At 54.0% G+C, this 139,444-nt stretch overlaps 16 protein-coding genes across 16 annotated transcripts in view; 5 read left to right on the forward strand and 11 right to left on the reverse strand.

Moving 5' to 3' along the window:
- Nucleotides 1-1,280: 1,280 nt before the first annotated feature.
- NCLIV_048540 (putative elongation factor G) lies at nt 1,281-4,782 on the forward strand (the record flags this gene model as incomplete). Its single annotated transcript, XM_003884406.1, has 2 exons — nt 1,281-1,335; nt 2,042-4,782. The coding sequence occupies 2 exons, from the start codon at nt 1,281-1,283 to the stop codon at nt 4,780-4,782; spliced, it is 2,796 nt and encodes a 931-aa protein (XP_003884455.1).
- A 1,801-nt stretch (nt 4,783-6,583) lies between these two features.
- On the reverse strand, nt 6,584-10,314 carry NCLIV_048550 (putative 26S proteasome non-ATPase regulatory subunit 4; the record flags this gene model as incomplete). The annotated part of the gene is made up of 7 exons (XM_003884407.1): nt 6,584-6,978; nt 7,319-7,632; nt 8,140-8,221; nt 8,662-8,725; nt 9,057-9,125; nt 9,524-9,635; nt 10,142-10,314. 7 exons carry the CDS (start codon nt 10,312-10,314, stop codon nt 6,584-6,586), a joined length of 1,209 nt encoding a protein of 402 aa, XP_003884456.1.
- Nucleotides 10,315-13,457: 3,143 nt separating this feature from the next.
- NCLIV_048560 (conserved hypothetical protein) lies at nt 13,458-17,870 on the reverse strand (the record flags this gene model as incomplete). Its single annotated transcript, XM_003884408.1, has 6 exons — nt 13,458-14,480; nt 14,828-14,929; nt 15,197-15,424; nt 15,854-15,997; nt 16,503-16,900; nt 17,237-17,870. The coding sequence occupies 6 exons, from the start codon at nt 17,868-17,870 to the stop codon at nt 13,458-13,460; spliced, it is 2,529 nt and encodes an 842-aa protein (XP_003884457.1).
- A 3,976-nt stretch (nt 17,871-21,846) lies between these two features.
- Nucleotides 21,847-22,602, reverse strand: NCLIV_048570 (conserved hypothetical protein; the record flags this gene model as incomplete). Its single annotated transcript, XM_003884409.1, has 1 exon — nt 21,847-22,602. The coding sequence occupies one exon, from the start codon at nt 22,600-22,602 to the stop codon at nt 21,847-21,849; it is 756 nt and encodes a 251-aa protein (XP_003884458.1).
- A 3,664-nt stretch (nt 22,603-26,266) lies between these two features.
- Nucleotides 26,267-30,367, reverse strand: NCLIV_048580 (hypothetical protein; the record flags this gene model as incomplete). Its single annotated transcript, XM_003884410.1, has 7 exons — nt 26,267-26,605; nt 27,100-27,319; nt 27,787-27,909; nt 28,417-28,556; nt 29,005-29,121; nt 29,531-29,685; nt 30,199-30,367. 7 exons carry the CDS (start codon nt 30,365-30,367, stop codon nt 26,267-26,269), a joined length of 1,263 nt encoding a protein of 420 aa, XP_003884459.1.
- A 4,618-nt stretch (nt 30,368-34,985) lies between these two features.
- Nucleotides 34,986-45,047, forward strand: NCLIV_048590 (uncharacterized protein; the record flags this gene model as incomplete). Its single annotated transcript, XM_003884411.1, has 19 exons — nt 34,986-35,151; nt 35,422-35,550; nt 35,836-35,985; nt 36,101-36,286; nt 36,471-37,156; nt 37,369-37,413; nt 37,742-38,102; nt 38,564-39,079; nt 39,220-39,269; nt 39,395-39,476; nt 39,935-40,170; nt 40,360-40,887; nt 41,103-41,551; nt 41,797-42,035; nt 42,391-42,699; nt 42,931-43,611; nt 43,765-44,259; nt 44,364-44,714; nt 44,893-45,047. 19 exons carry the CDS (start codon nt 34,986-34,988, stop codon nt 45,045-45,047), a joined length of 5,814 nt encoding a protein of 1,937 aa, XP_003884460.1.
- Nucleotides 45,048-48,717: 3,670 nt separating this feature from the next.
- NCLIV_048600 (hypothetical protein) lies at nt 48,718-54,896 on the reverse strand (the record flags this gene model as incomplete). The annotated part of the gene is made up of 10 exons (XM_003884412.1): nt 48,718-48,823; nt 49,264-49,316; nt 50,304-50,408; nt 50,581-50,670; nt 51,999-52,046; nt 52,390-52,493; nt 52,798-52,853; nt 53,229-53,292; nt 53,578-53,635; nt 54,657-54,896. 10 exons carry the CDS (start codon nt 54,894-54,896, stop codon nt 48,718-48,720), a joined length of 924 nt encoding a protein of 307 aa, XP_003884461.1.
- A 3,659-nt stretch (nt 54,897-58,555) lies between these two features.
- On the forward strand, nt 58,556-64,077 carry NCLIV_048610 (conserved hypothetical protein; the record flags this gene model as incomplete). The annotated part of the gene is made up of 5 exons (XM_003884413.1): nt 58,556-58,586; nt 59,252-61,431; nt 62,143-62,305; nt 62,746-62,969; nt 64,042-64,077. 5 exons carry the CDS (start codon nt 58,556-58,558, stop codon nt 64,075-64,077), a joined length of 2,634 nt encoding a protein of 877 aa, XP_003884462.1.
- Nucleotides 64,078-68,660: 4,583 nt separating this feature from the next.
- NCLIV_048620 (hypothetical protein) lies at nt 68,661-85,351 on the reverse strand (the record flags this gene model as incomplete). The annotated part of the gene is made up of 15 exons (XM_003884414.1): nt 68,661-68,747; nt 68,935-69,019; nt 69,498-70,246; nt 71,109-71,356; nt 72,323-72,454; nt 72,933-73,016; nt 73,685-74,772; nt 74,949-75,417; nt 75,989-76,059; nt 76,427-79,941; nt 81,247-82,126; nt 82,655-82,794; nt 82,927-83,702; nt 84,153-84,561; nt 85,007-85,351. The coding sequence occupies 15 exons, from the start codon at nt 85,349-85,351 to the stop codon at nt 68,661-68,663; spliced, it is 9,078 nt and encodes a 3,025-aa protein (XP_003884463.1).
- Nucleotides 85,352-94,551: 9,200 nt separating this feature from the next.
- NCLIV_048630 (conserved hypothetical protein) lies at nt 94,552-101,557 on the forward strand (the record flags this gene model as incomplete). Its single annotated transcript, XM_003884415.1, has 11 exons — nt 94,552-95,209; nt 95,893-96,043; nt 96,684-96,694; nt 97,129-97,247; nt 97,621-97,742; nt 97,991-98,057; nt 98,595-98,704; nt 99,113-99,176; nt 99,674-99,753; nt 100,217-101,047; nt 101,500-101,557. The coding sequence occupies 11 exons, from the start codon at nt 94,552-94,554 to the stop codon at nt 101,555-101,557; spliced, it is 2,271 nt and encodes a 756-aa protein (XP_003884464.1).
- A 3,083-nt stretch (nt 101,558-104,640) lies between these two features.
- Nucleotides 104,641-106,831, reverse strand: NCLIV_048640 (putative RNA-binding protein; the record flags this gene model as incomplete). Its single annotated transcript, XM_003884416.1, has 4 exons — nt 104,641-104,712; nt 104,987-105,117; nt 105,768-105,870; nt 106,511-106,831. 4 exons carry the CDS (start codon nt 106,829-106,831, stop codon nt 104,641-104,643), a joined length of 627 nt encoding a protein of 208 aa, XP_003884465.1.
- Nucleotides 106,832-109,535: 2,704 nt separating this feature from the next.
- Nucleotides 109,536-110,411, reverse strand: NCLIV_048650 (conserved hypothetical protein; the record flags this gene model as incomplete). Its single annotated transcript, XM_003884417.1, has 1 exon — nt 109,536-110,411. One exon carries the CDS (start codon nt 110,409-110,411, stop codon nt 109,536-109,538), a length of 876 nt encoding a protein of 291 aa, XP_003884466.1.
- Nucleotides 110,412-113,621: 3,210 nt separating this feature from the next.
- On the forward strand, nt 113,622-115,787 carry NCLIV_048660 (hypothetical protein; the record flags this gene model as incomplete). The annotated part of the gene is made up of 1 exon (XM_003884418.1): nt 113,622-115,787. One exon carries the CDS (start codon nt 113,622-113,624, stop codon nt 115,785-115,787), a length of 2,166 nt encoding a protein of 721 aa, XP_003884467.1.
- A 2,508-nt stretch (nt 115,788-118,295) lies between these two features.
- NCLIV_048670 (cDNA FLJ55447, highly similar to ATP-citrate synthase, related) lies at nt 118,296-122,661 on the reverse strand (the record flags this gene model as incomplete). Its single annotated transcript, XM_003884419.1, has 2 exons — nt 118,296-121,134; nt 121,613-122,661. The coding sequence occupies 2 exons, from the start codon at nt 122,659-122,661 to the stop codon at nt 118,296-118,298; spliced, it is 3,888 nt and encodes a 1,295-aa protein (XP_003884468.1).
- A 3,678-nt stretch (nt 122,662-126,339) lies between these two features.
- Nucleotides 126,340-130,767, reverse strand: NCLIV_048680 (putative fasciclin domain-containing protein; the record flags this gene model as incomplete). Its single annotated transcript, XM_003884420.1, has 7 exons — nt 126,340-126,989; nt 127,636-127,785; nt 128,316-128,400; nt 128,713-128,755; nt 129,337-129,596; nt 130,405-130,587; nt 130,696-130,767. The coding sequence occupies 7 exons, from the start codon at nt 130,765-130,767 to the stop codon at nt 126,340-126,342; spliced, it is 1,443 nt and encodes a 480-aa protein (XP_003884469.1).
- Nucleotides 130,768-136,055: 5,288 nt separating this feature from the next.
- NCLIV_048690 (conserved hypothetical protein) overlaps nt 136,056-139,444 on the reverse strand; it is a gene marked incomplete at both ends in the record, with an annotated part of 5,799 nt that continues 2,410 nt past the window's right edge. Inside the window, 4 exons of the mRNA XM_003884421.1 lie at nt 136,056-136,091; nt 136,660-137,642; nt 138,376-139,020; nt 139,388-139,444. The exon at nt 139,388-139,444 is cut by the window's right edge and continues 2,410 nt beyond it. Coding sequence (XP_003884470.1) covers nt 136,056-136,091; nt 136,660-137,642; nt 138,376-139,020; nt 139,388-139,444 — 1,721 coding nt within the window. The remainder of the gene's footprint in view (nt 136,092-136,659; nt 137,643-138,375; nt 139,021-139,387) is intronic.

The following is a 139,444-nucleotide window of genomic DNA, read 5'->3' on the forward strand; positions in this document are numbered from 1 at the left end:
TTCACCGGACGCAGCGGGTTGGGGCGCGTGCCTGTTTCTGTGTTTGAAACCGGGACGTCTTCGTTGACAGGAGCGCAGCCATAGAGAAGCAAAGCTCTTTGCAGCTTGCTCTGAGACGATACCTTCGCCAGAGAAGGACGGCGCAGCTGAAGGATTCCTGTGTGAATGTCTATTTATTGCACGGCCCCCTGAATGCGAAGCATTTGTCTGTGTCGGTTCATGCGTGATTGGGCAGTGACGCGTTCCAGCAGAGAATTCCGTAACACCAGGCAGCAGAACGGTAGAAAGAATCTGAGAATTCCGCACTCGTCTGCTTTGTCCACACTCTGTGATTTAGGTGCTCGCCAAGATTTTAGGCCTTCTATACCGGTGTGAACCAGCCTTCCGCCCTTAATACTGCGGACTCGCAATTCCTACGTGCGTCATGTTTGTCGGCATGTCACCATAGCGATGCAGTTGGAATATAGAATTCTTCGTTCTCATCTTCACGGCTGGACATCACACGATGCGGTTGCCAAGCCAACGCAATCAGGGCTGAGCAGTTTTGAAGCGGCGGCGTCACGAGTATGTAGCTCTATAGACGCTCCCACGAGCGTAACAGGCATTACTTGCAATCATCCTATCATGTGTTCGACAGCTCGTCTTTCTTTTCCCGTGGACGGACGCCCCAAATGTCAAGCGGGAAAATCGAATCTCAAAGCAGCAGTTCCCTGCCTATGGAGACCTCGCACCAAACCTCCACCAGCCAGAGCAGAGTTGGTTTTCATTATCAGATTGCCAGGATCAGAAGCAGTCAGCCGTTCTCTGCAAACAATCAGATCCGTAAGAAGCTAACTTTAACCTGCTTGGAAAGGACTCTGCCCTGTTGTCCAACAACATAATAAAGCAAGATGTGGTTTTCAAGAAACTGACGATCTTGCCGACGAACAAAACCGATCCTAAATCGAGTGATTTTTCTTGAAGCCGCAGCACCTCTCATGACGACTGTACAAATTAAAAACCAACAGAAGCTTTTGCTTCCCCCCATCCATGGGGGTGATCAACAGCAATCGATGCAGCCCCTCTAAATCTAGGTCTAATAGATAGGTTTCTATTAAATGCAGTACGTGTTTCACCAAGCCACGAGAACCGTACCGCGAGCCTAGTAACCCCGGATCAGCCTCCTCGCCTGTGGTTCGGTATATCTAGCCCACAAGGAATGCCCGAGACCGAGGAAGAGACCAACACCCTCCCCGATCGCGATGTCTTTCGAAAGAGAAAATGGACTGTTTTCATGGGAAATGGTGCTCATCGACTTTCCGGGTTTGTTGACTGGAGGTATGGAGGGTGGACTATGTAATCGAGAGACATCCGTCTGGAATGCGCTAGGCGTCTCCAGGCGCATGCCACATGCAATCCATTGACCCAGTAGCGTTTTCAGTCTGTGTGCTGGTTCTTTGGCAAACGCGCGCGTTCCATTTCGACACCGACACCGCAATTACAGGAAGAAATAAAGTGCAACTTCTTCTCTTCAAAGACGAACAGAGGTCCGCGACAGTTGTGGTCATTCCTGTTTTCCGTGCCAGTATATTCCGGAAATGTGTCTTGTGACAAGTCGCTGCCCCTCAAGTGTTCGTCGTCCTTTCAAAATGCACCTGCCTTCCTCCTTTTTCTTCAATTCTCTTTCTGCATTTTTCTTTCCCGCCGGTCTCTCCTGCTTCAGTCACTCTGTGAAAACCGGCTGCGTGTGGTCCGATGCGTAGGCGAGAATTCCGCCCGCTCCGGGGCACACAAGCCCCGTCAGCGGGGCCCCGGCCGACAACTCTACCAAAATCGTGCAATTTGTTTCGCAGTTTCCTGTTCTTTTTGAAAAGTACACAAACGCGTTTTCTCTTTGTCGCGTACGGCCTCTTCCTGCCTTTCCTGACAAACTCCGGCCGTGCATACGAGGCCCTCTGGAGCACGGGCTCGCCAGTAGGCGACCTCGACTTGTCCCTCAACACGTCTTGCTCTGTCCCGTCCACTCCTCCGAGTTTCCCTTCGGTTCCTCATTCTTTTGCAGTTTCCTCGAACTCTCTTGCTCCACCGCCTCGTCGCTTTCCTCCGAAAAAGCCCTTCCTTCGCGCAGGCGAATGGAAGAAACGGCGGCGTCTGCCGTCGACCGCCCCGCCGGCTGCCGCGTTTCCCCGGTCTTCCTCTGTCTCTTCATCATCTCTCGATTGTTCTCACGTTGACACTTCTTCATTTGATCTCCTTCGGCCAGAAAACCCGGCAAAAACATGGCGATCCTCGAAACTGGTGCGGGCGGCGTTTGTGGCGCCGCACTCGCCGTTCCCCACCGGCGGTCTGCGCAGTTCGGCGCAGCATCTTGTGCACCGGGCGCGCGCGCGCGAGAACTCTCCACTTTCCTCTCCACGGTACGACGTCTCCGCTCCAAATCCGCTTCCTGCGGTGTCTTCCTTTCTGGCGCGTGTCTCGCCGCGTCGCAAACTCGGCGCTCCGTCGGAGTTGTCCCCGGGCGCGGACCGCGCCGCTCCCTCCCCGCGACCTGTCGTCTCGCCCTCTTCGCTGAACTCCTCGCCGTCCTCGATTTTTTCCTCGGCAAACGTGACGGTTCCCCTCTCGCGGTACCGCAACATCGGAATCATGGCGCACATCGACGCGGGGAAGACGACGACGACGGAGCGCATTCTGTTCTACACGGGAGTGTCTTGTCGCCTCGGCGAGGTCCACGACGGCGAGGCGACCATGGACTTCATGGCTCAGGAACGCGAGCGGGGCATCACCATCACCTCAGCTGCCACCACGTGCTACTGGGAAGGCATGCGCAAAAACTTTGCGCCTCACCGGATCAACATCATCGATACGCCCGGGCACGTCGACTTCACAGTCGAAGTCGAGCGCTCGCTCCGCGTGCTCGACGGGGCGGTGGGCGTCTTTGACTCGGTGGCAGGCGTCGAGCCGCAGTCGGAGACCGTGTGGAGGCAAGGCAACAAGTTCGCGATTCCCCGACTGGCGTACGTGAACAAGATGGACCGCCTCGGTGCGGACTTTTGGGGATGTGTCCGGCAGATTCGGCGGCGTCTGGGGAGCAACGGGGTGCCCGTCCAGCTGCCAATTGGGAAGGAAGTAAGTTTCCGCGGGGTCTTCGACCTCGTGCGCATGCGGGCGATCTACTGGGACGAAGACTCGCTCGGCTCCACCTTTGTGGAAACGGACGAAATCCCTGAGGAAATGAAGGCGGAGGTGACGAGACACCGCGCCCGGCTGCTCGAGAAGGCTGCGGAAGGGTCCGAGGAGCTTATTGCCAAGTACCTGGAGACCGAGACGCTGTCTGAAGAGGAGATTCGCTTGGGGCTGCGCCTGCAAACCCTAAAGAACCAGCTGGTGCCGATCTTTTGCGGCAGTGCGTTCAAAAACAAGGGCGTGCAGGCAGTCCTCGACGGCATTCTCGACTACCTCCCGTCCCCACTGGAGGTCCCGCAGCCCGCCGAAGCGATCAGAAAGATCCATGAGGCGATCCCGACAGCGAAGGCGAACCCTGCGGACGCGCCTCTCTCCGCGCTCGTCTTCAAGATGGCCACGGATCCGTTTGTCGGCGTGCAGAACTTTGTGCGCGTGTACACCGGGGAGCTCCGCCCTGGCAACGTCGTGATGAACGCGCGAACGGGGAAAGAAGAGCGGATTCAGCGGCTTGTTTTGATTCACGCCAACGCGCGGAAAGACGTCCCGAGTCTCCGAGCCGGCGACATCGGCGCGGTTCTCGGCCCGAAAGACTTCCTCACCGGGGACACCATGTGTGAAAAGAAACACCCCGTCCACCTGGAGCCGATCGAGTTCCCGGACCCAGTCATCAGCTTGGCCGTCGAGGCAAAGTTGCGGGCTGAGCACGACAAAATGACGTCTGCGCTCTCCAAGTTGTCGCGCGAAGACCCGTCGCTGAGTATCACAGTCGACCGCGAGACCAAGCAACTGATTCTCGGCGGCATGGGCGAACTGCACTTGGAAATCGTCCTGGACCGCCTCAAGCGGGAGTTCGGCGTGGAGGCGACCTCTGGTGCGCCGCAAGTCGCGTACAGGGAAACGATCACGGGCTCCGGGACGGGGCGCGGCAAGTACATCAAGCAGTCGGGGGGGCGTGGCCAGTACGGCGACGTGTGCCTCACGGTCGAACCGCTCGAACGTGGCTCGGGCAACCGTTTCGTGAACGCCATTCGTGGCGCCGTGATTCCCAATGAATTCATCCCCGCCGTCGAAGCCGGGGTCATGGAGCAGCTACAGAACGGCGTCCTCGCCGGCTACCCGCTCACAGATGTCCAAGTCACCGTGTTCGACGGGACGTACCACGCCGTGGACAGCTCCGAGCTGGCCTTTCGCATCGCGGCGTGTCTCGCGCTGAAAGACGCCGCGAAAAACGCCGGACTCGTCCTCCTCGAGCCCATCATGGCGCTCCACGTCATCTCGCCACAGAGCTACGTGGGCAGCGTGATTGGAGACCTAACGTCGCGGCGCGGCATCGTCCAGCGCGTGTCCAGTCAGGAATTCACCGGCACCGCAGGCGACGACGCGTACGACGGAGAAGGCGAGACCTCCCGCGGCGCGCGAGACGAAGGAGACGGAATCACGGAGGTCGACGTCCTCGTGCCTCTCGCAGAAATGTTCGGATACACGACAGTGCTGCGCTCGCTCTCGCAGGGCAGAGCCACGTCCACGATGCAACTCGCCAAGTACATGCCCACGCCCAAGCACATCGAAGAGCACCTCGTTGCGCAGCGAACCGGAGCAGCGACTGCCAGCAAATAAAGAGGACTCGCGAGGGTGGAGACGCCAAAGCACAGTTGGTAGGCGTCGAAAAAGGCTTGGGGGGTGACACGGACAACGGGCGCAGAAAATCCTGCGCGCGAAAAAAGGCGACGGCTGCAGTGGCAGGGAATGCGCGAACACGAAGTGGGGAGAGTGTCGGAGGGCGGTCTGTCTGTTAATACGAGAGATAAGAGTAATCCATGGATATTACGCCTAGAGCATAACCGCTGTGGAATACCCTTAGTGCAGTAGGACATTGAAATCCAACACTTTTAGCTGTCTAAAGCAGTCCAGTGGGGTAAAAAATAACACCCAAGGGGGACTCTGGTGTGAAGCGGGGTTGTTGTAAAAGGGACACGGGGCTTTCCGGATACAGTGCCGTCTGCGGCGTGCACCATTCCCATCCAGAGAAGCAGGGCGTGTGGCGGCGTCGAGCAGAGATGTTTTCATAGGATGACCTCACAGCACAGGGACGCCTTTGCCGCGGGGAGTTCCTCTCGCCCATCAGCCTCAGTCGACAGTTTCTTCTCGGTTTCCCGTGCCTTGTCGGGTTTTTTCCCCTCGGAAATGGTCCACGATCGGCCGTGCCCCTGGCGTCGAGCTGTATCTCCACGCCCGTGACCTCCGCGAAGTCAAAGAGGGCGTGTGGAACCGAGACTGCGGTCTCGATCCTAAAAGTGGGGACCGGGACGCTGCCCTAGAGCGCCTCCTTTGGCGCTTTCTGGTGTTTCAACGACTCTCGTAGCCGGCCATTTGCTGGTCTCATTTTTCCTGTCTCTCCTGAAGGACTTACGGCCCTCTCGAGTTCTTTCCACGCGACTTTTTCGCACACATACAGCTGGTTCCGTGTGCCCCCGTGTTTGCTGTTCGCCTTTCGAGGCAGATCGAGAAAGGAACGAGCACATCGCACCGACGGGCGGAGAGATCCTGGGGCCTCAGAGGCGCCATCCCTCTCTCACCCCAGTTGCGTCGAGACGCACAGCCCTCGGCAGCACAACAATCACGGGAACAGAGTCGAATGTTCCAAGTGGGAAGCCGGCGAAGCTGTACGTACAGCTGCACGTTGAGGGGTGGACGGTGATCGTGCTTGTGTGCCGGCAGAAAGAGAAAGACACAGGAAGGCGGCCCATCTCTCCTGCCGGCTATTCTGAAAGCTGCCTCCACTTCAGCGTCTCAGGCAACGCGAGGCCTCGCGGAAGTTTGACGAGTGTCGTTTCCGCGGTTTTAGAAACAGACCGCAAGAGATGAGACAGGGAGCGGAGAGACAGCGCGAGGCACAGTGACATGTTTCGAGACGGGAGAGGCGCCGTGCAGCGACAGCTGCAGATAGAAACTATTCAGATGAGCAGAACCGGTGGACGTCGGCCGCCCCCCTCTGTCCGCGTTTTTTCGAAAAGGAAGTCGAACGCAAGAAGAAAAGAGTGAGAAAGAAGAGCACCAAAAAAACCGGATGTTCGCTGGGGCGTGGGGTTCCACCGCTCACTGTCTCGGCAAAAACGACACCGAACCGAGGAAGAGAACGAACGAAAGAGCACAGGGCGTGCCTGCGTTGATGCTTTTCCCGTCCGTATCGAAAAAGACGCGCGTTTCGCTCGAGACACCCTCCCGACTCTGCCCAGACCGACACAGACACCTGGGGGAGCAACGAGGGGAAGCGAGGAAGGAGCATCAAGCCGCCCTCGGATCGGTGGCCTGGCATCTCCACCGGACGCGAGGCTCGTCGCATCCTTCTTAGGCTCACTGAGCTTCCTCTTTAGGTTCACTGAGTTTCCGCTTTAGGTTCCCTTTGTTTCGTCCCTCTTCAGCTGCCCCCGTTGTTCTTCTCTGTCTCCCCTTCCGCGTCGCCTGGACTGCCTGCGGCCTCTCTGAGGACTTCTTGGAGTCGAGGGTCCGAGACGTCGACGCCCGGCAGAGAGCCGAGGACGTGGGCTAGCTCGCTGTCAGCTGGTTGTTCTCTCTTCTCTTCTCCAACCTCGTTCGCTTCTGACGGTTGGTCTGCGGCGCTCTTCTCGCCCTCCCCGCCGTCGCTCGGCGCCGGCGCGGCTTCCATCTCCGCGTCCTCAGAAGCTGGAGGCTGGCCGCTGTAGTCCTGGAGCGAAAGAAGAAGCGCCTGCCGTAACTCGTCGTCGATGTCCTCCATCATTTCGATCTGAGCAGCTGTTGGGACACTCGAGGCACCGGCCGCCGCGCTGGCACCTGAACACCCGAGAAAGAAATCTGCCGTTCTCTGCGTTGGCCACGCATGCATGTATTCGTATGAAAACATCCTTCCACTGCCTCGTGTGTTTCCTCTCGCCTCGGTCTTTTCCCCCCCTTGCGCGTCCACCGTTCTCTCTCTTGTCCTCCCTCGAAACCTCTCTCCTCTCCAATCTTCGCCAGCCTGCTGCTGCCGCCCACCCAATCGCTACTCCACCGCACCGCCACATGCACATACACATGCGAATATCCCTTTGCTGGCAAACGTCGGGAAAACTGTTTTCTTTCCCGGCCGCCACCTTTCGCGTTCTTTGCCCCTTCCCTTTCCGTGTCCTCGTACCGTTCGCTCCGCCTTGCTCTGACGCCCCTCGGGCGTCTTCTCCGGCGCTGGGAGTCGTCTGCTCCTGGAGACGCGCTGCGCGGTTCTGTTCCTCTTGCAGCGAGAGTTGGAGGACCATGTACAACTCCGGATCTGTGTTCGGATCGACGCCGAACTCGTTCATCGCCCCCACGCCGCCTGCAGGTCCGGAGTCTCCGCCGACTCCCGGAACGCTCCGCAAGCTCGCGCCTGTCTCCGGATCCCGCAACAGGCTCGAGGCAAGAATCACCTCGCTCAGCATCTGCCCAGCTTCAGCTCGGCACTCCAAAAGGCAGCTGCAAAACACACCAAAACCTTCATGCACATCTTTATCTATTTAGGCCTGTGTGTATGTGTCCTATCTGGCGAGTGGATGCATGTATATATGTGGATGAACGGAGGCATGTACGGGGGTGCATATATATATATATATATATATATATACATATACATATATATATATATATATATAAATACAGGAAAAGGTGCGTGCACACCAGGTTATGTACAGACCTGAAGATATGTGCGTATGAGATATAGAGATGCATGCATGTACGTGGGAATGTGCACAAAGTCTTCCTCGTGAATTCGCACAGTTGTTTTGGAAGCAGCCCCGAAAGCCGAACAGGATTCGAGCTTTGCAATACCAATCAGATAACAACTGAAGCTACACTCCCTGTTACACATTATAAAATGGGATTCCTAGGTTTTCACAAACTACCCTTTTCTGTGGTCAGCAGGGAGAGCGCGACAGAAAGGCCGGACGACGCCGAGGCGAGGTGCGAAGGAGAAGAGACGCTCACCTGGTTCCGTTGCTGTCGACGGCTTCATTCAGAAGCTTCAGTCTCTGGGCATTGTGGTCCACCTCGCCGAAGCTAATCAAATCTGGCAAATAGAGAAAAGAATGCACCGGGGGAAATTGTCGAAACAACAAAAGTCCGTTTGGGACTCCAAAAAAAGTATAGGCGAAACACGCAAGACTCGCCACTCCACACGCGCGGGACCCCGGCCAGTTTCGTCTTGGGCCCGAAACAGCGTCGTGTTCCTCTGTCGGAGACAGATGCGCATTTCTATTCACATGTTTATATGGCAATCCACAGAAGCCTTCAGCAGAAATCTGCTCGTCGCTTGCACAAAAGTGGATATATACACATATGTGCATCTGCAATCACCGCAGGACACCATTCACGTATCACAATGTGTATACATACATGCACGAAAAGCTGTACATACAGAGATATATATTGATATGCAAGTGCGTGGTGCATGAGTGTCAGTTCGTATTTTTAGCGCTTTTTGGGGACTGCGTCGCGAGAGAATCTCACCAAGTGACACGTTGTTCTTTTTCAGCTGCTTTCCGAGCGTCACAAGCTGTTTTTCCGCGGTTTTCTGAACGCACCAGAAAACTCGCACTTGCTACAAAACTAAAACGGGTTTGTGTGCCACGCAAAAGTGTGCAAAAACCTGATCCCTGCGCCCCAGAAATCGGGTAGAACGCTTCCTTCGCTTCTTGGCCTCTCCCCTCTTTCTGCGACCCTGGGTTGCTGTCGACTGGTTCAGCCTCAAAAAGCCTCTGCTCGCTGTCTCCTCGTGTCTTGTTCTTTTTTTCTGTCCTTTCATCAGGCACTTCCTCCTGTCCCTTCTCGTGTTTCCCCCTCCTCGCTGCATCTGCCTTTTCTTCGGTTCTCTTTCCTTCGTCGCGGGCTGTAAGAAGACTCACGATGGGGCTTCCCACGAACGCGATAATGCGCTGCTTCTGGTTCTTGTTCATGCGGTGTTTCAAAGCCAGCTGAAGAGAAGGGAAACCGAAAGAACAAGACATCTTCCAGAGGAAACGCGCAGAAAAACGCGGTGGCGAGCAGCAATCGCAGGAAGAGCGACAGGTCGAAGAAAAGAGGCACGCAACCGGCCAAGAGAAGAAAAGAAAAAAACGCAGAGAAACGATCAGAAGAACAACCTCAGAAGAGAGGACATCCGAAACCAGGTTAATGGCATCGTGACACATACCTGCATGCATGTATGTACATATATATACATATATATATATATATATATGTAGTGTTGAAAACGAATACGGTTTTATGCATATATATATATATATATATATATACCCATGTGCAGAAACGCTGCCCGTTGCTCTCGGGAGCACGGACAAGGCTCCGGCTTATATTCGGGGGTGAAGCGCACCTGGGCGATTTGGATGCCGCGGACAAAGTCAGAATCACCCCCACAGCGCAGACCGTGAAGAGCGGAGAGAACTGCGCCCATGTCGTTCGTTGGCGAGAGATGAACGGACACCCTGAACATAGCAAGAAGGCAGAGAATGCCCGGGAAAGCCTTACCGTGTCAACGAGCAAGCTTGCGGGAAACATAATTATATATAAACACAGCATTGGTCCTCATTTTTGTCTGCAGATAGGGATGATTGCTCTGAAACACCCACAAGCTACACCTCTTGTGTTGGCAAACATGTACGTATATATATATATATATATATATGTACAGTAACTGGCATTGGTGTATGTCTGGACACCCACATGTAAATTTGTATGGAGGCGATCATTTCCAGAGAACGTTTTGCAGTCTACGATACTCCCTATAATCTTGTTCGTTGCACTTTCAGTGCGTCGAAAACCTGCAAGAAGAAGCGAGTTATCGACTGTGTGAACATCTCAGAGCGGGAAGGAGCGCCCCGCCAGGCACTGGCCTGCCGACACAGAAGCCCCGCGTGTACGTACACAGCACAAGTCCCTAGCTCGCCAGAAATCGATGCATTTCACATCAGTAAGCTGGATTTGGTCGCACCTCTCTTCGCCGTAGGTCAGGACGCCGACCGCGTTTTCTTGGTGCATGCTCGTCTTGGCTCCGGCGATGAGGCCAGCAGCTTCTTCCTGAACAGCCAGGCGAGAGGGGACTAAATCCCCATCTCGGGCGTAGGCGCTGTTGTCGATGCAGAGCATCACTGCCTCGAGCACCATCTTGGCGGACAGGAGAGAGGAAGCGCGACAGAAGGGATGTGGAAGGGAACAATAACGGCGCGAAGGAGAGGTGGACCGGAGAGAGGAGCCGGCAAAAGAGGGGAAAAGAGCCGAGACGAAGGCTGAAGAGCGCGCAAACCCAGCGGGCGAATGATAGGCGCGCAACGAGCGCAAGGAGCACAAAGACGGGAGAGACGGGTAGGGCAGGCTGCAATCGCGAGAGGAATGTAAACCGAAAAGAGTCCTTTCGGCGTCCTCTGTGTCGTCGGTGCGGCTGCTCAAATCCTGGCCGGAGGGCGGAAGACTGTGTCGCCGAGAGGGAAGCAGACAACGACGAGCCGAGATGTACCTGTCGCCGCCGGAGCGAAAAAAGGCAGAGGAACGAAGTGCCGCCGCCAAGAGAGGCAGAAAAGCTGTACAAAAAGACCTAGAACTCCACACGAATAGATGCGAATGTAGAGGCCAAGTACGGCGCATGGCCGCGCGCGAAAAGAATTCGAGCTGGAAAACGGGACAACAGAGACACAGCGAGTGAGAGGCAAACTGTAGCGCAGGGACGAGAGGGGAAAACGGCGAGTCCTCGGAGAAAAGGAAGCGGCAGAAAAGAGGGGAAACTGTGGCGAGCGTGACGACAAACAGAAAGGGCAGCACAAGGTGGAGCGAAAAGTCGAGAAAAACGAGGAAGTGCCGACACCGGAAATCTCAGAAGCATGCAAGACACCGCGCAAGAAAACTGGCGGCTTCGCTGTCAGGGTTGCAGGCAAAAAAGGTGGCAGAAAAAAACTCTCGGCAGCTGTCAAGACCCAACTTCGTTTCTCCTCGTGTGTCTTCCCAAAGCCTCGGACTTTGAGAGGAAAGGCGACCCGTCCTACGACAGAGAGGTGTGCGTAGTCACGTTCTCTCGGACAGTTTCTGTGCACAGGGAGGGGAAGACGCGAGGCCAGCGAGAAGTCTTGGAAAAGACCGCACAGTTTTGTGCGAATTAAACGGACCGTTCTCCAGCGACTCGAGCACAATTGCGGAACGACGAGGACGGATTGCGTCTCTTTTTAATTGAAAATTCTCTCCCTGCTCTCTCTCCGCCGCACAACTCTATATAAACCGTGCGTGTACGCAAACATCAGCAGCGGCAAGGCGACTCGGGCTTTGGCGGACCAGCCCGCCGGCGGGCTGTGAAGGAAGACACAGGCGACACTTACGCGAAAGAAAAGAGAAAGCGAAGGAAGTGCAGCAGTACAGAGGGTCAAAGAACGAAAAGGATGTCCCCGCAATATGCCACTCGCAAAAGAGGTGAGGGCGCACGAGGCCGGTTTGCAGCACCTACACCTGTGAGAGAAAAATGCACTGTCAAAGTACCGAGATCCTTGCACAACCAGTACAGTTTTCATCCCGCCGGTCTACCCGATGGGGCAACTCAGCTAAAGAGTCTTCGCTGTTCTTCGAAGCCTCTGTCCATCGGTTCCTTTTTTGGCAGCACGCAAGATACTCCATGAGATGCTCGAACGCGGAGAGAACGCGTGGATGTGTCAACACTCGCTCCGAGCAGGAGTATACAAGTTCCAGGCTCGTCCGACTTTTGGAGTCACGTCTGTCTGGGGCTTCGCAGGTTCACAATGTCATTTCCTTCCTTTCCTCGACAGACAGTTCTGAGCGCAATCTGCTGGCGCTTCCGTATACGTGCATTCGCACTGTAGTCACGCGCAGGGGATCATCCAGATGCCCACTTCCCACAGCCTTGCTCGTTCTGCCTAACCATTTGTTACACGGGGGTGCTTTGTTTGTGCCCGCCCTGTCTCTGTGCAAGAATCAGTCGATGCTCTCGGTGTGCATTTCGTGTCTCGCGGCACGTGCACTCGCCGTTCTTCTCTGAGTCAAGTCACTCTCGGCAGGCGCGGTGTCCCCGTGCGTACGTGTTCACCCAGTTCTGAGTCACTTCTCTCTTACCGGCCTCGCTTGGGGCAAGCTCCTTGGCACTGGTGGTCTTCCCCTGCGTCCAAACCTATATTTGGAGAATACATATGGCCTCTCTCGGCACGGACGGATGAATTGGTTATTCCTTCACGGATGCCGCAGAGCACAGCACACGGACCTTCCTGGCCCCTGCGAGCGAGTTTCTTTTTCCCGAGTCGTTTTCCTGGCTACCACAAAAACTACTCGGCCACAGCTTTTGGTCGACTCAAAGATGGGAGCCCTAGATACGTTTTAATGTTAATGTACTACAGAATAATGTAGGGAACGAAGAGAATCGAATATGTAACTCCATTCCTGAAACTCAAAAGAGCTTTCACTGATTGTGTTCATGAAGCGTGTGCGGCAGGTTATTAGAGTACCCGGATCTATGGCGGGCGCCCTGGTGCGGACCTACACACTCGCACAAGCCTTTCCCTCGGCAAAATCGTGAATCCCACGTGGAGATATACATTTTAAAATATGCTCACACGTGGATCGAAGGATTCGTAGCTAGACAGATACGTAGGGATCCAGATTGATGCAGTGGGCCGGGTGGGTACGGACAGGCTACGAGAGCGACAGAGGCGCACTGTGGTGCGCCAGAGTTGCGATCTGTTTCAGTTCTTTGCTGCGAAGTGGTTGTCAGTTCGCACGCCAAGAAGACAACTGAGGACTGGGAAAAACGTGCGAAGTGGTTGTCAGTTCGCACGCCAAGAAGACAACTGAGGACTGGGAAAAACGTGTGAAAACGGAGCGGTCCTGTGCACCCCAGAGACGACTTCCCGCGCAAACTCGCGTGCGCAGCATTGAGAAACCAGGCCAGTGCATCGCATGCACGAATGCCGCACCTGTCCACCGCGAAACACTCGAGGATGTTTCAAGTACGGAGTTCACCCCGACAGACTGCTTGATCCTTTTGCACCCATTGCATGCTGTTCACACGTGTCGAGGGCGGCGGCCGCCTGCTGGCCAGCCCTTCGATGCGAGACATGCAGTCCAATCTCTATACCCCAGTGAAAGCGGTGGACGAACTCCCAACAGCACGTTCAGGAGCACAAGAGTGCAGAGAAATTTAGTCCTGGCGCAGGCCGTGAATCACAGAAGAGATGCCGTCCTTCGTCTGTTGAATGGCGGCCGCCACTCATGTGCGATCCGCGGTCGAGTTCTTCTCTCGTCCTGGATCCGCTCGCTCTCTACGAGTTGCGGTTCGCCCAGACTTTGCCTTTCTCTATACACAGGTGGAGGGTTTCTCGCGCCTCTTTGGCTGTTGCTAGATACTCCGTCAGGAGTTCGGGAGAGAGCGCCGTCCCCGGAAAGTCACTGCCGCCGTCGGCGCCCTTTTTCGTTTTCTTTTTCGAGATGTGGCGGACCAGTCGCTTGAGAGAGGCCAGCAGTTCGTCGACTTTCCCCCGCGTGCGAGCGTCGAGGAATGCGGCCTCAGAGAAGCTCGTCAAGAACGCAGTCAGGACACGCGCCTCCGCCGTCGCTTGGCCGGCTTCGTCTTTTTTTCCCCCCAGTGCAGAGCCGAGAGGAAAGCGCGCCGACGCGTCCTCGCTCTCAGGTGCATCGACGGACGGCGGCAGAGCTAGGCGAAGCAGAACGGGGCTCCAGCGAATCAAGGAGAAATCCTTCTTCTTGCCCTCGACCTGGACGCCGACCCAGTATCGACGCTCTTCCCCTAAAGACAGTGGCTGCACTGCGTCCACAACCTCGATTTTCTCTTCCACCGCCCGGTCGTCTTCTCGCTGCCGCGAACTGACCAGAGACACTTTTCGCGTGATCACCGCGGAAAGTGCTTCGGCCGGCGGGGTGAGGTTCCCGGGCGGTCCACCCATCGTGGGCCGGTGTACATACACCCTAATCTCTGTGATTTCCGAGAAGGCAGGATCTGCCCCCGCTCCAGCAGCCGAGACATACAGGAAAAAGGCGCCCAAAGACTTTCGGCGAGGCGCAACTTCAATCGAAAACTCTGGGAAATACTGACGAGTGGGGAGCGGGCACGGCGACGAAGCAGTCGCCGGCGCAGCCGCGCCCGCCGGCGACGTCGCGCTGGGGCTTGGAGTCGGCGAAGACTTTGAAGAACCATTCGAAAAGGGGGACATGCCAGGAGGCACGGGAGAGGCAGAAGGGTCAGGCGGAGGAGGCGGTTGTGCCCAGCTCGGGTCGACTCGCCGCTGGTTCAGAGTTCGAATGGCCTCATCGACAGCGAGTTGAAACTGCAAAGCGCGAAGAAAAACAGAGAGGGACAAAGCCCATCCGCCAGGCCAGCGACACACGCGCCAGGGATCTGGAGCGGGGTCAGTTGAAAATTTAAAGCTAGAGCGACTGGAGAAGACAAGAACGAACACCCGAGTGCAGAGCCGAAGTCAGAAAGTCTCTCCAAGAGAGACGAACCCATCCAAGGCCGCAAAGGCAGTCCAAGGCACACTGGACAGGAGAAAAAGAATTTGTGGGTGTGTATTTATGTGCCTATGCATGCAAACAGGCCTATACATATGCAAAACGAACACGCCAAAAGGTGCCTATCCCTCTACAGAGCGAAGAATCGCTTCTGATTCCTTACTGCCTTGAAGGCTTCGGTGGCCTGGTGAAGCAGGTGAGGGTGGATGCTGTGGAACTTGTCGGGGTGGAGCAGAACTCGCCACTTCTTCTTCACTGCCTCCACCTGCCACGAGAGGGCGCGCAAAACGCGCACAAACAAGACAAAAGAACAGATGGGCGGACCGGCGCGCACCAAATCTCGCCGTCCCATGACTTCTCTCGTCTTAAACAAGAAAAAACGCAAGTGAAGGACAGAATTGCTGCGTCCTGAGTCATCCTTGGATGCAGAGAGAATCCAAAGATGAACCGAAACGCGCGTTCTCCTTCGCTTCGCTGCTTTCCGTGCTCTACTCGCCGTCTCCTCGTCTCGCGGTCCCTTCTGTCTTCTTACCATCTGAACCGTGGCTGTCAGCGGATTGAGGCCGAGCAAGTAGAACGCGTGGGAAATGCTCCGCTGCCTAACAAGGGCCGCCAGAGCCTGCGACGAGCCGGGAAGCGCCGAGGCCAGTGCAGCAGAAGCCTCTTCTTGTTCGCGCATGCGCTCTGTCACGTAAGTGACGATCGAAGCTGCCGCACTGGCCTTCTTGAGGGCTTCTTCCTCCTGCTGTTTTCGTCGTGCCTGAGAACCAGAGAGAGGCAGGACAGACGAGCAGGGAAGGCGAGAGAAAGACTGTGGGGGAAATACGGTCATTTTTGAATTTTAGGCGCTGAGATTGCCACTGTTAACCAGCGACGGAAACGAGAGTACTGCTGAGCGGCGAGAACTGAGACGTGGAAAGATACAACAGGTCGAACCCGAAGGGCCGCGGCGTGAGATTGGCGAGTGGATTCGAGAGGCGAAAACGCAGGGCGAGAGAAACAGCGACAGGAGACAGCCTACGCGAGGGATCGGGAGCAGCCAGCGGGGCCATAAATATATCATATTCACTTTGCACTCTCCTTCCCTACATTTTACATCGTAGACTAGCTAGATATCAGCTAGGCCTTCTCTAGTACCGCATGTGAGACTCAGTCATACAGTTTAGACTAGGAACAGAAAGAGCCGTACCCGATCTTCTCTCCACCTGGCCAAGCAGCGGTCGAATTTCGCTCGAGCTTCCGTCACCGACGCGTCGGTGGGGAAGACAAAGGGAGGAAGAAGAGGCAGACGGAGGAGCTGCGCCGTCGCGGCGATCCGAAGTTCCAGTCGCCGCTGAAGAGAAAACAGAAGGGGCATCGCAGGCAAGAGAAAACGCCGCGAGAGACTTTCCGAGGGCAGAAAGAGAAACGAAGTGAGTCGGGGAAAAGTCTGTGCCCGCGACGAGAAAACGGAGACAGCTCAGAGACGACGAGCACGAGAAACAAGAAAGGGGAGAACAAGCACAGCACGAATTTGACAAGAAACGCAGCGATAAGCAAGAAAAGTGGGCCAGGGAGCAGAAATCGAGAAAAAACGCACAGTTATACGCCTGTGTATCTTAACCGGGGCCCAACCACTCGGACAGTTCCACCCTTTTCCTTCCAAAAGCATTCGGGTTAACAAAGCACGTTTTCGTGCAGATATGAAGCTTCGCTACCTCGCTCTCTGGGAAAACGTTTAAAAGAGCGAAATACTCGTACTATATGCATATGAGTATAGGTGTCTGGATCTCTGCAGAGGGGTGGACCCCTTCGAGTCCAGAGACGGTGTTCGTCCAGGTTTTTGCGTGTGGACTGACTTCTTCTTTTGCAGCCGTTTCTTCTCCATTGTCGTCGTCGAATCCGGCGACGATAATCTCGCTCTTTTTTCTTTTCTCCTGCGCGTCGCAGCCGCTCTCTGCTGGCGAGAAGAGCATGTGCGTGAGTCCCTGGGCTTCTTCACTGGTGGAGCGAACGCGGTCGACGGTTTGCCTGCGCAGCTTCTCGAGCTCCAAGAGGAACGCTGCCCACTGTCTCACGAGTCGCATTGCGCGGCGACAGCGCTCTTTCCCGCTCACGCGCGGAGCCTGCGCCGGTTCTTCTCGCGTCCCCGAAGCGGCGCACGGAGACGAGAAGACGGACGAACTCTGCGTCAAGAGCTGGTCGATGGTGTCGAAGCGGCGAATCACACCCCGCCGCCACGCCTGGCGGCACTCTGCTGCAGACGAGAAAGAAGGGAACGAGCGCGCGACGGAAGCTGCGCAGGTCTTGCTGGCATCTCCGTCTGGCGCGGAAGCGACTGGCTGGTGTACGTACAGCACACGCGAGAGGACGTGCGTGACGGTTTCGAGAAACTCTTCTGCGCCCAAAGCCGGGGGCCGGCGCAGGCTCTCCAGTGTCCCTAGAAGCAGGCCTGCGACGTGTGCAGCCATTTCTTGTCTCTGCCGTTGATGCGGCTGAAAAGCGCTTCCCGCGCTCTCGCACGCCTCATCATCCGACGCCGTCTCGGACTCAAGAGCCTCTCCTGGTGTCTCCTGGCCCGCCGCCTTCTCACGCCCCGGGCTCTGCTGTGCTTCCCTGCCGCCTGTCTTGCGGTGCTGTGGCGCTCCTTCCTCCTCGCCTGTTTCCAATCTGTCCGGTGCCTCCTCCGACCCCAAGCCTTCTTCCTCTTCGAAGAGCGACTTTTCTGCTGCCTCGGCGTCTCCAGTCTTCGCGTTCCTCTCGCCCTCCCTGTCGTCCCGTTCGCCGTCTTCTCTCTTCAGTGCGCCCTCGACAGTTAAGCGTCGCTTCTTCTTCACTCCCGACAAGGGGTTCGACGCTCCCACTCTGCGTTGCAAGGCCTCGAGACGCCGGTCAGCCAAGACACAGACTGCGTGGAACATGTGCGCATACTTTGCAGGTGTATCGAGGGCCTCCGCGTCGAGGAGCAACTGATGAATCTCCGAGAAACTCAGAAAGGCGGAAAAGTCCAAACTGTCGTGACTGGAAGCGACAGACACATCCTCGGCCTGAGACTCCGGGCGCCTCCGCCCCAAGGTCTCCAACACCCGGAGACAGGCGAGCGTCGCCGCGGGCAGCGGCGGCGAGGGGGAACAGGCGCTCATTGGAGTGTCGCTGGAGGGCTTTGGGGCATCGCGGCCCCCAGGAAAGGGGGGAGAAGGCGGTCGAGCGAGAGGCGACGTCGGCATCCTTCTCTGGGGCAAAAGCTCCGAGAGAACGAAAAGGCGAGCCGCGGAGGCGAGGCAACGGACTGATGACTCCGAGAGAAATCCAAGAAAGACAGTCCTAGTCACAAAACAGAGGCAACCATCTTCTCTGAAGGTTTCCAAGTCCTGGCTTCGCAAAGACGAAAGGAGAAGCCGAGGGGACCGCCGTGAGAAAGGAAAGTCCGAAGCCAAGCGGGTTCCCTGTGACTCTCTACGCGAGTTTTCATCCAAGACGCACCACACACACACACAGCGTGCCTCAGCGCATGCAGATGTTTGGAGAGCTCAGATAAAGTGTGTATAGGCAAATACACACATAGACAGAGACGGAGGATGAGGAGTCGATAGATGTATAGGCGGGTTCACCGTCACCGCGGCAGGCTGGGCGAGAATTCCCTCTCTGCCGTTGCATTTGAACGAAACAACCACTGACCCTCGCTTCTTGGACCGTCCAGAGGCCTCTATGGGAGCACATGCCTATTTGCATTCATATTTTCGTATCTTTAGGTATACTATATCATGTGGGGAGTCTCGCCATGGACCGTTCCCGGTTCATGCATATCCCGGCAGACAAGTGTATGCATTTGTCTGCCTGAACTTACACAGGAGTACCCTTGCTCGAGAAGGGGGGAACCTCAAATTTGAAGAAGAGAAATAACTTTGGATGAGGGAAGGAGGAAGTGAACTGTATGGACAGCACACACCCGCCAGGTCAGCACACAGAAGGCGCCTGGGTAGCTCTTTGTCTGAAGACAGTCGCTGTCTGTGTAAGTTTTTCTCGACGGTAGATTCAGTCCACGTACCGATGAGGATCAGACCAAGGCTGCCGGGGGTCTTTCCATTAAACGCAAAAGCAGGGGTTCGACAGACTTCGACAACTGCCAGGCTTATCGCTGGCAAAATCAACCGCAAAGCAGCACCTGGATGTCTTCTGGCAACCGGGGGGCGAGAGGGCGGTGCATTTGAGGGAAAAGGAAGACAAAGTGCATGAATAAGGGAAGGATGCGCTGAAAACGCGTGGAGACGCCCCCACGAGAGACAGAAACGTTTTCGAGGGCGTGTTTCGCCAAATTCTGGAACCCAGAAAAATCCGCACATCGTCGAGTTTTTTCTTCCCACGATAAGGGGGGAGGGTGCAGAACGGCAGGGGGGTGGCCACCGCTGGAGGCACGAGACATGCAAGGAAAAGTACGCGAGTGGCTGAGTCCTTGGCATATACAGAGGGGTAGTCGCACACCGGCCATGGAGTCAGATTTCCGCAAACGGGCACAAGACCTCCGGAAATTTTTAGTCGAGCACCAAGTGAACGGCTCTTCGCATACGACGCCTCGCGTTCCCTCCCTGGCGCCAAATGTGCGTGTGCTTTCTTCTTGGCAGACGAGTCTAGCTAACGAGGGGGCGAGGGCGCCTACGCCATACAAGCGTTTTGGTAGTTTTCTCAGAGCACAATTCGATGTACGGAGCGCCTGTTTTAATTCTTTGGGGGTGCGTTGCGGACGTCTGAGCGATGGAAACGCGTCGAACGTAGAATGCGTTTGACGTGGAAACGTAGCGTACTGTTCAAAGAACTTTTTCCTTTGGACGCATATCTTTAGGAAACAAGGAAATCTAGATTTCGGTTTCGGATAGCACGAACAAACTGACACAGTGTTTCCCCGAGAATAATCCTAGCACACAGCTGCATTCAGAGGCAACGGGATGAATGAGCTCCTAATCAACCCGACATGCCTTTTTCAACCTGATTTGAAATACGAAACGAGTAAGGTGGACAAGTGACGAGTCTTGGTGGAACGCGAATATGAATTCAACGGAAACAAACGGCAGAATTTGGATGCGTGTGCCGTTTTCCCCCAGTCCCTCCAGCACCCCCCACGGGATAGCGCGTGCTATATCGGAGTGTCTGTGACCTATATGAAGGAGAAGATCACAGATTTGCATGGGCGCCAGCAGCTACCAATCCCCCTGTCACGATACAACCGACACGAAGTATTTCGTTGTCGATCATGGAGGTCATCTCTTTGTGCGTATGCAGTTTGGCCCGTTATTCGGCAACCTCCTGGCCACGTATATGACTGCACGACAAAGCACCAGCCGTATTGAGTGGGGACAAAGAAAGCAGAGTAGGGAGCGAAAACGGTATATGAGTCACGTCGACTCTCTCTGGCATGACTACACCAGATGTCTCATCTACCGTACGCCATCTACACATCCTTGATGTTCCCACAAGAAACTGGAACAGAGCACGCGACGAGGAGCGCCAGTCCCACAACTTCCTAAAAGCATTCCAGGTTTGGTTATCGTTGCCCGATACACCGTTGCTGTGCCTCATCGCCAGAGGAAATGCAGGGGTCTCCCGGGACTCCGGGAAAGCGCATGGATAAGAAACCGATCTTTCCAAAAGCAGTGGGTACTCATGCATGCAAAAGGTGTAACCTTGACGGGGCCGGCCTCCACTTGCCAGGTGACCGAAGAGTAATACATATCTTGTGAAGGCTGCGAAGCAGGAATTGCAGACTGTCACTGAGCTGCTCAGGTGGTATCCTTTCAAACAACAGCGTACCGTTCCCAAGGCCTGAGCCCGTGACTGAACGAGGAAAAAGAAACTGGTGTCCAGCAGCGACTGTGTGGTGCGCAAATAGTATTTTTTATACTTTCCCTGTCAGGTGGGCACCACAAGGCACAACATTCCATAAAATACACGGGAGCTTTTACGATGATGTACAGAAAAGTGAAAGATTTACTTGTGAAGAGCTGCCACAGCAGAAGTATGTTGCCCTTGAATCTTATAGAAATCGTTGTACTGGTTTTAAAATGACCGTCTGACTATGGCGACTGTCCGAAATGCGAAAAGAAGTGGATTCGTCAAACAAACGTCAAGAGCTTACAACTTCACTTGTTGGATGCATTCTTCCAACAGGTGTCTTCTCTGGGAGGAGCCTCCCCTCGCACCGGTGCTCTCTATTTGGGTAGACTATCTGTCTCTATATGACATCAGTGCGCCGGAAAGAGGCGTCCGTTTGCTGTTTTTCTAGAAAACTGCTACAACTGCTCTTCACTAAGCAAAGAACAACCCAGCGAGGGACAGCGGCTACATGACACCAGCTACAACGCCGCATACGTGTACGGATTCGAGCGAAAATCTCTCTATCGTTGCAGTGTGCGGTTTACTAGGAAAGTGTCCACTCCGCTCCTCGCGTCTTCTGTGCCTGTGTCAAGCTGTTTCGAGGACATGAGCCACTGTTGACTTCGAGCTGTGTCAGGTGCACCACTATACAACGAATGAAGAGTGAATGTGGCCCTGGAGTGTGCGCTCCGAACCTGGGAATCCAGAGGGGCCTACCCCTACGGTTCGTCCACTGACACATGTACGTGTTGCTACATCGTTTTTTGTAGCCAGTGCCTATTTGAAGAAAGGCGGACGAATTGTGCACCGCATACGCACTCGCGGTGTCATCGGGGGCTAAAGAAAAAGAACCATGCAAAGAAGGGAAATAACGGTTGTTCTCATCGTGTTCGGGCAGTCCGGTTTCTGCTCGGCATTTCTGGGCAGACGGGGCGATACTTGTGATGCGGCCCCTGTTGCGTCGACTCCCCGACAGAGCGGCGGTGAGGCCGGTGTTCTCGGGCCTTTAGAGAAAAACGCTCACACTCGATGAACCCGCAGATCTTTCCCCGCTTTCCGTTTCTCTGCTGCAGACCCCCCGTTGCTACACACTGTGCGAAGAGAGCCGACACCGGCAGCGCAGAGAGAGCGCACTCTTTGCGCGACTACGATAGTAAGCAACCCATTTCCTTAAAAAACACGGTTTATCCTCCTCTTTACCATCGTCCTAACCCCTTTTGAATTCTTCCCACATACGGGTGCGAATCTTAGGTGTTCATAGGCGCACGATATACAGACATAGATCCCCAAAAGGGACCGGAGAGAAGACACGTCAGAAAAAAGTTACAGCACTACTTAGTTCAACAAAGGCGCGTCCGACAAGTCGATTTGACGGCATATCGGGCACGCGTTTTCATCATGTTGGTCACCTAGATCGCATCCACATCGCTTCGATACGTACTTTGCAGTCTCATCAATAGCTCCCATGTCGCAAGGAGTGATAGTGTGACCCATGACAGATCGGTCTGTAGCCGCTGCACTGCTGTGCTCTGCTACTTTTTGGGGCTGAGTCGCCATCGTCGTCTCTGAGGCGGAGTCCTCGGGGCTGGCCAACTTGTCGTACTTTTCTCTCGGGGACATTTCCTCTTGCTTCAGCGCCTCTTGCATCTGTCGTTCACGCTCGGCTGCGGCAGCAGCCTCGGCCTGGCGGCGTTCTTCCTCTTCTCTTGCTTGTCGCTCGGCTTCTTCAGCTGCAGCGCGCTCCGCTGCCAGGCGCTCCTCCTCCTTGCGCTTTGCTTCCTCAGCCTCCTTCGCTTCTTGCGCTTCGTTCTGTCGTCGCTGCGCCTCCGCGGCTTCCGCCTCCGCCGCCTGCTTTCGGGCTGCCTCTGCCTCCGCTTCCTTCCTCGCTTGTTCTTCACGTTCTCTCGCCTCGTTTTCTCTGCGTTCCGCCTCCGCTTGTTCAGCAGCCTTCCGTTCAGCTTCTCGACGGGCCTTCTCTTCGGCTTCCGCCTTCTCCTTGGCTTCGCGTTCCTGGCGCTCCTTCTCTGCGAGATCCTCCGCCTCCTTTCGGGTCGGCGTCTTGGCCGCGTTCTTCTTGCACGCGTTTCCCATTTTTCGGATCAAATCGAGTAGATGTGCGCGGGGAAAAAATTTACACCCGGCAAGCAAAAGTTGTGTGGGGGAAGAGAAACGGGGAGTCACGGCACAGGGTCGTCGCCGAAGAAAAAGCGGAAAAATATCACGATGCTCCAGGCACCGATGGTGTGTGCGTAAATTCCGAGAATGCGGGCAGGATTTGGTGCGTGCCTTTTTCTCTCTCCCGCCGGAAAGAAAACTTCTTTTTCAGTCTGAAGAACAGGATGAGACAGACCACTGAAAAATTCCGTGCCGCAGCCCGGCAGATACTCTCTTCTCGTCTCGTCTGGTCACGACTTTTCTACCTTCTTGGCCACTTTTCTACCGGGCGAAATAGCGAGCGCCTTCTCTTACGCACGCGGGCATCCGCGTGCCCGTCGATCACGCCGATGCTCTCGAAGGGAAATGACAGTGGGAACAGCCGCTCCGAGCTTGAAATGACTCTCGTGCTCGAACAAAACTGAGAAATGTTCTTTGCGAATCGGGTGGAAAGCTCTTGTTGAAAACACAAAAAACGTGAAAAGGAAAACTCGACACCACCTCTTCCCTAGCTGGAACCTCTCTGGCGACGGCCCAGCTCTTCGCTGAGGGGCGTCGCGCCGCGAGGAAGGGCAATCGCTCGCGTGCCTGAATCGACCACGCGCGCACAATCTACACACACGGACGGACTCCAAATTCTGTCAGCCAGAGAAAACAGGCGGCCTCCCGGGCGTGTCGCCGGTCGTTGGCAAGCTTTTTCCCCGAATCTGCGCATTCCAAGACCACTCTCTCGCGGCCCGAGCTCGCTCCTCGTGCTGTACCACTCCTCACTTGCTCCTACCGTCTACCGGCCTCTCTGCCCCGTCTTCTCGCGCAGAAAGAAAGGCGAAGTGTGACAAGCGCGGGGGAGAGAGACGCACAAGCCCTAGGCACCCGTGGCACACTGTCGGCGTATTTCGACGAAGAAGCGCGAGGGCAGGACGCCGAGGCACGCCCGATGGCGCCAGCCCCCGACGAAAATTTTTAGAACACCCCTGCGGCCGAAAGGAATATACTCCAGCGTTGCCCATCAACGAAATACCCGTCCTGTGCTTTTTCGTCCGCTCACACAAAACGCCGCGAAGTGACACACGAACAAAAAATCCGAGTCCTTGGAAAGGCGCGAACCTTGGGTAGTAGCTTGGCAAGCAGACAGAATGCGGAAAACCGCCTTCGACGCCGCGTATCGTGGTGAAGCTGCTTTCTGACCGGTCACCCGGGACCGGCAAACGTGGAACCACACGGTGGGCAATCACAAAACGGAATCCAACCGCTGCTGTTGCCATATCTTTTATATGCGCAGAAAGTGGCATCGAGGTAGCGACACGTGGGGACGGTTCTTGGGTTTTGAGCAACGACCCATAACCAACCTATCTAGGTACGAGGAAAACACGTCAAAACCGCGGCCTCAACAGGGGAAATGCAGAGCTGGTATTCCGGGGTGAAGAAACAGAAGGCGGGGGAAACGCCCGTGTCAACTCTCGAGGCTGGAGCGTCGTGACGCAGTCGTATACACGAATAACAGGAAAACGCGCTTACCCGTCACCAAAATGTTTTCAAAATGTCGCAGCAGTGTCAACAGTTACGTCGGTTTCTGGGCCGCTTTCACATCTGTCGTCTACGGGGCATCAGGATTCACAGAGTCGACGGTCGTGCGAGTGGCAGGCGTGCACGTGCCAACAAGACCGAGAGTTTGCAAGTAAAAGCGGATTACCTGAGGAAAGCGCAAAGAGTCTGTTTACTGCAAAAGTTCCCGCACAGTAAAGACAAATTCTGTTGCCCGTACACCAGGCAAAAGCCTAGTGTCGGAGACTTACCTTCCGCTGAAAAGCAGGTGAGTCGGAAGACTCTCGAGAGACATCTCGCGAGAGCTGCGCGGCGCTCGGAATGCCACGTATTAGGCGTAGAGGAATGAAAAGCCGAGAGTTCATCTCGAACGCCCAAAATGTAGACTGGAACCAAGAGGTCCTTAAATCACCTGTTCTAGCATGCGGGAATTCCCGTAGAAGACGCGACGTATTCAAGCCTCCATGACAGACTGGTGACACGCCGTATCAAACTGCTGCTCCCTGCGGCTGTCCTCTCTGTTGGATCTCTTCCGCAGCTGTGTCGTCGCTTCTGTTGCAGAGTTCTCTCCGTAAAGCAGAACGCCATTGGGCCCCTAGGCTACTTACTGGAAAAATCGTGGGCTTCAAATTTCGACGCCTCGGTGTGCCTGTTCTCAAGGCAGAGATATCGGGTCACGTGTGAGGCAGTGTTGACCACTAAGCCGCGTTCGCATGATCAGAGAACCATGCACAGGTCTTAAGAGCTTGCCGTGCCGTCTGTAAGGCACATGCATGCGTACGTCCCTATGTTCCAAAGTTGTCGACACTACTGCGTCTTCAAGTTGCCTCGTAGGCTCCTTCGAAACTTGCCCTCCGCAAACGCACTACCCCTGGCCTGGCAGGCTGCTGACACCCCGGCGCTAGGCACTGCGCCCACGTAGCAGTCATAGCGAAGTTGGACTGCGTCGTCACAGAAGAGCGAGACTGATGGCGGAAAACAGATTGGTTTCCATGATCGTCTCTGTGTGTTTTGCGTTGCTGAGTAAACAATATTTACCCAGTTCAACCCTGTATGTAACTCAGTTAATTAATGCTAGGTTTGATATTCTGTACGAACCGATGGGACGAGCGAGTGCTCCGAGAGAATCACAACCTGGGTACGCCCCTTCGCGTACACTCCTGAGCAGATTCGCGAGATTTCGTGAATGACGGAGTGTACGAAGGTGCATTTGTGGGAAATACTCCTATTCTCTTTCTCGCCTACACTGCGCCCCGCGGTTTGTCCTCCCGCGCGAATTCCGTTCTCGCGGACACGGGTGAAGTTAACATTTGAGGGTACACCTCACGTTCCTGTTAATTGTCCCTTTATCGGGGCGGTATGCTCCCAATTTCCCGTCAGTTGGGGGACCGAGTGCACGGGCGACGCCTGGCTGTGCCCGCCGCGCACGAGAGGCATTCTTTATTAGAACGGCCGTTCATTTGAAAGGAAAGACCAGAATCAAGTATCCCTAGCAGTCCTGCTCTTTTACGGTTCTTCGAGCTGACATGACGAGAGATTCCCGCCACTCGAAGAAGCAGAAAAACGCAAAGGGGTGCGAGAAAGTACAATTCCAAGCGAAAAAAGACGCAGACTTAACCGCACGTACGTGCAAATTGTGGCATAGTATGGAATCTCGTCCGCACACCACTGTGTGCAACTACGAGGCCCCCTCAGAAAAGATACTCTGCAAGCACGATCCCCACCCGAGATACGTTCACATATCAAGCAATGTTGACAACTGTTCCACTTCTCGTATAAAAGGGCGCATCTTTCGCGGTGCACCGCCGTGTTCAGAAAAAGATGCGTACACGGCACCAGCCTCTCTTCTCCGTTTCGGGTCAAATCGGGGCCTCACCTTTTGAGTCCCCGCCGGCACCTCCCCCCCTCTCTATCGGTGTACCACATGCCGTTCACTCCCACATCTGCAACACAGCAGATCTCGAGGCACGTCAACCTTCGCGGCGTGTGTGTCTCCTCGCCCAGTGTGTGTACCAGGTTCGGCGGACGTCCGCCCCGACTCTCAGCGAGAGAGGCGTCACCAGCGAGGAGCAGCGACTGGCGTCGCGCCGGCGGCCGCAGGCAGAGGAGCTGTGCCCGCGTAGCTCGTCGAAACAGCCACGGAGGGTGGTGCACTGGCAGGACTCGACCGGCTCGTCGAGGACGTGCTCGCCGCTTGGGGCGCCACCGCGTAGGGGACAGCCGTCGCGGGGGTCGGAGCCGCTGCTACAGGAGCCGTGGTCGAGGCCCACTGTTGCGGCGCTGCGTAACCATTGGCTGCCTGAGGCTGGGGCTGCTGATACGCGTAGAGGCTGTATGCTGGAGCAGGCTGGTACGGGACTGCGTACGCGCCGTACGCCGCTGGACCCGCCGCGTACTGTGGAACAAGAAGCACGGGACGCGCAAAAAGACGCCAGGAGCGGAAGATACACGCAAAGGACCAGAAACCTGTGGCGGCCGCCGAAACGGCGCCTCCCTGCCGCTGCGAGATCGGGCACATTCGTTTTGTCAGGCCCCACAGACGCAAAAAGGAAACACTTTCCCACATCTCTGCTTGGCACATTGACGCCTCGAGTGTCGGCCACCGATGAGTCAAAGTTGAAGACAGAGAACAGCAGTGTACGCACAGTGGACGCGAGATATGCGAAAACGCGCTGGGGTCAAGTCGACGAACACAACTGCAAAACTGTAGATGGCACGCCTCGTGTGGATCTGTGAGGAGTGCCGCTCCACTCCCTGCATGTGCCCGGTCCATGGTCCTGCCTACAGTGCGAGCAGACGGGGTCTCTCCAACCAAGCTTACTGAGCGGTCGTGGTTCGGGATGCAGTGGAAGTCTATCGCAACTGGAGACATGCGGAGTCGTGACTCACCGGCACCGCCGCGACGTAGGCGGGTGGAGGGTGCTGAGGCGTGAGAGGACCCGACGCGTAGATTGCTGGGACAGCGTGGTGAGAACTCACCGGCGCAGCGTAGGGGGCCGAGGCATACGCTCTTGACATCCCTCCCCCGCTTCCTGAGCCGCCGCTCCCCCTGACGGGGCCGTAGCTCTCTGGTGTCCGGCGTGAACCTTGCCGTTCCACATTTTTGTTTCTGGAAAAAAAAACCGCAACAAGCGAAACCGACAATCACATCTCGACAGAGAAGACAGAGGCAAGGCAGCAGCTGCGCGAAAACCCAGCCAGTGTACAGGGACGCAATCGAAATGCAGAAGATTCGCGACTACTTTCAGGTCGCCGAGTCTCACTCAACTTCTGGACCGACAACAAAGCCATCCATTTTTTTAAAGCAAGAAGTCCTCTCCATGCCCTGATTGCCTTTCGCAAAAACATGCAGGCATCTCGGTGTACACACAAGCCGCTGGGAAGGCGGCAATCGTCAGAAACCCCCGTTTTGTTGTGTTTGCCTCGCAGCCACGTGAGCCCGACGGACTTTCCAACTTCCTTGTGAAACACCATGCTTGGCTGAAGCAGCTCTCAGATACACTAAGGCCCCACACGCGTCTCTGTACGAACAGAGCACCCCGCATTCGCGAGAACCGTTTCGCGTTTCAGACGTACACTGTCCTCGAAGCATTTTGTGCGAAGCAAATGTGCAGCGTGGCACCATTGAAGACGTAACCATTTAACGAGTCGAGGGCTTTCTGGGCATCTCGCAAGTCAAAGTACTCGACGAACTTCTCTCTGGAAACAAAGAGCAGGATCATCGGGGAAAATGCGATTCACTCATTGTGGAGCTGAATAAGGAAATAGAATACTTCCCCGCCACCTTCTCGACGCGGACTGCTTCTCTGCGACCGTAAAATGCAAGTACTATTTGGCGTGTGCGGAAACGATTGAGGTGCTCTAGAAGCAATATGCCTCGTAGAAAAGCACAGAAGGCAACCCCCGAACTCATACAGCACTTGACCATTGTCCACGTGCTCCACAGATCAAAAGCCTCACGCCACGGCATGCATTCTGCTTCCTTCAGAACTGCAGTATTCTCTTTAATCCCCTTGAAAGTGTTTTGTTACCCACTGAATGAGTATATTTCGTGACAAAATTTGACAAATTGTTCTCTTGACCTAACGATTTCCTGTCCGCTCAAGGGCACCACAATATAAGAAAGCTGTCACAGAATACTGGGAGACTCTGTGGACTTTCTGATGCTTCTGTTCAGAACTGATACGTGAAACAGGATTCACTTACGTTTCTCGTTTCCGATTCGCAGAAACCTTCTTGAGGTCTCCATGCTTGGCGAAGAGCTCCCTGTATGCGTCCAGACTGTTTGGATCGGTCCAGCTCCCCGACACATGGACAGTGCTAACCGGGCGTACGTACAGTGTTCCCTGCGAGGAAAGCGAGTTGCACGCAAGAGACACGAAACGTGGCCGTGAGTTACCGGCGACACAGAAGCCATACGCAACGGCAAGCGAAATCACGGCAGTTGTTCTTCAGATGCGAAACGAAGCACCGGCCTGAGACTGAGCCAACCAAAAAGGACGCGAAGCTTCAGGAATGTGCACACGATTGCACCAGCACACCAAAGCCTTCAGTTCTATCTCGTGTACGTACAACACGGAACCGTGCTCAGAATGCAGTTCACAGACTCCCGCGCAATATACAGATGCAAGCATACAGATTTTTGCACATCTACGAATTCTCGCCCATAGCCCTACATATATACCCTTTTAGAGGGATAGAAGAGCAAAAACCAGAGACCACTTTGTGAGGCGTGCTGTGTTGAAAGTTGGCGCCATCTTCGGGATGTTCTGCAGAAATGCTTGCGACGCTTACAGTATTGCCGTCTTTATCCGGACGCTTCACAGCGGAGAATTGAACTTCCACGCGTTTCCCCAAGACATCGGAGCCGCGGAGGGCGTCGCGAGCAGCTTCGGCGTGTCGAAGATCATACTGTGCGCGCATATCGAAAAAAACATGCGAACTGAAAGCCACCCCATCGCTTTTGACGTCGCACCAGCCGTGCGGCACAAAAAGGTTTTCCAGCGACAAAATTCGCACAGACGCCACGAGAGTCACGGTACAAAGGTGCCCGCGTCACTTGCACAGAAGAATGCGTCCGCACACCCTCAGCGGTTACATAAGCATGTGCGCGTATCAAGAAAGAACAGCTACGCGTGCCTACATATGCATATATGAAAATCTCGGTGTATAGACACGAGAGTGGTGTGGTAGCTCATGCCGGGAAACCCCGGAGGTGGTTGAGCTCGGCTGGTTCCAGAATCGAAAGACCACATCCAGCTGCACGTAAAGAGGGACGAGCTCGCAAGAATCGCGTGTGTGCAACTCCTTTTAGACTCACAAACTCGACAAAGGCCATCCGCTTCTCGGGATATACTGCAACTTTCTTGAGGTCGCCGTGTTGCGCGACGACGTCACGTAGAGTGTCTTCAGTCACATCCTCCGGGAGACGGCCAAAGAAGAGGGTACGGCTCTGGAGGGCGTCTGGCTCTTGATCTGCGCACGCACAAATGAGTTAGGACGCACAGGGGCACGCGTTGTCAGCCATTTCTTTTTGGCGATGCCTGTGGAGCTGTGGAGCGGGTGACGCTCTGGAGAGTTTTAGTTCCCTGTTCTCGCTGTCGCGTTTCTGCCAATCACAGACAGGGCCATGAACACACGCGTGTCCAAGACACAGCCACACCAGCTGCTGTTCAGGAGTCCCCAGCGTGTAGACCGATCAGGTGGAGACAGGCACATGCCGCTTCCGTGATTAAAGCCGGCGCGGTCGAAGTGAACCCCGCCTGTAATACGGACCCGCATCCGAAACTATTCCAGAGTTTTTATGCATGGACCTGCAGCGCGCCAAGCGTCACCGCTGGTATGTGCCCCCACTCTCGAGATTCTCCATCTTTCGTACGCTTGTTGGGAAGAGGAACAGAAATGAGTGAACCCACGGAGAAAGTCGCGAAAGTTCAGTGCTAGTCTAAACTTTCCGCGGAGACACGGCGCCAACTGAATCCTGCTTACCAAGTGGGTTGGGTGCGGATTGATGTGCCGATGGTGTTTGCCACTGAGAATACTGCGCTGCGTTCGCTCCCCACGTGTAGTCTGCAGCTGCAACAGCCGTCGTGCCTGTCCCATACGCATACCCGTAGTGACTGTAGGGGTGAATGCCGTACTGCGGAGGTGCCGCCATCTTGACCCAGCCGAGGGTTGACGGCTCCTCCTCTATGCAGATCCACTACTGAGCAAAGGACGGACCGGGATTGGACGCAGAGTGAAACGGCTCCGCGGATACTCGAGAATGGACAAGGCCTGTGGAAACAAGACGGCGCCTAGACCAGTGACCAGGGGCGAAACAGGCGCCGAGAAGTATTTTGCACGAAAGAGGCAACACGGGACTGGCAAGGCCCACAGTGGCGTGCGTGCAAGGAAAACGGACTCCGGGGAATGAAACAGACTCCCGGAAAGACACAGATTGATGCTGACTCAAATGACTGAGGAAATATAAAAGAGCTAGACAATCGGTTTACCGCTTTGGATAACAGCTGTTCCCCGCTTTTGAATCCCGAAAAAATACGAAACTGGCGCTGTGTCTGTACACCACCACCAACGCACGAAACCGACTTCAAGCTGCACTGTAGGGAAACGGGATTGTTCCTATCCTGTTGTCCGACACGGCGTTGCAGCCGGTGTTTTGCGGAAATAATGGCGAAAATCGTGTCGGGTTTGACCGTTTTCCCCCCGGTTGCGCGCCAAACGTCTCGAGTTCAAGAAAAAATAGGTTCGGCTACCGGCGAGAGTGAGACACGCGCAAAATCGTCAGCAAGGGGGGGAATGCTGGGGAGGATTCGCTCGTTTCATCAATATCGTCAGAAATACGCGACGATTGGAGGCGGTTTGCCCGAAACAGAAATCCAAAAACAGCGTGCGGTGATGATCTCGTCAGCAAACACTCTGGTGCCGAGTAACGGCCGTCGCAACAACGCTCCGTGCTCGGGAAAAGAAAAAACGCGGGAAAACGCTCTTGGGGGGACTGCCAGTACCACAGGCACAATCAGAAAACCCGGCGCCGAAAACGTTTTTTGATGCAGATCACTGGGGAAACTAAAGTGGAATGGGAGGAGCCATAAAAGTCTGATAAGAAGAAGAAAGCGGCAAAAGGAAGCACCAAAATTCCATAGCACCGAGATTTGAGTGCAAACGGAGAGTGAGCTTACCCCTGATAAAGAAAGAGGTGCGCACTTTGCGCTGCCCACTCCCTCGCTCTCAAGCAGTTCCTCGTCCCTGGGGGAGCCAACTGCTATGGCATCATGCTGAGGGGGATCATTCCCAGTTCGTGGTTCACCGTCTGTCACATTCGTTGACGTTTGGAAGGGACCACGTACGTGAAAATAGGTATAAATGGAAACCGTGGCATAGAAAGCATGCAACACAGTCATGGAGCAGCACCGTTGGACAGTGAGTGCGTCCTTTGTGAAGGCCTCCCTAGTCACGCAGAACCCGGTTCCTTGCGGCAAGGAATTTTGTCCGGTTACAGCTCTTTCTTTGATCAAACAAATTAAGTTTGCTCTAGGCTGTAAGGTTATGAACCGCCAATGCAAGAGAGATTCCAGATGTGGTTACGGCGACGCTGGTAATACGATGGTGCATGTTTGGAGCTCAGACGGCATCCCCCAACTTCACCATACTAGCGACTCCAACGCGATGGTGCGAAACAAAAGGCCGACAGAAGCACCACTACCGATGTTAACAGTGATTTCCCTTTAGTTACGCTACGCGTTCCCATGTGGAAATGAGATTCTCAGGTATCCTCATTTCCTGGTTTCAGTACTGGAAATCAGTGTACTACCTCAGCGTCAACTCACGGAAAACGGGTATGGGCAACACTGTCCAGTAGAGATGACCGCGTGTTCCGTGGCTTTCCCTGTTGACTGCTGAAAAAACGGTCACTACGTTGACGGTCAAGTCAAGCTGAGTGGCTGTCTTCTTCATGTTCCTTGGAACGCCAAGCCTCGCGCCACGGTGGTCCCTGTTTGCTCGCTGACAAACTGTAGACTGCCTTCTTTGAAGCATACAGTGACGTATATTTGTTTTGCGCACCATTCGGAGAAGGAGGGTGTCTGCCTGCCTCGAAGGATGAGGTGCGCTGGAGGGCACTTGTTTTGTAACAGTCGTCCACATTTCAAAGTGGTTTTAAATACGCGACAATACGGATACTACTAAGAGTGCCAAAAAGTGGGAGCGACGAACTATGTCTGAGCATATCTACGGTTGTTCTGGCTAGATAGTTGAGTTCCAAACGACATTTGCCCGGCCGCATCATTGCAGGCCGTGCCCTTGCACATGCACGGTAGATACAACGAACTTGCATCCCTAATCACCAGGCGCTGGAAGAGGTGGTGTTTCGACTGCTATGAGGAAAGAGCACCAGCACATTTTTGGCTACCTCCTGTGACGTATTGGCAATACGCTTGTCCTCTCGTTGACCGCCAGAAACAAGCGGTAGTTGCACTTGTGCCAGGGGGTAGAGCTCGTCCCGTGTGACTAGAGATATTGCCGGCGACACTGGAGTAGCCGCCCGGCCTTGTGCGAGACAACGCTTGCCATCATGCCACTTGCCTTTCTATATAAAGGTGTCATTCCAGATGGACAATGTGAGGGGGTTGGGTCCCGTACTGGTAGTGTATGTGTCCACGCCTTGTCCGCGCGCTCATGGGATAAGTTGTGGAACTGGTAATATCCTGTACCCTCTCTGCCGTTTCTCGGTGTTTGCGATTTCTTATTTACCGAGTGGAACAAATGCCCCACTGCTGCCGCAAAGTCTCTGATCCAGGTTTCTGTTGCCTCTCCAACAATCAGCATTTTACCAGAGCCGTAGGGTATACCCGGCAGGACAGCAAACTTCGGTGGTTCCCACTGTACTGCAAATCTGGGACATGACGAAAGGTTCACGGAGAAAAGTGTGTGAAGTCGAGGTACTGAGAACCTAAGATGAGCAAGATGACGTGGTTTAAAAAAGCGACGGAATGCTACGCCGAACCCTGGAAGAGTTTCCTTCCCGAGACAACACCTTCGGAACGGTGGACCATTGCTGAGCGCCCTCGGGTGATACATGCGGCGGAATTGAACACACCACTTCAGGGCATGAAGGGGGACTAGGCTGTAACCCCGCTGCAGAAGTCGACATTTTTAGGCTTGGACTTGGAAAGAACCGGTGTGAAGGTTGCTCTAGCGAGTAGCTTACCCTAAGCAAAAAAGTGAACTTCGTTAACAAAACAGTCTCACAGAACTTGCTTTCTTTCAAATTTGGACACGTTGACTGGCCGAGCGAGAGGTTGCCTTCCGTTGTACGGTGCGTCTCTCCCCCATCGCCGAAGCAAACGGCTCGGCCACTACTCCTGCACGCCGTTATACGGCTTCACGAAGTCCTCACTCCATACAGGGCTTTTCCACAAACTGACACTGACTTGCGAGCACTAGATACAACAGGTTTGGCCTGAGCGGTGAGGTGGCTCAGAGTCATCAACTGAAGGCGAGGTCGGGAGGCGTTTCTAGACCTGTGGAATGGGGCAAGCCGCCTCCTTGCAGTTTGAAAGGATCCCGAAACCGTTATGAGTCCCAGTTCTTCCCTTCTATCTGAAGACGCGAACTGTACCGAGAGAAGAGCACCGTTGTCACACGCTCTCGTAGGCAGTACTCCTTGACTGTAGCAAGGGGCCAGGAGACCGAGCGCAGAGGCAAACGCCTACTAGCGGAAGTTATCGACGCGGTAGCCCGGTTTCCGTGCCCGTGTTGTCTCGGCTGACAAACATAGGACGTGCCTTGCACCCAACTCCTACGCGTTTCTACTACAGTTCTGTTCCTCGAGGTACACGCTTTCCTTCCCCGTCTCCTCTCCGAGGTCACAGCTCGTGGGAATCCCGAGTTTGGCAGGCGGTTCAGACACCTATCCGTTGTAGGCATCTCGAAAGAACGTGGATTTTTCGCTGTGTTCTGCCTGTGGGCATGCTTCGCCAGAAATGCTAGCTTTTGCACTCGAATGCCTGGCTTCGTCCAGGGACCACATGCGGTTTTTCCCTCAAATACAAACGTAGCCCCGCTCTGCCTCTTCCTTGATAGTGCGTGGCAAAGGGGGCGGGCGCGGCCCAGACAGTAGTTGAGGGCCCTGTGCCGCCTCTCCTAGGTCAAGCGGTTAGTCGCGAACCGCTCCGCAGCTGCAAAAGTACTCCCATTTCAGCAATATCCACCAATATGATCTGCTCTAGCCTTTTTTTGCGTTTTAGGGCTTCTCGGGGAAAACGCTCGTGTTGTCTTTCCTTCACACTCGTCTGTATGCGTTCCTGCGCGTCGCCGTACAGCGCTCGGTCAGTTTGGCCGAGGGTGTCTTGAATAACTTTCCTCAGCCCGCTGCCTTACAACACTGCGCCAGCCTCTCTACGAGACAAGAAAAAGTCGATTGTCCTCCTGAGAAACAATCGCATGTTGGACGTTGTCCTTCCCTGTGTCTGAGCGCTTTTACATTTGTATTTCTGCGGAGAATCGTTTTTTTCCTTCCGTCCATTTGTGCAGCTCCGTACAGCTACACCATGGGCTAGCCGGAAGTCCGGTTAGCATACAAATGACCCGAGGTGCCATAAAGTCCTCTGCCGAATAGCAGGCCGTTCTTTTGTTGTCACCCCGATGTTCAATTGCCTTTCGACTTCCGTCTACACTCTCTGTTTCTCCTAGAGCTTCAGTTTCAAGCCCCGCATGGGCCGAAGCTTGTCTGCGCTTTCGTTCGAAGCGCTTCGTCAGACAAACGGTCCAGCAAGATGGGCACGATGATGTCTCCTCGTCTCGCGGACTGTGTCCTTTTCTTGTTTGCTCTCATCTTTCTTCACCATGTAACTGTCTATAAAGTCTGCGAGGCGAAATCCTTGCAGATCATCCGTCCTCACCACAATCTTACAGGACTAGAGGTCCAGAACTCCGCAGCCGGTAAGAAGCGGATTCCCAGCGTCCCCACCAACGAGTAGCGAGAAAACAAACACGACTCCTAAGGGGTGACACGAAAATGGTCCAAAGTCAGATTGTTCGAAACCATATCACTCGCAAACGGCGGCCACGTTTTCGCCTGCCCAATGTATGCCGGTCCGGCAGCTGTCGTCGTTGAACTGCTGGCCGGATCGCTGGGCAAGACACCCCCGTCGCACAGCTGCGGGGAACACCACGTTTGAGCTCTTTCTGCCTTTTGAATGATTGTTTCAGACTGGGGAAATGAAGGAAAAGAGATCAGTTTTGCCCAGACCTACCGTGAGAAGGACATCTGGTTCGGGTTGCTGTATTACGAGTACGTCATCAATGCGTCGACGACAATGACTCTCGCCTTCAAGTCGAGTAAGTTTCCCGACACGTGCTTGCGCCTGCTACAAGAGTCGGTGCTGTCCGTTAGAAGCTAGGAAACCGGTGATCGAACCAGAAGACTGAGTGGTCCCTTAAAACGAGGTTTACGACGCAGCCGCACACCCTTCGGCAGACCCCGACCCTGCAGCCCCGTGTGCCCCGTCCCCGAGTGGAAAACTCAAGACACGGAATCAAGAATGTGCTGGATGGACGCCTGAAGAACATGAATTATGGTTCTCAATCCAGCGCGGCATGACTTTGTCTCTTTTTGTGCCTCAGTGGCCAAGTACGTCTATACCGCGCCGTTTCTGACCAGGTTGTTCGCCAGCAACCGCTGGCTGAAGTACGCGACGCTTGACTTTCCACAAAAGCAGCAACTCGTCCGTAAAATTGCCCGTCGCGCCACATCGAAGTCCCTTTTCTCCAAAAGTAAGTAGGAAACCTACAGCTGTTGTTCATACCTCGACGCCCATTTCCAACTACCAACCCTGCCCCACACCTTGCAAAAACGGCTGTGCCTCTGCGTTTTCCTTACCGCCTGCAGCTCCACCAACGGACAAGGTGGCCGAGCTTTTCGCCGACATGTACCTCAGAAGAGTGACATCGCGTCTGTCGCGCACCCGCGGTTTCCGCAGTCCCCAGTATCTCAACATGAAAGCAAATCTTACGAAACTCATAAAAGACTCTAATGCCTCGACCGATGCCATGGACGTTGTCCTCGGCAACAACAGTAAGCGAAGGACTGACATGTGACTCTCTCGGACGGCTGTTTTGGAGGCGTTGAGCGAAGGATACTTTGCTCCTGCTCTCGGGTAGCAGGATAGCCGGCTTTTCAAACGTGCTGGCAGATGGAGGCTTCCATGGTGAGAACACAGTAAAGCAGAAGCGTTTCTTATTTGTGTGCGTGTTCTCAGCTGAGAACATGTTCACGTGGATCGATTCAGTCAGGCAGAATCCCTTTACGACCGTGAAAAACGTGGTTGTTCACGCGTTCGACAACGGTCTGAGAGGCTTTTCTGGGATGGCGGAATGGGAGGTGAACCAAGGGTGCTTTGCTTTATCCCAGCAGACGCGCCACATTTTGCCCTTCTCCAGCCTCTTCCCCGGCGGAATTCTTGGGAAAATTGGGCAAAAACTAATGCGGTCCTACATCATGTTCTTCCATCCAGTTCTAGCTAACTTTAAGGGCCTCCTTGCTCTCTTCCTCGGCGTCCTCTGCAAGGTCCGTCTCCCGACTCTCATAAACGCGATCTTTGGAGCTATCTTCCGAGCAAAGCGTCGCGTCGGCCGTTATGTCCACAAATACTTCTTCAAAACCATCGGCTTGCGCAAAGACATCACGGGGAAAATGCTCGTTGACGACCTCGTGAGAGGGTCCGGAGCCGTCATGGTCACTTTACTCTTCCAGCTACACGGTGTCGATATCGACGCCATAAGTCGGCGCGGCGAAAAAGTCGAATCAGGTGTCCTCGCTGGCCAGGGTGTCTGGGCCATGTCCGATGGGCTGTTTGTTGGCTTAAAGGACTTCGCTCATCTGTTCCGGGCGTACTTTGACAGATACGTCAACCTCACCTCTGGAATCTACACCTACTGCTCAAAGGTACGACCAGATCTCGGGACGGCATCGTAACGGCTGAGATGCGAACACACAGCTGATCAGGGAGTGCTTAGGGATCTCGATATGGTGTGGGAAACGGAACAAAGGTGGTAGGGAGGAGACTGGCTGCAGAGGTCAGCTGGACTCGCGCCTTTTCTTATCCCGGACTGCGGCCCATCTGGAGGCTGTCGATGCGGTTGGTTTTTCCTCTGCAGCAAACGACGACTTTCTTCTCCGAGTCAGAACTTGATGAATTTTACGTAAGTCTTCTGAGGAATGGACCAAGATGAGTAGGCTCTGAAATGTAGCTCCACACGTAGTGCTGAGTTCCAAAAGCTGAAAAAACGCACGGTTTTTACGATCCCTCTGAAATGCCTGCAGAACGGCGAGAACCCAGGCCGGATTCCACCTCGTGAACGGCTTTTAGCGTGGGTAAGTCTCGATTTCCTCACTCAGTACGAGTTTCGGTTGCTTCCGATTCACGGCGCTCGCAGCTGTAGACACACATGCGCGGCGGTAGTTTGTTTTTTTGAAAATGTGGCACTTTCAAACAACGCGTGGTGGCGTGTACACTGTGCTGCGATGCAGTGCGACAGGAACAAGAGTTACCTCACTGTCATAGAGCAAGACTTCTTCGGATTGGCCTCGAACTTCCTCAACCACATGGTCAAATGCCTCAAGATGGATTTGAAGTACTTTGAGGGCTACTTGGCGAACATCATGTCCATTTTCTATGAGATGACGTTTGCTACTCTCGAAAGCGACATCGTGAGCGCCATTAACGCGACCCATGGCCGAGCCCCGCACCAACTGGAGCTGGAGGCCATTCTGAGGCGGCGGCACCAAGCGAGTAATCCACCAAGAGAGGCGGAGATGCCCCGCACGATGTTCCGCAAACCGTGGATGAGGCTTGCCATCAGGAAACTTGCGCACGGGTACTTTTCCTCCGGTAGGTGTGCGTAAAGATGACAGCGTCGAGAAGAGAGCGGCGCGATTCCTAAGCAAAACGCCTGTCTTTCTTGGACTGTGCGGGTGCAGAAAAAGTCTGGCGTATCGGTTCGTGCGATAGACCTCCGTTCATCCGAAAATGGCTCGGAAGTTGACGGCGGCTGTGCGGGCCGCATTACGCTCTGCATCCTGTTGCCTGTTCACTGTTGAAGGCGTGTGTCTTCAATGATGTAACATGCGTTCACAATCTCTAGCTCGCTTCCGACGATGGCGGCGCCAGTCCTTTTGAGTGCATCCGCGATGTGCTGCTTCCACTGGGTGACGCTGCCTCTTCATATTTTTCCTGAGCGATCGACGCGTTTTCTCCGGCGTGGCCGTTCCCCCGTGGGTGGTGGGCAAAATCCCTTGGGGGGGGGTCGTGAGCTTTTCGAAGCTTTTTCGCCTGTGTCGATTTTCTTGCAGCCGCCGGCTTGGCTATGAGGTCGCTTCTGAACCAAGCTGGACGAGAAAGGACACCAAAGTTTCAAAAGCTTCTGGATAAAGCTTTCCAGCGCGTCGAGGAAGGGTCCAAGCTCATTCGATCTTCCATGGCGGTGATCCTGGGACGTTTCTTCAACAGTCAAGCGCTGATTGCTAGAGCGCAAGAACAGACCGTGCGCATGAAGATGTTTGAATTTATTAACAAATGCCAGAACCCAGAAGATCCCAACCACCGCGACGTGTGTGGGAACAATGTCACAACCAACATCGATGAAGTCAAATTCATATCCAAGTCTCTCCTCTCGCTTAACATCGGTATTATGGCGAGTCCTCGAGATTTGATCCTAACGCAAATTATGGAAACGGACCCCACCAAGGGAGCAGTTGACCCGACACAGTTCTTCGCGGAATGGGAGGCCTGGCTGCAAGGCAAAGGCTATACACCCGCAAACAAAGGCAAGGAGTTTCTGCTGTACGCTCAAGAAATCAATCAGAAAGGTAAGGGAGAGACGCTGGGAGGTTACACTTCGCGTGCGCCTTTTCAAGTGAGCGACTGGACTGGACGCGAAATCGGCAGAGATGTACAGGGTGCCTGACTTCACACCATGGTGCAGAGCGCGTTCCTTGTTTCTTTGCAGAAAAGATACTCCCCTTCGTGGAAGCTGTGAGCCAGACGCTGCGCGACAGGGTAAGTCAGTTATCTTTGTCTCCATGAGAAAACCGAGTGCGCTGGGGCTTTCGATCGAGCTGAGGAGACGCGTGCATGCTTCAGAGTCTGATTATGGCCACGCATCCCTTTCTTGCGTTCCACAGCTACGCTTCGGGCGCTTCGACCAGGAAGGCATGGACGCTCTCCGCCTGTCTGACGTTAACGGACGTTCGGCAATTTTCCGACGTAAGTCCACTGCACTTGGTACGGGGAGGCACGCCCGTCTGAACGACATTCAGCAGCAAGATTGGTACACTTTCGTCATCGTTGCGTTAGGTCGCGGCGAAGCATTATCCGTCGATGGCCGACTTCGCTTTCTGTATGTGTTTTGCGCTGCAGCCAGGAATACCCAGTCGATGTTCGGTAAGTCGTACAGGTGACGTTGGAGCCTTTCCCCACATACCCACCAGGTGGAGTCTCCTGCGAAGTGTACCAACTCGCTCCATACCCATCCTGATGTGGTCCACTCGTCCATGCGCCTGAGGTCGTATGTGCCGGCACTAGTGTGTGTGTGTGTCGACACAGTATTCAAGTGTCGCCCCGGCGTTCCATTTCTGTGTAGCTGCATGAGATTGCCCCCGAGAGACCGCACCGCAACAGGCGACTCCAACTGGTTTTGTGCGCAACGCGTTTTTTGTGGCCAGATCGCCTCAAGGAGATCCGTCCAGATCCGCTCGATGCACCTGCGACTTTTGAAGTGATCAACGTGAATGAGGGAGTCTTGCGATTCACCTCGAAACCTGGAATCCCTTTCGAGGGGAGTCTGGAATATGCTGACGATCGAAAGGAGCTTCGCAACATCCAGCGGGATCCACTGGCTATAAAGGAGCTTATGGTCTCTCAGCTGATGCAGATCAAGCCTCGACTGAGCGCTGAAATGGTGAGCACGGGTGCGAAGCATCTCAGTCTTTGCATAGGCATTTGGTGCGGAGGACTCCACACGCTCGCCCGAGACAGGGAGAGGCGCACCGACTGCCGATAGGTGTTCATGGCATGACCCTTCTGTCGGCGCGAACTGAGTACGCCGTGGTGCCACGGAGGTTTTGGTTTGCTGTGCGTATATGCTCAGACTGCAACTTTGATGATGGTCTTGCACCGATACAGCCCTTCCTTCCATAAGCACAGCTTCGCCACATTCCTGCAGAACTTGTCACCCAAAATGTTCTTCGACGGTCTCTTGGCCTTCGCGGACCAGCACCAGCAGCAGGGCGAAGCTACCGTCCAGCTGGACCGTCGACTGTACTCTTTCTCCATGAGTTTTCAAACATTCAAGGACATCATTTTCAACTCGCTGAACACGATGGTGCTTCGCATGCATTCACTTGACACTGCTGACTCCCTGTCGGTGTTTCTCGTCGGTCTGGTGCACTACGCCTTCCAGAAAATCCAAAAGAACAGGACGGGAAGAACCCTCGTTATGCAGCATTTCCAGCGGAGTCTGGTGCATGTCATGCAGTCGGTGGACGCCGACCGGTTCCTGACCGATTTCCCCGAGTGTCGGTTCCTGGTTGAATCAAATGCAGCGGTCGACGAGATTGTTGCCATAAAGTGCACGGTATACCGATTCGTTAAACTCCGCTCTCTCGAACTGCCACGGGTACGATGTAGAAAGAGCACGGAGCGATACAGACCAAGGACTTCTTGGCGTGTGATATACTGTTTACACGCCTGTCTCCCTTGGCAGTAAAAGACAACATCTGCAGTTGCCTTCCCTAGAGCGTCAAGCAGCTGAAAATCGAACTTTGGAAGGGACGGTAGGAGATCGGGAAAAAACTTTGCTCGTTTGTTTTCGGGTCCCGTTCTTGTTTACAGGCCATGCAACCTGACGTGGAAGAATCGAAAATGACGGAGACGCGGGCGCGCGCGTACGTGAGCGGCTTTCTTGAATACCTGGACGCCTTGCGGTCCGAGAGGACGAGTTGGTCATCCTTTTTGAATTACAAGGGCTTCGTGGAGACTGCGGAGCTGTACAAAGAGACAGTAGGCTCCTACAGCTTCGAAGAGCTGGAACGTCAGATCAAGGCGGAACCGATCACTGACCTCAGTGCGTTAGAACAGATGCGAGCGATGATGGATCCCTCGCTTGGGCACATCATTCCTCCGAAAAAGGACGAAGGCACAACCCAGGTCTTCCGGAGGATTTGGGACAACATGGGAGAGCTCTCGAGTGGTGTTCGCCACAAAGTGCGCAAGGCGCTGAAGCAGCTGAAGAGCCGGATGATCAGCATTTTTGGCAGCACGAGCATCCCTAAGGCGATCAGGTACGGAGCTCTAAGCGCAGGGACAGTGGTTGGGAATCGCATAGCCGCATGCACTGGAAGCCGACATTTACAAGGGCGCCAGCCCTCTGTTGTTGTTGCGGGAGCGATGGCCCCTCGCATGCCTGGTTGTTGCGTGTGCGGCTACTCTTACATTATGCTGCCGTTGCGTGTATCGAGCAAAGACAGACATGGATGACTTCCCCCCTTCTCCCCCGTGTTACTACCCTTTCTGCTTCTCTATTCAGGCCATTTAACGTGATGAACAGCAGCCAATTCTTCGGCGCATTGGAGCACGCAGAATTCCGAGCCTTTCCCGATACAAAGGCCCCACCAGAAGATATCCTGAGGGCCTCTGACTTGACCATCTTTGGAAGGGTGCTTCTCACTCTCGAGGCAACGCCACTTTATCTTGACAACCCGAAGCAGATGGCTGACGTCGTCATGCAAATGCGCGCGATCCCGTTTTATTCTCTGGAATGCCAAGGTAAAGGGGAGAGTGTTATATGAAGCAGGAGTGGAAACGAGGGTGGCCATGCGGTACCGTTGGTCGACGAAATCATCGACGCCTGGAGCTGCGTGTTTTATCGTGAACATATTTGCACCTTTTGCCGGTTGGTGGCAGTGTCCTTAGCCCCCTCACGGTGTTTTTCTGCGGAAAAACCTGACTGATTACCTAGATCCCGAATATGACTCCAATTACGAGAGACAGCCAACCCTTTTTTGGGGCTGCCGTACACCGCCGCACTTGGTCTGCTCTGATCCAGGAAATGTTTCCCAGAGGGTGGCGGGTCCAAAGGAAGAAGTCAACGAAAATCTCTGCGATTCGTGTGTGCGTTCAGAACTGTTTCGCGAGATCAAAGAAACCGTGGGGCAGATGTCTCATGAAGACCTGAAAGTCGCGGTGGGCTGGATGCTGACCTTCAACATCGGCAAGGGTCTGACGGGCAGCACCGTGGCGCTCGGGCTCCTGGCCCTAGCAGGCGTCCGCTTCACAAACAGTCAAATCACTCACCAGGATAAAATCGGGATTCTCACGGCGCTCGATGCTGACACCCTTCGCTTCATCAAAAAGATACTTCTCATGCCCATGGTGTTCAGACACATGGCGTCACTCACTGACGGAGAAGCGATGAGCCTCCTCCGCTTTGGTAAGTAACAGAGACATCTCGAGACAACACAGAAGAACAGAGGCTCCGACAGATAATTCTTCGGAGTGCTGTAGGTCAGCCTCTCCTTGGGGCATTCGACGATGACGTAAGGTGAAGAGACTGGTTGACTTTCTTGGCGAATCAGGTGGATGGGATTTCCAACCTGTATCGGAGACAGTAGTCCTTGCTCTGATGATGCCTCGCATAGATGCTGGTCTTTTTTTCCCTCAGTTCCTAAGGCCACCTTGCTGGTCGCGTACCCGGCAGCTACCCGGTATTTGCCATTGTCGGAGCCAGTTATCGTGGTGGACGCAATCGACAAACTCGTTGATTCAAAGGCCATAGACGTGGTGCAAGCACAGTTGGGCCAGGTCGCCCTGCTCCCAGGAGAGTCAAATCATGAAGCAGTTTGCCGAGTCATGATCACTAGAATCGGACAGGAGTTGGAGGTGTCCGCCGAAGACGCCATGAAATTCTGGACGCGCTCACAAATGTTCTTTGACAAGCGTCTTCCAGCGGCCTGCATCCTGCTGATTCATCTGCGAGCCATGCGCGAGCAAAACATTCAGCAGACGACTGTGACTGCCCTTATTGACACACTGTACTACAATGGCACGCCAGTGAACGACTACCTTGCTTTCATCTCAAAGAAAGGAGCGAATGAGCTTGAACGCCATAGGCAAATTGACCGAATCGGGTCTCTTTTAACAATTGTGTATGTGGCTGTCGTGAGCGGCTCCCTTCAAGTGGATGCGAGCTTTGTGGGCTACAGCGACGAGACAAAGATTTTAACTTTCCATTCACGAAGAAGCTTTCGTGGAGCTGAGGTCTCGCTTCTTAACGCCTGCGTACAGGCTACCGCACATATCATGGGCTCTCCGAAAGAAAAACCCGAAATTTTCCAAGTTTCCCGTAAGCTTCGATGCGCGAGCCTGGCAGCGAAACACGACGTGTGTATAATTTCTTGATCTGTCAGTATGTGCTTTTCGCGTGACACTTTCTCACCGATCTACGGGCAGCGCGCCCCTCGAAGATGTGAATTGTGTGCATTGTGTTTGTTCTCAGTGAGCAGCTACCTTGTAGGTGAGTGGTTCCGTTTCGTGGAGCCGAAACGCCTCGAAGCGTATGCGGAGGCATACCGCGCTGCAGGTGGCTTCCAGAACATCAGTCGAGAGACCCTGAAAAATATCAGCACGGTCTACGTCTACTACGATATTGGAGACTACTTCTTTTCGATGCGACAGCGATCCCCCTATCCTGTGAAAGAGATAGTGAAGCAAGCGAGCTTGAACATGATTACGGACGATGCGACGCTTGACGACTTCGGAGCGGCAATGGTCGCAGTTGATATGAGCGAACGGATTAAACAGGCAAAGATCAAATGCTACGAAGACGCCCTCAAAGACTACGCGGAATACGTTGGCAAGAGCCGCATCGCCCAGGAAATGATGAAGCTTGACTGCGTGCATAATTATCTCATTGACCTCGGTTCTCTCGGCTACTCTGCCTCTTCTATCACTTCCCAACAAAAGGATCAAATCATTGCAGTTCTAGATAAAGGTAAGCTTTGCATTAGCGTAGCAGGTTTGTTCTTACAAGTGGTAGTGTATGGAACCGGAAGAGATTTAAACTGTGTTTTTCTCTGCCGTTTTTATCCCCTTCAGCTTTTGCGGCGAAATGCGAAGAAATGTACACGGCTCTTATTGGATCAAACCCCGACATCCAGAAGCTGAAGCAGCAGGCGTGGGCCTTTGCCACGCTGCCCCACATCTCTTTGAATAACGCCTCGCGTTTGGCAACAGTCGGCAATATGTTACATACGCTCATTACGGAAATCACCGCAGGGACTCCTTGGGCCGATGTTGCAGACGGAATCGCGAAGGAGAGGACCAACGTGCTGTGGGAGCGCGTGGGCGACGTATCCCAGAGAACTCAGATATATACAGCGGTTGATCGCCCTTATCTGTTCAATCCGTTTGCCGTCACTCTGGACTTCCTGATCTACGTGAAAACGAGTAAGTTAACCTTGAGTAATGCTAGATGACGCATTACTCAAATTCATCTGATGTGGGAAGCTACGCCACTTTCCGCCGCAGTCAGAATGAAGGGAGAATAGTGCTTAACGAAGGGAGAATAGTGCTTGGCAGTCCACCCAGGACCCAAATGCCCGCAATGCCTGTTTTTTGTTTACAGACAGAGCTCAAAGTTTTCGGTTACCGAAGATACTCCTAATGAAAAGAGCCGCTGTTCTGAAGGAACTTCCTTTCAGGAAGAAGACGACCCCACCGGGTATGGCGGACTATAAGCACAGAGCAGCGGCATTCAAGGATGCCTTCTTTGCGCCCTAACGAAGAACGATATTTGCTTACACGGAAGGCTCAAGGTCATTCCGAACGTGGTGCATGAACCTCGGAAATAATTTTACCCTCAGTACATCGTAGGCCGTGCGTGAGTTCTGGTCTCTTCGTCGCAGTTCTCTGCATGCGGTATGCCCTATAAAATCTATTTTCCTGTTTCTTGGAACTCGCATTTACATATATGCGAATTTGACTGTCGTCAATAGTGGACTCGAGGAATCATCCAGTTGTCCTGTTGGGTTTTCCCCGCACCCACGAACAAATGCTCAGTACTGTACAAACATAATAACTTTTTACATGGAGGAATATTTGCTGTCCTTTGCACATGGTATCGAGTCCGCACGGGGCTTGCCACCGTGCATCGGACGGGGAGAATGCTTGACTGATTAGCAACAATGGCGCAACTCTGCCGTTTCGGAACCGGTCTGCTTACTATCCCTTGCCTGCATAGCTCGCCCAAACATAGATTGGCCTTCTCCCTGGGACAGATGCTAGTCTGTGAACTGGGTCCTAGTTGTGTAGCACATGCTTCCACGTGGTCACCGTTTGCCGACCGGTCTGTCGTATGCAACACTTCCCGTGGCCTTGCAAAAGGAATCCCCGTACTTTTCACCATCGCATACCCCATAAAAAACCGACACAAGAAATATACTGTACCAGTTCACTCTCCGATACAATTTCAAGTGTCGCTTGCGAACTGAACCGCTGTGGCAAATCTAACAGTGTAGCGACAAAACTGACGAAGCCTCTCTGGCGTACTATTTGTTTCTAGTCTCGCCAGGTTCGCCGGTGTGTCTTGATCTCTTACCACACGAATCAGAACAGCCGTGACGGCGGAAGTACATTGGTGTACGTAACGCGCGATGCGGCACGGCACCTTTTGCGCTTGCCTCCTGCTGACAGGAGAAAGGCCGGCTTAAGACAGCTTACTGTAGCTGAACACCTTGTGAAAAAATCGCATCCACTCCGCGGGTGCACCGGTGATAGCAACGCTGTTTCCGCTCCCTCGAGCCTTTCTGCTTTTAGCGAGCAAAAGTCAAGCATGAGAATAGTCGATCGTCCACGTGGCTTAAATCGTTGTCCTACATGGGTAAAAAGGGATCCGAGCTCATCAGTTTCACGTGTAGCTACAATGGGACCCCGAAAGCTATCCTGGAGGATAAGTAAGTACACCTAGTTTACGCGGTGCGACACCGGCCTAACCCGAAGCACGAAAATTTTGCTTCACGTCGGAGAATCATGGACCCAGAGATTTCTACATCAAGCAGGACTTTAGTCGAGAACTCGACGAGCAGCCGTAGATGTCGGCTGGATCGCCTTGAGAAAAGACTGAACGCCCTCAACGACAGAATGAAAACTGTTCTTTTTCGGCACGATGCTAAGCAAACAAGAGACCTCACGCCGACAGCCGCTCACACTGATGATCCAGCGGTTGTCGAAGCAGAAAGCGGTGAGGTGATAATACACTTTTTTCAGCAACACTCTCAATATGCAAGCGCCGGGCAGTTGCGGAGACATTACGGACACTGCTTAATAACCGGAAGGCGGAGTCTTCGCATGACTATAACTCGGGCACCGTTCTGTCAATCTCAACCATGGACACCGAAGAGGAGCTCTCCTTTCTGATGCAGAATCTTGAGCGACAGAAATGGCAGTAAGGAATCGCCCATTCGTGATCAGAGGTTCGCAGGACTTGTGGACAATTGTATTTCAGCAAGAAAAAACTAGCGATCAATTTGGAGGCAGAACTGACGGTCAGTGCCAAATGCTTGAGAAAGCCGTAAAATGGTGGCGACACGGTAACACCCCTGCAGAGACTTGATACAGCGAGGAGCCGTCTTGAAACAGCAGAGCTTGAGTTCCAGAGGGTGCTGTCAAACCTGGACACTGTAAATGTAGAAAACGTACAGGTAACCCTTTGGAACACGCTTCCGCGATTTTTCATTTCTTGAACACGCCATGTCACGGATCCCCTAAGCTTCGCAAGGAAGTTGAGCGAGTACAGCCACAATGCTAAGCTGGGCGTTGCGAGGTGTAGGGAGGTCCGGTCCAGCGTCCTCAGGGCTGCTTTAACTCTCTGGGCCGCATTGATTAAATGCGGCGACGGCTACCGAAGAATCTATCGATTTTAGCGATACTCCTTTTCCGTGACGGACTTGGCACAAAAAGCAGGACTTCTTTCTTGAGCGTGATAGGCACATTTAGACGTTTTTCTGGACTGCAGTTTCTTTTTCTTTCTTGGGGGCACACCCGCCTGTCCATCACTCTCGTCTAAGATCACACCACTAAACATACTTCTAATCGAGCGACGGCTCTCATTCGCGAACCTTGACGTCTATCTGCGAGCGGGCGCTTGACAGGAGACTGGAACAGCCTAGCGCTCCGCTGACGGTCCACCGGGCTAATTGAAATGACGTATCAGTCACACTGGACGTCAGCTGCCATGCTGGACCACATCTTGCGATGAAGCCGCGAAACTGGTGAAACACCGTTCCTGAGGTGACCTGGCGCGTTCCTCTACCATTAACCTCAATGATACACAAATCTCTGAATAATGGATAGTATGCAGTGTAACACGGGAGCAGGACGCTGGCAAGGCAGACAGTTCAGCATTTCTTTTGTTTTTGGCTCCAGATAATCGAGGATCTCCCGGACAGAGTAATTCGAGATGTAGGGCATGCACCGGACAGTCTGTTTCTAAAACCTGCGCGACTGCCTGGAATTGAAGCCCCTGCAGGATCTATCCAGTCGCACAACGCCTTTTTAACTGAACAAGGAGGCCCAAGACATGCGGTAAGTAACGTGCACACGTTCTCCTTCTGTGCATCAGCATCTGTGATCTTTGCCCAGTGAAAACTAAATCTTTCCACAGGCGGGAGAGGAAGAAACCTATCACCAGAAATGTTACACGTGGGCGACAGAGTGGGCCGACGGGCTTACCCACCCTTGCTTGACAAAACCCTTCATTTACACCACAGCACGCAGCTTAAGTTTGACGCACGTTGGAACGGTTCCACATCTTGAGGAAGTACACTTCCTTGCCCTTTCGATAATATACGATTTCCGAACAGACACATCAACTCCCACTGTCAGCGGCAACTGCACAGGTGGTTGGACTTGTCCCCCGCAAAAAAAGGCGGAAACCTGTCTAAACCAACGGGAACGAGCCGGAGCTCACGTACCTCCGGCGGTCAGCGGGAAAGCCAGCTGTGTCAACCTTCAATATCCCAAATGCGATGCCGGGCCAAACGTCACATACAGACAGCTCGACTCCGTGCCGGCATTCACAAAACGAAGACGTCTTGTGTGTGCAGGTCGGGGTGGCAGTTCGCAGAACGCCAACACAAACACAGCTGTCTGCGACTAACCTAGTAGCTGCTTTCTTACTCACATTTCCACTCCTGTACGACTCCCGTTTGAAGGCAGGCTGAAGACATGAGAAGGGGCTGGCGGCTGGCCAACCGTCGACGAGATACTGTGACTTGAAAGTAGTTTTCCGACACACCGACCCGCCGATACCAGTAGTTCCAAGACTCCGTGGTTGAGTTTCCACCACACGTAGACATCGATGTCTGCATCTTTCCCACTGGCAGATTTCTGAAGATCAACCAGCACACTCTTCAGACACCACCCTGCAAACGCACAAAGCGCCTCATGAAATCTATTCTGTCTTCCAGCATAGGCCTTGCCTCTCCATCAGCGTTTGCACGATTTCGCGACGCACGCTGACGGAGCCAATCCACCATGTCGGGCACGGGCCAGCAATCCTGTAGTGACAGAACACATATCACTGACGAAACCAGCTACGAAAACTGCCCATATCGTCGGTGTGTGTGAGGCTTCCGGGTCGCTCAAAACACTGCCTCTCTGCCCCGCTGCACGGGAACGTGCACGAAACGAAGCCTCATAAGCACTGCTCGAGAGATGCATGGAAGAAAAATTCCCAGCAACCACACAGAAAGGTGTCGCCCGTCCTTCGCCGCTCATTCGCGTTGTTTGAGAGAACCCAGATGGAGTTGCCTATACGTATGTATCTCTGCACATGCAAACGAAAGAACGCGATGTCCGAAAGGGCCAAAGCACCATCTTGTACCAACACGGTGCATGCTTTTTGAGGGAGATGAGGAAGCTTGCTGAAACACCACAACGCATTAGCATGAACGAAAATAGAAGAAAGCGAGCAAGTCCAGCACGTGTGAGGCCTTACTGCGGTGTAAGCGGGTTCCGTTTCTTTAACTCTTCCCACATGCGATTCCGCACCTAGCAGGAAAAACACAAAAGACGGAAAGAACATCCGGCAAATCACCAAATGCACGGATCAAGGGCGGCGCGTAACTGAATTCAAAAATCATTTCATGGATGTACAAGCATTGTGCATATTTTTTTTTCGCTCAAGTAAGCAATGAAATGCACATACATGCATATGGATGTACGGGACACTGAATTGACCAGTGGGTTCCTGTGAATGAGCTGTGGCGGTCCGAAATCCGTCGTTTCCGTGGATTAGCAGAAGTAACTCATTCGCGATCTTTTTGGCAGAATGTTCACGAGCCTGAGGACACGAACTCTGGACTGGCGCTTCCAGGGTGAGCATTCTCACGCAGAGTTTCGAGATTGATAAAATTCTGCTTCTCGCTACGATTGTTCGCTGTCGAAGACCCACACACGGATCTGCCAGCACAGATTTTGTAGATCCACACATCTCTCGAGCTAGGAAAACCCGTGTGTGATGGATGCTAGGGGAAGTAACTAACCCACTAAGAGGAAGAAATGCATCTGGCAAGTTAGTCGCCAAACATTGAGACAGCAGTGGTATAGATTTCGACTACGCTCGGCACTCCGCTGGAGTGACAACCACTACATCAATGACTTGGAGACAGTCGTGATACTGGAAGCAGGACTCCAGCACACGACGGGCGGGAAGGACAGCCACCTGAGAAGATATGGACGCCACGCCTCCGACGGGTGCCTCAGGTGTGGGAATCATAGCTCCGAGAAAGGGATCGGGAGAAGGCGTTCCAGAAAGGCGAAAAGGCACTGAACAGTCTCCCCAGCAACATGGACGCGATGGGTGTCAACCAGACGATACATGTATACATACAGGACGTCGGATACCCCCTGCAGTGCCTGCTAGGACGCGCATACACAAATATCTATATCGTAAACAGGATTATCCTGTACACAGCACGCGTTCTATAAGTGGAGCTTTGTGTGTGAAACTGATCGTTCTGCCTGGACAGATCTTACGATGTCGGCGAAGGCGTTTGCACGTTCCTCGTCTGTCTGAAATTTCTCTGCAGGAGGAGGGTCGATGGGTTCTAGCCAGTACACATCGAGGGTAGATAGCCCGGGCTGAATGCGCCATCGCAAAGCAGTTAAACACACATAGCACCACGCGTCTACTGCTCCGCATACGCATACCCACCTGATTCACCTATGCTTCTAGTGTGTGCCAGATTTAGCGGACATCTGGCATCTCGCATGCCACGGAACACTTTCTTAAATCGCCTGCTCTCAGACTTACAGATGAAAGCGTGAGAACCATCCAGTCGAAGGAGGGCAGCATGTCGAAACCGAGGTCGATGTAACTGCTGCGGTACACGAGGACGACGGGCTGCACCCGGCAAAACAACGAGAATCCGCCGCGGCGGAACTGAAGCAAACCCCGCCCATTTGTAGTTGTCCCTGAGGTTTGCACGCCGAAACAACACAGCAGAAGCGTTTTCTCTGTGTAACTGGAATATATATATATATATATATATATATATATAGGTGTATATAGGCATACATATATGTATATGTATAGGTGTATGTGTCCGATTCTTTTGTGTATCTGCTGACAGAGAAGAGAGCAGCGGAACACTCCCCCCGCGTTCTCGTTTGTTGCACACCTCAGCGCCTACGTCCGGGTTCCTCAACGACCTTAAGTCCTTCGTCCAAGTGGTGAAATTCGACTTCCGTCCTCCCTACTCTCCTCTCTATCTCCCCCCACGTCCACCCAGCGAGACTGACAGAGACACAAACGCAGACACAGATCTTCATGCGCAACTCGTTCTCCGCATCCACATCCCTATGCAGCTATATGTACATATGTATATATATATATATATATATACATTTGTATGCATGTGTGTGTAGAGAGGGAGTCGATTCTAGATTGTATGGGCTCAGCGTTCTCTTTTCTGTGCGTTTCGCTGTAGCTACCACGGACGCACCTTCAGGGAAGATGACGAGGGGATTTTTCTCGGGATCCTTGCAGCATTCCAACTGCCTCTTTCGGATTTTTTCCAGCGCCAATCGCCTGAGCCACGCACACATTCCCTGCCCGCGGGAAAACCTCAACTTCCGGACACACGTCGACACGGATGACCAGCGAAGAGGCGCACACTTCACAGCGACGGGTTGCGGTCGCTTTAGGGATTGGCACAAAAACACGGCGTGTATGGTGAGGGCGAAAATAAAGGAAAACAAGAGGGAAACTTGCCTGTCTTGTGCGCTCTCTCGGTCGACGTAGATGCACTCGAGGCTGTTTGCGGCGATCCCAATGAAGGGTGCCGCCGAGAGAGATTTCTGCAGGTGCAAAAACACAGTGCGCATCTGATACAAGAAAGGGGGCGGAACGCGAATCTGCACCACCAGCCGCTGCCCTGGAAAGGAATGCCAGAAAGGGGCTCATCTCCCCTTGCCTGCGCGACCGCACGGGTGCTCCAACTCTGTGAGGTTCCCACGAGGAAAGCGTGGATAGGGAAGAACCGGGTTCGCAGTCTTGTGTGAACAGCGACTGGAATCATACTTTTGTCGTCTCTGCGCACCTCCGCCTCTCTCTGCGGAAACGCCCGCTTCGTCCCCCGACGCCACGAGTCGGTGCTACACCTCAAAACGGCATTACACAAAAAAACAGGTATCAGGAGGGAGGGCGCTTCCGAGGTTGAAGAAACTCACCTTCGCGACGAACGCAGCGCAGCATGCGCGGATGAAGTACGGAATGTCCTGGAACACGTCCGACACACAGAAGGGCGGAAATAAAAGGCCGAATAGCCGGGAAAAAGGCCACATGATAGGTGCACATAACCCCCTCTCCACTCGGTCCTTGCTCTCATAACCCACATCATCACGCCCGTCCAGCGACGCAGAGACGTGCGAGCATGCACAAGAGCCGGCGTTGCGTGCGCCAGGGGCTGACTCTCCATGGAGCTGCATGCGAGTTGGCAAAACACAGGTCGATCTGTGCGGATGGGACAGCTCGGGAAACGACAGGCAGAATCCGGCTGCGGAGTCTCCGTTTCCGGCGTGGGTGTGTCGAGAGAGAAAGAGGCAAGCCGAGTTGACCTACAAGACAGGAAACGTGATTGGAGACGAGAATGCGTGGTTGGTCTATCGGCCTCTTCGTCGGGTCTTGTCTGCTCCCGAGGTACACCTCCTGGATCCTGTAGACGCCTGCCAAGCAACCAGGCAGAGGACAAGAAACACAGGGAAGCATGTGCTGTCAGACGAGGACGTAAATGATCTTCCTCGGTCTAGCTGCGCACATCTACACTACACATTCTGCACGTACAATACACACATACACTTTTCAGAGGCTCCACAGCGATACATACAAATATATATATATATATATATATAGGCGCGAAACCAGAGGCGTTGAGGGTCTCCGATACCCTTTGTCTTCCTGTTCGTCGACGGTCTATGAGCAAGGTGGAACGGCAGAAAACCCGTCAAAGACCGGTCGCTCGAAACTCACCCATGACGCAGAAAAGGAATCGGCAGTGCAGATGAGCGACATAGCCGATGAGTTTCCTGAGAAACCGACAAAGATGACGACAGCACCGAGAGCAGGCCTCCCTGCAGACGCGTGCACCCTAAGTGAAAATACCCTTTTTCACGCACATAACTATGCACGTCTTTATGGATAAGTATGCCTTTAAGTCATTGCAGATACAGACACATGCACATATGAATGTGTGTGGTTCCGATCGAGAACCACGTGGATGCACGCTCAGACACCAGATCTATCCGTCTGGGTGGATGTGTGGCACATAGAATGTGTACGAACGTATCGCTTGCATTTACATTTGCAAATAGAGTGCAAAAACGTCATGGAATTCATAGAGAAACGCCTTCACTACTTGTTCAGCAGTCTATCTCGCAGCTCCTCTTCAAGCTCTTCCTCACCGAACAAGTCGCTCCCGAGCCGGGGCAGTGTCACCACCGGCTCCAAGAAACCGAAACAAAAGCCCTGAAGAGGACAGGTCAGAAGGAGAAGTTCGACACATTTTCTCTTCGAAGGTAAGGGCTGCCAGCTGGCGAATGTGATGTGCAAAGAGCAGTCTCTCCGAAGACACGAAAACGCAAGGGGCAGAGGGAGTTAAGAAACCGTCTGAAGATTGATCTAGAAGGCGGTTCAGCTCGGCGTGGTACACGCGCAAAAACTCGCCAGAGCAACGCTCTCTGCCAACGGCCGAAATCGGGCAGACTCCGCAAGGCGAAGATCCAGCTTTCTTCTACAGCAAACGCGACTTACAACCCGTTACGCCATTGCTGATGAGGAGAGAGAAGGCGACGATCATTCGCCAGGGAAGCTGTGAGGGTTTCAGCACAAAGTGAGAGAACTCCACCATTCCTGCACTGCACATTCTTTTAAAATGCCACACCGCTGAAGTCAGAGATTTTGAGACAACAGCACGCCTCTAGCAATCCATATACATCTATGTACACACATATCTGTGAAGCCGCACCTGCAGATCCACCTCTACAATATATACAAGCATATGCAACCATATATATATATATATATATGTAGATGCACAACAGTTGCGGCATTTTGGACCCCAAATATGTTGACAAAAAGAGGCAGATTAGTTGAAGAAAAGAACAAATCGGAGCAGCTCAGTGGCTGCATTTCCAAATCCGAGATTCGCAGTCTGTTGGAACACGAAATTGCGATGGGGTGAGAACCAAAGAGTCCTCCAGGAAAAATGTCTCTCGTTCAGACGCACGAATCCGCACACGTCTCAGCAGCCCGTCCCTTTCGGTGCATCTTGCCTCTGAACATGCATTTGAACTTGAGTGGTATTTTCTAGCACGTGGTGCGGTGTTGAAAGGAATGACATCGAAAACCAGCGGTTTGTTGGGATTTATGCCATCCCAGAGAAGCGTCCGCCCGGCGAGACTCGAGAAAACCCGGTCCCCCGACAGCCCAAAAAAGATATCTGCCCAAACGCCCACATGTGCACATTTCGACAGACACTCGAGAAACTTGAGAGAACCCCTCGCAGGGTCTCCCACTCGCAATTTGCCTCGACGCAAAAACGACCTAACCGATCCAGGCTGCCCTCTACGCGATCGACGAGAGGGCCTGTGCGCGAGCCCCCCTGCATGCACCGATCTCTGATTCGTCGGCGCTTTCTAGCGTTGGAGAACTCGCACGCACGGCAGTACCACTGAAAGAACGAGACCGGCTGAAAAAGAGCGACGAGTTCGCCCCCCTGCACACAGGAGATGAGCCCGAGCCCCGGCGGGGGTTTCCGCCTCGACTTGCCAGAGCGTTTTACCGGTTGTGTGTGTCCCAATCTCGGAGACAAGCGCGCGACGCCAACTTACCAGGAAGAAGCCACCCAGACCGGTGCGGACGTAGCTGAGACGATGACGATCGTTCCGCTCGTAGCCTGCAAATTTTTTCCGTTCCTCCTCTGTCAGAACTTCCCAGTTGGTGTACGGTTTGATGCGCTTCAAGGAACGAAGAGCCAGAACGGCGCAGAAGGCCATGTAGGCTAGAAGGCAAAAGAGCAAGCAGCCACACAGCGCGGAGTCGCCTCGAGAGAAACCCTCAAAGTTCGCCATCGTTTCTGAGCTGGAAGGCGGAGACCGCGAAAGTTCCAACACCCGGACAAGGAGACGCCGCGGGGAAGGGGCGCATGCGGTGAAAACTCCGGACCTGAAGGGCGGGCGGCGACTGGGAGAACCAGGAGTGGGAAGAGGGAGACGCCAAGCGTAGATACGCCGCGACAATTGGAGATGGAAAGGGTTGAGACCGTGCACCGAGTTAGGACGGCTTTGCCGGCGAGGAAGTCGGACGGGAATGGGCAGTTGGCAAGGCAAAAAGAAAACGCGCGAGACGGATCGAAGAGGCGCGCCAGAACAGCAGAAACGGAGAGAGCTGGAAAGAACAGAGCACGGGGCTCCAATTACCACGCTTCGAAGAAGACGTAAACGGGTAGCTTGAAGAGCCAAGCCCAGGACGAAGAAGGGCTTCGTCGTTCCCCAGAATCGAAGAAAGCCGCGAAAATGAAAAGCAGTCGCATTTATCCAAGGCGGCTCTCGACCCGAGGGGAGACCGAACGAAGACACAGAATGTGTTAGGACGTCGAATCGGAGACGCTCCTGAACTACACTCCATATACACGCGGAGTTTCGCCTCGTCTGTATCACTGCAACTACACTTTGGGCTTCGAGGAACCTGGGTCACATCTGCTGCTCAATCCCCAGGAGCGCAGGGCCGCAACAGGTTTCTAAAGAAGGAAAGCTAGATACACGCTGTCTCTCCGAATACACTCAGATGTGCGTTTCCGCACCTATGCAGACTTGAACGTCTGTTGCAAGAGTTAGAACATATATGGCTTTAAATAGCTGTAAAACAATAACCATACCTGTACCCACACACGTGGAATTCCACACGGGTGTGTACGTACACTCTGTTTAAGTTGGCAGAAGCGTGTGGAAAAGTCAGAGGACCTGCTGCGGTTTCCCTTCCAAGTCCAGCTTCAACGGCAGATATGCCCACAGCTACCGAGTTTTGTGCAGGTATGAGCTCGGCACGAGGAGAAAAGACAAGGCTAAAATCGATGCATGCACAGATGAATGCCTCTACGCTTTCGTTTACGACTCTAAAACGGCCAACGTTCCGCTAAAAAAAACAACAAAGCGGACCAACTATGCGGCGCGGGACGCGTGCGACCTCAAGAGGAGAAAGAGACGGAGATGAGCCGGAGGCGCACAAAAACGTTTCTCTTCTACGGCTTCGAGATACATGTCCCGCTGAGCAGAGGAAACAGACACGAAAGGAGACGGAAAACTCCGCCAAATGGTGTTCGTTAATTTTAGAGAAGGCAGCAAAAGATACCCAACAGACCTCCTCGAAAGCTCGAGGCACGGCTGCCCCGCTGGATGATGAGAGTCTCAGGCGTGTGGACAGAACAACAGATGTATGGACACAAACATGAACCGTTTTACGAATGGATGCTGTGCTTCTGTTTGCTCTTTTTTCTCTCGAGGACGAGCGGCACTTGATTGTGAGACATGAAAGACCCCAAAACGGACGGGGGCTACTGGAGGTAGTCGCGCGGCGGTTCTCTGGTTTATTATTTCACCTAGAAAACACCGGAAAATATACGACGGATTTTCGCCTCTCGGGAGATCTAACCGCGTACAGCCGACTTACGAAAACCCCGTCGCTTCTTATGGGCCAATAAGCATCTCTGCATGCAGCCTCGAGTGGAAAAGACGAGCAGTCGTAGAGACAGCCAGCTGGAGACAGGTGTCGGCTGTCCATGATGGAAGGGGAAAGGGAAGGGACTCGGTGAGAAACGGGGGCAGGTTTTGTGGATTTACATGGAACGCTAAAAACACCCTTATAAGGAGGTAGCTCATCCGTATACCCCTTCGTATTTTCGCGCCTGTATTGGGCACGTCTACCGACGAGTGCCCTGTGTGAAGACTCGGTCTCTGGCGACGACCGTGGCTGTTCGAAGAGGAATCAAAAACAAATCGACAGAACGTCACGGACTGCCAGTTTTGGGCCTCATCTAGATGAGACAGGCACATTCAACGAATGGTAGTCTCCCTCGCTGTGTGTCTGAAGCACACGTGTTGCGGGGTAGCGCTCGACGAGGCACCGGGAAAACCACGGACGGTTTGAGGGATCGGATAGCGTCTACACACACTGCCAGATGTAGAGTTCAAGTGTCTGTACTTTCTCTGCAAATCGGTTCGCCTCCCATCTGCTGTTTGGGTGCCTCCAGAAAACTGCGGGTGACCGCTCTCTAGTTGGGAAGATAGCCGCTTAGGGAAAATGCGAGAACTCGATGTCGTTTAAAATCGGGTGCCGCACTTCCTCAGGCCGTGGAGAAAACGAGGCACAGCGTTGTTAGGATGCACATGATTTGCGGAGCAACGCGCAAGTGAACTGATCGTTGTTTGCGACAACCACAGCGTGAAGGACGGGGAAACTGCCAGCAATGTGATGTGCCGCCGTATAGGCCAATGGGTGTAGACGGAGAGTACAAAGCTATATACGTATATATATATATATATATATATACATTTGCATATGCATATAGATGATATAGGACTATGCCCAGGATGATGCGGGAGTTTAGTATGCAGGTCTGCAGTCTGTAGTGGCAGAGACGGCTGGCACAACTAGACGATGTGCTCTTTTGCCCGCATCATGTTTTAGCTTGGAATAGCTCGAGAGAGCTGTGAAGGAAGGTAACACCCTGCAAGACTGTGCAGCAATACCATAAAGTGTGCGGGATTTCGTATAGCCCATACCAGAAGGGAAACACACGTCACAGCGGTGTTCCCCAGTGCTTTGCCGTGCATATCTTTTCAGAGAAAAAGTCGGCTGCAGAAGGCGCCGCCGGCCACAGCGTCTCGATCTCAGCCACGATCACTAATTTGTAAGACGTCGATCGCGAGAGCGGGAGTTCCGTCCTTCATTGCATATTAACTTCCTCTGCTGTCGTTGCCGAGACGTGAACGAGAAGGGACGTTGTGTTTGCCGACTTTCTCGCCACTATCAGCGCTTACCAAGCAACTGTTTCTTTATAAAACGCCGTTACGCTTGCGGCATTCACCGTACGAAGGAAACTGGATGACGCGCGGGGACGGAATGGCTAGTGAGGGCACCCTTCTAGTTCTGGAAAAGCGTTGGGGAAAACACAGAAACAGTTCCGGCATCTTCTGTAGGCGTGGTACGGAAACGAAACAAAAATTTGAATAAATTTCACGAGAATCATTAAGCTGGACCCTAAACCACTCCTCTGCGTTCACCGATTTTCGCGAGTTCTTGGGTTACAAAAGCCAAGTGGGCCATCCTTTTTTGGCAAGTAGCAGATTACAGACACTGGCTGGGAGCCCTTCCCAGTAAGCAGCGCGCGTTCCAGCGGATTATAGACACCTTTCCGTCACGCCATTTCCAGTGATCAACTCTTGCACAGTTTCATTGCTGCTAGTGTTTCGCGTTTTTTAAATGGGTCACGCGGGAGTTCCTGGACGAAGACCGCACATTCGCGCTCGTGCGAATCCAGGCGAAATTGGCACATGCCGCACAGGGATGATATGTCATGTTCGGACGAAATGACCTGAAAGCCTTTACGGCATGCTGGCGGCCGACACTGCGCACGGGAAACAGCAATGTCAGTGCGGTTTGAAAGGAGGGAAACCTCAAAAGTCATTTAAGAAAACCGCGTTCGCTCCGGTGTGTGTTATTCGTCACGCAGATGTGCAAGGTTTCCGAAGAGAAAGGGGCGCGTAAGCTCGAGTCCCACAAAGAACCGTAGTTTGTGGTCTTTTTTGTCGATCGTTTGCTTCGTGTCGCGCCACTCCTTCAGTCGCTTTCATGTCTCTTCGAACAGGCGATCCGAGCCAAAGCTCCAAAGCCCTCAGCCGCCGCCAGGTCGCTCGTGCTGAACCGACTCTGTTGGGTCTTCACACGCCTGCGGCAGCTGGAAGGTTCAGTTGGCATCTCGGGAATTTGTTTTCTGCATGTCTCTGTTCCCTCAAAAATGCTGGACCTGATCCTTGACTACTCCCTGTAGTGTGCGACTGCCTAGATGTGTATCCGTCTCTTCTGTATAGTTTTTCCACCTACCAGAGAGTTTATCGCGTACACGACGACTTCGGCGTGGCCGCTGCGAGTGCCCTCTCCCTTTCCTCCGTCACCTCACGCTTTTCCGGAGTGTCGGTCTTGTTGACGAGCATCTTTCCCTCTTTCAGGGCCCGCTCTGGCGCTGCTGCGCACGTCTCGCTGATGGCCGGCAGAGGGTTCTCTTTTTTCAGAGAGGATGAAGAGGCGAGTTCGCTTCCCCGACGGAGTCGCATCTCCCGTCTTTTTGCGTTGCCTTGTCTTCGCTTGATCGTGAGGAAGTTCCCTCGGTGCGGTTCACCAGCGTTTTGCGTTGCGTCTTGCGCTCTAGGATGCAGCCTTGTTCTGCTCTTTTGCACGTACGTCAACGTCTTCGCGCTTACGCGATTTCTCGCCGCTGCTCCGGAAGATCTGTTTTCTCTCTCGACGAACTGGCTTCCGTCCCTGAACAAGCAAGGGATCTTCAGCAACCTGCTGGCTTCTCGAGATGAAGAAGCTGCTTCCTCTGCGGTGGACCTGTCGAAGAAAACTGGAGTCCTTTTCGTCCTCGACGACCGACTCCTCGCCTGTCCCTGGCAAGTGCGGCCCGGCCGCGAGAGGAGAAACCGGAGGTCTGTTGGAACAGGGTCGGCGACGGAGGAAACGAACAGGGAAGGAGAAAAAAGGAGCTCCGCGCCAGAGAGCGCAACCAAGCGCGCGTCGACCGGACTCAACAGATGCTGTACACTGTCGCCTGCGGTCTTTTTCCATCTCGGACCTGGAAAGAACGAACCGCCTTCTCTCGACTTCTCCACGGACCTCGACGCCGTCTGCAACCTCGTTCGCGAGGAGGAACACGAACGCGACCACACGGCACATCTCCTGTCGCCTGGTTCTCCGTTCTCTTCTTTTCCGTTTCCCAACGAGAAAAACAGAGAGAACGTCTCTGTGTCTGTGCCGACTCCGGCGGTTTCCCAGTTTGCAAGTCCAAAACACTCCCTCATTTCTTCTGCGTTGTCTCTCTGGCCTCCCCCCGTGTCAGTCGCGTACACCGCCGCCGTTCTCGCACGTTTGCGCGCGAGTTTGCCTTCCCAGAAAGGCAGCTCCAGCGTCCTTTTGCCAGGTGTCGACTACCCTGCAGCCCGCGCGTTTATGCTCTACGTACCTCGCCCCGCAGAACCAACTGAGCAGTCCATGACGCAGATCGACCAGGCGTTTGGGTTCATCGAGTCATGGAGGTACACTTTCTCTATCTCCCAAAACGAAAGGAAGGAGAGCGTTGTTCTTCCCGACAGTCGCCTGCCTCCAGGATTCAGTACCGATCCGCTGACGGGCGAAAACCTCTTCTTCTCGCCGACAGACCCCAAGAAAAAACGATACGGCAAGAAGGACAGGACCACCCGCGATCGCTGGCGCCCGCTGCTGGTCCGAACGAACGACAGCGGCGACGCACACAGCACTGAAGCCAGCGAAAAGAGAGAGTTGAACACCCCCTCGAAACCCTCCCTGCATGGCGTCAGTCCACGAAAAGCTGCAGCTCCTCCTGCTTCCTTTCGCGCTCCTTCCTCTCCGGTTTCTGTCTCCTCTGCGACTGTCTCGGCAGTCGCCGCCCCACGGCAACCTGCGGCGAGAGGAGCGTTCGACGAAAGAACAGCTGAGGAAGGAAGCGGATTGCATGCAGACTCGGATTTATCTGCTCTCTTCGAAGAACAGCCGGACTCCAAGGGAGCAGTCGGCAGCCTCACCGCTCTTAAGACGCCAGTTGTCAACGACGTCCTCCTGGTGGTTGATCCTCGCGTGCCGCGACCGCTCCTCCCGTGGGTGTGCGACGAACTCGAGGACTTGGGTGGCCTCGCCGGCATGCGCCTCGACCTTCAACGAAGACTCGAAAGAGGCCTTTCTCTGCGGCGAACACGAGCCCAGACACCGCGCGCTCCAAACGCTGTCAACGATGCGGGAGTCCGAGAGGTGGAGAACGGCCGCGGAGGAGAGGAAGAACACAGAGGAGAGGAAGGCCGCAGAGAAGATGTGGTGCACGAGGTCAAGGGGGAGAAGCAGGGCGAGAGAAGTTTCGCCGCTTCCCACGGAGTTTCTGGGAATAGTGGTGACGTAGAGAGAGAAGACCAGCACCGATGCATCATTGTGCGCGTGTTGCTGGATGAAACTCAGGAGAATCCGTCGTGGAAGCTGAAACATCCTGCTATGCACTCTGTGAGTGCGCTCACGCACCCCACTGTGGCCTGGCTCCTGGGGCAGTACGACCTCGGCATGCGCAGCGACAACGACGCGTTTTTGTCGCCTGCACTGCTCCGCAATGAAGACACGCCGTGGATCCAGGGAGTGAAAGAGACAGGCGAAGTCGAGTTCGCCTTCATCACCGGCTGGGGAGGGTACAACTCGGAAACAAATCGAAAAGTCCTGCCCGAGTACTCGCGCGTCCTCAAATTGCGGCACCAACGCGTACACAACATTGGCAGCACGTGGTACGGCCGACCCAGCGACATCGTCAGGGCTGCGAGGCTCACAGTCAAAGTAAGAAGAAAGGAGTTTGTAAGGTCTCGCCTCACATTTCCTTACCGATATATGCACGCATCGTACGTCATTTACGTGCACATGTATATACATGCATTACGTGACGTACGATGTGTATGCATGCATGCATGATTATGTACTTATGTGTATATATTTGTACGAAAACTGCACATAGCGTGGATACTGGACCACATGCTGCTTTTCCACGACGCTCTCTATGAGCCTCGTTGGGGGAATCGGAAACTGAAGCCTGTAGAGAGGCGATGCTGGATGCCCCCGACTGTCCCGAGCATCAAACAAGCAACATGAATCACACATGCATTTGCATACACATCTCTGCGCTTATGGACACGCAAATGTAGGTTTTAATTATATATCTTCGTCCTGACACCAGCCCGCGTATACATTTAAGTCCGCATATATAGTGTGTTGGAGCAGAATCTTCACATCCCCCTTCAAACACTCCCAGGTTGAGGAAAGTATATCTGTACAATGTGAAAGTGGAAACGCAGGAGACCCGACTGCCTCAACAGAAGCCACATCCTTGTGTGTATACAAACACGAAAGCGTGTAGCTAAATCCCGGGGTTTTTGCCTCAGAGTAATTGATCTTTATTGTGCACGTGGGACTGCTTGGTGTTTAAGAAGGGTTGTGCCTTTTGATTTTGCCGTCCGTTTTCCCTTGTCCCGAGTGTCTTTTCTCCTGCTCTAGGTGGGGACCTTCCTAATGAACTCGGACCCCGTTTTCGTGCGAATGGACGGCGAATGGCCTGTTTGGTATCGAGGCGTCCTGCTCTTGTACGCCGCAGAAATTGCAGTTAACCACCTTATCGACAAGCATCGACTGTTTGTCAGAAAGGACCTTCTTGACACATGTGAGAACTCGTTGCAAGTCGTCTCTGAGGGTGTCGAGACAGGGGGAACGACAAGCACGCCCTTCATCTGCATGCAAACATCCGTTAATACATGTCCGCATATGTCTATTAAACATGCAGAACTACAACTTGCACACCGGTAACTTTGCTGATGTGCTTGCTTGTGTGGAGTGTATGTATCTCTGGCATCTCTCGTAGATCCGTATCTGTTCAGATTTATACATGTATTTCTTCTCTTTTTTCGGGGACAGTTTTGTAGTCTGCACATACGTTTTCCGGTTTCGTGCGTTTGTGAAAACATCTACACACTGTTTTGCGTTCCTTTTCGAAGGGGCTCCTTTGTTTGTTCACCCCGCGCCTCGCTGCGTTCCGTGCCTCCGCATTCGCCGGTTTTCGAGTTCTGGGTATGATGCTTCTGCGGTTGTCCCTGTGTCTCCCAGCTGCGTCGGAAGCGATTCTGTGGACCTCTTCCCCAGGACTGCACATCCATTGCTGGCACACCCCGGACTTTTTCAGCAAACACAAATTCGGAGACGGCGCCTACAACGAATCCCTGCTGTTTCACTCTCCGCAGTTCGACTTCGAAGACGTGCGTTGGTACTCCTTCGTGAACGCGAGCAACGGGAAACACAGGCGCCAGCTGCAGCTCCAGGAGGAAGTCAAGGTGAGAAACAAGGGCGTCTTTAGCACCAACGCTCACCATGGACACATCAATAACATGGAAAATGCAACATCCAAATAGGCACCTCCACACACGCATGTGCATATATATTCACATACATATTACATATGTCTGTTTAGATATACAGGCCGACATATAGGGGAAGAGACAGATGTCGACACAGGGTGTTGGCTCAGACATTTAGACGCATAAAGCTGTAGATCTACAGAACGCGGACTCGACCAAAAGCCTCTGCTGCGTAGCTGTGGCCCGAGTAGGGAGGGATATACGCTTTTGTGGAAATCAATATACCCATATATATATATATATATATATAACTATATATAACTATATATTTGTGTTTAAGAGACAAAGGAAAGATGTCTGGCTGTGGATTGGCTGCATTGTCCGCGTTGCAAATCTCTTGTCTGTGTGTTCTGTCGGCTGTCGCCCTCGCGCCTGGTCATTCCTTCTCTCGGCCGTGTTTGGGGTGTTCCATTCGTTGAATTGCAGCGCTTTGGCAAGCTCCGTTTTCGCAAGGACACTTTCGCGCCTCTCTCGTGGCTTCTCGACGCTGTCCTCGTGCAGGTGTTTTCGCTTTGCCCTAGGGAGAAGCCGCACGCAGTGAAGGGCGGGAAACTGTGTTGTAAATACCAAGCCCTGTGTCCAATGCAAACGCAGACTCCCGGCGAAACGTGCTGCAGTTTAGGAGATGCCGCCGTCTGTGTCCTTCCGCCATGCAGCGGTGAGAGCGAAACGAGAATTCTCTCGGGCGACACCCGCTGCTGACTGCAGCCCAAAAAACGCCTCACCTATCCGTTTTGACGCCAGGAGGGAAATGTGCGTCTCGGTACGATAGATGTACGTCAATAGTGATATACCACTTGCGTATATATATATATATATATATATATATGCGTATATACATCTATATATCTATATCTATATGTATCCGGTTGCATAGGTGTACAAACATGTGTTTATGCATGTACAGAGATGAATACTTGCAGGCATGCTTGACTTGAATTACGAGTGTCAGTGTGGCCTCTATGTTTGCCTTATGTTTCTCTCTCAGATTGGTCTTCTCGAGAAGCCGGTCTCGCAGATTTAGTTGCGACGGCAAGAGCCGGTCTTCCCCCCAGTGCCGAGATCGGCGCGACTCTCTTTTCGAACTCAGCTCCGCTTGGGTCAGTTGCAAGCGCGTTTTCGCCTGAATCCAATGTATTGTTTAATGCATAAATAATCCACATGGACAATCATATCATGCATATGAGTACGTTATTATGCGCGTGCATCAGTATACGTGGTCTAGACTTTGAAGCTTTTCTACCGGATCGTGTTACGCACGTCTCGGGAGTTTGTCGGGAGCTGGGACCAAATTCGTGTTCAGATGCATTCGCATATCCATACACCCAAATGTATGTATATATTTCACAAGCACATCTGCAGGTTTTTGTTGCTTCGACCGTGTGAGTAAAAGTGTCTAGGCATACTTCCATGTATATCTCTATATACACATATGCATATATAGGTGCCTACATGTAAATGTAGTTACCCAATGCCCACTCTGTCTTTGCGTGACTACCTATTTATTTATCAGTTGTATATGCATGTTTATACGAAGCATGCTCACTGCGTACGTGAAGAAGGATGCGAGCGGAACAGCTGGGCCCGTGGATCCCGCGGTTCTTGTCCTTTTTCGTCCCCGTTGCGTGCAGAAGGGAAGAAAGTGGGGGGGAGAAACAACCTTCCGGCAGCATCAGCGCGGCCCCAACTCGGTCAACTCCTAGCAGCTTTCAGGGCCTTATGACCCTTCGTAAAAAATTGACACTGGAAAACTTCTTGTAGATATGTCCTGCATATTGGTCTACGCTCCCCAATGGTATCTAAACAGAAAGTGCTGGGCGTTGGCGGATCAGGTAACTTCCTTTTCTGCTGCAGGGGGAAAGGATAACCGCATGTGCTGTCAACTTGCACAGTCGGGTCTCCACCCGAACTGTCGAGTGGCTTCCTGCTTCGCAAACGTGCAGCTACTTCTGGCGTTAACGTCGCTGCTACTTCCTCTAAACGTGACGAATATGCGCAGCCTTCGTGCGTCTACATAACCATGGATATATATATATATATATATATATATATATATATATGTTCGTAATGTGCCGTGCAACCGTAGTGTTTATGACTTTGGGGTGTCTAAAGTGGGATGTCCTGCCTTGCGCGGTAACCTACAGACGGTCTTGTGTCTTTCCGCTTCTTCTTTTAAGGGTTTTCTGATTAGAGACCGTTCACTTTCGGCTCCGATGTAATATCCAAATAAAACACTATATTTGCAAAACCCTTCTAGGTGAGCAGCACAACTACGCTCGCATTAGCATTGCAACTAGGGTGTAGACAGCCCGTGTAATACGGTGGACGCGGCGCCGTGCGTTGATTGCCGTAGATTTTGCAGGTTAAACAGTGACTAAAATATCGAGCAACGGCAGCGCTCCCCACTTTTGAAATGTGTCTCTGACGAATGGGGACAAAGCCACACATTTCGTACAGTTAGAGTGTGCTTGGGCTGATGAAGTTTTCCCTTTTCGCCCTAGCCCTGTTAACCTTCCCGCTGTGGGCACTAGATTTTATTCGGCGCTCCACCGCCTAGGCATTTTGTCGAGGCGTTATGGTCGCTTCATGTTCTCAACAAAAAGCTCAGACAGACAAGAACGGTCCTTCGCTCTCGGAGATACGATTGTGTGCTTGCTTGTGTTACCGGTGTTCGCTTTCGCCCGGAAGGTGGAAAAAACTGAAAACTGAGGCGTCGACACTCGACTCGCACAAAACACCCCTCGCCGGTTTCGTGCTGATGCCATCGATCCATAAGAGAGGCAACAGGCGTACCTATGACCCCGGTACGCAGAAAGGACTCTGTAGATATCCATACCTCCATTTTGTCTCGAGAGCTATTCTGACGATGTTCAGCTGCGTTTCCGACCCGGGCATGTGTTCAGGGGAGGCTCGTGACGTCCAGGCCGGTTGCTGGCGCGGCACAAACTCCTTCCCTGCAGGCCAAGGGCCCATTAAACGATTCGAATTCCACTCCAACACACTTGCACAGACATGGAAGTGCATTCCTCCGCTCGCGTACGCCCGCACGTATTTCCTGACGCTTTTTGCGGTAGGGGTGCGGAGCAACAGGGACAGCCCCATTGCCAGGGAGGGTCCGCAAGAAGTTTGACTAACGGCCGCGCCGCGGTGGAAACCGCGGAGGCACGAACGCAAACGTCACAAGCGATAGGATCGAATGTGTTCTTCCCTCGAAATACAAGTTGACAGTCATGTCTAAAAAGGGCAATTTTGGGCTGAACGAACGTGTACTTTAGCGACGGCGTTCAGTTCGCTGTCTCGACTCTTCTTGAACGCACCCGGACGCTGAGAGCTGCAACGGGAAAATACCTATGCATGCATGAATCTTTTTTATAATTAAGCGTATATATACATGGGTAGTTGAAAATACAAGGAGAATTCGTAAAGACTCGCCGGCAAATCGACTCTACGGATACACGCCCCGGGAGAGTTCTGTGGTCGCCCGAAGTCTATTTTGATCGAAACTGCAACTCAGACCCGACACGCCCGTATGCAGCAGAAACGGAACCACACTTGTTCAATCTGTCCACATTCGAATCCCGCGGGAGCCCAGAAAAACGAGTGCACAGGACAAACTGGGAAAAGGCCGGCGTACTGCAGCGGTGCGACACTGAAAGCTACGCAGAGCAGCCGCGACTGTCATCATTCGTACACATCAATAAGCAGACGCACGCATAGAAACGGCACGCGTTTCCACGTTGTTCTACAGACATGCACGTATATATATATATATATATATATATATATATATATATATATATGCATGTATTTGAACCAGGATCTTCTAAGCGTTACGACCTGAGATAGCCACCATCTCCGTTGGCACAGAGAGGGTTCCTCCAGAATTCCGTCAACAAACCTGCTACCAGAAGAGAAGGGGGAACATGAAACTTTTCCATTTGCATTATTCGCTTGCACATGCCTGTCCATGTGACGAGCGTGCTGTTCCGAGCGAAGAGAAGCCAAGAAAAATACAAAACAGCATCCATTCCATCGCCTGCGCGTTCAGCGCTCGCTGAGCAAGAGAAGACCCGTCGACCGTCACTCGTGAGACAACAAAGACACGCGGGAATCGGGCCTCGGGCGCCTCGCTGCTTTCCTTGTTCCCCTGGACCCTGGATTTTAACGGGCCGAAGAAACAACAGAAGGCAAGTGTCGTCCTTCGACCTTTTCCACGTAGCGCAGTGCGAATCCTTTTCAATCGCATCTCGAGCCCGCAGATCACAAAGGCGCTAGGAAAATATGGCGACTGCCTTTGGACAAAACGAAGAAACAGAAGCAGGACTCCAGTTTGTGCAGTGTACATACACAGAGAAGCCGTCTGTATGCGTCTGTGCATAGGTATAAATTGATACAATCAGAAATGTATTCACGCAGGTTTCTACTCGACAAAGACGCACACTAGGATTCACCGAGGAGTCTCCTCTCGCACACGAGACTCCCGGTTTGCCGATGGAAGCAGAACCGAGCGCCAGGCGAGGCGAGGCCTCCACCCTCTTCACGCTCACGGACAGAAATCCGCGAACGCACACATTTTGGTGTACGCATAATCATATCCATGTCCGTGTAAATACACCCTTGAATGCAGTATGTCTAACGGAGGTGAGGAAGCACACTGATATAGACGACTGACACAACTGCGCTTGAAGCCCACGCTTACCCCTTCACTTTCACTTTCCCGTGATCTCCCACCTTTGTGAAATCTTCACGTTTTTCGCAACTGGACACACCAAGTCATCGACACGCTATTCCTTTCATTTATGCACCTTTGAATTTGTGCAGATGAATGCAGCCTTTTACCAGTCTACAAGTCTACATCGGCGAAACACCAAGGAAGATCGCGTCCACGAGACAAATACGAACCTAGGCCTTCTCTATTGTGCTCCGCCGCACTAATCTCGCTTTTAGGAACGCGTGTAGCCACCGTAGCAACTTTCCTTCCCTCTCGATTCTCGTTCGCCGAGGTCGCAGGTCTTTGCCAACCGGTAAGAGTCTACCTCGTATTGCCTTTGTCGTCGCTTCCGAGAGAGAGAAGGGCGAACATGTCGGCATTTCCTCTCTCAAGGAATGCGAAGCATTGTCCCTCGTTTTCCGTGGGCATACAGTTCTCCACAACAGTGTATTATATATTTGTACATCAGTAGTTTACCACAAATTAACCAGGTAGGTTCAAGAAGGGACTGAAGCAGTATCCTTTTCTAAATTTCGTCTATCTGGTTTGCACAGACAAACCACTTGCGGTGGTCTCAAATCGTGTATGCGTCTCGACCGACGAGAAAGGTGCCCCTTAAAAGCTTTGGATCGTTCCAGCGGTTTGGGGTCGTCGGCGGATAGGTGTTTCGCTTCGCAGAGCGCTCGGACTTCTCAATCGAAGCAGAGCTGGCGCGTCTGTAGGCAGCGAGAGGAGACGGGCGAAAGCAGAAAACTGACGAAAATTGACAGAAAACGCGCACGCAAGGCCGTGGCCGACATAAGCAAAAACATCGACCGGAAGGATGCAGTGACCACAGAAGGCCGAACAGGACGTCCCACGATGCCACCACGCGTCGAGAGGAGAACGCAGGGTCACTAGAGCTCTCCCTCCTCCGGAAAGTGTGCCGATCGCGTGTTGGAAATCTTTTCGGGGAAACCCCAGTGAGAGGGAACAGGGCAGGACTGAGTTACACGACAGAAAACGCCGTCAACCAGAAAACACAGCGGGGAATTTGGTAGAAATGTTTCCGAGACCGGCGAGAGAACGAGGCCAGGAAGAAGACACACATCCGGAGAAAAGCGACTAGGAAGAAGAGGAGAGAAGACGCATGCAGCGGGATCGCTCCTTCATGCTCAACAGCTAGCTTACCTCAGAGATAGACACATGAGTGGGGCAGATGGGACACCGCAGGGTCTGTCGGCTGCGGCGAGATGTCACGCGCTCGACGCAAGAACTGAGTAACATCCACATCGGAGAAAACGACTCTTTCCAAAGTTGTCCAGATGCCGGAGCTGCACATTCATGGGTTCTGCGTTGCATCCTCTCTCTCTCCCTACAGATATCTATATGCACATATGTCTATATATATATATATATATATATATCTACATCTGTAGAGGCGTATGCACACCAGCGTTTGGATTGTTGAATCTATGCGAAGGTGAACTTTGAATCCCATTCCTGGTCACAAGCTCCACGTTGCTCGCGGATCGTCCGTCAAGGCCCCTACACCTTCCCGCATATTCCTAATATTCATATACACATATATCTATGCCGCTACATGTGTGCGAAAGAGTGTGGAAACCCATGATTCTTTGGTGTCGTGAGCAGTTGTGGCTGCGTATTGCACCGGACGAGAACGAAGAGACGTCCCTCCACAATTTGGTTCTTCTCGGCTTTCCGCTGCTTTCCGCAGCCGCTCTTGTGCGCACCTGCAAATGGTGTGGCCACAGGTCAGGAGAATCGCTGGATTTTTCGTCGAGGTTTGTTCGCGACTGACGGCGCACGTGAAGTTAGAGTGAAAGTGGAAGGCTGGGCCCAAATCCAACTCGAGAGCAAGCATCCCCCCGTCGCTAAGCAGTGGCGAAGGTGACCCCGAGGCCGTCCCAGGCTGCGGGGCTGCCCCGCCAGAGGCCCTGTCGGATCTGTGCAGCATCGCCGCCAGCGCAGGAAAGGCGGCGAGCGACGGCAGAACACGTCTCTGACTCCTGAGAGAAGCCCCGTGGCGGAAGACAGCCGCGGACCCGCAGAGACACTCGGCGCGTCTGCAGCGTGAGCAGGCGCCGGCTCCTCGCGGAACCTCAGCGGCCGAGAGAGACACGGGCGGGGCGCAAGGGAGACAGGAGCTCAGAGCGCTCGCCGCCGACGAGGACAGCCACGGGAGGAGCGGCGCAGAGAGAGACGCCGATGAAGCCGAACGAGAGACAGCAGGTGAGTGGGGCGAAGACTCGCCGTGCTGGACTCTGTGTGTCTGTTGGAGAAGAGAGACAGGCAAGAGCGAAGAAGCTCCACCGTTTGAAGACAGGAGGCTGGGGAGGAGGGCGAAGAAGGCCGCAGCCGAAGAGGCAGAAGACGGAAACAGAGGCGGCGAAGAAGAATACGCAGCGAGCGAATTCGGCGATGTCGGCGGAGGAGGCTCCGCAGCCAGTTGGGGAGACTGCTGGGAGACCACTTGAAGAAGCTGAGGAGCCAGAGGCACAGCAAAACGTCTCCGAGGGTTTTGAGGCATTCGTGTGTAACGCACAAAGCGGGGCAGATACATGAAGCACGTATGGAAAGGTCGCGGCAGGTGCAAGGAGATGCAGAGAGAAAGTGATGGAGATAGAGAGGCAGAGAGAAAGAGATAGATACAGAGAGAAAAAACGCAGAGGTAGCTTCAAGGGGAAGAAGATACGGACAGCTACAAGAGGTGAACACCTAGAGACAGACAGGCAGACAGGGAACGCGAAAACACACTCAGTTTCCTTGTATATTGTTCTTGTCTTCTCTCCACGTTCCTCGAAGGAAGACGCGGCATGAAGACGAGGCCAAAGACGCGTATTCAGGTGATGAACCCCGAACAGCAAACGAACAGGGAGAAGAAGACCAGATGAAGAACGAGTGGTTTCGCGTTTCAGTGAGTCACACAAAATCCCCAAGTGCACAGATATACATGCACGTGTACACGCGTGCCGTTGTCTCTGCAAATGAACTTACGTACACGTCCACGCAAATATAAATGCATGCCACCTAAAGCACCCCTATATATATATATATATATACAGATGTCTTTGTGTACAGTGAAAATCGCGAGGTGAGCTCGTTTTTGAACGGCCCTACTTGCATGAGTCGAGGGAGGGCGATATTTCCGGCGCATAGGAGGACAGTCAACGGGCTCTCGAGCGGAAGCGAGATCCGTCGCCACGTTTTGGTTCCGCCGCACGTGTGGCAGAGGTCTTCGGGGAATTCGTCCTTTTTCTGCATCTTTCGCGCGTTTGACTCTCCTCTCTCTGTGTTTTTCACCAGCAGACCGAGTGTCTCCAACTTCTTCTCGGCCGTCCTACCTTGCTTTCTCCCGCGATAGACGCGCCGACGCCGCCTCCGCGGAGCTGTGCCTCCACAGTGAAGACAGGCTTCTTGCAGAGGCGCGTCTCTATTTCTCTCTCGGGTGTCTCCGTTTCTCTCCTCGCCCTCTCTTCCACGAGATCGCCTCCCCGTACTCCGGCTGCGCATCCTACAGGAGGCTTCTCGTTCTCTTTGTTTCTCTTCTCCCGCTTCTTCTCTCCCTTGATCTCCGTCCACGAGGACTTCTCTGAGTGGCATTTCAGGGGAGAGCGCCTGCCTTCCTTCGCGGCCCCCGGCGAGGCCGTTTCCTGTGTTGCTCCTCACAGCCACGAAATGATTCAGACACCCACTCGACACAGAGACATGCTGCAAACAGTCGCAATTGCTGCACACGCAGCAGGTGCACATGCTGGATCCGAGACCGCCAAAAATCCCTATCCGGCGGATGTCCGAGTCGTCTCCAGACAAAGGCCCGCGAGCCTCGTCGCTCGTCCCTTCTTCGGTTTCGGAAACGTCTCGACTGGGCAACGCGCTGCTGTCGAGGCTCTGCTGTCGACTCGTGCTGGTCGACCCCACACTCTCCGTGCTTGGAGACGCCCCAGGGCTCCTCGTCGCATCTGAGAACGACCGAAGGGCGCAAGCAAAAAAAACACAGACAGTGAGGCACACAGAGGCAAAGAGAGAGACAGCTCGGAAAAAAGGGAAAAGTTGCCAAAAGGAAACACCGGGAAAGACGCGTCGAAGCACGGAAACGCAAAGTGGAAGCACGAGTGAGAACAACAGCAATCCTATAAAAGTATATACACGTGTAAATATATGTATATATATATGAATTTATGTATATACTCGTGATGTGTGCCTATTCACAGATCTAGATCTATTGATACCCACTCACATCCAAGGATATGTATGTATGCGCATTCTCCGGGGAGTTGCGTTTTCACCTGTTCTTGTATTTCTGCGTCTCCGTCCTTCTCTTTCGCCCTCATGGCAGCCGAAACTTCTTTCTTCTTCGTGCAGCCTCCCATGGGAGCTGCGTCGGTTGCCGCCATCAGTCGGGACGCAGCGTCTGGAGGTCGAGCCTGCAGTGCGGAGCAGAAAGATCACAGGAAAAGACCAGGTGATCGCCAGTTTACCTAGTTTCAAGGGACGACGCTCTGGTGCCAACAAGCGTCTGAGGATGTGCAACTCGGGCTGTCGTCTGCTTGCTCACTTTCTCTCCTTCCTCCGCGCGCTCTGTCGAACAACGAGCCTTCTTGGGACCCCAAGAGACGGGGAACCTGCTGCCGATAAATGCGCGTATGGCGCCGCCTGCTTTGCCGCTCGCCGTCGTTCCAAGACTCCCCTGAATGCAAACCGGAAGGACAATACACCGCAACTCTCGAGTAAAACATCACTCGGCATCTGCGATGTGAGAATGCGCATCTCCCGTTATCTCCTGGTTCTCTTTCTGTATCCCTCTATCTCTATTATGTCCACATACACATGGCTCATCTCATGATCTCCTTGATTCTCTACAGTCAGCGGTACACGCGCTCGCCGGCAAGTCTCTATGATCATGCGGAAAAACCGTACATTTATAAAAGTCTATTTTCGCATGTAAAAATGAAAATGCAGAGAGTGGGCTAGGGAGACAGACGTCCACTGGCACGTCGCATGCATGGCAAATCCTTGTCACGAGTTGTCATCGGCGGACGGTTCGTCTATGTCACTCCCTCCGCTTCGGGCCGGGGTTGAGAACCCTGCCTCTCTTTTGGCTTCACACTTGCGCCCCCTGAGGACCGTCTGTCTTTCCTAACTGCTCGGCCATGAGTCTCTCTCACCTCCCTGCTCGCTTGTGCTTCTCGCGGAGCTGTTGCCGACCGCCCCGACTCTGGAGCCCAACACGGTCGCAGGTGCCGAACTAGCTAAAAACGAAGACGGTGGCACCAACAAGCCTCCTGGACTTGTTGAAGGCCGCGAGCCTCGTAGAGAGCACAAACAAATAAGTATATATGCGAGGAAGATGCCCGTGGGAAAGTAGGGGTTTTCCGTCGTGCAAATGAGAGTAAACACGCATGAACCACATGCAGATCACAGCATGGACGGTAACTGCCGCGCTCTCGATCTCCCACCTGCAGATGTACCTATACGTATCTCGATCCCCGTTGATCGTTGCGTACTTGTTGCTTATCTCGCCTGGTAGATCTACCTACTCTTGTCCATGACGCTTGACTTTCCACAGAAAACAAGGCGCCTAGCACTGGTCTACCGGTCTACCTAGTTGTCGGTTCTGCCGATCTGTCGGCCGTCCTGTCTCTCCTAGCGAATCTGTCTGTTCCTCCTCTGTCTGCCTATCCATCTCTATCTCACTGGCTATCTCTTTGTAGCTCCTGCACGTACACACTGGTCCCTTCAGAGCGCGGTCCGGCTGCATATTTCGACGCTTCGCACGGAATTGCTGTTTTCCTGTCTCTGCCCCTCACCACTTTTTCCGAACTTCCCTGTGCGCTGGGAAAACTCGCTGATCTACGTTGCTGCTGCAACGCGTCCCTTTTCGGACGAGACGTCCCCTCTTCGCTTCTTCCTTCCTCACCTTGATGAGACTCTTGTTGGAGGCCAGAAAGGGTTCCTGAGCCCCCAGACACCCCTGTTCCCTGTCCGTGGCTGTCTACGCCGAGGGACACGTGTCTCCATCGCGTCGCCCCACCCGTGGGCCCTCCTGCGCGGGACACGCCCAGAGCCCCCGCGGGCAACGGCGGCGGAGGCGGCGGCGGCGGAGGGGGCGGAGGCGGTGGAGGGGGAGGAGGCGTGACACCCGACGCTCCGACCCCGCCCGTGGAGCCCGTTCCTCCCGCAGGTTGCGCAGAACTCACTGGTGGTGGAGACGCAGGAAGCGACGCAGGCTGCGTCACGAGTCCGCCACCTGGGGATGTGGGGTGCGACGTCGCCGGCGAAGCGAAGCCGGCCCCTGGGCCGCCGAGCGGGCCTGTTGGCCCTGCAGCTCCAAAGGGATCCAGGAAGCTCGCGCCGAGAGTCGGGAGAGGCGGGGGCGGGGGAGGGACAAACGAGGAAACAGTCGGGGCGTGGCCGCTGGCGCGAGAAGACGCCCCCGGCGGAAGCACGGGAGCGCCGAGAGCCAGGTTCCCCGAGGCCGAGACACTTCGCCCTGAACCCGAGGAAGGCGGGAGCGACGTGTCTCCAGGAAACACCGCCTGACCACTCCCCTCGGTGCTGACACTCCCTGTCGACCCCGAGGCAGTGGGAGAAGCCGTGACTCCACCGGCCACCTGAGAGCTCGCCGCGTGTGCAGAGGAAACGGACGCGGCCAGGTTGGCGCCGCCCGAAGCGCCCGGACGCATCCGTTCACCACTGGTCTCGACTCCTGTCGGCGACGCAGAAGCCGCAGCTGCGTGGACGGTGCCAGGAACACCTACCACCTGCTCAGAGGCGACTCCTGGCGAAGTGTCGGGGGGCGCGGGAAGCGGCGGGGGCGAAGGGGCGGATGTGGGGAAGGAGAAGGCCGCGGGGAATGTCGGGCCTTGGGAAGGAGCGGCTGGCGACGCCCCAGTGGCTGCCGCAGGCGCATTGGTGTCTCGCTCGCCCGCCGCAACCGCCACGGAATGCGAGACCGCTGCTTCAATCATCTGCGCCATCGCCAGGGCGCTCCCTAGAGCCATCGATCTGGCGAAAGGCAGGCAAGAGACAGAGACCAGTCAAGGCAAACGGAGAAGAACAGGACGTCGACGACATAGGCCTTTCAGACACACGCAGGCGATGCCCAACACACGAAGAAGCGACAGCTACACACATGCAAAGCTCCGTGTACACATCCGCATTAGTCACCCGTCTGGGCTTACGTCCTGTCGGAGCTGCCTCGCCACTGGGCACCCTGCTCGTCGCCCCCTTCGAAGCGTCCAGGCCTTCCACTCTCCGTCGCTGTTCGAGGCGGGTCTGGCCCGCGAGGCCCCGTCGTCGTCTCCGCTCGGTCTCTCATGAGCATCATGACAAGGCCAGCTACAGAGGCCGCGGCGTCTCGTCCCCGTCGTGTCTCCTCTCTTCCAGTGGAGAGACTGTGAGGGTGTGCCGACCCCCCACTAAGACGGTCTCCTGTCCCGGAACCGGTGCGCGCAGCCCCGGCTCCAACGCTTCCTTCTCTCTCCGCTCCTCTCTGGTGCCGGCTAGCTCGCCGCCGCCCGCCACCCCGTCCCTGGGCCCGCTCGAATCTTCCACTTCTCTCGCCGCCGCTGCCGCCGGAAGAGAGGAAGACGCTCCTGTCGCCTCGTCTCCCACTGGGACCGCCATACGGCGACGCGGGCCACCTCGAACCTGAGTGTGACACGGCCAAAAAGGTGCAAGAGCAGAAAGCAGGCAATGAAGGAGAGAGGGAACGAAAGACAGTGAGAAAACCAGGTATCGCAGCGAGAAGTCTGAGTCTGGCGGACCTTTGCCCGACAAAAACAAAAACATGCAACTCGAGTCCCGAGGACCTAAGGAAGTCAAAACCTCGGAAGAAGCAGCCTGAAACTTCCTGATGCCTGCGTCTCCGGAGTCACAAGTCCACAACTGAGAACGGCAACGATGGAAGGGAAACCTGCCACGCCAACAAGCCCCGAGGAGACAGTCGCCCCCTAGAGAAGAGATTAGGGCCAAAAGAAAAACGAGAAACAGCACGGTGAAGTGTATCCCAAAGGGAACAGAACACCCCTCGCTTCCGCGCCCTAACCGCCAAGATAAGAAAAGGAGGCGCCTGGGCACCAACATTGAATCTACATGGATCGACACCTCTCTATGTCTGCCTATAGCTATCTTCGTAGCTATCTGCTCCTATCTACCTATCTCTATACGTACCGAAGTGCGTGAAAACAGCTGTTGCAGAAGTGCGTGCATTTGGACGTACCTTCTAAGAATGGAGCAGACGCGTCGCGGTCGGGTGCCCGGCGGCTCAGTTCATGTCCGCGGTGCTCCTCGCTGACAGGAGAGTGCAAATCAGACTAGAAACGCACTTCTCCGCCGCCTGGACATCTCGAAAGACCTGCGGCCTCCTCGTGACATTTTCGTCTACGTGTATGCGTGATGTTAGAATCCAGATGTGCTCAACCCCACGTGCCCCTAGACCGCTTGGACGCATCTTCACAGTATCCGCGCATACACTTACACTTTTATACATAGATACATCACGTACGTGCATCTCTGCGTACATGTGCACAGACTGGTCGTTTGAAGGAGGGAGGCGAGAAACGCGCGAAGAGCAGAACACATGCGTTGGCGTCCCCGTGAGGACCACGAAAGAGTGAAGAGGATGGATCTACGGCGAAAAGAGGACAGTGAGCTTTACCTTCCTCGTTGCAGGAAAGCCGTCGCAGCGCTGCTTTCTCTGGCAGCGAGGCGCGTGTCATCTTGTCCTTCTGGTGCGTCGCCGAATTCGTCTTCTCCGTCCAAAGCTCGCATCACTTCCTCGAGGTCGTCCTCTTCTTCGTCCTCGTCTTCCTCGCTCTCGTCGTCGTCTTCCCCCGCCACTGCCGCCTCCTCCTCCCGCCAGCCCCTCAGCGCCTCAGCTGCAGGAAAAGTCTGCCAGCGTCCGGCTGAGAGAAACGCGATACGAGCTAGAGACAGATACCTTGCCTCCACAGTCCCTGCGGCGCCGCGGCCGGCTCCGAGGCCCCGAACCGCCATCGCTGCGAGCCGCCGCGCCGCGGCTCCAGTCGCCCCCGCAGGTGTCCCTTCGCCTGCGCCCAAGCTGCGCCCGAGCACGCCTCGCATCTGGGCCCGCAGCAGCATCGCCCGGGCCTCGAGTGCGAGAGGGCTGATCGCCCCCCTGCTTCCCTCTCCGGCGCGGCCTTGAGCGCTCCGGGCACTCTGTCGCCCGTGGCGGCGCTCCCCCCGAGCCCCGCTTCTGGCTCCACTCTCTGCGGGGGGCTCCGGCGCGCCTGTCCCTTCCTGGGGTCGCGCAGCTGCCGCGGAGCTGAGCTGACTCAGACTGGTGGTTCTGCGTCGCCTTCTTCGCCGGCGACTTCCTCGCCGGCCACCCTCCGGCTCGCCTTCTCGACTCGAGACGAAAATCCCGCCGCTCGTCTCGGTGCTGCTCCTACTGCTGCTGCGCAAGACTGTGGAGTGGTAACTGGCCGCGCTGCGGTGCACGCGACTAGGCGACGTCGCGTCGCTGCCTGAGGCTCCAGACTCGCGTTTCGCCGCCGGGGCTTTCCCCCGGAAGACCTCAACGAGCCCGCGGCGCCGGCACCGCGAGATGGTGCACGGGCGCCAGCGGAGCCCAAAGACGGGGGGGCCCTCCAGAGCCTCATTAAGCCACAGCGATTCGAGGATCTGGTGACGCCGCCTGCCCCTCCGCCGCTGGGCTTCGAGAAAGATATCCACTTCCCTGTCTCCGTTCTCTTCCGACTCTGTAGCCCCCAGGTGAGCGTCACCCCGTCGCGGGTCGGAGCCGTCGCCAGGTGGCGAACCATCTCTGCCGTGGTCTCCTGTTGAACCGCGCTGTCTCCCAAGCGGCGCAGGGTCGTCTTTGGCGGTCGCCCACCCTGCAGAACATAAGGCAGCCGAGACTGGCGAGAGGGACAGGCGCGCGGGCGACTGTGGGCCAGGGTCTCCGCCGGCCTGTGGGGCCGCGTTCGGTGTCCGCTTTCCCGAGACCCCCGCAGCCTCGATCGGGTCTCCTCCCCACAGACTGGCCAGAGGCCCCCGAGGGCAAGTCTTCCGGGCCCCGACGCGCCGCCCTGCAGACTTGCCACGCCGTCCACAGACGCCCCCCGGCGCCCCTGCCGCGCCTCTGCGGCCTCCCAAGGCGTGAATTCGGAGGATCCATCCGGGCTGAATGTCGCTGATGGGAGGGAGCCTTCGGAAGACGGTTCGACTGCACACGGCAGCGAGCGCTGCTTGTCGAGCGACTACCCCTGCAGTCCCTGAACTCTGGCTGCCGTTGCTGCTCAGACTCTCTCTTCTGCTGCGACACGACTCGCCGTCTGGCAGCCAGGGCGCGACGCCACCCAGCAGTGGGGCCGCAGTGGACTCTCCCAGAGAGACGAGTTGCTGTCCCACACACAGCCCGCTCCTCCCGCAACTGTCTCGAAACCGCCCCCCGGAAATTCCGGCGCACCGCGTGAAGCGCTGGCCGCGAAGGTTGCATGTGCCTAGGGGGGCCAGGGCAATGGGCGCCTCCATGTCGTCTTCCTGCTGGAACGCGTCTGGGAACCAATCGGCCCAACGGTCAAATACGTCTTCTCTCTTCGCATGCTGACACGCGGCGAAGAACTGCAGCGAGCGGACCTGGGGCGGAGAGAGAGGCACCTCGGACAGCAAGGGCGCCTCTTCTGGCTCGGCATCCGCGGCTCGGGACGCCACGCCCGCCATCGCCGCCGCGGCGCCTGATCCCGAGTTGAGCGCTGCGATCGCGGCCGCGTCGACGGCCGCGGCCTGTCGCTCTGTCTCCGCGAGGACGCCGAGGTACCGCCCTATACAGGAGATCGTCGGGGAGAGGCGAGGCGGCTCGGGCGGGAGAAGGTGAAGGAACTCCAGGGGAATCCCCGCACGCGCCGCGGCCGCAACCGCTTCGGCGTGCCTTCGGTCCGACTCGTCGGGGAGGTAGAAAGTCGTGATTCTCGCTCTGCGCTGCACAAGACCACTCGCGCTGGCGCCAGTCCCGTCTTCTCCCGCCTCACCCGCGCCTCCTGTCCCCTCACTGTGCACACTCTCGCGTCTCGCTGCCTGGCCATGGCGTCTTCCAACGCCGCCGCGGTCGCCTCTGAGTTCGCTTCGTTCTCCCTCTCTCGCGGTCTCTGCACCCCCCGGGGTCTCTCGCGGCAGCGATGTCCCTGCGCCCCCGCCAGCGCCCCACGCACGCGTTTCCGCCGTCTCCGCGCGCGCCTCCGGCTGTCTCCGCCCAGAGATCACATCCCACAGCTCCTGAAGCGGTCCTCGACGAGGTGCCGCAGGCCTGTCTCCCTGACCACTCGGCCCGGAGGCGCCCCACGTCTGGGGGACGGCGCCTCCAGTCGACGCTGGAGGCAGGGCGAGGGCGGGCATGGAAGCGCCCCCTGGGGGCGACGCATGCGCTGATAAAACCACAGACGCGTTTCGGTCCTCAGAGACGCGGAACTGACTCTCCGCGAGCGGCTCGTCTGGCCGACTGCCAGGGGAAGAAGCCGGCCGACAGACAGGCAGAAGCAGCCCTATTTCGCAAAAGGCCCGCCGGAACAGATTCAGCACTCGGGTCCACTCCGCTTCAGACACGAGGTCTTTGTACGGCGTGGCCTCGGCCAGAGGCGGCGCCGTTTCGTCTTGTGGTTCTTCCTTCTCCGGCGCTGCCGAAACATCGCCTTCCCGACCCGCGGCGTCGGAAGAAGGCAGAAAAGACGCAGAAGCACATTCGCGGTTCTCGCCACTCACAAGCAGAGACCCTCGTCCCGCCGAGCTCTCCCCCCCTTGGCTGCAAGAGGACGAGAGACCAGCACTGGAAACGCCAGTTCCACCGTTGCTCCCGCCCTCCGGTCTGGCGGCTGCGTTGCCTAGGTGAGGGGCTAGCTGTCTAGGATCTCCAGAGAACGAAGCGTCCAAAGAGACAACCTCGCCTGGTGGGCAGCCAGACACTCTCTCGGTTTCCTTGGTTCCTCGCGGGCTTTCCGACGGGGGCGCCTCGGTGTCTCCGGTTTGTGAAGGAAAGGAGGAAGAAACAAACGCTTCGTTTTCGCGTTTGGCCGATCGCCGGCCGAAGAAAGCAACGCACCCCATCAGGCGGCAGACGTCGGCCTTGTGGTAGCGCCACAGAGGAGCCAGGTGGCTACGTGAGTACAGCAGCGCCTCCTCGATCGACGACGCAGGAGCGGAAAGAAGAGACAGGAACTGCAGGGAGAAAAGGTGAGACACGGACCACGCGAGACAGAACCCAGACAGTGAAACTGCACACGAAAGAGAACCCAGACCGTAGAACTGCACATGCCGGAAAGGACTCAGTGACGCAGTGGTACACTTCAGCGATCAGAGGTGTGAACAGGAAACACACGGATAGCACACAGAACTGCATGCGGGTCAGGGCAACGTAATGATCGGGGACGTTTACCTTTTCCCTCAGTAGCATTAAACGCACACATATATCCTCACGTGGCAACTCCACTTCTCTATCTATATATGTCTGTATCTATGCATATTTATGGATGTAATGCACGAGTCGCTCACACGTTTAACAACCAGGCTTGAAACATGCGGCGTCCAAAACATATCTGTGCGCGGGGCGAGGCGTCGGGAACTCTCGTCCTCACTCCTGTTTCTGCGGATTGTCCGGGTTATCCTGAAAACTCGCTTTTTAGCAGGAAACCGCCGGAATCGTGCCCCGTAAACCTATACATATTTTTTAAAAGATGCAGTAGACGCGGTGCAATGCCGAAACCAAAAGATTCCGGAGTGGTACCTTCAGTTTATGAAGCTCGAAGTGGAGCGTCGCCAGCCGCCGTCTGTGGCGCCGTTTCTGCCTCCCGAGCCAGTGCAGAGCTAAATCAATGCCATTCTTTCTGGATCCAGCACCTAGACAGAATCGGAGTGTCCCTTCCTGCCCCTCGCACTTGAGCCGCCACTGAAGAAGCTGGTCGTCGCGCGTCCTCTCGAGGCGACGGAGTATCTGCGGTGAGGAGGCAACGGAGCCACAGAGAAAGACTAAACTACGGGAAGCGTGGGTCAGTCGTGAACGAAGCGATAAAGGTATCCTGAGGCCATTAGCGCCGCTCGGTGCTTTCCGGTAACACAAATATATACATATATATATATATATATATATATGAGGAAACACGCCCTGTGATTTCGTGAGGAGCTCCTGCGGATGTGTAAATCACTTCCAGTTTTTTAATGTCTATTTTTTGTGTACTGAATGCCTTCAACACTCCTCTGCCTCGCCTGTTCCTCCTCTCACTCTCATCCATCCCCACCCCTGTTCACCTCTCGCCCTCTCTCGCCTCTGTATGTATCCCTTTTCTCCTGTCGACGCCGCAATCGCTGTCCATAACTCCCTGCCTTTCTGTTCCCTCCCCGCTTTCTCTGTCTCTCCCTGTCTCTGCCCTCTCGCTCTTTGCACTTTGCCGTTCCGTTGCTTCTTGGCTTTCCTGCCTTTCGAATCTTTTCCCCACACCCCTCCGTTTTGTCCTTGGCGCATCGTACCTCGTGCAGTTGCACGTAAGCAGCCTCGACCTCTCCAGGCAGCAGCTGGAGCCTTCCAGGCTTCCTGGTTGACCGTCTGGGCCCCCACCAGGCTTCTTGCGGAAGGCATGCACTCCTCGCCTCCGTTGGTCTCTCCTCGTGTTGGTGTTTCTGCGCGCTCTCCACAGCCCCTCCCCGACGCTCCGCGGCTCCCCACACGCCCCCCTCTGGCCCCTGGGTGTCTCCGAGACCGCCGGGCCGCGCGGCCCTGTCCTCTGAGCTGCGGGCACCCGCCGTGGTGTCGGCGGGGCTGAGGAAAGCAACCGAAAACGATCCCGAGGAAAGGCAACTGGGCCGAGAGCTGGCGGCGCCTCCGCCGCCTTCGGAAGGACAGGAAAGCCCCTCTGGTCTAAGCGGCACCGCAGTCTTCACCGATGGAGGCGCTGTGTGAGGCCAAGCAAGCGACAGCGGGCCGCCATACGTCGATGCATGTCCTGTCTCTCCGTCGACTTCCTTCGCCTGGGTTTCGTCGCGCCCCGCCTCATCCCGGGAAGCTCTCGACGTCGAGGCGAGAGCAATTTCTGCGCCTTCGTTGGAAGGAGGAAGAACGTGGAAAGCAAATCGGAGCTTGCTGTTCTGCGAGGCGTTTTCCCCGTCTGAGCCTGTCTCTTCCTCGCCACGTTTCCGCGCACGGAGACTTCCTGGGTCTCTCTCGGCACTCTCCGTGGCCCAGGTCTCTTCTCTCTCGTCGAGGTGCCGGTTTCCGATTTCCTCGGAGCTGTTTTTCCTCGAAGTCTGCCCTCCCTCATCCGTCTGACTCGCGAGACTCGTGAAACGGGACCAGCCGCAACAGTCCACACACGGACAATGAACGGCCTCAAAGATAAGCTGTTGTTCGGCACTGCAGAGAGAGAGCAGAGGGGAGGAAGCCCATACAGACGGAGACAAACACAGACCGGCGTAAGGCAACCTGAACCGAGCGTTTCTGCGTCGGGGTCTCAACTCGCAAAAGCATAATTCCCAGTGACTCACTCAGCCAGCACTCCTCTCACACGAGACGATCCGAAAAACGACTACATCCGGAGACGGAAAAGTTAGAAAAGCGTCGCGCAATTTGGCCGCAGCGTCGCCTCCACAAAAAACAAATATATATGTATATATAGCACCTGATGGAGGTGACGAGGGTTGTTACTTTGTGCATGTGTGCCTGCTTTACAAGGGGTCTGTATACTCCGTTCTCAGTGTTTCCCTCCCCGCCCTGGCTGCGCGCTCTTGGCTGTGTGGAGCACTGCGGTGTCTTTTGTCTTCTGTGTCGCAGATCCAGCGAGCTCGCACACGCCACAGAGAGGAGAGACGGCAGGCCAACCCACCGTCCCCTGCCCTGGTGTCGGCGCGGCATTTCCTTTCCGTGTAGAGAGGTTCAACTCACCAAAACTGCGCGTAGATGTCGAACCAGCCGCAGTGGAGGAAGTGGAGAGCAAGCAGCTTGGCCAGCAGCAGATCTTCACTCTCCATGAGGTGTTGCCGGACACAGAAACGCTGTCCGAAGCCTTCCTCCCGATGAAAACTCTGGAACGCAAACGCGGCATTGACGCTGCTTCCACGTGTACACCAGGTGCGTTTGCATGCGCGCGTCGAGGAGCGAAAACTGGCGCAGCAAAGGTGAGGAGAAATCCTCCGATCCACTGACGGCCGACGGACTGAGGGCGACCTGCCGTGAGTGAGGAGAAAAACGCCTGTAGGGTGCTGGCTTTCTAGCCCAACTGAAGGCGTCTCTTCACCGGCTTGACTCTTTCTTCGCCACACAGCCTCGAGGGTTGTGTCTGCTCCGTTTCTGCCTCTCTGTCCAGCATCAATGCCTTCAGCGACAGGACCGCAAAGGGTGCCTCGCCATGTCCCTCTGCTTCCTTCGGTCTCCATCCTTCTTCGTTGCTCTCCGCCCCCATCTTCCTCTCCTCGTCCTCCTGCAGGTGCGGCTACCCCGCTCGCCTCGTGCGTCTGTGCCCCCCTACGCTGGCCCTGAGAAGACGCAGGCATCGCGCAACCCTGGCTAGCTGCATCGGTGTCTCGGTCCTCTGTTTGTGTCTGCTGGTTAGCTGCCTTTTTTGCCGCAGCTGCTTGTTCGTTTCGAGCGTGGAGAGCAAAGAAGAGCTGCTGCTCGGGTGGCGGCGGAAGCACGCGAGTTGCGGGCGCTGGGTCTCCGGGAATAAGCCGGTCGATCGCCCGCGCGACGCCGTTCAGAGTCAGCTGCTGCTCTTTATACGTTTCCGCCAGAGTGTGCGTCACATCTAGAGCTTGCACTTTCTTCTGGAGGCTTCGAATCGCCTCCGTCACTGAGGAAAACGAAGGGAGCGGGTCTGTCTCAGCTCCCTGTGCCGCCCAGACTTTTGCAGACTGCGGAGTGGGTGGGAGAACGCCCTGCGCCGAGCCCGCAGCCGCCACGTCCCCGCCAACAGACGCGAGAGGAGCGGAGGCGCCTGAGGGCGAAGTGGCAGGCACACGAAGCCGAGGAGCGGGGAGACTGTAGCTCGGCAAGACACTTTGAAAAGCGGCGGAAGAGGGCTGACTCGCTGCCGCAGGCGACAGCGCTGCCGAGAGGCACGGCGACGCCAAGGCAGACGGTAAAGGAGGTGAGGGCGACCCGGGCGGAGGCGACAACCCCCCTGTCCCCGAAGGGAGACAAACGCATGAGACTGCCAAAGCGCTTCGGCTTGCTCCTGCTTCTTGTCCACCCGGTGTCCCCCCAGGAACGGCCCGGAGGTTCTCCGTGGCATCGACAGGGGCACCGGACAACTGCTTGGCTGGCGGCTGCTCATCTCTTCTTCCCGGCGCTGGGGGGCCAGAGCGCGAGATAAGATCCTGTGGTGCAGCGGTTTGTCGTTCGCGCGTTTCTCCTGTGTGGCTTACATCCGAGTGCACAGGCGCACCTTTGCTGTCAAGACCGGCTTCCCTCGACGTCGGGTCATCTCGCTCGCACTTCACTCCCCGCTGTGCCGAGTTGGGTTGTTCTCCACTGGCAGTCTCGGCACTCTCTCCCGCCCTCAGCCCGCCTTCGGCCTCCTCGCGCGAAGGGAGAGACGGAGGAGAGGCAGGGAGAGGCGAGGGAACAGGACAAGAACCTCCTCCAGCAGTCGGCCCCGCGTTGTTCGATGACGTCAAGAAGCGACGCGGGCCAGAAGGCTCCGTTTTGGTGTCATTTTGAGACGGTGCAAGAAAGGGACGGGGAGGCACCGAAGTCCCAGGGAGCGCGTCCGTCGCGGCGAAGCTCGAAGGATCTGCCCGGCACTTTTGTGCCTCGGCTGCAATGGCTGCGGCGCGAATCTGATCTTTCGACTCCTGGACGCGACAGACACGGCGCCAAAAAACAAACACGGCAGAAACGAAGGTGAGGGCACGGATAGCACGTGATGTGGCGCCTGAAACCAGAGAAAGAAGGGGCGAGGCGACACGAAGAGAAAAACAGGAGAGCGAAGAGTAAAAGATTCAGAGGGAGAGAGGACGAAGACAGGAAAAGCGTCCAGCGCAGGCAGAGCCTGCTCGGTACGCAGGCGCCGGTGGAGCGATGGATCGCTGCCAAATCGTTCCATACACAAGGCGGTAAGCCAGAAATCACAGAAGAAGCCACCCACGTACTCCACAATATCCCTCGCCACATGTTTTCACATGTCGTCGGGCGGAAGGAAATGCTGCTGCGACATGTATACATACCCCCATGGGTGCGTATAAATGAAAATATACCACAGTGATTCGGGGAGAGATGGCATATGAGGGGCCGACTCACAACAATGACCTCGAGGAGGAGATCGAGGTTTCGGGTGAGTTCATCGCAGCTTTTTCTGTGGCGTTTTGCCGCCTGTGTGACTTCCTCGTACAGCGCAACGAAGGGTTCGCGTCCGGCTCCAACGACTGTGAGGGGCGTGGCGGCGCGTTGCATCCAAGGCGCGTCTTCGGTGTGGTTCGCGCAACTCCCCGCTCGAAGTGGCGCTGGCCCGGTCTGCTGCGTTCGCCTATCCGCATTCTCGGGGCGTTCCTCCGTCGCATTTTCGCCAAAGGCAGAGACTCCCGGCACGCCATTCGCTTTCCTCGCCTCGCGTTCGTGTGGCTGCGCACCGAAAGACTGAGACATGGACGGCAGTCGCGAGGAAGGCGGAGTGGGACTGTGTTCCCCAGTCGTTGGGCGAAAAGGAAGGAGGGAGCCGCGTGGAACTGAGTTGCGATCCTGATGCAAGACCGAAGAGATCTCGCAGATCATCCTCTTGCGTCGAGTGCTCACCCTCCGCCAATCTGTTTCCACTGCGCGATTCGGACAACACACAGGAGCCCCGACGGGGCCCACCGCGAGGGCCTGACCTCGACTCGCGGCGGCGCGCCAGCCAGCAGATGAGCGAGACCGCGGGGAACCGAGCTCCCTCTCGTCCAGTGGAAAAGACGAGTCTCTGCTGGCAGACGCGCCCGAGGAAGACGCGACAGACAAAGCCGAGGCAGAAGAAAGCGAGAAAAAAGCCGAGGGTGAAGAAGAGGGGGGATCCCCGGAAGCGAGAGACAGGTGCCGGTCCGACGCTCCCGAAAGAGAGGCCGTGGAAGACGGAGGACGAGAGGAAGAGGGAAGGGAAGAAGACGAAGAAGGAAGAGAAGAAGAAGGAAGAGAAGAGGAAGAGGGAAGGGAAGACGAGGGGAACGAGGAAGAAGAGGGAAACGAGGAAGAAGAGGGAAACGAGGAAGAAGAGGGAAACGAGGAAGAAGAGGGAAACGAGGAAGGAGGTGACGAGGAAGAAGAAGGCAGAGATGAGGATGAAGACGGAAGAGACGAAGAGGAAGAAGAAACGCCTGTGTGAGGTTCCGGAATGGGCTCAGGGTCAGCAAATGAAGAGAAGAATGAAGCTGAAGAGGGAAGCGAAGCGGTGGCCGAGGATAGAGCTGGCAAGGACGAGTCAGAGGAAGCCGCAACTGCTTCGTCCCGCGTCCTTCCAGGAACTGCGTCAGGTTGCACACACGCCACACGAAGAAGAGGCAGGAGCACCGACAGACTCATCTGACGCGGCATTCAGGACAATGGACAAGGCAACACACGGCAAGAACACGAAAACAGAACGGCGCCCACGCAACACATGGAAGAAACGAATGCGAAACGGGCCGCCGCCAGAGTCGCTCACATCGAACTACAGATAGGATACGACGGCGTCAAGTGACTTCATAGTCTCAGACACGACCTACAACGCGAGAAAGCGAGTCCCTTCCTGTGCCCAAAAGAAAAACATAGAATTCTTCACATGCACCGCGCAGGCTAGCCACTACATGCATATATATATATATATATATATAAGGGTGTCGAACGAATCTGCACAGAGGTTGTCTCGGGCATTCCGCAGCACCGAAGAGTTTGGTGTGTCAGCATTTGCACGCAACCCTAAACTCTAAAAATCTTCAGGGATGCAGGCGATCCGCAGACAAAGGCTTCCGAAAGCAGTACCCTAAGCCCTAACCTGCCACTCCGGGTTCGTAGGTGGCAACTCCCTGGCGCACTTAAGATCAGGAATAACGGGAGCTAATTCAAGCGGATGGATGTGGATACAGAGATACTGCAGATCGGGATGCACAGCGCTTTACGATATAAATGTTACACTTAGTTGCATGTACATGGAAAGGTTTGAACAGACACACGCTGACACGGGTCACTACGTGGAAGAAGCAGTAGACCGGCGGGAACCAGGACACCCATTTGGGCACTGGCAGTCGCATTCAAGACGCAGTTGTGCAGCAACCAAACGGAGAGAAGGGAGACAGTCGACATCCAAATGAGAGTTGGAGACGTCGAGAGAAACAAGCGTGTACGGCCCAGCCAGGTGCGGAGACCGATAGGAGCCAATCAACCGTGACCCGCAACTTAGATGGCTTCACACACCAACAGACAGGGGTGCAAAGAAATGAGGTTTGCCCCGAGGAATCCCCTACAGAGACAGATGTGTGACTGCAAGCGACCCGCTCGAAGAGCTTCGTTTGCTCCTAAACCTTAACCCCCAAGTAAACAGAGCTCAACTGATGAACAGCTCGCAACCCGAAAGTTCGGAACTTGCTGCCCGCTCACCTGACCGATCGGCGTGAGGCATGGCTAGAGGGTGAACCTGCGCCCCCGCTCACGCCTGTAACGAGCTGAAGGAACCGCAAGTCTCTCAAGGTGGAAGTGGGAGAGGCGCGACGTTTTTCGCGACGACAATTCGGGTAGTCCACGGCGAAGCAGACGTTCTGTGAGTCGAGGAACGGGGCTTCTGCCTGCGCTGTCCCAGCGAATTTGAAAATACGCGAGAAAGCGACTCACAGATACAGAGTCGTGAAGAACGGGGTTCGGTCTCGAAGACGACGCGGCAAAAAAACGGCCTAGATTACCCGCGCAAAAAGGCTGTTCAAACGCCTCTCTCTGTTTTTGCCTCGTCCACTATGACTCCTCACGGTTCCCATGTGCGTCACGGTGTACATACACGTAGGCGCGTGGATTGACCTAGCTGTAACGACTCAAAACACATTTGAGGGATAAGTGCTAAGAGCAAGATAGGCCAGGAGAAGGTGGCATTTGCATGCAATTGTCTGTTCCGCGAAAAACTGAACTCTCGTTCCAGAAACGCGGTTTTTGGTCTCGTCGTGTCACTGCGTGCCACCGTTGACCACATCACGCACGGGAACCTGAGAAGGCAAAAAAAGACACATTTGGAAGGGTTCAGAAGTCTTGCACACAGGGTGATGGCCCCTCCAAGTCAAACTGCGAAGTCTCCGGCTCTTCGGTTTGGTGTTTCTCCGGGAGAAGTCAGGACACAGCCGGTTAGCCGCTGCCCCGGCTTGCTATGGCCCTCCCTGTGGTACTGCTGCCTGCCAGGTGAGACACCAGACAGGCGTGAGGCAGGGCCCGAAGAGAGAGAACACAGATACGCGCAAAGCAGTGCAGGGTGTCCTCGGCAAAAGAGAGTGTTGAACATATGAAGGCGGCAGGAAGATGGTAGCCAAGCCGCGAATGGCGGCTAGTGGCTGCCAAGTTGAGGCCAGGAGCTGCCGATTGCCGAAAAAAACGTGGAAAGGACAGAGCGTTGAAACACGTGGTGCCCGCAAAAAAAGAGCTTTTCTCCACAGGACAAGCTGGAACGGAAAGGCAACGGCAAATCAGCGTCGCTGTTTGCTCCGCGCACCCCCTGGGAGAACGAACGACAGTTTGAGGAGGGTGGAATGCGGAGACGGCGTGGCGGGGAAAGCGCGAGGAGAGACAAGAACGCCGGTGACATTCCGTTTCCCAGCAAGCTGAGTTTTGTACTATTGAACTTTTCCGAGCCAAGATAAAGCTGAAAGGCAAAGGAAACCTTGCAGAGATGCCCGGAGACTCTTCGGGTGGAGGGTAGCAGCCAAGCCAGCCGACAACAGTACGACGAAAAGATCCAGTAGCCGAGAGGTTGGCCTCCAGGACAGGAACCCGGAGACACACGCACTTCCCAGAAAGTGTTTGAGTTAAAAAGAATCTCTAACTTCTCATGATTTCGTCTAGAAATATGCTCATATACACATATATGCATACACACTATTGAGTCACTCATAGCACATATACGTGGGGATACTTACAGGTTCCCAGCAAACGATCGGATGACTAGGCTAGGCCAGTTCGGATGCGTGGTAAGAAAGTGAGCTCGCTGTTGCAGTCACTGCACGGTCAGGGAAAGCCGATCGTCTTTGCAGCGTTTTAAACATGAGACTGAAGCAGCGGTGGCAAAAGGGGGGGAAAAAGGAGGAGGCGAGCTAGTTCGCAAACTGTACTCGCCGTTTCAGATTGTGTTGGATCTCTCGACGTGGTCTGTGAATGCCCTCGGAGAAAATCGCGGGAAAACCGAGTCCGCGGAGCGCCGCAGCGACACAAACACCGTAGCACCGGTGGGTTGGCAGAGAACATCGGCTCCGAGACCGCCTATCTGCCCACCACCCTAGTCACTCCGAAATAAATACACCTGCCTCTAATGGAAGTACGTATATTGAGCTTTTTCGTTTTATCGCGAACAGAGGTTTGTCTACAAGAAAACACACATGGAGGGAGAAGAGAGAACCGATTCGAGATGTCGTAAGCCAGGTGTCATGGCATGTTGCGGATGTCAAGCTTTCTGTCAAGGGTCGCGCGCCTGCAGTGGATCTTAGCGAGCAGAACGAATGCCCCGGCTCTCCAAAATACAGAGCATAGCAGAAGACGTCTCTGGAGGGCAGACGAGAGGCAGGTGAGGCTCGAATTCAAGCATCCGAGACAGTAGGCAGCGGCCTTTGAGCCCCCGTAGAGACCCAACCGAAGGAAACTACGCAAATCCGCGAGTGGAGCGCGGGAAATCTTTGCACTCCGATGACACATAGAGGCATATATATATATATATATATATGGCAGCAGGAATCGATTCGTGCCTTATATACGCCGTCATTCACTGCTCCACCAAACGGGCGAGAGCTCGAAGGCTAGCCGGCGCCCCGCAAGCTTTAACTACTTCCTCCTCAATCCACATTCGAGCGGCTTTGTCGTCTGCATGTAGACAAATGCACACACTTCTATGCACACACGTGTGCGTATGCATCCTGTGCATACGTCTAGATGTGCCTTTAAGCAATAGTTCTGCAATTATATGAAGGACAGTCAAGCGCACAGAAACGAGTACGTCGCAGTTGCGTGGGTGCGAAGTCCCGTCACACCAACAGAAAAGGAGGATTAAAGAACGGGACGGGCGCCTCTTCCATGTTTCAGTTGAAAAAAACAGGTGGGGGATTCTCTATTCGACTGTGACCAGGCAAGGTGGTTGAATGACGCTCGGTTGTCCCGTCTGGTGGCGGCGGAAAAGCTGCTCCAGAGAAGCAAAGAAAAGCTACGCTTCCAACAATGAGGGCTGCGTTTCTGCCTTGCGTGGCTTCGTAACCGCGTGATGGAGAAAATTTAGGTGCCGCTAAAGAGGAATCAAAGTCCAACTGCAATTGTATTGCTGGATGAAAAGCCGGTTTTTCTAGGCTCGTTCACACCTTTAAGGAGGCCTGCTTGTGTGGATGGGACCGCAGACTACTGGATGACAACCACCGATCCTCGAGAGCCAGTGGTCGATAAAAACGCTAGCTTCCGGGAAAGTAACACATCTTGGGGTCTCGTATATATGCAGTTTCAGTGACATCGCAGTGCAGGTACCAGTGATTTTACTTGCATCCCGAAATCCTGACTCGAAACCATCATCCTTCTTCAGACACCCCCCCACCCAGCGCTCTAAACAGACACCGCACTTTGCAGTTGTTGCCCGCGACAAGGAAAGGAACGGAGCTGAGAGTTTCCGCTGTCTCAGCTGCTCGAATCAGCGGAGTTTCTAGGCAGACCCGTTTAGAAGCCCAATGACACAGGGACACATATATATGAGCAGAGTGCGGGCGCATGCCCCTTAAGGTGGTGAGACAGGCTCCAGTACGCCGCCAGCGTAATCTAAGAGGAAAATAGATAAGTTTGTCGTTCCGAAAGGCAAATCATATCGCGCAAGCGCCTTCTAAGTCATCAAACACATGTCCTGAATCTTCCATATCCCAAAATGCAAGCACATACATGTTTCTATATGCGCAGCTCTGTGTGCTTCCGCGCGATACATGCATATATATATATATATATATATCTAAATACACGATTCATGGATGGATATGTGGATGACTATCAGCGTATAGGTAGTCAATCAAGATGTATTCAATGCACGTGGTGTAAGGACGGGGTCCTGGTCTGTCCTCCAAACTGGTCGTTTGTGTGTTATTCTTGCGTCGCGAACCAAATGTGCACTCTATTGAGCCTTCACTGAGAAGTTGCAAAGGACGTGAGGTTTCCGTTCTTTTTTCCGCTAGGAAAATGTGCTGCTCGTGTCATACCAAGGTCCCTGCTCCCAGTTCCTTGGAATTTGCGCCTATGTAGTTTCAGGGGAAAGGGAGGCACGATGGAGAGAGGACGAGAGGATAATCAGAGAACAAAAGATGGTAGTGAGGAAAAGAGGAGGGACCGGATAAGGAGAGGACCGGGCAAGAACAAGAAGATACAGGAGGGAAAAGGAGAGAACAAGATGTTCGAAAGGGCACAAGGAGAGGATAGGGAGAGAACAAGAAAGGGATAGGGAGAGAGAGGGACGAGGATAAGCAGAGACCACGGATAGAACTGAGAGATAATACGAAGCGAATGATGAAAGAAAAAACAAGAGACGCCAAGCCGTGGCGAGGAAGTGAACACGTGGGGGATACGGAGAACAAAGAAGAGGTTAGGCAGGGGACAGGGAAATAGGGAAGGAGAAACAAACCGAAGAAGAGAAGAGGGCAACAAAACAGACAGGGTAGCAGCAAGGCGGAAAGACGCCAGCCAGTGTGTGCGCCTGATGATCAACGAAGCGTGGACGGAGGGGAAAGAGGGGAAAGAAGAGAGATAAGGAAGAATGGCAAGCATAAGACTCGGAAGACTGTTCCCGTCGTTCTTTTTCGAAGGAAGGCTAGAAATTGAAACAACCGGATCGAGAGGAAGCTCGGAGCGGTGAGCCTGGAAGGTGAATCAAGAACCAGAAGTCAGCTGCGTTCCTCTCGGAACACCGAAGGAAAGAAAAGAAGTAAGAGTTCTTGGTGTGCGGAGGGCCAGATCGGGAGCAAGAGTTACTTTGTCTTGCAGACACAGATGGAAAAGAAAGGAGAAGTAGGGGAGGAAACGAAAACAGCAAACCGTGTCTCCACCCCGCCGGTCGAGAAGGCAACACAGAAAGGCAGAGTGAGAAGGAAAGAAACGGAAAGGCCATCAATTTCTGCGGAGGTGCGGGCGAAGAAGTGTGGGGAAAAAGAGGCGCGAGAAGAATACGCAGGAAGGAAGAAAAAGCAAGCCCGCCGGCCCCTGGCTTTTCACCAGCCGCAAGGGCCACGCGCGGGGAGAGAGACGGGGACTGAGAGGGGCTGACGACGGGGACATGCAGCTCTTTTGACTCTCTTCGTTTCTGGCGACTTCGCGTCTTCCGTCTGACCAGTTGCGAGGTTTGCCGAGCGGCGAGCGGGTGTCCATCTCCCAGTTCGGCCATTCCGTGCAAGTGCGTCGTCGATTTCGTCAGAAACACATCTTTTCACATATCCACGAGAAATCGGTCTTTGGTGATGCGCCTGTCCCTGAGTCTCTCGACTTTTTGTATCGAAGCTGCCGCTCTGTCCCGACACTTCTCGCGGTGTCGCTTGCAGCGCGTGTCCCGGTTCCTGTTCCGCTTTCCCCGTCACAAACCTGGAGCGAAAAGGCGTCGCGTCTTTTCGTTCGCCTGTCGACTTTGAACGCAGGAATGGAAAAAAGCAGCGGGTAGTCTTGCTTTCAAAAACATGACCGGTGCGCGGCCTGTGAGTTCTCCGAGGCCACCCCTGAAACCCTCGCCGCTCCCCTCGTCGCCTCGGCGGCGCCTCTTTTTTCTGCTGTTGCGCTCCCCTCGAAAAAGGCATCGCCGAGCAGCGAATTACCGCCTTGCCACGCGCGTGTAAGTGAGATGTGTTGGTGACGCGTGCGTCCTGGTCTCGCCCCATCTCGGTGTATCATAGGTGTGTCGGCATCGCCGTTTTGAGGAGTAAAGCCTCAGATGTGTAGCTCCACGCTAGATGCACACACGCAACGGCGCACATCTCTGACTGTATGTACACTTCAACCCAGCTGCAGTTCCGCAGATAGGCGCCGATCAACGGATGCACGCCTTCGAGAGAGGTTGGCTTTTTTTAGGGGCTCGGACTTCCGAAGCCGCTCTGCGCCGTCTTTCCTTTCGTGGCTGTCCCGGGCCGTTCAACGAGTCGTGTGAGCTGCCGCTCCCCTCGTGTGCAACTTTGTGCATCTCCCTGGACATCGCGATGGACACAGCTGTGTCAATGCTTAGCAGCATTTGAAAGGATCTCCGTTTCCTAAGAGCACGCGTCGGTGGGAGGCCTGTGTACCCGAGAACCTCTCTTCATCGACAGTGGGCGGCAGCGTTCGCGACTCACGTGTGCTCCTTTGTCCGTGTCCTTCTCTGCATGTGCATTTGAAGCGTCGCAAGACTGGACGTATGCAGACTAGACATAGACCTAGATGCAATCATAGATGTGTATGGACATCTATAGGTCTTTTCGCCACTGCCTATATCTGGAGGTTTGTCTAGGAAAAGCCTGCTACTCGTATCCTTTTGCGTGGAAACATCTCGGAATGCGTGGAAGGACCAGAGAAGCAGGCAGAGTGATCCGACTACGGACTGTGTATGCTTGCTTTTGTGTAGACAGAAACATTGACGTCCTGTGTCACAAAAATGTGAATATGTGAGTGATGTGGATGCACCGTCAAGAAGCTCCGTGTGTGTCGTTTCTCCTTACGTTGCTCGACCGCGTACCTACATGTGTGTACGTCTCGACAGACCCGCGTGAGTCTCTGCGCCCCTAGGCGCGCATGTCTTAGGTTTTATTGGGAACTGAGAATGTGTCACGGGTAGACCCCTATGAGAACAAAGGTGTTGATTCCTTTCAGGTGTCAAAGCGGTTCTCTCTCTTTGTTGAAACATAGGTTTTTATTTCCTCTCACGCGAAAAAGGGTTCAGGCACTGGACGAGAAGGCCACTCTAGCGATAAGTCTCGCGGGACTGGTATCGCCCACGCGAAAAGGTCTCTTTTCTTGGTTCGTGTTTCGCCATTCTCTCTTGCCGTAGCCCTTTTGGTCTGTGGACACCACCCGACTCCAGAGCTCGGAGCTTCCTCTGTCTCTCCGCAGTGTTGTTTTTGACGAAGACCAGGCGGACGCGCGCCGGAGGTTTTCCTGGTCGCCTCTCCGGGCTCGACTCATCTCTTCATGCGAACAGACCCCTCGCCTGTGGAGACGCGTGGCTTTTTTTGCTTTTTTCCGTTGCCTAATTGCCCAAGAGGAGGCTGCCGCGCCTTCGCGCAAGGCGCCATTCGACTCTCTTGCGCACACATCCAGGACTTGTGGTCAGTGCGACGGGCGTGGAGCTGCTTTCTCTCCCTCGTGTTTGGTTTTTGCTGTCTTCTCTCCCGTTTCTGGCGCCGTCTCGCCGGTGACGGATCAGGAACTCTGCCTGCCGCTCCAGTGCGAGTGTCTGGCCAGCTGTGTCCCTTTTTATCGCTCTTTGCTCTCGCGTTTTTTCGCCGTCGGCGGGGCCTCTGCAAAGAATGCGCCGATGCAGCCGCGCTTCTCAGCTCCGTGCAAGCTTCCAGGAGCCCGAGAACACGCGCGTCGCCGTCTAGAGGACCACGGCCCTAGACGTAGACGTGCGGTGCGAGTCGTGCGCAGGCACTGCCTTTTCCCCGGCATCTTTTATCTCCGCCATGCACAGACTCCCGCTGCTCAGAAATCTGGGTTTCGAGGTCACACAACCGGAGACCGAGCCTTCTCTCTCTGCCCCGCTGCCGAGTCCGGAGGACGCGCCCGCGTGCCCGGCGAGCGTGGCGAGTTCGCTGGGAGGAACCGCGGCGCTTCCTTTCCATGCTTCGCCGTCCTCTTCCCCACCGTTCGTCTCCCCTCTGAAGTGCCATGGCGACGCAAACCTGTCTCGAGACTCCGCAATCTCTTCTGAGGCGCGAGGGGAACCGCCGCGCGGGCTCAAGTCGCTGAAAAGTCCCCTCAAACCTCGGAGACACTTCCCTTCTCTCTTGGCTTTCTCGCCGCCGTCCTTGGTGTCTTCCGGTCCCCGTGTCACGCTGTCGGCTTCCCCGCCTGTGAGCGCCCGACCCTCGAGCCGAGGCACCGCGAAGGAGCCGGAGCTGGCGGGCCGTCTGCAGCAGCAAGATGCCGAGGCGGAAAGCGCCGCGGGGACATCGGAGACGCCGGAGAAAAGTGACTTCCGTTCAAGGGATGGCTGGGAAACGCAGCGCGAAAACGGGCACGCCGGCAAGGATCGCGAAGATCACGCAGACCAGGCCGCCCGCGGTCTCGCAGATGTTGAGCTGTTTGGACTCACGGACGGTCAATGCACGAAAACAGAACGTAAGCCATCCGCAACTGACTTTGAGAGCAGCGGAACCAGCACGCGAAAATTCGCCTCAGACACTTCAGTCGATTTTGTCGGCATTCACTGGCACACATGCTTCCATTTCTCTGAATCTATCTCTATCTATCTCTGTCTATCTCTATCTCTATCCGTCTATCTATATCTATCTATATCTATCTCTGTATATCTATATCCATCTTTCTGTCTCTCTATCTCTCTATCTATCTGTATCTACCTATATCTATCTCTACCTCTCTATATCTGTCTATCTATATCTATCAATCTATCTATCTATCTATATCTATCTATCTATATCTATCTATCTATCTATCTATCTATGGACGAGAGGAGATGCGAGAAGATCTCCAAAAGCCTTCGCAGGAAGGTCAGTGCGTCGATTGGCGGAGTCGCGGCCTGTGAATTGTAGCCGTCCATTCACACCAATGAACGCCTCCTTAAAACTGTGCCTCGCAGATGCTTGCCACAGGAATGTGCGTATGTTGCAAGTTTCTACGTAGCCTTACGTATATATATATATATATATATCATGTCCGTAGCCGTGATGCGGCTCGGTTGTTACCTATCCGCATCGGGAATTGCAGGTCCATGTGTGTCTTCGCGTGCATCGAAGTGCATATCTGTTTTTCCGTGTCCCTTCGCCTTGCCGCGGGTGTTGCAGCGCGGGATCGAGACGGAATGACAGACTCCCAGAAAATCAACGGCGGCCAGCCGAGCGCCTCACAGGGCGAGACCACCTTCTCCGTCCAAACAATAGAACTAGACCGCAAAGATGATTTCCGTCTCAAGTATCTCCAGAAACTGTCATACTCGTACGTTTTTTTCGTTTTGCCCATGCTGAGAGGTCCCCTCTCTCTGTGTGGTTCACGTCACTCGAAGCATTTAAGCACGCGGGTTGCAAGTCCTAAAACATACCAGTGTCACGCCCACGGGATGAAGCACCAAGCAACTCTCCACATCCATGTGTATGTGGATACATACGCTTATTTGTGGACACGTATGCGCCTGTAGATATATGCAACTGCTGATCCACCTCGTGTGTGCTCCCGTCTGGACGTGGAAAGCAAACATATATATATATATATATATATACGTAGCCGCGTGTCATTACAGATATGTATATTCATCCAGATGCGTATTCTACGTGCCTCATGTGTATATGTGTGCACTTGATCAATGAAAGAGACAAAGAACAATCGAACAAGTGTACAGTGTAACGCATGCGTGGCTGGTGGTGGACCGCTTAATCGAATTGAGCCGGTGTCTTGTTGATTCGCTCGAGTCCCCCCACGAATCTCACGTTCGTTTCTACTCAGACGCGTTTGGCTGCCGCGCTCGAGACGCTCCCCGAGCCATCAAACAGGTACAAAGCAGCTTTGCCTTTCGTCCTCGTTGCTTTCCTGGTGTGTAGCGACGAAAACGTGGAAATTGGCGACTGTGCATGCGCCGCAGGCACGGTTTGAGTGAGTGTGCGTGCGTCGTCCCCTCTAATATGCTTTACTCGGATCGGACAGGCGCCCGCCAGGCGTTTCGAAGTCACGCTGCGACATAACGCCCACGTTCTTCCCTTTCTCTGCAAGTACCAGAATCGTGTTCTCATTGTCGCTGGCTCCTCACCGTCTCTCTAATAATGCGTGTGTCTGTGTCCACCTCGCTCTGTGTGCGTATCGTCCTAACCTTTCTATGTGTAGATCCGGATTCACACGTGTCTGCGTCTTGGTAGATAGATTTGAACCGATAATGGATGTAGCGACATGGTGCTCTGCCCGATATTCATGGGTCGCGAGATAACTGACAAAATGGATGCATGTTGTGTGGAAAGGCAGCGGCAAGAGTAGGCGATTCCATATAGTGAGGCCCTCGTCCTTTTGCTCTGCCGCGGAAATCTGTTTTTCAGTGACAATTTTCGACTGGGACGACACGCTGCTCTGCACGTCGTTCCTGAATGCAGTCTGCCACACTCCGGACTGGCGCCTGGCGTGCGATGAGCACCTCCAGAAGATTGAGGTGCACGCGGTAAGGTTGTTTTGGTCATCCAGGGACTCAGATTCGCCTGCCTTTGCCATTCTTTGCGGGTCTCGGAGGCGCCTTTTCCTTCCACGGTGCCTCGATACGTCATCTTTGCGGACCGGCGATGGAGGCGCTTGTGAAGGAACACGACAGATACTCCACTTCACATTTCAGGCGAAGATTACCCTGCGCCACTGCCAGAGACGGCCAGGACTTCTCCACAGCTCGTAATTCACCTACAAACGTGCACTTGCTGCATATACACTCCCCGTACTTTATCTGCAGGCATCCGTTCATAGGCTGAGTGTTTCCACGCATGCCGCCTTAGTCGTGCAGTGGAGGTGATTCGATGTGGGGTGTCTTTGCTCTTCGTCTTCAGAAAGCGTTGCTCGAGCTGGCAATGCGCTTCGGACGAGTCTTCATCATAACAAACGCCGTGGAAGGCTGGGTTGAGCACTCCTCCAAAAAGTTTCTGCCCGGCTTGGTTCCTCTCTTGCAAAAGTAGGCAGAGTCTCTCGACACGGCGACAATGACATCGGAGACAACCGAGCCAACGAATCTGTCTGTTGCCTTTCTCACCGTTATGCCTAGGTATTCGTCTGTGCAGCTGGATGTGCAAGCTTTCAGGTATGGACAAACGTATTTGCCTCGCTTTTTTTCTACGTGCGAGAGCCTACAGGGCTGCAGGTGGTCCCAAGTGGACAAAAAACGGTGTGGATGCCTTCCCGCCCGTCTTTTGTTGTTTTCAGAATCCCCATCATCTCGGCGCGAAACCGATTCGAGGCGGTCTTTCCCGGAGAGTATCATCAGTGGAAGGTAGGTTCGTTTCCTCTCGCAGAATCGCATGACCCTAGGAAAACGCGGCACCCGACTCCTCGCGCGCACCTGCGCAGAAGGGGTGTGGGCAAAGCGAAGTCTCTCTTCAGCTCGACTGCCGCTCCCACTCTCTGGGTCGCTGTCTCTCTGGCTTTACGCTCGCTTGAGCCCTGAACGGATTGACTGTTTCTCGCGATTCTGCCTTCTCCTGCATCCCACGTGTCGCGGCGACCCAGTAAATGTGCGTAGGTGCCACGTCTGGACACGCATGCATGTCCCTGCATGCAGAGGACCCTGCGCATGCATGCAGGGACATACACCATGCGAACGCGCATCCAGTTTTGCACCTCTGTGCGTGTGTGCGTCCCTCTGTAGATGCAGAGATGCTTGTATCTACGTTTGTCGGTATATCCGTATATGTATGAATTCGTGTATTTGTGTATTGGTATATGCATGTACACACATGTGTCTGAATAGGCGTATGCATGCGGATGCAACTGCGTTTGTGCATATTGATGGATGCCTCCGTGCATGCAGGTCCAAGCATTTCTGGAAGTTCGCCGGCAGCTCAACCGCGAAATCATCACCAACCTGATCTCGGTGGGGGACTCCATTATTGAGATGGACGCCGTCCATGTCATGGGAAAGTACGTTGCTCCTTGGACCTCGGAGCGGGATCCCAACGGACTTGTCACTCGTGCCGCTGGCTTTTCTTCTCTGCTCTTTTCGCACTTGACGCATCTCTGCCTCCGTGCTCCCGTGTCGTCTTTGCCCCTGCTTGCATACAGACTTGTGCACCTCTGATCTTTGTGACCACACTCTGAGGCGTGTACGCCGCTGTTCCGGCTCCTCCGTCGCCTGTTTTCTCCGCTCTTGACCCTCCGTGTCTTCTCCGTCCCCTTCCCTGCGGAGGCCAAGAGAGGCGCCTCAGTGCGGATTCAAGGCACAAAAACTCGCACACATGTCGCCCCGTTTCTCTTGGCATGTGCACTTTGAGAAAATACACGCTTGCCGACCTTGTCCCTGGCTCTCTGCTCTCTCCTCGCGGCCTTCAGGGAATTCTCGCAGGCTCTTGTTAAAACTGTAAAGCTTCGGGACGATCCTTCTCCGGAGGAGCTTGTAAGGAGATTTCTCGAAACTTAGCTTGCGGAGTGCTGTCTGCGGTCAGGGAGGGGGCCTCCAGACCGGACACGAGAACGCATGCAAACGTCCTGAATCGATGCACCCAGTCCAGTCGTTTCGCCGCACCCCCCCCCCCCCCAGGGGGACACTGGATCCATATACGATCCTCGGGTGCATGCGGCTGTCTAGATACGTTCCATGGTACCATGTGTATGTAGTCGAGAGATACGCGTGAGGAGCGTGTACAAGGGTATCTTCTGCACATACGCAGGTGATGTACTCCCTTTACTACTGTTATACGTAGACATATATTTACGTACATATATGACACCTTTTTGGTGATTTATGGACGCACACGGATTTATATTGAGTTGGCGTGGGTTGTAGATTCGCGCGTGTCGATGGCGAGGTGAACTTGAAGGTGAAACGCACGGTTGCGCTGGTCTTTTTGAGCTCGGGTGGGTTTTCTGCTTTGTCGGCGGCTGCCTCTGCAGGCGAAGCAACTGGAGGTGGTTTCCAGCAAGTTCGAAAGCATTTGTCAGAGTGCATGCAATCTGAGGGTCGGCCTGGAAAGGTACGAAGCCGTAAAACCTGCCGCGAGCATACGGCCACAAACTGTTTCCCAGAGCGCACGTTCTGTTCTCTCTGGCGCCTCCGACGTCTCAGTGCGCCGCCTGTGGGGCTGTTGTCTTGCTCCGGGGAGGCGCGGGGCGTCGAGGCCTGTCGAGAGCCTGAAGGTGGGCCCAGACAGAGGATATAGGCAAACGCACCCAGCTCGGGGGGAAGCTTTACACGCGCCTTGAGAAGCATTCGCCAGGAAGTCTACGAGCCGGGAGAACGAGAAAAGAGGAAAAAGTTTGGCAGGAGCGAGTGGACGGCGAGGTCTCGGGAGAGAAGGCGCGCGTGTCACGTTACGGGAAGGAAAGTGTTTTGCCGAGTCACGAGCACAGTCTCGCACACCTGTCTTGGTGCCGCGTTGGGTGATGGAAAAGTCGCTCTTTTCTCCGGATTTGCGTGCTCTCGCTTTTCTCTCGCAGGACGTGGGCAGACGACACCGACGAAGAGGGCCCAGACGGCGAGTACGGATCGTTTGTTCCGGCTCCAGGGCGCTTCGGAACACCGCCTCTGGCTGACACAGCCGGCGACGCTTCGCCAGTCTCTGGCCGAGAGCCTGCGAGTCAGGCGAGCATCCAGTTTTCTGCGCGGGGGAATTTGCGGGTGCACGAGGATTTTGCAGGCCAGAGAAGCGGGAACGAGGCTCCGCGAGAAGAGGGACGCGCACATGCAAGGTACCTCGCACTGGAGTCTCGAGCCTGGCAGGCGCTACACCACATACGCGAGGAGTACGGGATCCACATCCTGCATCGGCTTATTGAAGAGCACGGCGTGCATGCACTCCAGCGCATGATCGACGAACACGGGGTGCAAATAGTGCAGCAGATGGTCGAGGAGCGCCGCTTGCGAGCGGCTGAGACGGAGACAGGCGACGCTTCCGGAGCTGGGCCACGCCACCTCGATGAGGGTAGGCGGGCGGTCCTCGACGCAGCCCAAGATGTGAGCGCTGAGGTGGGGGGCCGAGAAGAACTGTCTCAAGACCGAGCGCTATCAGTCGTCGAGGCGACAGGGGCGAGATTCGGTCCAGAGCGAGAACTGACACCAGACAGCGTCTATGCCATCCAGGAAGTGCTTGCGCGCGACGCGAGTGGGATGCAGCCCATTCGAGAGGAGCAAGATCCGTTGGCTTCTCAAAAATCCCCCGACGCCCAGAGGATTCGGAACAGCCAACCCCCTGATCACCAGCGCCGGAGACAGGAGTTCCCATTGCTCGCTCACGAGCCGCCAGCCGTCGGATACACAAGCACGCCCTTGTCGGTCTCTGCGTCTTCTCTGTCCCCGACTCTTTCGGCTTCATCTTTCACTTCGGCTCCGGACTCATCTGCCTCGCCCTATTCTCCTTCCTCCACTTCCCCTTCGTGCTTTTCTCCTTCTGCTAGTCCTGTTTCTCCTCCCTGTTCTCCTTTCTTTTCTTCCACGTTTGCCTCTTCTCCCTCTTCCCCGTCGTTTCCTCCCTCTTCTTCCCCGTCGTTTCCTCCCTCTTCTTCCCCGTCGTTTCCTCCCTCTTCTTCCCCGTCGTTTCCTCCCTCTTCTTCCCCGTCGTTTCCTCCCTCTTCTTCCCCGTCGTTTCCCCCCTCTTCATCCTCTTCGTTTCCTCCCTCTTCGTCCCCGTCGTTTCCTCCCTCTTCTCATTTGTCGCCGCCTCCTCCATGGGCGTCTCTGCCGTGTGCATCTGGGCCCGATTCGCCTTCCTCTGAGCCTTCAGTCCCAGCGAGTTGGGCATCCCCGTCTTTCCCGCCGCCTGCTTTGTCGTCTTTCCGTGATTCAGCCGTCACGGAGACGCCTGCTTCTCCTCTCTCTGCGTCTGCTGAACGTCTTGCTGCCTCATCGCTTGCCGCAAACGGTGAGCAGCACAACCGACCTGGCCTTTGCGAGAATGGCGAAGTTGAGAAGCATGGGGCGACGGAACTTTGGAGATCCAGCGTCTCTTCTTCCTGTGCTGATGCGTGGCTTGGGGAACAATGACAGGTAGAAGAGACAGAGGGCCGCCGTGCGGACAGCCGAGTTTTCTTGTGAATTGCGACGATAGTCGTTTGTCTTAGAATTTGCGATAGAGACAAGGAAAGAAGGCGGGAGGGAGAAACGTGCACAGGCTGGCGCCGCTTCCAGGCAGGCGTGTTTTCGAAAGGTATAGATTATTTTTGTGAAAGAGACGAGCGAAGAAACGGTCCAGGGGCCCCGTTCGTGGAGACGCCTCTCTATCCGCTGACTGTCAAGTATTTAGTTTTAGGAGGAAGTTCTTGTTTCTTCAATATAAACCAGTTTGGCAGCCCATGCAAAACGGAGACAGGGAGTCCACTTCCCAAAAAGTTAGTCTCTCTTTTGCCGCGGAGAGATGCCGCGGCGGAGACAAAAAGGCACGGCGACTCGGGCTTTCTCCACGAAGCAATATCTGGAGCGACATAGAGCACCCGGTAGAGAAGCTCACTGACAGGACGAAACTGGAGAGAAACGCTGGCGAAGCGCACCATGCGCCTCGGAGGAGAGAGAGACACACACACAGCACATCCATCACCGGAATGCTCCACATACATCTCCGCAGTTATGTGCATGCATTTACAGCGTCGCCGTAGAACCGGGGCCGTGTGGCTGCCGTGGGTGAAACGGGAGTGCTGCGTAGGTCGGATGGAGTTGTATGAGTTTCGAAGACGCCTCGTGAAACGCAAGAGGCTGGAGGAGGCACGCATCGCCGAGGCAGAGACTTGTCACGAAGGCAAGCGACGGGCAGAACGAGGAGAGACACAGCCACGTAAAATCCGTTTTATGTGCACAGGTGGAGTCGAGCAGAGAACTGCGGGTCTGAAGCGTTTTTTCAGAACGCGTTTTCTCACGGCAGATCGCCGTACACAGAAGCAAATGCCTCCGATGTACAGAAGTAGAGGCATATGTCGAGGAATATGCGCATGCATCTCAAGGGACTGGTGCACTCTCTCCCGTCTACCAATTGGAAAGGCTCCACGGAGGAACGGTATATCCAGGCTTTTCTCGCCTCGAAAACCGAAACGATCTTCAGAGTGCCCAAGCTCCGCAACAGCTTTCACACAACCATACACGCAGGAGGACGTGGTTCGCGTTTTGCATCATTTCTGTACATCAATATGGACTATGTATTTGTATTCAGCAGGAGAGTGTCTAAGACCGCCACTCCAGGACGTGCCTCACCCACCTGCAGCGATCCCAAATACGGATTTTTTGCCAGATCAATTCACATTTCGGACTTTCAGTTTAACTTTCAGCTTCAGTGTATTTCTGCGTCTCCTGCTGCGTTGCCTCCCTTATATCCGCCGTGTAGGCCTTCGAACCTAAGTTACCGCAGGAGTGTGTACTAGCGCATCACGACGTGCGTAAGGCGCGAGAGGCGAAGAGCTTTTAAAGAAAATTTAGAGAAAAAGTGTGCCTTGCGAACTGTTAGCGTTTCCGGTGTAATTTGTGCAGAGCATAAATAAACCCAGCGCAGCCGATTCTCCAGTTGGCTCATATGCCCAGCAGGTGCTAGGGGAGCTCAAGGGTGGCTAGAAAACACTTAAAAGGGGACTCTCTTTGAAAGTGTGAAATAAGTGTGCGCGCACAGCGGCACACAACGAGAGTCGAGGAGACAGATATCCTCATTTTACCTGGAGTGCTATTTCAGTCTCGCACACGTCTGACGCGAAGCTACACGTTATCGACTTCACAGACCGATTTACCTTTTTCCCCGTAAACATCCAGAGGCGAGTGTGAGCGCGAATCCCCTTGCCCCATGGAAATCGCGAGTTCGCTTTTGCTCTATTTTCCGTCTCATGCCCGAACCCTCAATGCAGGGATATCACAAAAAAAGCACGGCACATGATCCGGCCGCTCTCTTCGCTAAACACTCAGCGGTTCGCCGCGTGCATGCGGCGGTTTCTCCCTCTTCCGCAAGCAGCTAATCCCAGAACGAGGCCGAGAGCCTTCGTGGCCCTTGGTCTACTTCCCCTGGCCCGGGGACTTCGTTTGCGGCGCCGCAGTCTTCACTTCTTTCACTTTCCTTTTCTGGAAAAACCACACAGAACCAGAGACAACAGCCACGAGGATACAACCACAAGCACGAGAGACAGGACGCGCAGACAGCGATGCGCAATCACATATATATATATATATATATATGCATACAGAAACACATTATGCTACAAGGACGCTGGACACGTGCCTATTCTTAGATATGTGCATATGCGTGGACAATCCTCGACAACGACAGTAGGTATACGTCGGATCCAGAAAAACACTGTATCCACAAAGAGTCCAAACGAGGTAGTTGATGGTGGTCCAGTGGCTAAATTCACATATACACCACACATACAGCCATCTAGACATGTGTGCGTGACGGCAGTGCCTCTCACCCTGCGTTTCCTCAACTCTGCATTTTTTCTGGAGATTTTTTCTCGTCGCTTCTTGGAATTGCCGCCTCTGTATGTGACACACACGGACAGACACGTGTCCGCCTCTTGTCATTAAAGTGTTATAACGCCACGTAATGTCCCAGAGGCGAAGAGAAACAACCTGGGCACTCCCTCAGGGTTCAGCAAGCATATATGTTTACACACCAATTCGTTTTATCTATGTGTGTCGTGCATGCGCTCTCCGATCCGCCAAGCCGTGAAGGTTTGTGGGGGTTTTTATTTGCCTGGCCTTCGACGTGACACACTACGGAGCGGGAAAGGCAGATTCCATCAATTCGTCTCCTGCTTGTCTATTTATCTAGCCGTCAATTTCTACACACAAAATATAAAATCCGGTATGTCTACATATACATAATATGCATGTATAGACATACACACGCAGACCCCTGTTGGTAGCATTCAAGTTCGCAGAAGGGACGCCCATGACCTCACCCTCCAGCGCTGAGTTCGATGTTGATTCTTCGGCCTCCTAGTTCTCTGTGGTGGTAATTCAACGCAATCTGCAAAAAGACCCGAAAAGCCGAAAAAACGACAGGCTCATCAAGCCCACGCGGCGTGCATATATATACATATATATATACATATATACATATATATATATATATATTTCTTTGAAGTGTCTAAACATCATGTCGGCGTAGACTTGCCTGTAGGTGTATCTATGCATTTCTACGCATATGTTTGTATCCGGCGAATGTTTCACGTCTCTCTTTGTCAATCGTGTTAATCTGAAGCAGCCGTTCAATCGACTTGGTTCCAGCTAGGAAAACTCACCTCAAGAGCTTCTCTGCAGTCGAACTCGACAAACGCGCAGCCCTTCGGCTTGTTCGTCTCTCGATGGGTCAGCATGCGCACTTCAACAATCCGAGGCTCTGTAGAAAGGACATCAAAGAGCCCGTCTCTCTCTAGACATGCACACCCACATACAAACATACAAATATGTAACTATATGCATGCCCACCTAGACACCAAAACGCAGAGAGCAAGCGCTTTTCCCCCCTGCTCAGTACCCCAGCACATTCACTGCAACACTGCCCTACGGTGTGCAAATACGTCTATCACTTTGCTTACATATATCCATATATATATGGATATATTTGTATGTCTGTGTTATGCGCGTGCCTATGTGTCAGCGCAGCGAATTCCACACCGATATGTTTGTCATTCCCATAGAGAAGACGGAGGAACAGATCTCTGGGTGGTCTGTTGCTTCCACTTGTTTTGCAAGCACCGACCGCGTTCCCGCAAAAGTCTAGGGCACGCGTCAGACCCTCAGACCCAAATCTCTGTTCCCTGCCCAGACGACAAAAGACAGGCAACAAAGTTCTTAATGATTGCTGTACATCACCGCGCCTCTGGAGTGCTTAAGACAGCTGAAAGTGCTGGATTCCAGTATCCTACGACATTACCGTTACTCCGCATCGGGTACGTTCTGAGCGGAATATCTGGATCACGGTGGTCCCGCGCTTTTTATTAACCATGCATGCTTCTCGATCCCCCTTCGTTCGTGTCGAAGGATTGTGAGCCTTTCACTTTCGTCTCGGAAAAAGCTCACGAAGTTTGTTTTTGAAGAATGCCTTCAAGTCCTCGGCTTTCGTGCCGAGTGGCAGGTTCCCCGCGAACAAAATGAATCTCTTCTCATTTTTCTCACGTTCACGCTGAGGAGCAAGACACCGCACGAGGCCCGAGCACACACATCAACGAACGGCATGAAAAAAGGCCTCTCATCCGCAAACGGTCCTTCCGTAGATTTGCACGCGGGTAAAGTGTGGACTTGGAATAAGTCCACAGACACAAACCAAACGACTTGAGCCGAACGCAGAGTGCTCCACGGCCCTTCCAAGAGATCAACGCGCCGCAAAGGCCCCAGCAAGTCCCCTCGTCACCTTCTTCAGCGTGTGCGTCGACACGCATCATATATATACATATACATACATGCATATATTTCCCAACCAAACACGTAGATACCGCCAGTTACATCCATCTGCATCGTCATCTCTATATGCAACTACACCCTTACGCATGTACGGATAAAGGCGATGTGCCGAGTTGCTGAGACATATATATATATATATATATATAGCATATATATACGTATATATCAGTTCCACTGTATATATCGGTAGGTTTTTGCGTGGATATCAGTAAGTTTGAATGCATATATCAATAGGTTCATGCGAGTGTTAGGCGTATTCCGAGTTGTTTTCGGTGCGGCATGTGTCCGCCGCTTTCTGGTGGGATGCCGATCCCCGGGGTCTGTCCTCGCCCTCCCATGTTCGTGTTTTTCTTTCGACTGACCTTGAGGTTCGCGTTCGCTTTCCCCGTGCCTCTCGCTGGGACCTGGTTTCCTGCGACGTCTTCGGCGAGGTCTCCTGCGCGTTTCCCCTTCCGCTGTGTCTTGGATTCCTGCTCGGTTTTTCCAGTTAAGACTCTGTCACTCTCGTCAGCCACCGCCGCATGTGGCGTCGTTTCTCTCGCCTTTTCGCGGCCTCCAGCCTTCGCGTGGACTCGCCTGGTTGTCTCCTTCGCCTGCTTCTTCACTGAACGAGGCGTTTTTCCAGGAGGGCCTTTTGAGACCGGGGAGGAAGTTTGCTTCAACAGCTTCAGCGAGCGTTTCATGGCTGCAGAGACGGTGGTCGCACGTGGGCGTTCCTCTCTGGAAACAAAACAGCCGACAGAGACCCGAGAATTCCACAAGACAAAACAGAGCGGTGACGAAGGGCGCGGCGAGACCCGTGCGCCCTTCTCGGTTGATAGACGTGTATCTGTCCACATCCTCATCCTGACAAATCGCGAGACAGAAACGCACATTCAGACTTCCGGCGCGTATACAGATGCACGCACATGGAGAGATATCTCTCCACGCACAGATACGGAGATAGATACACGCCCGGATGCATGTATTTACGAAGTGTCTCTGTTGAGAGGTAGCCAAGCTAGATATAGAGACGGCCGTAAGGCAGTTTAATACTGTAAGGCGGGGACTTAAGGACCACTTCCCCTTCAAACAGTCCCGGAGAGAAAGCACCCCTCGCAGAATGCTGAAAAATGCACAAAAATGACTCCACCGCTCCGAGATTTCCCTCGTTTCATTGCGGGCGAGGACACAGAAGACTCTCACCGGCTTCGGGTCAGCGACTGCGGTTCGGGCTTCTCCTTTGAACCGTTCACGAACAGAAAAAAGGGGGAGAAAAACTGGATTGGAAGCGGCTCACATCTGGTGAAAAAGCTCCCCTGTTCGCAGGCACACTTCAAAGCACGAAAAACTATAAAGTATAAACGGCAGACTTCATAAATCGTCAACGCCGCATGCGCCGCTCTCTGCAAGCGCGCTTCTGGCCTGCATGCGCTAGCTGGCAGCGGGTAGATCCGCGAAGGGAAAACACAAAACGACTCAGCTGTGCTCAGGAGATACACTGAAGAGAAACTTGGTGACGATTAAACGCAAGCTCCAGCAAGAAAGGTTAAAACGTTTGGGAAAGGGAGCACCTCTCGGCAACCCAGCGGCGCAGGGGACCTGGACGGTATACCGGGGTCGCCTGAGGCTCGTGTTGAATCGCCGGGAGAAAAGAGAGGCTCGTTTATAAAAATGCATTCCCCAATGCATACGATGCAAAGGAACTGAGATACCACAGTTTATGCCTATGTAGGCAAGCATATAGTTATGGGGCTATAATTCCATATATATATATATATATATAGCTTTTTTGTGCAAGTGCAGCGTACATGCCCAGATAAAGAGGTCGACTTCAGTTGAATATGTCGATCTATCTATCTATCTATCTACCTATCTATCTATCTATATATATATAGACGTATGGGGAGAGTCATACAATACACTTTTTCGTGTATGCCTTCTGCTGTTAGGCTTTCGTCGTTTTCGCTATCGGTGCGCAGAAGCAGGTGCCAGGTGTTGCCGTAACTGAGCCAAAGTGCCGATTCTGATTCTGTAATAAATTAAACCCCTGCGGACCGTGTACCTGCATCCAGCGCAATTTGTTTTTTGATTTGTTATTAGTTCTCCAGAAAGACGAGAAGACTTCACCAGATGAAGGCCGACCTTAAGATTATCCATGTATATACACGTCCACAAATCTCATCGCCAGCAGTATGCATGTACAGACGTGTATGCGCAGTGGTCAACTCTGTTGGCAAAAAGCGTATTCATATACACATTGACAGAGGGAGAAGAGGGTGGCACTTTGACAAATATCCACATTTTTATATTTACATACATCTATCCCTTCCTAAATGCGTGAGCCCGCGGCAGCCACCGTAGAGTGGCTGATGCTGCCGGAGGGGGGCGGGAGGGAGGAGAGGAGATCGTTCCTTTCGTTGCCGTCTTCGCGGCAGCCCCAAACGAAAAAGAAGCGGGAAGAAGACTGTAGGGGCGGAAACACAAAAAGACAGCTTTCCCTTCATGATGTCTCACCACGAAGCCTGGGGGACTCTCCGACCTGTTCTCCATCGTCCAGAGTGTGATTCAGGAGCCTTGGTAAGTCACCATATCATGTTAGAGACGAGTAAACGTGTACAATAGATCTGTGATATATGTGTATGGCATCCGTGCAGGTCCAAGTGCTTCTTGTCTCTTTCCGGATTCGCACCTGGCCAAGCATGCTTTGGTGCCGTCAAGTCAACGGCTTGGCAGGACGGGCTCTTTTTGCTGGGACGAGTGCACAGCCGACAGCGGACAATGCGCAAGTGGTATCTGCCACGGTTGCCTGTGCGGCGTGAGGGGCCAAGAGGTGTCGACACCGGACCTGTCAAATCTATATTCTGCATTTCGTCCGTGTTCCGGGCGAAAAACAGACACACGTTCTATGCGCCTTGGAGACCAGTTTTTTCAATACCCCTTTACGTATACGTCCACACGAAGGGAGATGCATGCAGATAGAATACACGTGTGTAACTGGAGGAACGCAAGTGTGTATACGCGCATATGCATATAGGTCTGCATGTGCGTACATGCCTAGGTTGTAGTATTCCTTTAATGTGCCTTGTAAAGTGGAGTTTTTTAGTTTTCTCAAAACCCCTGGATCGAGACGCGCGGACTCAGAAACCGGTCGACGCCGGTTACCTCAGCACGGTCATACGAGGGTGTGTTTGCTAACTTTGGAATTTGCTTTGGAAAATCTCCAAAGGCGGCTGCTGTAGTTTCAGGCTGCTGGTCGCCTCTGACGCGAGGACGCCCGTGACTAAAAATCGAACGCGTCCTTCTGCTTGAATCGCACTTCCAAGCACTTCCATTGCGGGTGGGTGGTTTCTTTCGCTCGCTCGCGCCCCCGTCGCTCGACGCCATTCTCCGCAGATCCCCGTTTCACTAGAACCGGTTCTCGAACATAGTGACGATCTTCTGCCACATCTTGTTGATCTTCTTGTTTTCGGCTTCCTTTTCAGCCAGTTCGACTGACGAGTCGAATTTCTCTTTCTGGTCCTCCTTGTGGCGTTCGATGGCGAGTTTCTTTCTGCGCTTCTGCCGTCTCTTTTCTTTTTCCTGACTGGCTTTCAGGGCTTTCTCTTGCAGCGTGTCTTTCAGCGGCAGTTTGATCTGCGCAGTGTCTGGCTGCTGCATCATGTGACCCTTCGCAAACCGCTTCACTTTCTCTAGCCAGCTGTTCTTTTTCGGCCCTACGAAAAAATCGCGGCCGCTCTCGCCTTCGACTGGAACCTCCTCAAAGAAGTCTTCCTCGCCGTCTTCTCTGTCCACGTCCTTCGCCTCGCTCTCGCTCGTGCGGCCGGTGTCGCCTGACGCCGCTTGCCCGTCGGCCTCGCCCTTCCCTTTCTGGCTCCTAAAGCCAGAGAGAAGCGATTCCAAGGCGTCCTCGTTCCCTTCTGCAAACGGATCTTCTTCAACAACAACATCCGCGAACTCATCCACGCTGGCGTTCACGGAGGTGTCTTCCGCTTCCCTCTCGTGCCCGCCGTCAAGCTCGGCTGTCGCCTGCTCGCCGATCCCCGCAACTTCCTCCGCGGCAGCAAACGTCAGCGAGAAAAACGGCTCCACTCCACTATCTTGCGCTCTCGCTTGCAAACGCGTTTGCTGGGAAGAGGAAAAGACCGAGATATCCCGCGCACTTGTGAGTGACGGGCGACTAGCGCTCTCCGAACCCCCGGGGCTTCCCTCAAACAGCGCCGCACACAAACCGACGCCGAGGAGCGCCCAGAAAAACGTCAACTGACGCCTGCTCTTCCCCATGGTGCCGGCACGAAAACAGGCGTCAGCCGGTCACGGTTCCACACGCCTAGAAAAGCCGAAAAAAATACACCTGCTTCCCACGAATACGTCACAAGAGCATCGCCGGGTACACTGACACAGACACATCTACACATATACGTGCAGGTATATATATATATATATATATATATATATATGCATCCACGTGCTCACGAGCGAGGCAGAGCGACGACGGGCGAGGCCAGTGAATGGTAGCTGTTAGGGTCGGAGCGTGTCTCTGGCGAATGGTCCGTTTCGAAGAAAATGTATTGGGCAAAACAGAACGTACAAAGACTCGAAGCGTACTCCTTTTCTCTACAGAGAGGCAGTAGTTGACGCTTCCTCGTCGGCTTTCGGCCAACGGACAGTGCTGGTGGCGACCTCCGCTAGACACGGGATAACTTAAACAGCTTCATATCTCTATCTATATAAATATATAGGTAGAGGTCAGTTTGTGCTTACAGACAAGTATATTTGAGTAGGTCTGAGCGTCACGCACATTCGAGACCCCTTTTTTCATTGTCTTCAGACAACCCGGTGGAAAAGCTTCAAAGAAAGCCCATTCATTCGCCTTCGGGTTCTTCCCTGAAAGTTCTGGCCAGAAGGTTCCCGAGCCTGTAGGTGCCGCCCCGTCTCTCCATAAAAGATCTCAAGACCAGGCAGAACCCGAAAGGAAAGGCACCCAGAAACCAACGCCTTCGAATGGACTTGAACAGACATCTACCTTTGTGTCCGTGCAGATGCCCACGTATATATATATATATATACGCAAGACAGTCGTATATGCATAAAGCATGCATATGCATAAATGCGTACGTTTACAATGAATATATGTGAATTAAGCAGGCAGGTATAATAATTGCGGGTCTGTCTCTATTCACGGTTTACGCGCCCCCGTTTGGAGGCCGAACCCGGGCCGGAGACGCGCCAAGCACGATTCGAGGGAGGGGGCTCGAGGAGAATCAGACCCTGGGTTCAAAAAGAGTTTAGATGCATGCAGACTGCACAAAGAGGTAGAAATAATTCTCGACGGATTGTGCATTTACTGGGGAAGAAAACGTGCGCCCGTCTCGGCGTTACTTGAATCTCCGGAAACGGCGCGGTTTGCCGCGCTCCCGGAGCGCCCGGTAGTGCCCTGTGCACCCGTGCAGAGAGCCTGCGCTTACGCATGAACTTTTTTTAAAAGTCCATTTGCACTTCAACTCGCCTTTCTCCTCCCTCTCTTGTTTCCTCCACGCATGTTCAAAGAAGACCGGCAAAGAAATTCGAAATGTCCGCTCGCGGCGGCAGAGAGGGGCGGTCGTTGCGGCTCCGTATTCCGAGGGGGGGGACGGGGGAAAACATCCACGAACGCACACGCCTTAGCGAAACGCTTTCCTTCCTAGGAGCTACTTCGTGAAAACTTCCACAGCTCTCAGGAGCAGAGGGAAAACGGAGTTGTGTCCTCTCACGAGGAAGCAAAGCCGCGCAAAGCGTGTGCCTATTCCGCTGTGAGGCTCGGGCGGGGGATGTTTGAGCGCGGAGACTCAACAGCTCGTCTCGCCTTCCTCTTGGGCCCTCGGCTCAGAGGTTGTCCGATCGCCAGTGCAGCAGGAGGACGTGACCCATCGATTCATCGCTCCGTAGACATCTCTCCCTTTCTGTCGGTGTGTCTTGGGACTTTCGTGCTCTCTTTCTCTCGCGCTGTCCCCAGGGAGACATTTCTGCTCTGGCCATCAAGATAACTATCGGTAGGCAGGAGTGCGCGCCATACAGAAAAATGCATGCATCTACTTGTGTGCGGCTGAATGATAATCCGATTTAGTTGAAGCACGTGGTGAAATCATCTTTGTGTGTAGGCATGTCGCCTTTTAGGGGGACCTCTTGGAGGGAAAAAAGGAAAAAGAGGAGCTTTTTCCGGTAGCAAAACCCGGGCACTTGGCGGCGTTTCGGGCTAAAGCAACAGAGAGTCGACAGTAATGCCAGGACATAGTAGGTCGTGGGTCAACAGTACAGCGTCGGCACGGAAAACACCGAGCGAACCCAGTCAGATATACGGTTACCCAAAAAGTGTGAAGTGCGCGCTGCATTTTCGTTACAGCTAAGCTGTCTCTGGGAACCACATATTTGCATTATGAAAGCAAGTCCCTTCAGTTTGTTTGTCGAGACAAAAGCGGAAACCAACGAACGCAGCGACGAGTGCAGCCTATACAGCCGCACACCGGAAACTCAAAATTCTTTTCTTGTTCCCCCGACGAGGTTTTTCCTTTCTGTACCTTCCGTCTGGCTCGCTTCTGCGGTCTCCCGTCGAAAAAAGAGGCACAAAGTGGAAGTTCGGTCTTTTTTCGCATAAAAATAGTCTCTCTATGTTGGTATGTCTGTATGTGTACATTTGTGTTCTGGGCCTGCAGGCTGTACGCCGTATGTGTATAAAGACGTGCAAACTTTTGTGTGTTCCTCTGGCTGCGCAGCCCCGCGTTTTTTAAAGGTCTATCCAGGTTTCTTTCACACCGTTTTTTCTGCTCCAAGCAGCTGCCTTTCATTTCAAAGGGGTTGTGCCGCGAAGTAGGAAAGAACGCTCTCCCAGGAGGCACGTGTGTTTTGTTTGCTTTCTCCTGTTCTTTTCTCCTCTGTGCCCGCCACAAAACATCCTCTCGTCTCAACATGCATCTGTCCTTCCCGCGCGGCCGCTCCACAGAAGTGAACACATTTTCTATCTTTTTGGTACCATATATTGTTGTAGCACCGGTAAACGTACGAGTTTCGAAAAACGTGGTCGTTTTGTCTCGCGTTTCTCATTTTGGTGTATTGTCCGATTTTCCCCTGTGAAGAAAGATATAGATGCGCCGTGTGGAGGTGTTTCCCACTCTAGAACCAGTTGCTTTGTCCTCTGGTCCCCTTTCGCCTGTGGTTGATTCGCATCCTACTTCGGCTGTCCTCCGAACGGGGGCCTGGTACGTCTCGCTTCCCTGTCGCTATGTTGCCGCTTTCTTTCTCGCTTTTCCCCAGTAACATAAACGATTAATCAACCGTGAGGTTTCTCCCTGTTTGTCTGATGAGGGAGTCGCTTCCACCGCCAGCTCCTGCTGCTGGCCTGCGCGATGTCGATGTGCTGGACGCCTCCGATGGATGAGCCGGCTGTCGTTGCTTTTTCCTTCCCTCTCTATTTCTCGTCTTCTCTTCTGTTTTCGGCAAGCGAATTTCTTAGACCACATGGCGTCTCCTCCTTGCGTCTGTAACTCCAACGGGAAGCTCCCCCTTCCTCGCATCATCCACGTCTACCATGAGCGTCAGTCTCTCCTGCAGTGCGCACGCCACACAGTCAACAACATCCTTCAGGCGCCGGCTTACTCGTCAGCCGACTTTGAACGACTGGCGGGAGCCCTAGATCGAGGGGAGTTTTTTCCAGTGGAAAAACTGGAGCAACAGATACCACGAGGTCCCCCTGCAACTGCCCACGCAAAAGGGAAGAGAAGCGAACTCCGACCGCCTAGACGACGTGGCGCATGGGCCGGCCAAAGTATATTTGCCGGCGGCCCAGAGGCGTGTTCAGAAGGGGCGAGTATCCCGGTGAACGAAAGGGAGACAGCGAGCCGAGATGGTTTCTGCGGAGAAACAAAAACACATGAACAGGCTGGATGGCAAGTCCGAGGTCAGACAGGTGAAGACAAGCATCAGACCTATAGCGGCCACAGCATGCCTCAAGAGGGGGATCCAGGGAAACGCAGCTGCCATGGAAACGGTGCAGCCGTGTCAGAACAAGACAGGATTTGCACGCTGACAAGGCAGGCTTCGCCAGGCTCGCCTGACTCTTCGTCGCAAAGCCCACATGCACACAGAGGGAAAGAGCCTTGTTCCTCTTCTGGGTTGCCGTTGAGAGAGTCGTCTGACTCTTCGTCCACTTCATTCTACACTCCAGAACAGGAAGCAGGCGATTCGTGGCCACCCTCTTCTCCGAACGCTTCCACACCTGTCGCTCCTGCGCACCTATCGAGGAATACAAATTTCGGTCCAATCATCTTGAAAAGGACCGACGTTCCTTCACGGGCCACAGCTCCTCTTTCGTGTAGTCCCCTCTCTTGCGCGACAGCAATGCCTGTATTTCTTCGACCTGTCCCGCCACGTCCTGTGGCGTCTCCTCTTTTTCCAGAAGAAGGATCCAGAGGAAACCTGTTTTCTGCCCTTTTCGCCACAAACTACAGCGCTCCATTCTGCCTAGGGAATTACGACTTATCTCTTGTGCAGTTGCTTCTGGGTCGCCACGGACTCGAGCTCGATTTCAGGAACGAAAGGCGGGCACAAGGGAGGAGCGGTAGAACAGTGTCCGCTAAGGGCGTGCCGACAAAAGGCAGCAGTCTCACACACGAGAACACGCGAAACAGTTGTTGTCCGGTCTTTCCAGGCGCTGTGACCTTAGAGCAACTGAGAAATCCGCGGTTGGTCGGTTTTATCATCAACGTTGAACTCCCGAAGACGGGTTGGAGACGACTTTTACCGAAGAGTGCAAGTCGCCATTTCTATGCCATCAGAAAGCTGAGCTGTACGTACACGTTAGAACCGCGGTCGTGTGGGACGGGCGGGAAGTTCGGATCGGCGAACGAAATGGCGACGGGGAAACGGGCAGAGAAAAATACCGTTCTGCTTCTGGACGTGCCAGAAAGAGATCCACAGAATGAGGACTGGGGAACGAGCGAAAGTCAAACGGAGAAGCCGCCAGCGACTCGAGTTCACTGTGGCGAAGCACCGCATGATTGTCCTTGTGGGTCACTGTCTTTTATTCAATACACGACGAGTGAAGACAGACATGATGCGGCCTCTCGTTTCCACAGCGAGACCGAAAGGCGCGTTAGTTCGTCACAGAAGGCGGCCGCCGCAGGGCATGCTCATTCAGAAAGCGGCTATTGCTGGGTAAATTTGGATTCGAAACTCGAAAGGCCTTACGTCTTTGTCGACGATCGCGCTCTTGTACTTTACCTCAATAAGAAACTAGGGGAAAGGTACGGCGTGTCAATGCAGGGAAGCACCCAGGCTATGCCGCGTGTCAGTCCTGAGGACAAGAAAAGGTGTCTTCAAATGTTTGAAGAAGGATGCGTTTGTAGCACTACACCCCGAGCAGACTCTCAGTATCAGGAATGCGATGAAAGTACGGTGGGGGATCTCGGGGGAAAGCGATTTGAGGCAGATGCAAAGGGGGGACGCTCTCCAGAAACACGTAGCGCTCCTGCCACTGTACACAAAGTCCCTCATGAACCGCTGCGTCTGTATATGCCTCGCCGATATGGAGATGAAAACTCGGCAACAGAGTCTTCTAATGTGGACGACGATTATAAAGATGCAGTTGTGATAGAGGTCGTTCTGGCAACCGACGAAAATGGTTGAGTTTTTCAACAGCCCTTGTGTATCAAACTAGTTGTGCTTGTAAGAACCGAAATTCATTTTTTCATTTTTTAAAGCCGCGTACCCCAATACAGATGCCATCGTCGTCTTCGAAGTTGGTGAATGAAAGTGCAGAACAGTATCACGCACGTCCTCGTCAGAGCCTCTCCCCTGTCGGACTTGCGAAATTCGCCGGCCGACAAATGAATGGGGAAAGACGACTGGCCACGACTTTTCTGCCTGCTTGAAGCACGAGGGAAGGAGAGGGAGATGATAGGAACAGAAACGGGTAAACAGAATAATATACGACGACAGACATCCTTGTTTCGCCCGCAAGATGTTTGAAGTAAACCGTGGACCTTTGGCGTACTGATTCGCTTATAGATTTGTGACATTCGCGGAAACACTTCCGACTGTGTTGCCCCTAGCCAGAGGCCAATACATCCAACTGTGTACTTCTCCAGGACTGAATAATCGCCAAGGGGGGGGGATAAAGACGTTTACCAAACTCGCTGAACCCCTGCGGGTCTGACGCTGAAACGAGTTCACGTCCATTCTAGAACCTTATCGACTCGCCAAGTGAGGGAGGCAGACTCACAGCGGGGCTGGTGAGAGTATACCGGAACTTACTATCGATGTCGACAATCGCACCTCATTGCGCGGTGGCAGTTCCAGTTTATCTGCGCCAGAGAACTACTGCAACGATATGGATTCTTACATACATGCTCGTATAAACCCCGTTGGAGAGATGAGCGGTAGGTGGACAAATTGAGGGCTAAAATCATTGGACAAAAAGTTAGATCTGGTGTATTCATCTCTTATCCGATGAGCTTTATTGGCATTATCTTGGAGACATCGATATGGGATGGACCGGATGGTTGTCAATACAAAAAACCGGATTTTTCTGGTGAACTGGCCATTCCCCGGTTCGGCGGTTATCGCGTGGGTGTGATCGGGAGCAAACACAGACACACGATTTTCCAGCACAGTTATAATTCTTCGTTTTCTTGGGATATCTATGGGTATACAAGCACACGCTACTGGGTGGCCGCTGGTTGCCTGCAGGCGCTTGCTTGAATGCCTCAACCTTATAACCGCTTTCCTTATTTCTAGTGTCGGGGAGCTAGACGGGTTTTCGCTTTTTCCCCTCCACCGGCACTGCAGCGCTTGCACACGAGGCACGGTGACAGTTTCTGATGCGTTTTGGATCTCGCGCAGATTCTGCAACCTAAGCTGAGAAAAAGTCCGCCCCATTCCCTCTACTAACGAGTGCCGGGTAGGCACGATAGCAATTTACACGAACGCAATGGAACTGCTTACTCCCCTCAAAATATGCATATGTGCTTTCTGTTCGACATCAAAACTCGCTCGAAACGCCACTTCGCTGACGAGACTGAGCAAAGCGCGTCGAACAGGCTAGACACGTTCCTGCTCGCTTAGCCGAAGGTAAGTTCGAAAGTCACGACCCAAAACAGCCTTTCTGCAACCCGACCCGACGCGGTTCGAAAACGCGTGAATGGCGCTGTATTAGTGGACCGCGTACAACACAGACACAGCAAAGCGCACGGCACACGGACGTTGCTTCTTGCGATGTCTACAGGTATTGTCTACACATCACTGCAGACACGTACAGCCATATGTATATATGACTTGGGCGTATTTGTTATTATTGTTCAGCCGCAATTTCTACAGCCACCGACAGAGGTGGCCAGGAACGTGGAAGAGTCTCGGTTTTCCCACGACGAGAAAGGCACACTAACAACCTTCTCCAGAGAATGAGAAAGCCTCCGTTCTGGAACAACGGCAGACAGCCGGCGGCCACACCATGAACGCGCCTCTGGCTCTTTCCATTACGCCATCCACGGATCACAGGCACGAAAGATAAACGAACACGACGAGTTTGAAGAGGTGAAGAGAGATGTTGGGTCTAAGAGAAAATGTTTGAAAAAGGAAGGACTGAAGCTGCAGAGGCTTTGTTCTGATGATGCGGCGCGACTGATGGGTCAGGAAGCATCAATATCAACACAGGCTGTCCTCTATCGCCACGCAGACACGGACGCATCACTAGACGTTCATGTATACCGACTGTGCTTACACCGATGAAAGAATATGGATACACATACGCCAGTACGTATGCATATAAAATACACACGCACGCTTCCGCATGGCCGTGCGTAGGCGCTTGTGTAAGTCCGGAACCTAAGCACCGAAGTTTGTCTCTGGTCGTCCACACGAGGCTTTTCTACAAACACCCGAGAGATGCAAAAATGGGATTCCCTCTGGCCCTATGCTAGACAGGAAACCTCTCCCTTTTCTTTTCTGAGCCAGACTTGGACACGAAGAGCATCGTGCGCAGCCCCTGGGCTTGGCGTTTTCGCCGTCCTTCATCGTCCCCTGATGACCTTTCCTCTCTTTCTATCCTTATTTTCGTCCCATTCTTCTTCGCTTGGCCTCACGTAGATATGCAAACACATATTAAAAGTTGGATGGTAGTTGCTGTCACACGACAGCTCACTTATCCTTGTTCTCAGAACTGCTCCAGTCCGGCAGCACATACGCAATATCATCCACGTCGTGCCTGTAGAGGCCTTGCTTGAGTCGCTTTTGATCGAGGAAGTGACCGATGAATCCAATTGACCTTCCCAGGACAAAGAGGCCATTGATGCAGCCGTTGTGGATATAATCTCTTGCCTCGTTCTCGGTGAAGTGCCCACAGTGGAAGAGCATGTCGCACATGCTGACGCCGATCAGGCCGTCGACGTTGAGAATCAACGTGTCCTTCTTCTTCGTAGTCACTTGCTCCACTTGTTCTGCGTAGTCAATAAGAGGCGTTTGCGGAAAGTTTGACTTGCAGAAAGTCTTCAGAAGCTGCACGCGCATATCTGGGTTATGCACGGACTTGATTCTATGACCGATCCCCATGACCAGTTTGTTCTGCTTCTTCATTTCTGCGACGAACTCAGCCGGTGCCATGCGACTGGTGAACGCCCCGAGGAACTGCTGCGCTGCCTGGTCGCACGCGCCCCCGAAGCGGTCCCCGATGGTGCACAGTCCAGAAATCAGACTGCTGATTAAGTCTTTCCCGGCGCGAGCTGTGACAATGACGTTGTGAGCGCCACAGACAGCAGGGCCGTGGTCTGCAGTCAGCATCAAAACGCGCTCGAGATAACGGTAGCAGTACTCCGGGAGCGGCCGTTTGAACCAGAGCAAGGAAATCACGCCGCCCACCCCGAGTTGGTCTCCAAGGACTTTGGAAATGGGCCAGCCTGCGTAGAGCAGTTCTTCACCGCGGTCGTCCGAGATCGTGGAGATGAAACCCTTGGGTTTGCGCACCAGTCCGAGCTTCTTCGCCCACGCATAGTCCATGGGAATGCGAGGGACAGGCACCTCTTTCCGCGGCACGACCACGCCCTGCTTGACCAGCTGTACGTACACGTGGCGAATCGCCTTCCCGAGCTCGTCGAAGGACGACGGAACGAAGGCTCCAGCCGCCTTCAGCGCCGCGTTTTTCGCAGCAGCATGCTCCCGATGGCTGCCGGCCCACGCGCCGGCGTGCCCGAAGGAAACTTCGGTGGAGAACAGCGACGCACACGTGCCGACGCACCACGCAATGAGCGGTTTCGTCAGGCGCCCGTCTTTGATGGCTTCGACGACTTCGTACTCCATGCCTCCGCCGACTTCGCCGAGCAGAACGAGGAACTTGATGTCTGGATTTCGTTCGAATCGGAGAAGGTGGTCGAGCATGGACGTCCCGGGGAACCGGTCTCCACCGATGGCGATCGCTTCGTACGTCCCGTCGCTCACGATGGACAGAATGTTGTTCATTTCGTTCAGCATGCCCCCCGACTTGGTCACACACCCGACGCTGCCCGGGCGGTACAGCCGCGCGTTCATGACGTTCTCCAGAGTTCCGCCCGTGTTGCCGATGCGGAACGCGCCGCTCGTGATGCCTCCAACGGTGGCTGGGCCGATGAGGCACACCCCGCGAGCGCGCGTCTCGGCAGCGAGCTGGCGAGCCTCGCGCTCGGGAACCCCCTCCGCAATGACCACAATCGTGCGCAGCTGCGGCGCCGTTTCGAGGGCTAGACGCGTGACGGAGGCCGCGGAGCGCATCGACGCAAAGTTGATCAAAACGCTGACTTCGGGGAAGTGGTGAACGGCCTCTTGGAGCGTCTGGTACACAGGCAGCAGCACCTCCTCCGTGCCGAAGTAGAACGAGCGCTGATGAGAGACTGAGAACTCGTACAGAATCGCGGCAACGGACGGCTTCTTCCGCCCGCATGCGTGATCGAAATCGAGCATTTCCTGCACGGCCCGAGTCTGCAGTCCCCAGACAAAGCAGTTGGTCGTCTGGGTGAAGAGCTGCGACTCGTGCGAGTCAGTCAACAATGAAGCCAGCGCGTTTCCGGTGCCCGCGTCTCCACTGGCGGTGACGGTACTGTGGGAAGCCTCTCCTGCCGGAGGCGTGTCCGTGGCCTTCTGCTGCGCGAGAAACGCCTGGATGTACTTCTCAAAGTGCGGGTTCTTCTCGACTTCTTCCATGGTCATCTCGTGCCACGGGCTCAGCCGTCCGCCGTGGACAAAGGTACCGCGCGATTCGCGGGAAGACGGGGTCACGGGCACGATCCCTGCAGACGTGGAATCTGGCAGTGGGGACGTCGCCCGCCCTGCGCTCGCAAAGACGTCAGAAGACAAACTGAGATCCCACCCGTGGTGCTGCGCGAAGTCTCCAATCATATCGTTCATGGTTGCGGGTGTGGCCGCGAAGCCCGAGGCAGTGGCGGCAACCGGCTCTTCGCCTTCCTTCTCGCTCTCGGATTTCGACGCGTCCACGCCCTCTTCGTCCTGAAGAGCAAACGGAATGATTGACGTCATGTACGTCTCTGGGCCAAAAACCTTCACGTGGATGTTCAGCTCCTCGCCGACTTCGCGCATGCGCTTCAAACCCTCCTGGTAATTCGGGCCGCCTCGCCGGACGTAAATGCGCACTTTGAATTCCCGCAGTTGTTCGCGGAAGTCGCGGAGCGCGCGAATGATTCCTCGGAACGTGTCCGCCACATTGGTGAAGTTCGCGATGCCTCCTCCGATGAGCAGGACTTTTCCTTCTTCGCGGTAGGAGCCCGGAGCGGTCATCAAACCGAGAATCGTCTTGGTGTATTCGTAGGTGGTGATCTCCGAGGGCGCTCCCGAATACTCCCCGTAGTTGCACAGCTCGTCGCCGAAGCCCAAGTCGCAGACGGTGTCTGCGTACACCACTGAGGCACCCCCCCCTGCGATCAGCGTCCAGATCCGACCTTTCGGGTTCAAAACAGTCAACTTCAAACTCGCTCCCGTCTTCGAATCCAACTCGCTGAGATACAGAGAGAAACGCACAAAAGCTCCATGCAAAAGCTTTCTTCCTTCAAGAAATACATGGTGACAGACGCATACCCACAAATACACACACGCATCTTCATATACATAATATACAGAGATTTGCGTATATCTGTGCATTTATATACGTAATTCTCCAGATCAGTACACACGCGTACATACGAGTATTGTCCACACGCCTAAGCACTCCACGACCATTCAGGTGTATATGTCTCGGTGGCGACACCCACAATAAACGAGACGCGGGTCTGTCCCTCGTCGGCGTACGGCCTGGCGGATATGAAAGAACAGCCTCGCCTGGAGAGGACCCGCCAGCCGCCCCCTTTGGCTGTCACTTTTTTCCAGACACGAGATGGATTGAGCCAGCGTCGCCGTGAACGACAAAGGCTCACCACGCAAAAACGCTGAGACCTTTTGTAAAACTGATTGGCGGGTTTCGCCCTGCGCCTGCTCACCGAATGTATCTTTCTTCCTCCGTGAAGCGTCTGCCGAAGGGGCTCGGAAAGCAGATGTGTCCCCATTTTTTGTCGCAGAGGAATTCCGCCGTGTGGTCGAGTTTCGCCGCGCAGTCAAGAATGGCAAAAGCGTGCGTCGCGGCGTCGAAGCAGAAGGGATTGATTTCCAGAAACGCAAAGTGCATCTCGCAGAACTGTCTGTACAGTTCGGCGAGGAAGACGGGCAGCGCCTTCTTCGCCTCGTTCCCCGCAACGTCCGTCACGAGAGGCGCCACGAGGCTGACGAGTTCTTCTTGCGTCAGTCGACACTCACTGCCGCGCTTGCTGATCTCCTCCAGAGTCTTTGGCTGCGTGGATCCGTTCACGTTGCCTTTCATCGCGTCTCCCGCCGAAAGCGAAGTCGAGCACGGGGCCGCGGCAGCAGGGACCGCGGCTGGGACGCAGCCGTTCGTCATGGCCGAAATCGGCTCCGCATCGTTCTTCGCCTGGCTCTCAATGGGGATGAGGACGCGGCGCGCATGCTCGTCGACGTTCCCCACATCGACACCACCTCGGTGCGAAAAAAGGATCTCGTCTCCCTCGCGAAGCGTGCGAATCGCCACGTAGAACTCGTTCGCCGCCACGTCGTGGGGAAAGAACGGCTCAACGATGAAGTGATCGAGAGTGCCCGTCAGCCCCTGCATGGTGAACTGTGTCCCCATGAGCGCCTTCAGCTCTTTCTGGGCATCTGCCCAGGAGAGATCCAACTTGACGAGGCCGCTCTTCCCGCGCCGCTTGAGCAAGACGTCGGGCTTCACCGTCAGTCGCGACGTCAGCAGCCACGGGTGCGCACTGGGAAGGTCCTCGAGGTCTGTGGTGCTGTCAACAGCCACGCAGACGCCACGGAGGAGCGAGCACGACTCGTCAACGTGCGCGGCATCTGAGCTCGCAAAGCCGTTGTACGCAGGCACATGCGCTGTCTGTGGAGTCGCACCCGTCGCCGGCGTGGGATCCGACAGACGCGTCCACAGCAGACGCTTTGCGTCCGCCTCTCGGATACTCAGTGCCATCTCGCTCGAACTGGAGGAAGCGCAGAAAAGCCCGTGTCTCTACACCGGAGTGTCTATAGGGTAGCGTTGTTTCTCCCGAGGGAAATAGGTTCTACGGAGACACAAATGCTTGAGGAATGCAGAAGCGAATCTGTGAGCCGCGAGTCTTCTCTCGCTGGACTGAAAGACCCTCCTGTTTGAAGTTCAAGGATGTGCTTACAAACACTTGCGGATGATGTCAGGGAGATGGTGGCCGCTACGGCGTTCTTCGGGCGCCTGGAGGGGCACCGAACAAATGAAAAATGACAAGGAGAGAAGAACGACTGCAGGAAAAGCGGTGCACGGACAGTGGAAAGAACGTCACGAGCGAGAGGACCACGCGTCAGGGGCAGGCGGCCGGACGATCGATGAGCGGAAGTGGCGTGGAGGCAGAAAGATTGTCAGGTAACGGGAAAAAAGACAAAAACGCGTGACAGAACGCGACGGATGGGGCAGTGGCAGAACGTGAAGTCTGAAAAACCCACGGGTAGCACAGGAAAGCGTCTGTTTACAGAGACCGACGGTGCAAAAAAGACTCACACACACACGCCAAGGCCGTCAGAGTCTCCACGGGGATTTTTTGCAACCCTAAATGCTTCACAAGCAAAACGTCACGCCGGAACAGAGCTTATCAGATCAGATACTGGTGTGGAAATTCTTCCGTGTTTTCCCTGGAAAGCCAATTTCTGCCCGACTTCCGCAGTCAATGACAGTTGACCGACGGGAAGAAACAACGCCATTCCGCGACGCTATCTTTCGACAGTTCAAGCGACGCTGCTTCGTTTTTTGCCCCGCCAAGATTTACGACCAGTGGAAGCCACAACCAAAAACCCGAGAAGGATTTTTGGCCTGCCCAGATGACACGCAGGAAAATCTAAAAAACAGCCCGAAGGAGAGACGCGGCAGCCGAGCGACCGGCTCGGCGGTATGTGCGTATTTGACACCGGTTCATACACGTATACGTACGTACACAACTGTGTGCACATGAATATCTGTAGTACACGCCCTGTACTATTTTATATATTCTACACGAACTTCCGCAAGTGCTGGTCCAGTACGAATGCTTCCGTTTCTGCGGGGAAAGAGACGACGGAGTGACTCCAGTTCCGAGTTTCTTTCTCTTCGGGTAAAAAACTACAGCGGGGAAACGGAAAGATGTCACAAGACGCAGATCTCTTGTTTCGCACCAAGGAAACAAAACAAAAATCAGAGACGGAGAGGGTTGCCAGTTTCAAACTGGCAGTGCGTCGAATACAGCTGAAAACAAGGGAGTGCTCCGGCCCCCGGCCAACATGCCTCGCCCGTTGCCGCGCGTTGTACGAAACGAGAGACGAGAACAAAAAGAGTACGGAAAGAAGACAGGGGGGAAAGGGAGAACAAGGGGGGAGACAGCGAAGAAAGCGCTGGACGAGAGGCGCAGACACAGCGAGACAGACAGAAAGAGACAGAACGCCGCTGCAGTAAGTAACGAGTGATAGTCTCTCTCCGGCGCCGTCTCTGTTCTTCGCGGAAGCCCGAGTCTGGCGCATGCAGTGGAAAACACAAGACGCATTCAGTGGATAGAGAATTCGTCATCAATCAAAAGCTCGAGATATATATGGGCCGTTTTCCACGGAAAAGCGTTTCGCTACAGAATATGCGAAAGCCAACGAGGGACGGTCGCGAGAGTGCGCGGCGATTCCGTCACCCGAACAGAGAGCGCCGTCTTCCTCGGCAGATGGGGCACACGTATAAGCCGGTAGAACGCTGACAGGGAAAGGCCCCCTTTCACAGAGGGCTGAGCTACTCGTCGTCTTCAGGGATGTCTTTGCCGAGCAAAGCGCGAAACACTGAAACAATTCTGTATCAGCGGACTTTGGCCCGGTTGAACCATCACCATATTTCCCCGGCGAGAGGGGAGGCAAATGCAGAAGTTAGAAAATGGTAGTCTCCGCGATCTGAGACCACACAATTCTGGCGTTCTCTGGTGTGGTTCCTTAGACGAACGAGAAAACGGAAACTTTTTGAGTCAGTCACTCTCTCGGAGTCCAGCTCGACCTCGGGTTCACGGATTTTGCTTGAAACGGTCCGTCCCCGCTGTTTTGCCTTCGAAGTCGCCCAAAAAGATGGTCTAGACCTCGAGGTGATCCTGTGCTCTATTTAGAGGTCGGTTTTTATTTCGCAGTAAGGAACCTCGCGCTGCTCTCTAGAATGGCTGTTTCCGTCGTTCAAAATCTTGTTGTACGGCATGCCATGCATCTTGCAACGTGTCCTCTCACCTCCCGAGGAACAACACCATTGCCTCAAGGCACTCTGTTTCTCCTAAGCTGCGGTGACCGCGCCAATGGCAGTACAGCCTCCCCTGGGGACAGTCTTGCGTGATGAAACTCGACGACTTGTTCAGCAATTTAGCCATGCAGCTGTTTTGCAGTTCACTGCTGAAAATTGACACCATGCGCGGTATGTATCGTGGGTTCAGGAGTGGCTGTGTCACGGCGATCTTGGTCGGTGCACCTGAAGTGAGATACGAATCCTGTGTCGAGCGACCAGCCGTAACGAGCAGTGCTTCATTCCCGGCTTCTTCAAGCATTTTTAGCCATCTGCCGTTCCGTGTGCACATCGAAATATGACTCCTTGCCTTGCTATAGAAATTCGTAGATTTACACTAGTCGTGTGGTGTGCCTCACGTACGTGACTTACGTAATACATACTTCAGGTGAAATGAACCTCCCATCACACTGCATGTCCAACGGGAACAGACTGTATACGCTTAACCCACTTCAATATCTGAATAGCCGACTCACCCCTGAAGACCACCCGCGGCACCTGCTAGTCACGGTCTCCGGAGGGTACACACGTTATTTACACGTAGATGTACATTCGAGTGGTGTCCTGCAGGTTCAAGTTCCACACACTGGCCGGCGTCTTCTCTTAGTCTTGGTCCACCAAGGCAAATTGCAGGCGTGGAGTGAACGCCTCTATACCGGGTGGTAGAGAAGAGTAAACCGAACACGAACTCCCTGCTTGAACAATTCGAGAACGAATTGTGGGTTCATTCAGTGCCCAAGGCAGAAAGGGGGATTAACAAGGGCGTTGTAGAATACGTCTGAACGGAGGTCCTTCCTCTAACGATGTTTGCCTTAGCTTTATCCCGTCAAGCAAGCAGCTTTGGTGAGGCATTCTGTGTAGGTGTGACAATATACTGGAGAGGAATGCTCTGTTGGAGTGTCGATTCTCTACTCGCGAAACAGAATGTCAAAGCCAAAATTTAGAGCTTAGCCAAAGTACGAACGCAGCGCGATAGGCAACTGAAAATGTGGGAAGGAGGATGTGATGACGGGTTCCACCTGCGGCGCGACTAGTCATCATAGGGCTGGTGCGGCAGAAGGCTCCGATACAGACACGCCGTTTTATTTGCAGAGGAAGGGATCAAAACAATTTACCAGATACGCACACGGGACTTCTCCTCAAGAACGCCCTTCAGCAGACTGGCAAAAAAGGGGAGGTTCTTTACAGGAACAGGCACGTTATTCACCTAGGTACCTTTATGTGGGTATGTAAAGATATAGATGTTATATACGGATTTCTTTGCTACGCTGCAAACCTACACATATGGGCATCTGCAAAGCGTTGTTTCCGTCTTCGTTTCTTTGCTAATCTTTTTTTGGAGGTGATACAAGTTTACAGACGCTCGTGATCTCCAGGCAGACCGAGAATATTCGTGAGGTCGCCAAGAGGGCCAGACCCTGTCTGACCTCCCTGTGCGCCTTGCTGGTGCCGAGTGTGTGTCGTTTTTTCTGATCTATCTCCTCGTCCTCCCTGGAGGTCAGACACGCTCTCCCTCCCTGCTGTGCGGTTGGCTTTGTTTTTCCCGCCTGCCGGTTTACTCCAAAAATGTGTGACGAGTTCTTCTTCCGGCAGCAACCCATCAGTGAGACCTAGTGCTGCAATGGAAGTGGATACCACGTGGGGATCGAAAGCTCGGGTCTCCGACTCTTTGAGGAGAGTTTCAGGTTCTTGTTCGGCGCCTATTTCCTCCGAGAATCGCGAGGAATAAGAGGAAGAGTCAGGCTTCTGTGGTGATGCAGAGTGTGTCTCGCTCTCTTTCTCTTCGCGGCGTTCGTGGCCGTGTTCGTCCCTTTTTTTCTGTATCGTTCCGGATTCCGTTCTCGCTTCTGTCGACGCGTGTATCGCTTGCTCTTCTCCGTTGCCCGTCTCTACTGCATGGACAGTACCGACTAAAAGAGCCTCGAATGGATGCGGGGGGAGAACGAGCTCCGCCCCCTCGTCTTCAGGTGAAAAGGGAACTCCGAAATGTGACGGTCGAGGCCCTGAGAAGGACGGGTGGTACAAAATGGAGGATGAGGCAAATCAGTCCTTTCGCGCAACAACAACATTTCAAGCAGAGGGAAAGTGAAACGAAAAGGAAACATGGACGCCGACAGGAGTAAGGAAATGCCCAACAACCCCAGGAAAAGATAATGAGAAATCCTTCTCTGCTCCACAGGCAGCGCCGGCACCCATTTCTAACAGGGGAAACACCTGCAAAGGGGGTGTTGTTTCACCGTGAAAAGGCAGAAGGTACAACGAAGAAAAACATCCCATTGACGAGACGCTGCTCTCTGGCTTGAGAGACAGAGAAATAACACGGCAGAAAAAAGCGGTCCCAAAAAACCGCAATATCTCTGTATGCTACAGCAGACTTTAACGCCCCTTCGCATGTCCATATATATATATATATATATATACATAAGTATACATGTAGATTCACTTACGCATGCATGTACATATATACATGAACATGCGTGCGGATATGGACATATCTCTGCATGTGGGGAGCACTTCCTGTCGTTTTGAACTGGTGCGGAATCTCATGACACACTGTCGCGTAATGGAGCACTCTTTTGTCTTTGTCGTTCAGTGAAGCAAAGCCGGAGACAACGCACGAGGAACAGAGACTGTGGATGCCTCACGCACCATTCTGGTTGATTTGGATGCTGTTTGGAGGATATTCTGGAAATGTTTCCTCGTCGATGGCCAGGGCAGAAATGGACGATGGAGACCGTGCGACAGTAGGAACTGGGGTAGATCGCATCGTCGGAAGACCCAAGGCGCTGTTGGAGGAAGCTGGAGACAACGCGGAACAAGTCCTAGAAAGGTTCTACATGAAGTTAGAGATGTTTACATGAAAGCATGCATACAGGTGTGTGAAAGCGTCCGGCTGGGCTGACAGTTGTGCGATATGGTCTGTACCGCATACATAGCAACTCTACACCGAGATATGAAAAGGTCGCCAGAACTATCCGTTCTGCCGCGTGATTTAGAGTCTATATTCTAGAGATAATTGTACAAGAGTAGCACAGATGAAAAGGTAATTACGCTGCATAGGAACTACTTCTCTTTCTGCGGAAGGGAATAACTCACGGAACCTCGCCAGGATTCACTGTGCACCACGTATATTGTCGCATTGTCTTTCATAATGAAGAACTCCACTCAGCCGCTGTCAACAAAACCATTAACTGCAGTCTTAAGTTACACAATTACGCCATATATATGTATGTAATGTCTACATCGAGGGTACACCGTGGATCTGATCTGGTCAGTATTCTTCCATCTCACCCGCTAATGAGACGTGCCGGCAAAGAATTTTGACTTACAATTAACTAATCCGTGGGTAGATTGTTCAGTAATGTCGACGGCGTTCCCTGAGTCTCCGATGACTCGGGGACCGAGATACAGATCCTGATTCCAACGTGCATGTTGTTGATTGATACTCTGCAAAAAGTCTGGTGCTTGAGATCCATTCCCAACAGGACTTTGGCTCTCGTGTCCGACAGGGTTTAGACCCGCGAACGGTGTCTCTGTAGCTCCCTGTTCTCCTGCATGTCCCTTCTGATGACGTTGTTGCCTGCTCCCATGACTTGATCCTCGAAGATTTTCACTGCCTTCTTCATCCCGTCCACCTCGACCCTTTGCCGCAGGGCGAGGGCTAGGGCGGCTGTTTGCGTTGGTGGGTCCACGCATGCGCTGTTCCCTCTGCTCTTGCTGTCTTACTTCAGGATTCTGGCGCTGCTCCACTGGTGCAGCCTCAACCGACCTAAGACGAGAGACGAAAAAGAACAGCAAGACCGCGGGAGATGCACGGACCCAGGATGGCTTCCGGTCCAGTATTTGACTCTCTACGTGCATATACGTGGAAAATGTGCAGATATCTCTTTGCCAGGAAGCCGCCAGAGTCGTGATTTGTCAGGAATGACTTCGGAGAACGCTCGTGACGCCAGGCCGCGCTCTCCGCTTCGCTGGGAAAAAAACACTGGACTCCACATCGAACCGCGGGCCAGACCGCTGACAACGCTTGCTTGTGTCTGCACATTTAAATCTATAACTATATGTGATGATATTTAATAGAGCAGGTCAAACACTGTGACAGGCATGTTCACCCGTAGAGGTAAAAGTATACACGTACGTGTGCACGTTTTCCGTATACTGGAACAGACACATTGCAATCTACACCTATGAGTGTACACTCATTGACTGCAGAGAAAGAGCGGGACGATGAAGGTGGGTCATTCGCTTACAGACGCCCTTGTTCGAGTGTCTGGGTCTAATAGTTTGCAGTGTGCAGCTCCACCGCAGCGATATCATCAGGGAAAAGGGACGATAGCGGCTAACTCCTACCTGAGGTCCATGTCAGGGGGAATGATTACGCGGTCTATTTTGTAGGAAGCCCCATTGAAATTTTCGATCCGCGGGGGGTCGCTGACAATTGTGCTAATATCGTTCACCAAGTACAGCGAGGAAGGACCATGGGTAGCAGATTGCCCCCGCAAACCGGAGAGTTGTCCTCGCCTTTTGTGTGTCACCTTGATTGTGCTTCCTTCCCATGTGCTGAAAGACTTAGATGCATCCAGGGGAATCTCTTCGACATTGATGATGTCCTTGAGTTCACAAGAGGAAGGAAGAGAAAACAGCTCATACAGTTTGGTCAAAAGTACTAGCGAGCACTCTGCATACAGGCATCTTTCTACTGATGTACATGCAGACTGGCTGGTGTTGACGGGGGAAACCAGGTCTTGTCTACGTTCATATAGAAAACTGTGCTCTTAATCCTCATGCCTTTCTCTTCTTTTGCCCCGCCGCCGATGCTTGTCCTCTTTTTACCTCTGTAATTTTCCTGCCCCTTCGACAACGGGGAAGAAAACACTGATTTCCACCGTTCCGCAACATGAAGAACAATGCGTCGGCTGCATAATCGTAGCTGTCGCCACGCGACTGTGCTTGGCGTGTTAGCCAAGGGCAAACGCAGTTGTGTGACTGAGCAGTTTCTCTCTTCGCCGGGGTGCGATACATGATTTCGGCATCAAGCACCTTCGATAGTGATCCATGATGGTACTGCTCTGAGAAGTTCTTGAACAAACGCTGGTGCCTGCGCCCCTGTTGGCGGGACGCTCGCTTTGAAGCGTACTTCCAGTTCCATATTTTTATATAGACCGTACAGCGTTGCCTTTTTAAGGAATGGATTTGCTTGATTTTCACGTAAGTGACAACAAGGAGAAACTCCTCGGCCGACTTACTGCTGTTGGTAGAATGGCCATAGTGCCGAAAAATGAGTCTTCGTAAGAAATGATTAGATAGCGAAATCAGCAGCTGGCTGTGTGCTCTCGTTCTATGTCCTATAAACGTCCGGTCAGTTTCTTCAAAAGGTTTTCGTTGTTCTGTCGCGAAAAATGGTGGACAGAGTCTCACTTGAGGTACAATGTGGTACTGGAGAAGCCTCCATTTCACTTCCCAGGGCAGCTGGTGCAGATCGAGGGGCAAGAGTGCCTTGATTGCGGAGTTGGTGGGCATGAACATTGTCATATCGCGAGTTTGCTCGAGATAGAATGTTGCTCCGCAATCTTGCATAAGCTTGTTCAGCTCGGAAAGTTCCTAAAAGCCATTCGTACAGGAAATACACACCAGTGCGAAGGTGGGGACTATGAGGATCCTGGACCAACATGATGAATTCAGTAATTATGCGACCCGTGGTGGACTCACGGGATCCATTGCAGCATGGTCTTGAACGCTGGCGAGGTGGTTGATCGAAGGGTTAGCAGCAGATCCACCCATTGTGGTTCCCATGAGGCCACTGCTGAAAGTCACTGCAGCAGACTGTTGAGAAGCTTCTCCACGATGCATCTGCTGTACTTGTGGTTGCGGTGAAGCTCTTCCACAATGAGCTCCCCGAGAAACCCATAGTAACAAAACGGTGATAAAAAGTACTGTCATCGATGACAGTGTCGTCGACAGAAGACGACTCGATGCGTTGAAATGCATCATTTCGGAAGGAAAAAACACGAATACGAGGGCAAACCTGAAAACAAGGGGTAGAACGACTTCACCTAGGTTACAGGCAAACAATCACGAGCAATATGGGGGTGCTACATGCAGGAAATGAACCTCTTTAGACCTGTCCGGAGCCTAGCATGACTCAATGCGCAAAAACCGTTCATGTGGGTGTGGACGGCGACCTGAGAGCAGAAAAAAAAGGACTCTCACACCGTTCGGTTTCATTCTTCGACCTCCGCCTCCGGTGACGAAGTAAATATATGATATGAAGCCGTAGTTTATATTGCTAACAGCCGTAACATTTCTTTTGGCTTCTGTCTATCTAATCGAGTCAATGCGAGATCAGAACTCTTCAAGCCTGTTTCCTCTGGCCCCGAGAGGTCGTTCAGTCTGGAGGGGAAAATCCACGCGAACGACCTAGTGTGACTCTCCCAGCTCATTCGAAAACATATTTCTATTCGGTAGGATGTTTAGCGGCGTCACGAAAGCTGCCCTTCCACGCCTTTGCGCATGAATGCTCGACATCACAACTGTAGATAGTAGATATTTTCGTCCGAAGGCAGCTACCGTCGAGTTGGCCTTCAGTGGTGACTTCACCTCTAAAGCAGGAGATATTACAAACGGCAGCGCAAAGCTTGCGGAAAGAAGGATACGAGGACATCCGATATTCCTCGTAAGAGAACCCTTACCTGACGTTTCTCAAAGGATAGCGTACGGTCTGCCGAGTTCCTAGAGAATGCGACGAACTGACATGAAACAAGAACTCCTAAACGAGGCTAAACACGAGAAATGTGCATCTCAGGAAGGACAGATGCGCCGCTTCTCTCAGCTTTTTTTGCGTTAAGAAGGTGCCGCGCGTGGTGTTCGCAACGCTCCCTTGCGCCCAATGTATCTCATACGGACGGGACCTCGTCAGCCGTGCCAAAAAATGGGCAGGCCGCCCCTAATTGTTCGGAGAGAGCTTAATGGTGAGGTTGCGCAAATTACAGTCTATAAGCTCTCAATAAAGAGGTACTCCTGATGGTGACTGAGCACAAAAACACCTCGCTAGTGTTCGGCAGCGAATTGGGCGGCTTCATCTTCAAGGTGCCGGAACCGATTATCAGGATCCAAAAAAAGACCAAAAGTGCTCCTCTGGCCTTCAGAACTGAAATGCCCGTGTTATTGATTGCTACGATCGTCATGCAAGGGTTCGGCAGCGTACTGTCCTTTTTGTGTCATCAGTAAATGCCCAGGCTGTCCTTGAGCACCGTAGTTGTTACGAGGCTGCCATGTGATCTGACGGCATTTGCGGTGTAGCCGAACCCGAGGGGGAACGTTATACCACCTAGCCCCGATATTTACAATATCTTTTTATGTATTACCTATTCGAATGCAGCTGGAACGCAACATGAGAGCTCTTGCAGAGTACATTTCACTCGGGTTCCGTATTTTTGGGAGCGATGCTCTTTGTTCCTCGCCGGCGTACGCATGGGTGGCAAATCACTTTCGAGAGTATACGCACACTTATCCTCTGAGAGAAAACAAGCAAAGAAAGTACAGCACAAAAAGTCAGAGGCAACATCGTAGTGTAAAAACCACATTCTGAACGGGACCGCTGGTGTAGTTCTCTCGCCGCCGTCGGCACCGGGCCATAGCGAAGGTCGGCTGCCCACGATTCTCAGCATGCGTGCCTCGTTGTGATCTCGTCAACGTACTAGTTCACCTTCTGTTTAGAAGCCCCATTAATACCGATCGCTTATTTAGTTCCGTCGACAAGGGACGGCGAGAACTACATAATGCATTCATGGAAAAAAGGCCCGGACCGTTCCGTGTCGGCTGGCTGCTGCTCCGTAATCTCTTCAGAGTTAAGATGGCGGGTGCGCGGCGACACTCGTCCGACTGCCACCAACCAGCTTTTCGCTCCATCAGTTCTCGGTTTCAGTTTCATCCAACTGGAATAAATCATATGAAGAGACACATGTAGCCCCGCATACGCCGACGTGGAAGAAAAACAGCGAAGAATCGACTTGCGGAGACCAGCAACGCAGCCCGGTAGTATAGAACTCAAGGTGTTTGGAGGGCGGAGGGGGGGGGGGGGTGGAGGGGGTCACATGTCCCGCGCTCACCCGCCATTGTGGCTCGGTAAAAAAGTAACTGGTCGGAGCGTTGTTCCTCGGTGAGCCATGGCTTGTTGCCACAGGCATGCACCTTCGGTTCGAGTTGACTGGCTCATTGATTGCGCGTTTGAGGCACCTACTCCATAAAACTCGACCGTACAACGCAGATCCCTTTCGGATCCGCCTTCTCACCATCTATCACCACTTTTTAGTGGAGCTTGCTAAGATATGCACCCTTCCAGACGGCATTGAACCCCGAGGCGGGTAAGAAACGTGGCCTGCCAGCGTCTAGTCAAAACCGTGCACTGGCATCTGCTTGCTTCGGCGGAGTTTTGTGCGTCTCTCCGAATAGTGAAGACTAAGAGTTCTTGCTTTGGGTGGTAACACTTCTCCTGAGTTTCTCTTTGTCTTTGAGGGGGAGTCGCCAGGGAAATTCCTTGGCTGGTTCCCGTAACCTTGTTTGCCGCTGCGCAGCCATTGGCCGCGCTCACCGCCGCAGATGGAGTGAAATGTCACAGGAGTAACCATGTGCTTGTTCACCTTCATCGTACCAAGTTTTCACGGTCCGGAGTGGGAAATCAGTGACGGAGAGGGTTCCGAGGTTGGACAGAAGGATCGAGCAGATGGAAATGGAAGAAGAGGGGGATTCAGTTCCAGCCGAGCATCCCAGCTATCGGCCGTCTATTCCGGGCACCCTGCGTTGAAGATCGAGCCGCTGTTTCGAGCTGACTCACCTTACCCTATTTTAACTTTACATTTTATGGACCCGTCGACAAGGAGACGCTTCTTCATTCACGTTTACTCTTTTTTCCGTCCAAGGAGGACGTCTATTCTCACTTTCACATGGCCCACGCCCTTCAGACGGCGAGCGCCCGGCGGGGCAGGTGTTCCGAACGAGAGTGTTTGACCGCGGTTCCGATCAATCGCTCGGAAGAACGGCGTCAGGATTGAGAGAGAGAGAGGCTAGAAGCAAATGGGACGTTAGTAGTTTGCTTAGATAAACGGATACCCGCAGTGTGTGTGGTCTGCACGCTACCTTGCCTTGTAATGGTCTGCACGCTACCTTGCCTTGTAAAGGGGAGAGATGTGACTTACAAGTGCTCGGCTAGTTCTGTAGGTAATGAGCCTCGTAAGTGTCTTTGGTGGAGCCGTTCAAGAAATGGCATGTATTTGATTTGTGAGTCCGCCTTTCACGGTTGAGGGTAAGGTAGCTGACGAACATTTTTTTAGTGTTACATCGTAACCATGTATACTAAAGGAAAATGGGGAGTGCCTCATCGGTCGTGTAGGCTCATCAGGTGGGTACACCTTCTGTATATTGTTGTTCTTCGTGAAGATCTCCTGGCGTGCAAGTCACTCGCTGGGAAATCCGGTTTATATGTTCTGGGATGGGCGGGGAGGAGGCAGAGCATACATATTCTGTCAATCATCAACGGGCGTAGACATTTTTGAGCGTGTGCTTCGGCAAAGCCAGAGGTTTTGTCACAGTATTGCAACGTCGAACGCGAGTAAAGCGCGCCCGATTTGCTGACAGGGCATAAGGACATTTTCATGTGGATAGAAAACACGAAGAAGTCGGTAGACCTGTTCTCTACCCACGTTACGGATCCGGTGTCGTTGAGTGCGTCCAGTTACTCCGTATTCGAGAGTCGGAAACGTATATAGTAAGCCTGCCCACAGCATCCTAGTGACAGTGAAAAGTATGGATGGCCTGACCAGCGGTTCTATATGAGACGGTTGGCCACAGTCGAGAGGCACGCCAAGCTTTCAGTATACTGGCGAAGCTGCGTCCCGAGGCGGTTACAGTGCGGCGTCATTTACTTTGTGAGCGAGGCGTCCAAAACCCTTGCCAAATTCTCAGGAACTCATTTTCCAGGGTGACCTTGGAGTTCTCGTTTCGATCAAGTGTGCCCGTTTTCGAAGCGCTTTGTTCTTGCAAAGCGTACCGCGTATCAGTCGAGAGGGACCAGACATGTGACTTCGTTCAAATGCTTTCGGAAGGAAGGATATGCACGCGGACCGGGTGTCTCAGGATTTTGTCGCGGTGAGTCGCGTACGCCAAAAAGACAACTACTGGTCATGCGCCTGAACACGAAGCTTATTGATCGCTCCGCTATCACCCCTGAGGACGGGCAGCTGGCGCTGTCGTTTGCCACGCAGACGCACTCATCCTGCTCCATAGATCGCCTCGTTTTGGAATAACGGTGACTTGTTGGTTCAGGGCTTGTAAACGCCACTTCAGCAGAAAGCCAAAGACAGTGAAAACACGTAAAACTGACAAGATCTGACTCCAGATAGGGTCACTGTGGCTAGTGTCGCTTGGCGGTCTGTTCGGCCAGATGAGGGAGACACGATGCAGTGTACGCAGGTGAAGGAAATTCTTCCCTCTACAGAAATGGAACCAACGACAGCCGGAAACTCACCCGATGAACAGTGCGAATGCCAAATTTTCCATCACCATGTCTTCTTAATATGGAGCTCTCCATAGAGCATTCATTGCGGAGAAACTCACAAATAGTCACAACTGATTCTTCTGTTCATCAATGCTCACGGATATACATAGGCTTGTATCGTGCACGTTGCTACTTGGCCGCACCACACCTCTCACAATTTGGATGGATTTGCGTACAAACTCATACATGAACGTATGATGCTGTACGGACTTAGACATACTGCCGACGCACGCAGAGCACACCGTGCACGACGAGGCTCTCTTCTTTGTGCGGACCGAACCCTGCGAAAAGCACGTTGACTCGCTTCAAATGCTCCTCCTTTTGAGGGTTCCCGTAGGCGCGGTGCAGAGCGGCGGGTAGACAAACCAGCAGGACGCACTAGCAAGCTTGAGAAAGAAAAACCTGTGAATACCGAGGAAAAGTGTAGGCTAGACAGATGCGCCGGGTCCCCGTTAGATTTACATTCCTCTCGTCGTGGGAGTTTGATTTGGATAGCGGCAATACGCCACAACCACGACTACGTTTTGCCGATTATAACCGAGTCAGTTCCTGCCTGCAAAGACATGGCATGACAGAGGATCGTTAGGAAGGTGGATGTTAATTAGCGTTGAAGCTTCAGTGTTCCTAGAGCATTGCTATAGTAGACAGCTTACGGTGAACAAATTTACAGCCACGACAGTTCGACATTGTTTCCGGTACGGGTTTGACCGGTACTTCAGGTGATGGTTTTGTAGATTCCCAGATCACATTACGAGACGGAACTCCCGGTGATACAGTTCTATGGTAAGGTTTCTTTACATGTATACAAAAATCGGCTGGAAGTCTACTCTTGGTGATTACCTCACGAAAGTAAGACATATATCCTGAGCAATCGGCCACTTGTGGAATAAATGAAGGTATATATATGTATAGGTAACCTCAGATTTGTGGGCAGACATACGCAGTTCTAAAAGCTTGTGGAATCCTATTATCTACAGCAGTGGAATGTAATGCGGATGCTCTATCTCCCTGCATACACGTACACAAGAACATGTATATGTATATATATGGGTAATCTGTATCGTGCACGTGTCATCTCAGCATCCAACTGACTCAGAGCGCAGGAGAAGTGGGTTTTGCACAGAGCTTCGTCGTGACTGGTGACTGCATCGTCCTTGTTTTCCCCACCCTTCGCCATCCTCGACGACTGCCTGGAAATCCGAGATTCCGCGCAGTCTGGCGGCCTCTGACGCCCGACGGGTCTCCGGTCTATATACACCCGATCTGCGCTGGTTGGATTCGTCTTTCGTCAGCCACGAAAACAACCCGCCAAACACCGGCATGCGTTCCCTGCCGCCCTCTCCACTCTGCCCATCGCGTTGAGCTACTCTCTCAGCTGGCGATCTGTGCTCCTCCCTAAATTGCCTCTGCCTGTCACCTGAAGCGATCCGCGACGGGATGTCTCCGCTACCGGAACGCAACCAGCGAGCGACCGGGCTTTCTCCGCTTTGGTCGCCGCGCCACCACGGACGCGGGTGGGAATCCCCCTCCGAGACAATTGCCTCCGAGCTCGTCTCGTAACTGCGTCGAGAGTTCGCCTCCCCGAATCGGAGCCTCGACGCCTGTGTGCCCAGCGGAAGGCCTGTCCATGGAGTGCCTGGGATCCCCGACCTGGGTGGGCGCCGCACCCAAACCCGCCTTCCCGCTCGCACTGCCTTGTGCACACACTTCCATATTTTTCCGCCAAAGCCGAGAACGACAACGCCGAGCACCAGAAGTGCGAGGCCAGTGGCCCACCCTAGCGGATTTGCTGGCGGTTCGTCGAAGATAATCACGCCACCCACGCCCATGAAGACAGTGAGCGTGGAGTTCATGATGGGGACGCTCTCGGACGCCGGGTAGTGTCGCAGACTCTGAGAGAGAAAGAGAAGCTCTAGGAGCGCCGCCGACGCCACTACAAGGAAGAGGAAAGGTAGCCAAGGATGTTGAAAAAGAAAGACGGGGTTGAGCAGACAGACAAGCATACCGATGACAGGCCAAACGGCAGCAGGCGAGCTGGAGGACGGCGGGATGCAGGCTGACGAGAAGGAAAGGAAGAAGGCTTGAATCAGTTTTATCGAAATGCCTGCGAGACATTGGGGGGAAAACGACACGGCGCGAGACCAACCAAGATGTTGACGCGCACAGAAAAAGAACTGGAACTCGAGAGACGGAAGCTTGCACCGTTCACGAATGCAATACGGGGCAAGCGCGGCAGAGGAGCTTGTCGCTGCTATTACTGAACTTGGTGAATCGCGCAGTTGTATGCTTTTCTGTCTTTCAAAGGTTTCTCTGTTGGATAAACAGCGCAAATATTTGATTACGGATCGACGTCTCTTCTGAAAATCTGGCAAGTGAACATTTTTTTAGTGCGTAGTGTCCCCTGCCAACCGCTTCGCTAAACCTGACACTTGTCGTTTTGGAGGAACAAGATTCGTGACCTGCTTCAGGAAGTTCCCGTAATTTCAGGTTCACTGCGCTGCGTCTCCCCCCTTTTTCACTCCCTTTCTCCTGTCTGCTCCGCTCGCCTGTAGCTCTTTTGATTTCCATGAACGGAGTTACATATTAGATTATCTTCGCTCCCATGGTCTGTAGTAAGTGTCGGTCTTTCTTCTCTTCCCCGTTCCCTCTTTCTCCTTCCTTTTGCTGTTCCGGCTCTCCTCGACCCTCTCCTCATTACCCTCTCGGCCTTCTTCCTCCGTCTCTCTTCCGTGACGTTTCCTCTTCCGGCTTCCTCTACTCCGCCTTTTCCCCCCTTCCCTACATCCTCCTCTCTTTGCTCCCTTCTCGTTCGTTCCCCGAGAGGGGGTTCCACGTACTTGCGACGGCTCCGAGGACTCCCCCTGAGGCAGGCAGAAGCGCGTGGTGCCAGAGAGGCAGAGACCCACAGAAGAAGGCCGACGAATCTCCAGCATCGCTCTCTGAGCGACTGCTACAAAGATCTGCTTCCTCTTCTCCGTCTCCGAGAGAGGCGAAGCCGGAATGGTCGTCTCCCACAGCTGTGGGACTACTGTTTAAAAGCCCTTTATCACTGCCCCGTCCATGCCCTCTGGGTGTATGTACACTCGCAACCGACCGCCGGCGCCGTCGGCCTCCCATCGCAGGCGGAGTCTGTGCACCTTGGGATCCCAGTGCCGCATTCTCTCCACCTGTTCGCGACTGAGAGCTCCTTGAGGATCTGGGCGATGAGTCGAGCGGCTCCTCACGCCTCGATTCTGGCAGGAGAGAGGCCGACAAGCTCGCCTCCACTGCGACTCCCACCGTAGCCCCTTCTGGACGCCAGGGTCGTTTGTACAACAGAAGAAGAGTCACACCTGCAGCAACAACTGTCAAACAAACGCTCTCGTAGACGATCGCCGACGGGGTACTCAGCTGCCGCGCCAAAGTCGCCGTGTCGGGGAGCGGAGGCTCTGGGGCGGCGCAGACTGTGATCGTGACGAGACCTGTAACTACGAACACGCCGCCTGCGGAGAGAAAAAGCGCAACAAGCAATTCCGCGCGTTGACGAAATCACGAAAACGCCCGGGAAACAAGAGAAAAACAGTCAGCTAAGAATCGCCTCTATGGCCTGGCCGTCGAGTCTCGAAACAGCCGGTTTTTGCAAACCTTACCTCACAAGAAGGCAGGAGGCGAAAAAGAGAGTCCTACGTCTACAGTCAGGGCCACAGTGGGCATACACAGCAGCAGATTCGACCCCGAGTCTCGCGAGGAGTCCCCGACCGCGTGGGCCAAGGTTGAAGCCAGTTTCGGCTCTCTTCTTCCTCCCCTCTGTTTTGCTTGTTGCCTCCCTTTTCTTTGCACTCTCTCTCCCCGCCCGGAGGAGGCGTGTACCTGTTAGGTTGATTTTGTCCACGACTTCGTCGAGCATGAATCTCGCCAGCAGGACCA

This window comes from Neospora caninum, chromosome X, assembly GCF_000208865.1.
Source record: "Neospora caninum Liverpool complete genome, chromosome X".
In the NCBI taxonomy this organism is placed as follows: domain Eukaryota; phylum Apicomplexa; class Conoidasida; order Eucoccidiorida; family Sarcocystidae; genus Neospora; species Neospora caninum.